General features: G+C 45.9%; 2 protein-coding genes across 3 annotated transcripts; one reads left to right on the forward strand and one right to left on the reverse strand.

The window, feature by feature from the left end:
* The first annotated feature begins 14,958 nt into the window (after window positions 1-14,958).
* Window positions 14,959-111,523, forward strand: JHY (junctional cadherin complex regulator). 2 transcript variants are annotated; one of them, XM_059676172.1, is made up of 8 exons: window positions 14,959-15,068; window positions 17,062-17,493; window positions 30,724-31,240; window positions 81,944-82,599; window positions 94,987-95,275; window positions 108,519-108,599; window positions 109,319-109,447; window positions 111,015-111,523. In XM_059676172.1, the coding sequence occupies exons 2-8, from the start codon at window positions 17,159-17,161 to the stop codon at window positions 111,207-111,209; spliced, it is 2,202 nt and encodes a 733-aa protein (XP_059532155.1). In that variant the 5' UTR covers window positions 14,959-15,068; window positions 17,062-17,158; the 3' UTR covers window positions 111,210-111,523. The 2 variants fall into 2 exon arrangements, with proteins under 2 accessions (XP_059532155.1, XP_059532156.1); XM_059676173.1 differs by lacking the exon at window positions 108,519-108,599.
* A 16,380-nt stretch (window positions 111,524-127,903) lies between these two features.
* BSX (brain specific homeobox) lies at window positions 127,904-131,131 on the reverse strand. Its single transcript, XM_059676359.1, has 3 exons — window positions 130,870-131,131; window positions 129,010-129,206; window positions 127,904-128,143 (listed from the first exon to the last, which is right to left on the reverse strand). Exons 1-3 carry the CDS (start codon window positions 131,129-131,131, stop codon window positions 127,904-127,906), a joined length of 699 nt encoding a protein of 232 aa, XP_059532342.1.
* Between the last annotated feature and the right edge of the window lie 13,048 nt (window positions 131,132-144,179).

Genomic DNA, 144,179 nt, shown 5'->3' on the forward strand with positions numbered 1-144,179 from the left:
AGAGTTGGGGATCAGTCACTGACAGTCTGGGAATAGAAGGCCTTACTCATTGTAGACGCTCAATAGATAATAGATGTTTAGTGAGTGATGGATGGTGACGTCTGTAAATCATGGTAACTCACCAGTCGTCCGTAGATGCTCTAAGTAGGGATCATGTCCTGTTTTGCTCCCCTTGGGACCCTCATCACCTAGTTACATGCCTAGTACATAGACAGTTGGTACTCCTCATATTGCTGAATGAATAAATTGAAACAATTGTAATAAAAAATCTGGTTTCTTTGTGGTGAGTACATGTTTTGAGTGTCCTGGAGGAAGTTCAAATGACATGCTGTTTCTGTTTTGTTTTGTTTTAGTCTTCCCTATACTTAAATCTCGTCATCTTTTTATTTTTTATTGATTTTTAGAGGGAGGGAAAAAGAGAGAGGAACATCGATGTGAGAGCAAAGCATCTATAAGCTGCCTGCTGCCCCCTGCCCCCTGCACCCTCCCCCAAGAGCCCTCAACCTAGGCACGGGCCCCGACCAGGAATTGAGCCTGAAACCTTCCAGTGCAGGCAGCAGCCGCACCGGCCAGGGCTTGCCATCGTTTTAAAGCACAGCATTTCCAAGGAGTTTTACTTACTCATCTTTTTTCCATTTTCCCCCCACCTTTCCTTCATTTCCCCCTCATCTGCTGTACATTAGAGAAACTCGAATGGTTTAACTCCATTTCAAACTGCTCAAGAAACTCAACTGCTATTCTCACTTAAAAATGATCTCTCCCATTTTTTCTATGATTTGTGTGGGGTAGGATTGCAGGTCACCCTGTGGAACTGCAGGGTGAGGGCCAATGTACTGAACGTGGGTCTCCTTTCCTGCAGAAAGGGTGCCGAGAACGCGGTGCTCCGTGTGCTGCTGCCTCTTGAGGCCTTAACGGATGACGGCAGGTACTATTGTACTTCTTGCCACAATGTGCAGAAGTAAGTGACAGATCTCATCTATGAAATTGCCTATATGTTTCAAAAATTGCAGGTTCAGCCTGATATGGGACTAATAATTGATCTATTTTTATCAGTCTTGCAATGCCCACATTCCAAGAATGTAAGTAGTTTTCAAGTGCTTACATAAGGCGAAGGGATTTGTAAATTAGATTTAGGATGAGTGTTTGAAATTATAGTGGGCCATATATTTAAACTAGAGGCCCAGCGTGCGAAATCATGAGAGGTAGCCCGCCACTGCTCGCCGCGCTCACCACCCTGCCCACCTGCCTGCCACTGCTTGCCATGCTCGCTGTCCTACCCGCCTGCTGCCCGCCTTGCTGCGATCAGAGCCTGTGGGCCACAGGGGAGGGACTGAGAGGTGCTCAATGCACCTCATGGCGACTGGTCGAGCGGTCATTCCGGTCGTGACGCTTGTGGCCTCTGGCCTTTTATTATATAAGATGATTTCCTGATTCAGACCGTATAGTCTAGGGCAGTGGTCGGCAAACTCATTAGTCAACAGAGCCAAATATCAACAGCACAACGATTGAAATTTCTTTTGAGAGCCAAATTTTTTAAACTTAAACTATATAGGTATGGACATTGTTATTAACTTAATTAGGGTACTCCTAAGGCTTAGGAAGAGCCACACTCAAGGGGCCAAAGAGCCGCATATGGCTCATGAGCCACAGTTTGCTGACCACGGGTCTAAGGGGAAATCATTGAAATTGCTTAGAAGATGATGCATTTCTTTTCATTAGTTAATACTTAAGAGTTTTTGTTTGTTTGTTTGTTGTTGTTGTTGTTTTATTAACAAGTCATTGTGATGTACAGAATGTGGGAACAGGAAAAAATTGTGTTTGAGTAGAGCTCTTAATCTTACCTCAGAAAGGCTCTGATACAGTGCTCTCCAGGGGCATGTCTCCCTACATCACCACGATAACGTGTCTACGCATTCCCAGGGTGATGTCGGGAGATGCGTCCGCGGGCATTACAAGGAGCCTCTGGAAGATTGAGAGGTTGTTCCTTCTACTGAATGGGTGGATATAAATCCGCCCACTCAGAAGAAGGAGCTGTGGCCGTGTTTCCCGATGTTGCCATGTTAACACTGCTGCTGGTGAAGGAGCGGAGGGGAGAGCAAGAGAACCCTCCGCTCTTTCGGCTCCACAGGCCGGATAGAACACCCAAACGGGCCGGATCCGGCCCGCGGGCTATAGTTTGTCCACGGCTGGCCTAAATCCTCTTCCCGAATGACTTCCTCTTCACCTCTTTTTAATTTTTTTTAAAATATATTTTATTGATTTTTTACAGAGAGGAAGGGAGAGAGATAGAGAGTTAGAAACATTGATGAGAGAGAAACATCGATCAGCTGCCTCCTGCACATCTCCCACTGGGGATGTGCCCGCAACCAAGGTCAATACTTAAGAGTTTTTAAATGTGTTGCGATAGCTTAGAGGTTTGGAAGAAGGAATGTTAGAAAGACTGAGGGTTCTTAGGAGTATTTGCTGGAAATTTGCTTCATTTAGTCTTTGCACAGTACCTTACAGATTGCCAAGTGCTTCCTTACCCAGTATTTGATTTCCTCCTTGTAACAGCCTGTGAGCTATCTAGGGACGGGCTATCCATTGTGCCTATCTAGGGACGGGCACAAGGCCCACCAATTGGTGAATTTGTCAGAGTCACACAGGCATAAAGTGTTGAGCCAGGACTGGAACCTGAGTCTTCTGGCTCCAGTGCTCATTTTATCCCAGCACACCTGCCCCTTAAAGTGGAGACTGCCATTCTATCCTGAATGGCCTTGGTAAGTGAGGCCACCTTCCCACTGGGAGTGCTGGGCCTGCTCTAGTGACACACCTTCCAGGCAATCTAGATATTTAAAAAGCCAGCGACAGGAACACCATAACGACTGGCCCCACCCCAGATCGGACCCAGAACCCAATCAGGGGCAGGGCCTGTGGCCCACCACCTACAGCCCCTCCCCACGGCTGGCCCCACCCCCAATCAGCCCCCCCCCCTCAATTGGGGGTGGCGCCTGCTGGCCAATTGCCCCCGACCCCTCCCCCCAGCCAGCTCTGTCCCCGATCAGCCCCCCACACACACCAATAAGGGGTGGGGCTGGCCGGCCAACCTCCCACACCCCTCCCCCAGCCACTGACCCCCAATTGGCCCCCCCACCCCATTTGTGGGCGCAGCTGCCAGCCCACTGTCCACAGCCCCTGGCCATGGCTGATCTGGCCCTGATCAGGTCCCAATCATGGTGGGCTGGCTGGCCAACCTCCCACTGGATCCCATCCATGCACGAATTCGTGCACTGGGCCTCTAGTATAACCAGAATAACCAAGGTGTGGACAGCCTGCTCTTGGGCAAGCTAAACATGCCAGGATTCTTCTCTCTGGAAAAGGATTTGCTCACAGTCTACAGAGCCAAGGAGCAGCAATCACCTTCACCTCAGTGGCTTCAGAAAGGCACATCTGGGACAGATAAAAGTAACTGTAGACTTCTGCTTCTGGCCAGGATGGAGTAGCAGGGACCAGACTTACCTTCCTACCCTAAACAACTAAAAACCTGGAAAAAATATGAAACAAAAAACAATTTTCTCCCCTTGAAAAAGTGCACCTCTATCACACAAGAGCTTTTCCTTGAGACAGTTATTGTTCAACATACGTGTCCAGGAGTATCTGTTTGAACCCGTATGTCAGCCATGCCTGGTGTCTGCAGTGTGATCGGACTGCTGGTTACGGACAGCAGGTTCGCAGTGGAGATGGAGGACAGCACGGGCAGTTGCAGAGATTCCGAAGTTCAGATGGGCCCTCGTATTTGCCATCATAACCCCAACTCATTTCCCTTCCGCCTTAGAATCATGTTTCACATACTTTTTGGCAATGGGGCCTTCAGAAGAGCAAGCAGGCATATTGTGAAAACCCAGTTTATTCCGGAAGAAGGAAGGCTGTGTGAGTCACAAGACTGAGAAGTGGGAGTTAGAGATGGAGATGGGTTCAGCCTCATTGGGGTTTATGATGCTTGCCAGGGCGTTTTCAGCGAAGAGGCTTCTGTTAAAGTCCAGAAGGATGTGGCCACTGGCCTAGACATTGGCATTAACTTTGACTTCTTATTTTATTAATTGAAACAAATATATGGTCAAGTTCTAAATAGAAGTTTAAGGAATATAATTGTACTATCAAAAAATATTTTGTATATGTTTTCCCTTCTGCTGGAATACCTACTTACCTTACCTGGCATTTCAAGATTCAGCTCAGAATATCATTCCTTCTGCCCTGGCCAGTTTGGCTGAGTGGGTAGAGCATCAGCCTGTGGACTGAAGGATCCCAGGTTGATTCCAGTCAAGGGCACGTACCTCAATTGCAGTATCCTCCCCAGCCTGGGCCTGGTTGGGCACGTGCAGGAGGCAACCAGTAGATGTGTTTCTCTCACATCAGTCTTTCTCTCTGTCTTTCTCTCTCTCTTCCACTCTCTCTAAGAAAAAAAAAATCAATGGAAAAATATTCTCAGGTGAAGATTAAAAAAAGAAAAAGAATATTATCTCTTCTCAGAAGCCTGTGTGTGAAGAAGAGTCTGGGTGCCTCCAACCACCCTTCCACCTCCAGAGCAACCATATTTTTAAATGGCCGTGGTGCCTCTTATTTGAGGGAGAGGGGCTGCCACTATCAAGAAAGACAAATCGGATAAACTGATGTGCTTGTCAACGTGCTGAAGAGCTTCTGAATCTCTTTGACATATTTTGTTGAGAGGATGGAGACATGGCTCATGTTTCCTTGTTTGTTTGGGGCTCGGGGTTCTACATGCAGAGTTTCATGACTCAGAAACCCAGGTCCTGTGGAAGGAGCAGGTCGAAGAAGAGGAAGTTTGAGAGCTGTCAAACCACACAGGACACAGTAATAAAAGTGTGAATAACCCATGGAATTGGTTTAGGAAACATCCTTTTAAATGTGAGTTAATGCATTTAAATCAGCCCACGCTGAAGAACTTGAATTTACTGGAAAGGAAGACATTTTATAGTCATCGCGTTGTGACACATTATCCTCGATTCAGGAGGCAGGTGCTTCTCCAGAAAAGCAAAAGATGCTGTATGGTCCTAAGGTGACCTTTGAAAGAAGAAGAAAGACAGAAGTATCCGGACTATTAAGAACCTGATGTTTAAAACTAAAAAGCTATTGCCCTGGCCAGTGTGCTCAGTGGTCAGAGCAGCAGCCCTGTCAAGGGCACATACCTGGGTGGCAGGGTCGATCCCCAGCCCTGGTTGGGGCACATGCAGGAGGCAACCAGTCAATGTGTCTCTCTCACATTGATGTCTCTCTCTCTCTCTCTCTCTCTCTCTCTCGCCCTCTCTCTTTCTCTCTCTCTCCCCTCTCCTATTCTCCCTCCCTCCCTTCCACTCTCTCTAAAAATCAATGGAAAAAAATATTCTCAGGCGAGGATTAACAAAACAATTTATAAATAAATAGATATCTATTTGTTGGTTATATTTTTGCACTGGGGTTTGCCTTGCACATAGAAAATCTGAATCAGAACCTGGGATTTCTCTTGAGATTTTAATATTTTTAGGTTAAGATATTGAAAAGGTTTTGTTGACTTGACTAAATACCCAAGTCACACTGAAGTCCTGTGGGTGAATAAATAGGCAATAAACAAAATTTTAAGCTGACATATAAACTGATAATTTCTATCACAACAGCACAGCTATACTCGATTTTGGAAGGAAAGGGAACAAGCGCTTTTAAATTAGAAACTTAGTCTCCAATATTCAGTAATATTTTCTTGGTGCTTTGGAAATAACTGTTCCAAGAATGGTAAGAGGTCTGCATCTGACTCTTGCCCTAGCCGGTTTGGCCCAGTGGATAGAGTGTGGGCCCACGGACTGAATGGTTCTGGGTTTGATTTGATTCCCAGCCCTGGTGGGGGTGCCTGCGGGAGGCAACTAATCAATGTGTCTCTCTCACATTGATGTTTCTCTCTCTCTGTCTCTCCCCCTCCCTTTCACTCCCTCTAAAAATTAATGGAAAAAATATCCTCAGGTGAGGATTAACCAAAAAAAAAAAAAAAAAAAAGGTGACTCATAGGGATTTTGACCTGAGCAGCTGGAAGGAAGGAGTTACCAGTAGTTCAGACTTGGACCAATAAGTTTGAGACTTTGGCCATTAACATCCAAGAGGAAATATCAAGAACTCAGAGGGAAGGGGAGGGAGGGCAGAAAGAGATTAACCAAAGAACTTAACATGCATAGCCCATGGACACAGACAATAGTGTGGTGAAGGCCCTGGGGGGGAGTAGGGTGGGGGAGGGGTACAGTGGGGGCAAAGGGGACATCTCTAATATTATCAACAATAAAGTTAAATAAAAACAAAAAAAGAACTCAGATACGCAAGTCTTCAATTCAGGAGAGGGTCTGGGCAGGAGGTATACATTTGGAGGCAGTCAGTTTACAGCAAGCATGTCAAACTCAAAGGCTAACACGAGCCAAATAAACAAGGTGTAAGTTTATGTGGCCGCAAAAAAACAAAAGCTTCAATTTTCATAGAAACATAGGTTTATTTCAATAGAGACACACTGAATCCAAAGGGCTGAAATAAATGAGTCATCATTAACATAAAATAATAGATCTTAATAAAAATTAATATTTTCTCTTGAACATTAACTTACCAGGCACTGATTACCTGCACAAATTAATAAGTGTAACACAAATAAACCTATTTTTCTTGTTCTCCAAAAGTGAGATATTTCCTGTTGCGCACACCAAACAGGTCAGTCCAAGACTAATGAGTGGAAAGTGGGGTGAAGAGTTTTATTGGGATAGGGTTTAGGGAGACCGGGCGGGGAGGGTGTGGGGACGCAGGTCTGCACAGCCCTCTCTCTCTAGGCGCTCTGCTGTAAAGAAGTGTAGGCGTTCCTTCGAGGTGCTGCCGGTTCGGCTCCTGGCCCCCGAAATAAAGCGAGTACTGCAATAAAGCAAGTGGTAATCTTTTTGCTGATGGGGGTCTTGCCTTCAGTTTGTAAAAATGCGACAACTGTGCAGTGCAATACAACAAAGTCTGGCTGTACAAAGAAATCGCATCGTAGCTGGAGTTCAGGAAAGCGTTTAATTGGATGAACAATAGCACATTCGCTTACTGATAGGAATGACACAGGAGAGAGTGTGGAAGTGAATGGTAAACAATGAGTAGAGAGAGGGGTGGGGCTGAGTGCACAGAGGAAGGAACTGGCTTCAGTGGGAGCTTGATGTCCCCAGGAGAATCCGACAGGGTATGGGACAGGGTAGAGGATGCAGTCAGCAGATGGCCGTCCACACAGCCTGGGCGTTTCCCTCTGACTATTTCATTTTCTCAGGAGTCCATGCTCACCTGCCACTTGACAGTGTGCCATGCATCTCACGTGCTTGCCTATAAAGGGGGGGTGTCTTTGACAGAGGACACATTTTTTCATTTTTGCTTTATTCTCTTGTGAGTGTTCTTAACACGAGTCTTATCTCTCCTTAACAATATCAAGTTTCTTGGTCTGCATGGCTGAGAGCATGGCTTTGCTGTGATTAGTTCCTCCAAGGTCAGCTAGAGAAGCCTTTAGGCCGGCAGTCGGCTCACCTTTCTTAGGGACACTTTAACTACCATTTCAGTAATGCATGCCTGAAAAATTAAACAAGGTATGAGATAGTACAGGCTGTCAATACGTGTGTTAAATAACGAGGAAATGAGAAATCCCTGAAGAAGAGCGTTGGAAAGATGGTATGAGAGTGTCACTAATGAGTTGTAGAGTAGGATTAGCCAAGATAAAAGCCGAGGTTCCAGGCAGGCTGGGTAAAAAGGGGCGTGTGTGTGGAGGCAGTGACATGGTTGGTGTGGAGACTAGAGCTGCAAGGGAGAGGGTCGTTCCAGGGGGCAGGAAGCCTGGGGGTGTCCTGGCTCCCCTTGTCCGCAGCGTTTCTCCGGGAGCCCGAGGCCCAGTGAAGGTCTTTGGGTCTTAGTGGCTGGTGGAGTCCATGTTATCTAGAGTGGTTTCTTCATGGTGCGTGTGTTGGTCAGGCATTGCTTCAGTTCCTGGGAATTAGTTACAGTTTTAAATTCCTATGCGGTCACGTTATATTATTTTGCAACTAGGCCCTGGGAGATAATCCGGGTTATTGGGAGCGGGAGTGAGCTGAGCTCCTGAGTGACGTCAGTGGCCCCCCTTTTGTTGAGAGTGGAGCCACGTCTCAGCCTGACTCCACACTCAGAAGCCTTCCCCCACCCAGCAGAGCATCGCAACCAGGTAAAAAGGAGACTCGGAGGCCTAGAGCAGTGATGGCGAAATCATTTTTTTTGGTTGATTTTTCTTTGTTAAATGGCATTTAAATATATAAAATAAATATCAAAAAGATAAGTCTTTGTTTTACTATGGTTGCAAATATCAGAAAATTTCTATATGTGACATGGCACCAGAGTTAAGTTAGGGTTTTTCAAAATGCTGACACGCCGAGCTCAAAAGGTTCGCCATCACTGGCCTAGAGTGTGAAAGCTGGTGGCGCATCTTAGAATGTAGTCCAATCCCATCATGGTTAGAGGAAAGGAAGCTGGCTTAGAAAATCACACGGCTAAGACCTCAATTCCCAGGGCCTGTGATTCTAAAGCCATCAAGCCTTTGAAAGCATCATGGTCACTTGCCTATGTTAAGTTTTTGTGTGTTTGTTTTGCAGTAGTGATGATCCTTAGAGCTTTATTTTAGTTTTTACATTAAAAGTAACTATTAATATAATCCTATCTAATAAAAGAGAAACATGGTAATTAGTGTACGACCGCTACCCTTCCCATTGGCTAATCAGTGAGATATGCAAATTAACTGCCAGCCAAGATGGCAGCCGGCAGCCAGGCAGCTTGAAACTAACATGAGGCTTGCTTGCTTCAGTGACGGAGGACTCCAACGTTCCCCGCCTGCCTTGCCGGCCTCTGAACTTGCAGTTTGAAACATTCTTACAAATATAGAAGCTAAACAAAACCCCAGAAACCTGCTTTCAGCGAGCTGGGATCTCAGAGCTGGAGTTGATACAGAGTTTCGATTATAGAACACAAACAAACCAGATACCTGCTTTCAGAATCAGAAGCCTCAGACCTGGAGCCAGAGCTAAAGCTGGCCCAGAATAAAAAACAGAAAGAAGAAAAGGAGCAGTTGGGAGCTTCAGTCACCCGCCAGCCTGAAAACAGCCCTCAGCCCCTCACCCAGACTGGCCAGGCACCCCAGTGGGGACCCCCACCCTGAAGGGTGTGTGACCAGCTGCAAACAGCCATCATCCCCTCACCCAGGCTGGCCAGGCACCCCAGTGGGGGCCCCCACCCTGATCTAGGACACCCTTCAGGGCAAACCAGCTGGCCCCCACCTGTGCACCAGGCCTCTATGCTATATAGTAAAAGGGTAATATGCCTCCCGGCACCGGGATCAGTGTGACAGGGGGCAGCGCCCAAACCCCCTGATCACCCTGCGGCTCTGTGTGTGACAGGGTGCAGCACCCCAACCCCCTGATTGGCCCTGCTCTGTGTGTGACAGGGGAGAGCCATAATCTCCCCATTGGCCCTGCCCTGAGTGTGAGAGTGGCGGCACCCCAACCCCCTGATCTGCCCTGCTCTGTGCATGACAGGGTACGGAGCCCCAACCCCCCTGATTGGCCCTGCTCTGTGCGTGACAGGGGGTGGCGCTGCAACCTCCCCATTGACCCTGCCTTGAGTGTGACAGGGGGTGGTGCCCTGACCCCCCAATCGGCCCTACCCTGAGCGTGACTGAGGGTGGCATCGCAACCTCCCAATCCGCCCTGCTCTGTGCATGACAGGGGGCGGCGCCCCAACTCCCCAATCGGCCCTGCTCTGAGCCCGACCAGGGGCTGCACCTAGGGATTGGGCCTGCCCTCTGCCACCCGGGAGCAGGCCTAAGCCAGCAGGTCGTTATCTCCCGAGGGGTCCCAGACTGTGAGAGGGCACAGGCCGGGCTGAGGGACCCCCCCTCCCCCCAAGTGCACAAATTTTTGTGCACCGGGCCTCTAGTTCTTATTATAAAACTGTAAAGCACAGGTAGTCACAAAGAAAAGAAGGTCAGTGGTTATCAGACCCCACAGAAATAACCACTATTGCTATAGTCGGTCAGTCCAGAAAGTTTCTTCTTCATGTATATATAGAGAGAAAGGGAGTTTTACTATTTTGTTTTTGAAAGAAAAAAAATGAACCATTTCTTCATTCTTTACTGTTTAAAATCAAAATTCTACATGCAATTCAAATATATTTATAAGGCTTGTTATAAAAAAATGTAGTCTGCCTGGCCAGTGTGGCTCAGTGGTTGAGTGTCAACCCATGAACCAAGAAGTCACCAGTTTGATTCCCAGTAAGGGAACATGCCCAGGTTGCAGGCTTGATCCCCAGTGTGGGGCGTGCAAGAGGCAGCCATTCAATGATTTTATCTCATCCTTGATGTTTCTATCTTTCTATCTCCCCACCTCTCTGAAATCAATAAAAATGTCTTTTAAAATATATTTTAAAAATAAAATGGGGGATGCTCTCGCTCTCACTTTCTCTCCCTCTCTCTCCTCTCCTTTCTCTCTCTTGCTTCCTCCTAATTCCTAGTCCCAAATTGTTAGTTGGTTGGGTCATAGAATAACCTCTTTTATGTTCAGCCTCCTCATCTGTAAAATGGGAATACAGTCCTCACCACAAAGGATTAGTGTGAAGATTCAATGAAATATAAGATAATGCAGGCAGTGTCCAGCCCCATATTTGAACAGAATAAACTATGCAACAAATGTTAGTGTTTTCTCCTTCACCTTGGTTCATTGTTTTCTCCCTGTCCCAACTTTAGACAGTGGCATGGAGACAACCATGTCTGGGTTTATTTACTGAGAATACCCTGATAAGTGGATATACAGAATTTTAACTTTAAAGCTAATAGGGACTGCTATTAAAGAAAGACACAGCAGAACTAAAGACTTTTAATGAATTTGATCACCTCATTTTATAAAACAAATCAACAATTACAGGAATATGTTTTACTATTGTTATGTAAAATAAAAATTTTGTATATTATAAAGACGGTATGTCAAATGTACTTCTCTTCAAAACTATGCTATTACAGGTTTATTATGAAGGACATTGTAAGTGCTACAAGTGAGCAGCCTAAAAAGAAGCCATAGGGCAAGATCTTGAAGAGTCTTGATCACAGAAGCCTCAGGCCGCATGGAGTTGGGTTGCACCACCTTCCTGGTGTTGTCGGTGGAAATTAGGCTCTTCCACAAGATCACGAGAACAGCATTTCACGGACCCCTGCATGGGAGATTGTGGTGTGGCAAGGCTTATTCCGAAGGCTTTCCCTGGGTTTCCAATGTCCCATCTCCCTCTGTCCTGTGATGGGAAAAGTCCAGTCTTGCCTTCAGCAAGGCCAAGGCAAAGGCCAGGGTGCAGTTTCTGATTCATATTAGAGGTTAGTCTTTTGGAGCTCATGCGATCTGCTACAGCTGCATGATCACATGTTTCCAGGCGAGAGAGAATGCGTGAACAAATGGGCAAGTGCATACCAGATGGTGGGAGGAAGGGAGGGAGGGAGGGAGGGAGGGAGAGAGAGAGAGAGAGAGAGAGAGAGAGAGAGAGAGAGAGAGAGAGAGAGACTTTGTTCCCCTGGGGTTTTAAGCAGAAGCTTCTTCAAACTTCCCAAGCTTTTGAGGGCTTCTGATGAGTCCACCCTCTGACCTTTCCCAGAGTAGACTGACAGGCCTCTATGGTCAAGCACCTTCCTTTGAGCCGTTTTCACTTGTACTGCGATGCGCTTACCTCTCCCTGGTCCCCCAGACAGTCCTGGATGGGGGTAAGGAAAGGTGTTCGTCCTGGCGGGGCAAGCAAACAGGCTCACGCTCCCCAGCCCAATAGGCTCATTTCCTTTGCTTCCTTCCTAATATCTAGCTGCCCGTGGTAACATTTCACCCGTGAAGGCCTTGTGCCTTGTAATCTTATAGGGGTAAATGGACGAAGGTCTCATCTTCCGTAGCTGCTTCTTGCTGTCAAGGGCATAGTCCTGAATAGCCCCAGGCCCAGAGATCCCTCCTATCCGCAATGGAGGAAAGGAGCAGAAGGGAAGTGGAGTCTTCCTACAGGTAAGAGGGATCGGCAAGGCCCAGGTTGGTGTGCTGTCTCTGGGAGGGGGCATACACGGTGTCTAGAGGATGACGTTGTTGGACGAGCTGGCATTCTTGTATTCCAGGGGTGACACATTTGATAAGAAGGTTAAGGCATAGCTCAAAAATGAGGAGCATTATAGCAGCTAGAGGTCTGGTGAGAAGTAAAAACCAGGTGACCACAGGAGGAACTAACTTCACAGTGTCCTGGACTAGGTTGGAGGCAGGGGCGTCACACCTGTCTAAAGCCCTCTTGTCCACCATACTTGATTCAAATTAGGCTCAGGATTATGTTAAGGTCCCCCTAAAGGACTGTGGCCTTTTCTATCTGAACCATTTGGGCAGGAAAGTGAAAGCGGTCTCAAGCAAAGCCGACAGACTGCCCACACTTCACCAGCTCAGCCGTCTAGTCCTGACAGCCAGTCCATCCAGCCAAACCGTGAGTCTCATTCCAGGAGACAGTGATGCAGATGGGCTTCTAAAGCGAGGCCTACGCTGTGTAAACAAGCGCTCAGGTAAAGAAGGTAATAGGCATACATTCTACGAGAACAGACGGAAAAAATAACCAAGGTTAACGCACACAGCAAATCATAAGCCAGTTTCTGAGTCTGCAAGACTATCCGTTGAGAAGACTACCAAAGGCACGACTCTTGCTGGAATGATCAAGCAGTGACAATCTGATAGACAGTCTTTGTCTGCAGTTGGATCATCTTTGCTGATGTCATCAGGGGCTGAGGTAAATTCCGTATGGCATACACACAGCCTTAGGGAAAAACTTTAGTTCTCAATAATTCCTAGTCCAAAGATGGGAGAAAATGATACATTAGCTTAGAGAGTTGGAGAAAACTAGAAGAATTTAGGAACCAGTTCAGCTTATAGGTGAAAAACAAAACGTTTAAGACAATTAACTGAACTGGATCCAATATCCACAGCTGGGTATTATGATTTCCGCTGAAACATAGTTTTCCCCCCGAAAATTACCGTAATTTCCATCAGAGAGCTGCATTAAGTCCCTGATTATTTGCATAAACACAAGTACAGCGATTGGTTATACAGGCTCTTTGAATCTGCTCTCCAGGGGTCTTACAGGGAATCTTTAGATTGAGCTTTAGTCGGCCCCTCAGAGCAAAGAAGCCAAGCCACACAGCTGCCACCGGGCTCTTCCTGCGATACCCATAGGTTTGGGTGAATCCTGAAGTCCTGGAGGTCCCCCAAGTGTCTTGAGGTTCCTTCCTTGCCGTCTTTCAGGAAAGCAACCCTGCTCCTTACCTGGAAAAGCTGCTATGAGCCATGTGACCAGGTAAGGCGCCAGGCCAGCTCTGCGGTGGCTTCTATTGGCTTCAGAGGTCAAGCTACCATTTAAAATTGATGGACAGACAAGGAGCTTTCCAGACAAGAAGAAATTGACAGAGTTCACCACCACCAAACCAGCATTAAAGGGAATTCTCTAAGAAGAAATAAAATGAACAATAGGAATAATAGAATAACTACAATAACTACACAACTATTGATAATTACTTTAACTGTAAATGGATTAAATGCTCCAATCAAAAGACATAGGGTAGCTGAATGGAGACGAAAATAAAATGTATATATATGCTGCCTACAAGAGACCCACTTCAGGTTGAACAACACAGGCAAAGTAAGGGGATGGGAAAAGATGTTTCATGCAAATGGAAACAAAAAATCTGGGGTAGAATACATCTATTGGACAACATAAATTTCAAAACAAAAGTTATAATAAGAGACAAAGAAGGACCCAGCGAGTCCACCTCTGGGTGTTTATTCAAAGAAACCCAAAACGCGAATTTGAGATGAGAGATGCATCCATGTGCCCACTGCACCATTATGTACAGCAGCTGAGATATGGCAATAACCTAGGTGTCCAGCAATAGGCACGTGAATGAAGAATGTGGCATAAATATGTATGTATGCATGTATAATGGAAGATTAGTCATCTGTAGAAAAGAATGAGATCTTGCCCTGGCCTGTGCTGCTCAGTGGTTAGGGAGTTAGCCCACACACTAAAGGGTCCGAGGTTTGATTCCCAGTCAAGGGCACTACCTGGGTTGCAGGTTCAGTCTCCAGCTCCCTTTGGGGTATGTGTGCCTTTCACTTCCATGTTCCTCTCTCTCCTCCCTCCCTCCCTCTCTCCTCCCCCTCTCTTCCTCCCACTCACTCTAAGAAATCAATGGGAACAACAGCCTCAGGTGAGGATTAATAAAAAGAATGAAATATTGATATCTGCAACACTCGGAGGCCCCTGTGTCATTTCGTGTCGCTGGACTTCACTCGTTCTCACTGTTGTGGAGTAGGCAGCTATGCGGGCCACCACGGGGGAGTGAACCATTCTATTGCCTTTCCAGTTTGGGGGCGCGCACACTTCTTAGGGTAAATGCCTAGGAGTGAGATTACTGACTCGCCGGGTCCACATACTCTGGCTAATGCCAGGCCCTTTCCCGGAGTGGCCCCCCCGGCCCCCCCCCCCCCCCGCAGCGGCATGAGGGCCTGCCCGCCTCCCCCGCCCCGGTGAGCGCGCGGAGTCCTACCCTGGGCTGCGTCCCCTCGGTCTCTACTGCGCTCAGCGCCTTCGTTATCAGCAAGTGTAGCGGTCACTCTGGTTCTTTTGTGAAATTCCCACTCGGGTGTCCTGCCCCTTCGTTAACTGATTGTCTTCCTCTCCTGTCGTTCCGATTCTGTCGTTCCTTGTGGCAAATACCTCCTCCCACTCGGCGGCCGCCTTCCTTGCCCGCTGCGGGACGTCAGGGTCCCGGGCCGCCCCCGCCCCGCCCGCGTCACAACCGCCCCGCCTCCGGGGCCAGCGGGAGGCTGCGGGCGCGCCGGCCCCTCCCTCCCCGGCGCGGGCCGCGGTCTCCAGGGCAGCGCGGGGCGCGGGCGCGGGCGGCAGGACGGGGCGGTGCCCGCAGGCGGCAGGTGGCGGCGCGGGAGGATGCGGCCGCGGAGCCGGAGAGCGCCGGGCAGGTGACGGGCGGTTGCACCGAGCAGGGCGGGCGGGGCCCCGGGAGGAGGGGTGGCCACCCGGGGACCGCGGTGGGACCGCCGGAGGCCCCGAGGGAACTGGATGGACGGGAAGGGCTCGGAGCGGGAGGCCGGCGAAGGCTTCGGTGCCCACTTCCGAGCCGCTCGCCCTCGGCAGGTGAGGGTCAGTCCCGGCACCAGACCCGCCGGCCCGACACTCGCGGCCCGACACTGCCCCTTGCTGCCCGGTCTTGTCCGTCGGAGGAAAGGCGACGGGAGGACAGGAATCCGAGCGCCCCTGCGGCAGCTTCGGCCGGTGCCCAACAGCAGCTTTACTCTGCCGCTCACGGCGGGCAAGCAGGTTCCTTCCCACCAGGACTCCCGGCCCGGCCCGTGGGCTGGACCCGCGGTGGGTCCGGAGCTGGCGGTGCCCAGGGCCCAGGATCCCTGCGGGCATGTGTCTCCGCGTGTCTACCTCGGGGTCAGACTCTTGGGTGGGAAACGCCACCAGGAGCCACGTCCTTACAGTGACCGCCCCTCCCGCCAGTCCCCCGCCAGCCTGAGCTGGGTGGGCGCCCACCTCCACCTCCGCAGCCGGCTTCTGGCTTTGCCCCTTCACGCCCTCCCAAGCGTCACCACTCCATTAACAAAGGACTGTCTTCTGTGGACATTTTTTGTTGATTCACTCCAGGAGACACTAATCTATCTCATTTAAGAAAAGAAGGGAAAGTGGAGAGAATAATTTCATGAAGGAGCATTTCCAAATTGAAATGTGGTGATTATTTTAAGCTTTTTCTTTAAGATCCCGGGTATAGTGACTTGAAGTCTTAGAGTAACACCGGTGTTTTAAAGCTTCCAGTTTTTGGAAGCTTTCGCTGCTTTGTAAAAATATCCCAAAAAGCAACAGTCAGCCAGCTCTCCAGGGTTAAAATAACACAGTGGCATGAAATAGATGTATTTTAAGTAAGAAACTCAGTACAGCAAACAGTCTGCAGTGAGACAATCACATGGGAATATGTGACCTGGTCTGCTTTGTTAGGTGCTTTCCTCCACGGAATAGATGAGGTTCCTTAGCAACAAATCAACATACGCAGCGCTAGGGACAAGGTCATGTGTTTAAATTAAAATTAGGATCTGCCAAAACCAAGAGCAGCCCTTAAATAACTTCAGCGTGCTCCCTGACGCCCAAGGTCCTGTTACCGGGCCCACAGGGACCCAGGTGGCCTCAGGCAGTGAGCTCGAAGCCAGCGGAGAAGTGCCAGGTGGAGATGACAGGCAGCCCACTCCAAACCCGCTCCTTCAGTCTGCTGTGAACTCAAAGCACCTTCCCAGCGCGTCTCAGGGTCTAACAGCAGCCGGTGAGGCAGGGGTGCACGTGGAATGACACTCTGACGCCATCCAGGCCCGCCCCCCAGCACTCCCAGGGCGGCCTCATGCTGCCCTGCTCAGCATTCACAGCTGCCACACTTCTGGTGAACAGTTTGAATCATTTTTCTAATGAAGTCGCTGAGGTTGATCCCATGACTGACCTCCCCTAGTTACACCTGCCTCTCAGCAGCAGCAGCCTATATCAGTGAGGGCGCCAGCGTGGGCCAGGGCCCCCCAGCTTTCTTCCCTCCCTCCCGGCAGTTAGGACTGTGGAAACACCCCCATCCCTTCCTGTGCACACGGCAGCCCGGACCTGTTTCTCTCTCCATGTGTCCGCGCCCTGGGTATTGAAATAAGGCACCAAAGTCCTGTCTACGTTACCGTGTGGCCTGCCCAGGCCTGCTGGCCCCAGGCCCTGAGCTGCCCTTGACCCTCGCTGGGTAGCCCTCTTCCTCAGACGTGCTCCTTGGAGGAGAAACGTCTCCAACAGACCTTCCTCGCACGCGGAGGGTGCACCCCAAAGCCTCGGGCCATGTCACACAGCTGCTGTCCTCGTTTACAGTTTTATTAACATGGGAATTAAGGAGACTTTAGTAGCCACAGAGTAACAGAAACATAATTATTTTAGGTAACGCTCTTGTGAGCCACAGCTGGAAACATTCGGCCACAACTTGAAACTGCGCCTGTCAACAAGAGTTTCCTGGTAATTTTTGATTATTTTCAAGATGAGTCATGGTAAACTAATTCCCAGGCTCTCTATTCAGTCTCCTGTGCATCGTGCCAGCCTAAAGGTCCAGGCCACGGAACCACCTTATCAGAAAGAAGACTTACCTCTGATTTCCAAAGATTCCCTGGAAGCCGACCCAGAGAGCCTCAGCCCCAAGAGTGCCCCTCAGGCTGAGCGTGGAGAGCGAAGCCAGGACAGCGACATGGAGCGGGACAGCTTGGAGGAGAGCTCTCCCGAGGACAGCCTGAGTGAGACGGAGGAGGAAGCCAGCAGGAAGGCGGCCCAGGCGGCCAGCAAGGACAGCCGTGCCCAGGACAAGGGCGCGGGCAGCAGGTCAGGAACCGGCTTGTTGACAGCTGGGGTCCCCGAGGCGTATTGTTAAATAGTTACAGGTACCACCCGCGAGGGTGAGGATGGGCGCTCACAGGGAGCCCCCTGCAGTGTCAGATGGGTCTCCGGGTATCTAAGGGCAGCGCAAGCCGGGCTTTTGGCCACAGTCTCTCTTTTTTTTTTTTTTTTTTTAATTAAAAAATATGTAAAAGACAAGGAGCCCTGGCTGGATAACTCAGCTGGTTAGTACATGGTCCTGATTCACCATTCACCAAGGTTGTGGGTTCGATCCCCAGTCAGGACACATACAAGAACCAACCAATGAATGCATAAATAAGTGGGGCAATCACCTGCAACAATAACTGCATTTTTATTGTTGCAAGTTATATGCAAAAGACAAGGGAGCTATTCACAGAGGCATCTGCTTTTCTTATGCTCCTCATTTTCTGTCCATATTCCTGCTGTGGCCTCACCCTGCAGACACCCAGAAAGGCTGGTACAGAAAAGTGCTGCCTTGGAGTCAGATGGTCTTGCTTCAGGGCAGGCACTGCTGTTTAGTGTACAATTTAGAATAAGTCTCTTAACTGTTTTGCATCTCACTTTTTCTTCCTTTTTAAAAAGTATATTTTTATTGATTTCAGAGAGGAAGGGAGAGGGAGAGATAGAAACAGCAATGATGAGAGGGACTCATTGATTGGCTGCCTCCTGCATGCCCCCTACTAGGGATCGAGCCCACAACCTGGGCAGATGCCCTTGACTGGAGTCGAACCCAGAACCCTTCAGTTTACAGACCGATGCTCTATCCACTGAGCCAAACCGGCCAGGGCGCATCTCACTTTTTCTCACCTGTTAACTAAACCATCCTATCTCTCACGATTGCTACAAATGTCAGTAAAGTACATTCGGGGGGTATGTACCTCCCAGGGCTTATAGCATCATAGAAAGATTCGATTTCTAATAATCAGTATTGATGGAGCACTAACTTTATGCTAGATGCTACCAAAAACTAAAAATAAATTTGTGAAATATTACTCTGTTGTAATGAAAGTGTAAATGATGTGGTAGAGTATAGAAGTTAAAAGGTATTGATTAGAAAGAGGCTTTAGTGTGGTGGTGAAGTGCATGGAATCTGCAACAGACCATCCGGCTCAAATTCTCCCACTTACCAGCTGTATGGCTTTGGCCAAGTCCACTTAATCTCTCTGTGCCTCAGTTTCTACATAGTAACACTGGGATAATAATAATAATTACCTTACAGAGTTATCATGATGCTAAAATTATATATATATATTACTGGGAACAGGGACTGGCTGTTTATAAGCTATATATGTACTAGATTTTTTTAAATTAAGGGTAAAATATGTTGAGGAAAGTTTATTAGAAGTCCTAGAGCTTGGACAGGTAGGCTTTTGGGGTCAAAGTAGATTTAGAAAACAAAAGCATCCCTAGCCAGTTTGGCTCAGTGGATAGAGCATTGGCCTGCGGACCAAAGGGTCCCAGGTTCGATTCTGGTCAAGGGCATGTACCTCGGTTGTAGGATCCTCCCTGGCCTGGGCCCCTGGTAGGGGCTCTTGCAGGAGGCAACCAATCAATGTGTTTCTCTCACATCGATGTTTCTCTCTGTCTTTCCCTCTCTCTTTCACTCTCTAAAAATCAATGGAAAAATATCCTTGGGTGAGGATTAAAGAAGAAAAAGAAGAAAGAACAGGATTAGAGTGATGTGTGCGGCACACTGAGGGACCCTGCTCAATGATGGAGCATCTGCACTCGGTGTAGGGCGAGTGGGCTGAGTGGGCCTGAGGGGGGGCCATCAAGGAGTGAGACCCGCTCCGGCCACCGACAGGGGGACAGGCACAGCGAGGGCTCTTCTGAAAGATGATGGAGCCTGCTCCTCACCTTCCTTCCTTCTTTCCATCCTCTGTCTTCCTCTGGGAATAGTGAGTGGAATCAAGCTCATATGCTTCTTAAGGACCTCAGAGTACACGTGATAAACACTGTCAGGACAACGGGTGCTGAGGGCATGGGGCTTGGGAAGGCGGCAGCCCCATCTGAGCCCGGTGCTCTGCGGGGGGCGGGGCGGGGGAAGTGCAGGTTCCGGGGAGCAGGGAGCAGTGTTCTGCAGTTGGCACGCTCTGCATTAGGAGAAGCACACGGGCAAAGAGACGCCAGGTGGTAAAATGCAACCACCACGGCAGCTCCAACAGTAGCAGCATCTGTAGGCTCATCAGTAACTTCACCTAATTCTTCCCTGTGACCCTGCGCACCTGCTCCCATGGCACAGCTAAGGAAAGGGGAGCTGACTCGGCTGACATCATAGAGCTGGGAGGGGTATTGGTTGTTTGGCTGTTGATCCCATGCTTTTTAAAAAATTTGACAAAATTCTAACCTACAGAACAGCACAGAGAAAAGTGTTATAACCCTAATATACTCTCTAAAGGCATACAGTGCTTCAGGGAAAGTTTTCTTTTTCCTTCTCAGAGATAACCATTACATATTCTTCCTGGCAGTCCTTATTCATCTGTCTTTTCTCCACAATTCGGAGTTAGTGGAGAGATACACATATAAGTGGAAGAACTGGCAGGGCTTGGAGACAGGAGGTGGACACGGTGCCTGCCACGTCCTAACACCAGCTGGCGTTACAGGGCTTGGCCTGGGCCCGCGCTCCCGCACTTACCTGTGTCCGCTCACCTGATGCGTGGCAGCCCGGGCAGGTGGACACTACAACGACCTGTTTTAAAGGTCGTAGGTGAAGCTTAAGAAGGCTACGCTATACCCATGTCTTACATCTGGTGAGTGTGGAGCGGAAAACTCAGGTAGCCTGACTCTGTGCTTTAAGCCATGTTTTTCTTTATTTTATTTTTCCATCCCCATTAGTCCCCTCGGCCCTCCTCCACCTCGAGGCCATGTTTTCCTTTTAGCTCCACCCTGAGAGAGTCGTGGTCTCCTGGGTGAGAAACGGTGGCGGCTTCATTACAGAAAGGGACGGTCTTTGCAGGGCATAGCGATCTGCCTGTGCTTTTAAGATGAAGAAACCAAGTCGAGGACCCAGGAAGTGACCTCATTTCCCCAGAGCTGAGTTTTTTCCTGTTGGAGCCGATGCGCAGGGGCCCAGCTTTAACCTTGCTCTTTACCCAAGGACCATGGAAATCCCACTCAATAAGTTTCAAAATTTTTTATTTACAAAAATAAAAATCATGGTTAGGGCCTTGGTCTTCCGATTCAGAGCTCCTTAAATAACGCTGCTTTCCTTAGGCTGCCTTGCCGTGGAGATGTTTAATGAGAGGTGACGGTCCCCAGGGTTAGAATGGGTTACAGTTTGAACATTTGAGGACAGTTCTCCATCCACTACAGAGGAAAACAGAACTACAGCATTTGGCCAAATAATGCCTCAAAAATATTATTCATGTGAGGGTTTAGCTCCTGGCCCCTTTCTCTGCCTCACTGAAGTCCTGGGAAGCTTGCCCAGGTGTATTGTTGCTTGGGTCTGGGAGTTTTTGAGCCATAAAGTAGACAAATTCCTATCAGACTCTCGATATAAAGTATGCCTTCATTTCTGTAAGGTAGATGGCATTCTGGGACTGGTAGTTCAAAAAATCAGTCATAGTCTTGCCTTAAAACCAAGGAAAGCCCTTCTCTTCTAGCTTTTAGAAACATTTTTAACGCTGCCTGATAAATCACTTGAGCCTGCCTCCGTGTCTTGATGTTCCTAGGACCTCCTCAAAGCAATTACTCCCTGCATCTCACCAAAGTCAGTTCAATGTAAATGGATTAGAGGGAACACTTTTCTTAATGGAAATCGGAGCTGCATTGACTGCAGTGAATGAATCAGGAGTGGAGAGAGGATCTTCACATGATAATCCTTAAGCCCACTCCAGGCCCAGCCTGTGACCCTCGCGCACGCAGAAAGAGATCAGTGTAATTCCTAGCGCGTCAGGAAGGACCTGCCCCGCCTGGGCCTTCTGAACCTTCGTAAAACCTTTGAAAGCACCAGAGAGCAGCAGCGCAGCACCTACACGTGTGTGCATATGCATATGGTCTGTTCACAGGACCACTCAGATGCACTAGCTACCATTTGTAAAGCTGCTTGCTCTGTACACACTCTCTCATTCACCTAAAAAGAGCCTCCTGGGGGTGGCTATCCCCGTTTTGCAGACAGGAACTGACGCGCTGGGAGATGGGCGAGTGTAGGTAGTGACTCAGCGGCAGAGCCTGAGCCTCTAAGTCACTGGATAGGTGATCAACGGCTGATCGGATAAAAGATTCAATGTTACTACCTAACAAATATTAAAGGTACAACAATTTTAATGTGGACTCAACTGAGGCCTGAGTACAGAGGCATGTAAAATCAAATTTCATTGAAGTCATACCAATATTTACAGGATCCGGTGCCCGCAGAGCAAATGAACACGACTAATAGGTTATGTAGGGTGGCGAGGTCACAGTCCCTGCACGCCCCCCTCCCCCCCCGCCCTCCCCCGGGAGACAGACGCTCCTGTCATCGAGGTCTGCAGGTGCCTTTTTCGGACCACCTGGGACCAGAGCCTTCAGGGAAGCCCCCATGTCCGTCAGTCAGTAAGCCCCCTTGTGCCAGAAATGGCCCGGCGGAGAGAGGCACAGTGAGGAATTAGAAATTAAATGGACTATTCAGGATTGTCTGAAAGTAAGAAAGGGACTCGGCCATAGCTGCATTTCTATTGTTGGTGGTGGTATATAATTTCCCTCTCAAATGCTTCCATATGTGTTGTTTCCGATTAATAACCAAGTATCAGGTGCAGTACTGAGTGATGGTTTCTGGGTCTTAAATAGCAATACTGGACAACCAAAATGGACCTGGGTAAAGACCAGAACTCGGCGTTTCACACCCCTCCGCGTGCCCGGGCTGCTGTGGGCACAGTGGGAGCATTGAAGCTGGGCACAGGCCCGGATTGCTTCTGTGCCGGAGGGAGTGTAAGGCGGCCTCGAGGGGAGGGCTGGTATTCTAGTGTCATCAGGGGTGCCTGTGTTTCCCGGGGCGGCTCTCACTCCTTCCGGTTTCTGGCAAGATTCCTCCCTGCTGATGTCTCTTGTCTTTAAGGTAGACTGGAATGCTAACCACTTCATACACATGGCACTGTCTTCCAGGGGTGTCACACAGTATTGGGGGTAGCTACTGGCATTTTAGTTATTTATTCAGGTCACATGGGAATTATATCGGAAATGTGACTTTTGGTTACAGGTAGTAGCCATTTCTGTTTTACGGGCCTTCACTGGCTCGCAAGTTCTGCAGTGGCTAAGCCTGGTCCCCGCCGCCGCACCCCCCCACCCCACCAAGCAGGCCCGGTGCCATCATGCCATTGTGTAGAGGAGTGGAGAGAGGGACCCGAGCTGTGCCAGGGATGAGTGTTTCTGTTAAAGGCAGAGGCCCCGCCAGAAGGGCTGCAGCCACAGCCACTCCTGGCTCCGTCCCCGGAGGCAAGCAGTTCCTTCCTGGCTTGTTTCAGCACAGGGATGCGTTACCAGGTTAAAATAAGCCAATCAGCGGTGGCTCTGAACCCTCCCCAAGTAGGATTAAATGTGTCACCTGCAAGCCTGTGTGTTCTTCAGGAGGACTCGGAAGGTTGTTGCCGAGTTCCTAAAGGGACGGTTTAGTTCATGACCTTTCCTGTTTTCATGTATTTCTGCTCTGTGACAAGTTTGAAGATACAGAGGCTTTAATAACTATAATCATCAATGAATTGAATTTAAACAAGTGCTTTTCCCAACACTTACTGTCGATTGCCAGGCTTCCCCGCCGGCCCCAGCCTGTGGCTAAGTGGGGGGTTTTAGAGCTGCTGGGGCTCCGCAGCCTGTCCCCGTTGATGTAGAAGGAGGAGCCGAGGCCTGGAGCGGCCAAGCCTCCCCCAGGTTCCCACAGCTCAGTCAGTGGCAGAGGCTGGACCCAGAGGTCAGGCCTGCGTGCCCCAGGACATCACAGATATCTGTCATTGAAAATACAGGAAATCCTGCCTGGAGAAAGTGTAACACCCGGAAGTGTTCCCAATCCGTCCGACCCTTGGCCCCCATCTCTAGAGAATGGGAAGCGCAGAAGCCGCCCTCCTGGAGCCCTGGGGACTCCCACTGGGTGAGTCCCAGCAGGTCCTCCGGGAGGCAGTCTCTGCCCCACAAAAGACACACTTGGTAGAAGGGAAGTGCTGGAAGTTGGCATTGCAGCCCACCATGCCCGCTTAGACCATTTGTTTTCATGTAACTCACAGACTGTCCTTGAGTCAAGGCTGTTACTAACAATTCTAATGATCGGGGGCCAATTATCTGGTTATCTTGCAGCCATAAATTTGTTGTCAAAGAGGAGAAAGGACTTCAGTCGGAATTATACAATTTATATATTTGCTGTAAAAAACACCCACTAGAGAACAGCCCAGCCCCTCTAGTTTAGTGTGTTTCTGTAGACAGTCTTTGGCCTTCGGTTCATTAAACCACCCTTTTTTCTATTAAAATGCTGTTGTTTTTTGGCAGAATAGTGCCTACAGTAAATGAAATTTTCTGGGTTGTAGGTAATCTTCCCAAAGCATTCCAGTGTATTTGAGGAGCCATTTTATTTCGTACTTGCAACAGTGATTTTTTAGTCCTTTGGGGTTTTTATTTACTTAAAAGCTCTTGATAAAAGATTAAGATGAGCATACAATTCAGAAATCCTTGGAAACAATTGCCAATTTTATAGTTCTTAAAGAGCCATTAAAAACTTTACACTTAAATAAAAATTGAATTTGCTGTTCATATGCATGAAAGATTTAATGGCATATAAATTGGCAATAATTGTTCTGTTTAAAAGGATTAAATTAAACCTCAATCAATAATAACATGTGCAGTTTCAATTTAACCGGCTACTTAAAATAAAGTAGCAAATAAATAACTGCTGAATGATTAGCAGCAATGCTTTTATTCACCTCCTCAACAGGCAAAGTGGCCAGTTATTGAATATTTTATTATGTGCACGAAGGATGTTAATTGTGCTAGAAATATGCTCTGATTTTAGTGATTTTTTTGATTGAATACTGTGCTGAAGATGAGGCTCTTCATTAAGTGGAGATTTTATTTTATTTTGTTTGAAGTTGACACAGTCAGTAACCAAATAGGGTCCATTAGGGACCGCAGATACCCTGGCACATGCTCCCGGGACTGCCTCCGGCCTCCCACCCATCTCCCACCCCGGCACCTGGAGGGGCACCTGGCACCTGGGGCCGAGCGGTAACAAAGGGGTGTCGTCCTCATTGTCCTGCCGCCGTCTGTCACGCGGGGAAGGGTGCGCGCTGCGTGCAGATGCCGCCGGTGAAGGAGCACTTCACGCTCACTTTGCCCCGCGTTGACCTGGCCACAGACACAATTGAGCTGCTTCGCACACATTGTCCTGGGCTCTTTAGACTCAGCCATCAGGTTCGCTTCTGTAAAGTGTTACAGCTTCCACGCTCATGGTTTGGCAAAACATAACCTCCCATTTGTCTCAACATACGATTTCCACCCAGAAAGGGGACGGAGGGAAGGTGGCAGGGTAGTCACTGTAGGGGAAAGGGGTGCAGTGTGCTCACTGCGCTTTTAAGAGCCACATGTTCAGATTCTGTCTGGAAGGATATCTCTTCCAGCAGTTGGTTCAAATGCATTTTTCTTAGCCAAAGCCATTCATGTTGTCTGATTTGTGTCACAACGTCTGCATATTCTAGGGCCCATGAGACCTCGGTCTTCCCTGTCGCGTGTGATGTTGCTTCTCTGGGCATTTCAGAATGGACGTTGCTGAGGCTAGAACGCAGAGCTGTTTCTGAAGGTCTGAAGTGATGTTCTTCTGCCAGGGTACCCCCTCTTCGTTTTCCAGCAGTTCTTTAGGTATTTCATCATGTGGAAACACTGACCTTTCTTAATCTCATTTCCTCAGTCACAGTTCAAACAGATGCTCAGGATGCCTAGGTCATGGCCAACAATTGGATTTGCACAGATGTGCTGACTTTTCAGCCACTGAGGTGCACTTAGCGCCTCAGGAGACCACTGTGTGCCCTGGAGATAACAAGCTCTGGGGAGAGAGGAGCCCAGTGCGGGCACCAGCAGGAAGCATGACACGCAGCAAGGTCATGTCATGGCAACGGGATGGAGCCCGGCCGCCCAAAGCAGGGAGCCTCACTGGCGGCTTTCAGAGCTCGTCCTATGGACGCTCACTCTGTGTGAAGGCATAGCGCTAAATGTATGCAGGGTGTCCCAGAAAATGTGTACACAATGTAATAGCTGATAGCTCAAGTTTGAAAAGGAAATGCTCTATATAATAACAGGGTAATATGCAAATTGACCAGAATGGCGGAACCACCAGGAACAACCGGTCGCTATGATGCACACTGATCACCAGGGGGCAGATGCTCAACACAGGAGCTGCCCCCTTGTGGTGAGTGTGCTCCCACAGGGGGAGCTCTGCTCAGCTACAAGCTAGGCTGACTGCTGTGAGCACAGTGGTGGTGGTGGGAACTTCTCCTACCTCCTCCACAGCCCTAAGGATGTCCAACTGCGGCTTAATCCCTTGAGGGTCCTGGACTGCAAGAGGGCACAGGCTGGGCTGAGGGACCCGTCCCCCAGAGTGCACGAATTTTCGTGCACCAGTCCTCTAGTATTGTAATAAACACTGCCTTTATAATTACTTAAAATGTGTGTATACGTTTTTTGGGACACCCTCTCTATATAAATTTGCTTAATCCACTCAGCTATACCGTGAGGTCAGTGCTGTTATTACCCATTCCATTTTGTTGATGAGGAAGCTGAGGCACAGAGACATTAAATAATGTGCCCACGCGACTCAGTCCTGGGAACACCAGGCATGAGCCAGGCAGTGGGTTCCAGGACCCTCATCCTTAGACACTCTGCTATCCCATTTCTCAGAACCCAAACTCTCCAGGTGACTATTCAGAGAAGCAAAGCACCATGGAGATTCCATGAGACTGAGGAAGGTCTAGAACCGTGGCTGTAGACATTATTCCACTCTCCACTGTGCTGGTTAAATATGATGCCCAATCTGGGAGCCAGTTTTTTAGTATTACTGTAGCGATGGAAGTCAGGAGGCCATATATTTTTATTGATTTCAGAGAGAAAGGGAGAGGGAGAGAGAGATAGAAACATCAATGATGAGAGCGAATCATTGATTGGCTGCCTCCTTCACGTCCCCCACTGGGAATCAGCCTGCAACCCAGGCATGTACCATTTTCCAGAATCAAACCCGGGACCCTTTGGTCCCCAGGCTAACATTCTATCCACTGAGCAAAACGAGCCAGGGCTAATTTTTGTAATAGTAGACCCTCCTCAGTTATTGAGTCTCTTATGAGTTTATAATAGGATCCTAGAACAAGAGTGTTGGGATGAACTTTGTGATATCTTCTAGCAAGTGAATCTGGAAATAAGAAGTTAGCACATTTTCAGTGATATGTCCTCCTACTTTAAATACCCATAATGCCCTCTATCTCTTTACATTTCTAACTTGTTAGTTGATTATCACAGTTGGTATAACAAGCCTATCTTCCCCACTGGCAGGGAAGGTCCATCAGCCTGCGTCTGTTTTGCTCACCACTCAGTCTTCAGTACCAGTACCTGGGGAGCCACTCAGTAATATTTGTTGACTGGCCAAGTGACTGACGAGTGAGCTCGCTAGCTTACATGAGGCAGGCCTGTGGACAACGTGTGCTTCACCACGGCCTATAGGAACAGCTGCCTGATAAAGGGCAACTGAATGGACATGGAGCTGGGGCCTGGGACAGACTGCCAGGACTATGTCCTAGCCCCGTGGCCGGCAAACTGCGGCTCGTGAGCCACATGCGGCTCTTTGGCCCCTTGAGTGTGGCTCTTCCTAAGCCTTAGGAGTACCCTAATTAAGTTAATAACAATGTACCTACCTATATAGTTTAAGTTTAAAAAATTTGGCTCCCAAAAGAAATTTCAATCGTTGTACTGTTGATATTTGGCTCTGTTGACTAATGAGTTTGCCGACCACTGTCCTAGCCCCTCCACTTGTTAGCTCTGCGACCTTGTAAGAGTTACACGAGCTCTGTAAGCCTCAGTTTCTCGATCTATTAAATGGGGATGATAATAGCACCTCTCTCAGAGGGTTGTTCTAAGGAAAAACTAGAGATTCGCTAGAAGCATTCCCTAGGTCGGCATGCCCTAATATATGTTGTCCCCCCAGTTCAGCCAGCACCACATCCTACCCAGGACTACGTAGCAGGCAGTGATCCCCACAAGACCTGCCACTTTGAAAGGTTGCCAACTCCTGCTTCAAACAGTGCAAAGGAGTGCCTGTTCCAGAACGTTCCAAACACCCCAGAAAGCCCTCCCAGCCTCTGTGGATAATGCCTGCCACACACTCAGCACTTTGCTCTCCAGAAGTATGTGGGTTACTACCACTTTGCTCTCATGGAGTTATTTTTGCTGATCAGATTCTCACAGGAGCTTGGTTAAGCCAAACTCCTCGCAGAGTCTACAACACCCTCCAAGACCTCACCGCTCCTTGGTTCCGAGTCTGCCCCTCGCCCTTCCTCCTCCGTCCTTGGGAAGAGCCATGCTTGCCTTCCCCTCCTGCCTTTCACATGCTGCTCCCTCAGCCTGGCCCTTCTGAGCCTCAGGCCTCAGCTGAGCCACCACTTCCTTCAGAAAGCCCCCTGGCCCTCCAGGGGGTCGGATGCCTCGCCCACCCGAGGCCCGAGGCCCAGGCCCTCATCAGGGCTCCCTCGCTCTCTGTGAATTGGTTGTCTCCTTGGTTGTACCCTCCCTCCCCCATGAGCACTCGGGAAACAGCTGTAGAATCACTAAGTGAGCAAATGGATGAGTGGCAGCCAATCAGCTATCAGCTGCCCCCTCCACAGCCAATCAGCTATCAGCTGCCTCCTCCACAGCCAATCAGCTATCAGCTGCCCCCTCCACAGCCAATCAGCTATCAGCTGCCTCCTCCACAGCCAATCAGTTACCAGTTGCCTCCTCCACAGCCAATCAGCTATGCTGCATCAAGCAAATCAAGGAGGAGATGGAATTCACTTTCCTTTCAACACAGAAGGATGTGGCGAGACAGCGCCGTCCTCACGAGAACACGGTCTCTCTGTGTTTACCTGACGGCATAGCCGAGGCTCCTTATCCTTTCCCACCCCAGCCACACGGGGTCCCTGCAGGTAACTGAGCGCCAGATAAGCCCTAAGCCAGTCACTAATCTGGTCCATGCCAGACACTTCTGCACATTTAGATTCTAATTTACTACCATTGGCTTTTAAAGAAATAAATACCTAATGCTGCATCGAGAAGGAACACTTACTCTTCCGCCCACAGCACAGGCGAGTGTCAGGGCAGGCAAGGGAGGGGAACGTCAGCCCTGGTGCCCCAGCCTGACTGGGCGAGGAGACCGGTCCCCGCAGGGCAACAGGAAAGGAGCACAAACACAGAGGAGTAATTTAGACGTAATGTCCCGTTTTGATCCTGATGCCGTCCTGAGCCATAAACAGAATAAATGTGGTGCATCCCTGCTCACAGGCGGGGGAAGCTGGCTCGGAGTGACATGCTCTGCCCGCGGGTGGACAGACCCAGAACTTAACCCCAGTCTGTCCTGTCCCACATCCGCTGGGCCCTGCTGGGCCCCTCCATCCCCTAGTACCTACCAGGGACCCTTAGCACAGGCGAGTGGCGGCGCCCAAAACTGCCGTGAGTTCCGGTCACGGGGACATCGCAGGGGAAAGAAACCTCCCAGGAGCCCCAGAGACGGGGGACGTTGCGGTGCCCAGCGAGGGCGAGTCGCACAGTTTGATGCCCGGTGGCCTGAGAGGCGAGAGCCATGGTCACTCGGGCGCTTGGCTGGAGGAGAACGTCACTTCTCTTCCCTCGATGGCAAAGGAAGAGCAGCCCGTGCCCAGAGCTCTTCCATCTTAATACGTGAGCGAAAAAAGTCAACGTGACAAGTTAGCAAGACTCGGGGTTCTGGCTTGTTCTCCTTGCTGCTTTACATCAAATCAAAGAATCTCAGTGCACAGTAAGGAGAGTCAGTTAGCATTAGGGGCACCGTCGGTTTGTTTACCCAGCATAAAGTCACGTCCTCCGTAAACGGGAGTATCAATAGCAGAAAAGCCTGGCTGATTTCCATTTCCTTTTTGATTAGAGAATTGCATCTACTGAACTCAGGAAGGGAAATCTCTCCCATTTAGCTTTTGAAGATCAAAGAGCCCATTAAACATGCCGTGTTACCAGCATTCTTTTTCTCTCTTGGGTAAGACGTGGAGGTGCTTTATACATTGAGATTGCCCTGGGGAACAGAGAAGACTGGTATGGACTTCCCTCAAGGTCACTTCCCTCAGCCAGGACATCTGTTGACCCTTTTATTCAAACAGGGCTGCCCTGTCTGCTGAGGTTTCTGTGCTTAGACCTGACAACCAGAGAGTGTGGGCCAAGGGCTTTTCAGTGAGTCGCCTTCTGACTCCAGGGATTGGGGCTCTTTCTGTATGTAGTTCATTCGATAAACTCTACCAACACAATGTGCACTGAAAAGTAAAATCATTGGCCTGGCCAGTGTGGCTCCATGGTTGAGCGTCAACCTATGAACCAGAAGGTCACGGTTAGATTCCCGGCCAGGGTACCTGCCGGGGTTGCAGGCTCGATCCCCAGAGGGAGTGTGCAGGAGGCAGTCTATCAGTGATTCTCTCTCATCATTGATGTTTGTATCTCTCTCCCCCTCTCCCTTCCTCTCTGAAATCAATTTTTTAAAAAGTAAAGTCATTGACCAGAGAATGAATCTGTGTAGGAGTTCAGTTGGGGTAAATCTTGCTTTGCCCTGAAAGGGAGCAGACGGAGACAGATGTCCAGGTGATGACCACATTCCCTCCCTGGATAAGTAGCCAAATGAGTATCTGAACCACCAGAGCATGAGGTCAACTGCATCTGCAGGAAATCCCCCCGGGGAGCACAGTAAGGGGGGCCTGAGCCACAGGCACTGGCTGGTCTCTCAGTTGCTTCCTGGCCTTTTGAGATTAACTGTCCTGCTTTCATTCCCCGTTTTAATAAACCGGGAGCGTGAAGACCTTTTTGCCCTTATGTGTGGTGCGTAGGCCTAATTTGAGCCCGAGATAGGTCTTTACCATGTCAATCGTAAAAGGAAAATTATAGGAGAAAAGTTGAGATTGATTTCAAATTAAATGATCAACTAAATATAATGAGTACATTTATCTTGATCAAGTACTTGACATTTCTTTCTGCTTTGGGCAGCCAACAGTCCAAAGAAGACAGATACTCAGATCTCCGCTATGACCCGAACTGGAGGAGTAAGAGAGAGGAAGGGTACCTGCTGACTGTGGAGGCGTCGCCGGAGTCCGCGGGCGGGTCTGCAGACGAGCTGGCTCGGGGTCCGCTCTTCCCCTCGGAGACTTCCACGGGACCCTCGGCGGGGCACGGCCCGCAGGACAGGAGCCCACAGAGCGAAGCCTCCCTACTTGGTAGTGAGTTTTTAAGCCCAAACTCTGATCATGGTGCCCATCACAGCACCCGGATCTCGGGGCTGAGCGACAGGGACCTGGCGGAGACGTCCAGCAACCTCTCTCAGTACGTGCAGAGTTCAAGTTCACACAATGAGGTCTTCTGGCCAAGATCACGGGGCCCTCGGCGAAGGAAGTCCAAACAATATTTTGTGGAAAAAAACAAGCTGACTTTGGGATTCCCCACCCCTAAAGTGGACTCTTATCTTCAACTTCACCATAAAAAAAGGGAGGAAAGTCACACAGAACAGGTACGTAGCAGCTACTTTTAATGTCATCTGAAACACTAAACTGGAATCTCCTTTGTTTGAAATGGCTGGATAGCACTTCCCTGGGATAGTGATGTCACTGTGAGCACCTAGCTGAGGAAGGCAAATGCCCTACACCTTGCCCCTCTTTGCAGAATGAAGGAAATTATCCCACCAATTCCTAAGAGCAAAATAAAAGTCATGAATGGTTATAGTTCTGTAATCGATGTAACTCTATTATTATCTCCAAAATGTTTTCATTCAAGAGCCCATAGAGTTTTTAAACGCATGCTCCAGGAGATGAAATTGACAAAGGTTTGACTCCATGTCAGTTGCCTTGGTTTCCGCCATAGCCCTGGGTTTCAACCCTGCTCCCTGCCCTCAGCACATTGGATGGCAAGACACACTCACTGACAGCAACTCACATCCAGAAGTGACTCAGTCAGAGCTGACACTGTTGGGTGGTCATGGGAAGGTGGCAGATACAGCCTCTCTAGCCCCCACGGAGAACCACGACACCGCCCTTTATTATTAAACCTTAGTCTCCCCATCTATAAAGATAGAACAATAATAAATGTCCTCCTTTTCTTATCTGACCATTTTGAAGATAATTCTATCCCAGATAATGGATTTAAAATCTATTGAAGCCAGTAAACTTTTAAACAAATGTGTCTTTATTGCTGAGTGTTACACATGTCCCCCTTTTTTTGCTCCACTGACCCCTTCTACCCCACTCCCACCCCCACCCCCAGGCCTTCACGGAATTGTTGCCCGTATCCAGGGGTAATGCATATGTGCATATAACTTCTTTGGTCAATCTCTTCCCACTCCCACTCCTCACTCCCCCTTTCCCCGAGTCAGTCTGTCCCAGGCTTCCGAGTCTCTGGATCCATTTCGTTCATCCACATGTACATGAGATCATGTGATACTTGTCTTTCTCAGACTGAAGCCAGTAAACTTAATTTTATCTGATGGGCACACAGATTGATCATATCAGCCCACCTCCTATTGAATATGTCTGTGGATGTAAGAAAAGAGTATGGCTGGATTGGTGTATCCACCACCCTTACTGGGGGAACAGCTTGAAATTCATCTTCTATTGCGGGTTCATTTTCAAATATGGAGGAGAGGTTATTACATTAAATGGGAGTTCCCTTAGGCCTCCAGATCGAAGTTGGTATCATTGAAGGTGCTGTAACCTATTTTAACCTGTACTTCCTGATGGAACAAGAGAGATGGGATGAATGTTTGTGATTATTTTCTTGATTCAGAAATTCCTTTTAAGGGAGCACCTTTCAGTTGCTAGATAGATCTGCCCAACTCATGAATCACTGAATACAGCCAATTAGATCCTCACATTTAAAGAAAGAAAGAAAAAAAAACTCCTTTTATAGTCTTAAAGCATATGTCACATCCTTGCCTTTGTACCTAATAATAAACTAAAGGAGTGGGTGTAGTATATTTAGCTGAATTAATCAAAACAAGTAGCTGAATTCAAATAGAGTTTTCAACGTTTTGAGCCAGTTTTAGATGTTTAATGTACTTTTTTGTTTCATAAAACATACATGAAATTTTGAATTTTGACTGCTCATTTGAAGTTATAAATACATTTTATAGTCCAATATATGTGAAAAATGTTTAAAGCTAGTTATTTCTCCCAGACTAGGATACGTTTCATTGTTTTTGAATGTGTTCTCAAAAGAAGCCAGTATAGAAGGGAAGGCCAATAGTCAGGCCAAAATTAATAGTTACATTTCTAATGATGAAAGAGAAAATGTTTATTATAAGCTCTTTAATTGCTGATATTTTAGTGGTTATTGTCTGTGTCCAAGGGTTATGCATACATGCATATGAGTTCTTTGCAAACCATTTAATTTACTAAGCACTGTTGGGTTGAGTTGATTGTGGGTGATCCCACAGCACAGTTTTCATTATGCCAAGGAGGAGACCCTAAGCATCTTAGGCTTGCTCCGTCTTTGAGCTCATGAATTATTCTTTGGCCATTGACCTTGTCCGTTGCTTTTTCCAGGTTCAAATATCTAAGGGCTGATTGCTAATTGTATTCAAAATTGTTTCATAATCATTTCTAACATATATTCCTTTCATCTTTACTCCCATTCTTTTAAAAGCAATAAAAATTAGTTTGACCTAACAGTGATATAATGATATATGTAACTTTTAAAATTATGTTATAGTCAGTAGCATGGAATATATTACTTTTAATTAATTATTTATATGTGAAATGTGTGGTCTTTTCTGCCGATACAGGCTATATATTCTCTTATGAGCAGGAACTATGCTTTGCACTTATTTTTAATCTTCATAGTAATTAGCCTAACGCACTGCACAGACTCAGTAAATATATGGGAATTGAAAAATGCCTCTCTTCCCTTACATCCAAACTTCATTTCCTTAGTGTGACTTGAGGTTTGCGTGGGGTTCAGTCTTTCTAGAGCAGTGGTTTGAAATCCCAGCTGGATATTAGAATCACCCGAGAAACCACACTTTTTTTTTGTTTTTGGTTGATTCTTTTTAAAAAATTTTTTATTTATTTATTTATTTATTTATTTATTTATTTTAAATTAAATCTTTATTGTTCAGATTATTACAGTTGTTCCTCTTTTTTCCCCCCAGAGCTCCCCTCCACCCAGTTCCCCACCCCACCCTCTGCCCTTACCCCCCACAGTGTCCTCATCCATAGGTGTACGATTTTTGTCCAGTCTCTTCCTGCACCCCCACACCCCTTTCCCTCCCCCCCCGAGAATAGTCAGTCCACTCCCTTTCTATGCCCCTGATTCTATCATATTCACCAGTTTATTCTGTTCATCAGATTATTTATTCACTTGATTTTCAGATTCACTTGTTGATAGATGTGTATTTGTTGTTCATAATTTGTACCTTTACCTTTTTCTTCTTCTTCCTCTTCTTAAGGATACTTTTCAGCATTTCATATAATACTGGTTTGGTGGTGATGAACTCCTTTAGCCTTTTCTTATCTCTGAAGCTCTTTATCTGACCTTCCATTCTGAATGATAGCTTTGCTGGGTAAAGTAATCTAGGTTGTAGGTTCTTGGTATTCATCACTTTGAATATTTCTTGCCACTCCCTTCTGGCCTGCAAAGTTTCTGTTGAGAAATCAGCTGACAGTCATATGGGTACGCCCTTGTAGGTAACTGACTTTTTTTCTCTTGCTGCTTTTAAGATTCTCTCTTTGTCTTTTGCTCTTGGCATTTTAATTATGATGTGTCTTGGTGTGGTCCTCTTTGGATTCCTTTTGTTTGGGGTTCTCTGCGCTTCCTGGACTTGTAAGTCTATTTCTTTCACCAGGTAGGGGAAGTTTTCTGTCATTATTTCTTCAAATAGGTTTTCAATATCTTGCTCTCCTTCTTCTTCTGGCACCCTATAACTCGGATGTTGGTACGCTTGAAGCTGTCCCAGAGGCTCCTCACACTATCTTCATACTTTTGGATTCTTTTTTCATTTTGCTTTTCCAGTTGGGTGTTTTTTGATTCTTCGTATTTCAAATCTTTGACTTGATTCTTGCGATCCTCTAGTCTGCTGTTGGATCTCTGTATATTATTCTTTATTTCAGTCAGTGTGTGCTTAATTTCTAGTTGGTCCTTGTTCATATCCTCGAGGGTCTCACTAGATTTCTTGAAGGTCTCACTAAATTTATCAGTGGTTTTTAGAAAATTCTTGAAAAACCTTATACGTTTGGTTTTGAACTCTATATCCAGTAGTTTGCTTTCCTCCATTTCTGTCATTTATGACCTGTTTCTTTGTCTCCACATTTTTTATGTTTCCCTGTGTTGATGGAGTGGCTTTCTGTGCTAGGTGTCCTATAGGGCCCAGTGGCTCAGCCTCCCCAATGACCTGAGGTGGACACTCTTGGTGCACCCCTTTGTGGGCTTTGTGCACAGTCTTGTTGTAGTTAAGCCTTGATTGTTGTAGGTATCATTGGGAGGAATTGACCTCCAGGCCAATTGTCTGTGAGAATCAGCTGTGTCTACTGTGTGAGAGCTTCTGTGCTGGAGACACTCTTCTGGGGCAAGACTTGCTTCAGTGGGGCTTTGGTGCTCACTGAGTCTGCCCCCTGAGTATGCCCCTTATGGATCTGAGGAGTTGTAATCTGGATGGTCCCACTCTGACCACTGGGTACACTGGCTCTTGGATCTCTAAGGAGGTGCTAATTTAACCTCTGCCTGAGGCTACCCAGCAGGAGCTATGGAGAGATCTGCAGATTCCTCTTCTTTGTTTGGGATTTGGAGGTGCCCAGATGAGGCCCAGCTGTGAAGCAATGCAAGCTGCTGTAAGGCCTTGGGCCTTCTTTTGGAAGTTCTGGGTCTCTCTGACCCAGCTGCAATTTGTTAGGTAATTTTCAGATTGCAAAGGGCCAGGCCTTTCATATGCAAAAGCCCCTGAGCACAGCTTGGGTGGGGCAGGGTCTCAGGGGATCAACAGGGTGGAGCAAGCAGCTATGGCTGCTCCTCAGTCCTACCCTAAGAGATCCCAGGTCTCAGTGTCCCAGTAATCGCTGCAAGCACCTCTGAGAGAAAGCCGCCCTCGAGTCCCGCCCGATGCCAGACAGTCCAGTTTCTCCCCATATGAGTCTGGGTCCCCAGAGACTCACCCGGAACTGGAGTCAGGGCCGTTGGGAGCTTGTGACTCCCTCCTGATTGCAAAAGACAACCACGTCCTCAGTTGCCAGCCCTTTCCACGTGCACCTTCGTACCTCTGCACTTTACTTCCGCACCTCCTCTGAGTCCCAGTATGCTTTTCTCTTTCCTTCTAGATGTAGAATTTCCACTCAGCCAGCCTTCCTGTGGTTCTGGATGATGTCCATTTTGTCTTTTAGTTGTATTTTTGAAGTGGTTATATAAGGCAGCAATTTCCAGTGTTTACCTATGCTGCCATCTTGGTTTCCAAGAAACCACACTTTTAAAAAGTGATTCTTGGCTTCATCCAGACCAACTTCCATCTCTGCAGAAGACCTTCAGCATCAGTACTTTTTATTTACTATTTTTTTTAATATATCTTTATTGTTTTCAGAGAGGAAGGAATAGGGAGAGAGAGATAGAAACATCAATGATGACAGAGAATCACTGATCAGCTGCCTCCTGCACACCCCACGCTGGGGATCGAGCCCGAAACCTGGGCATGTGCCCCTGACTGGAATCTAATCTGGACCCTTCAGTCCACAGGCTGATGCTCTAGGCTAGGGCCACATCAGTACTTTTTAAAGAAGATCCTCAGGCGATTCTGAGAAGCCAGGTGTGAGAAGCATTGTTCAAGGCAGAGCAGAGGCCCTAACCCTAGCCTTCACATTGGAATCACCTGGAAAACTAAAAATACTGACTCCTTGGCCTGCAGCCCTGACATTCGGATGTAATTTATTAGGGGTGCCCTCTATGCATGGGGATGTCAGAGCTCCCCAGGTGATCCCAGTGGCTGGCCAGGACCGCATCCCTGACCTGGAGCATGGGCCTCAGTCACTAGCACCAGGAGAAGCATCTGGAGGGCTGCTCAGACCAGACTCCTGGACAGAACCCAAGCACTGCTGCCTCAGGAGGGTGAGGGTCGGGCCCAAGAGTTTGAGTTTGCTACATGGCTCTAGAGCAGTGGTTCCCAACGTGGGCACATGCCCCACAGGCGGGCAATTTGACTTTTAAGGGGGGCAACTCGAGAATGAGTTGCTAACAGTGAATTTTTTGCATTTCTTATGGTTCTAGGGGCCTCATATACAGTATGTAAATATATTGTGACATATTTATGATTTCAGTTTTCTATTTTATGTTTTAAAACTTTATTTGCTATTTTTTCATATCACTTCATATTATTATTATTATTTTAACAATTTCTTAGTGATTTCTTCCTCAGTACTTCAACTGTCCTTTCGTTCTTTTATTTTTCTCTTCTTTAATGCCATGTTCTTTGGAAGCTTGTTTAGACCAAGTTAATGGCCTTTTAGGCTTCCTCTACATGAATAGGACTTCACTTTTTGAATGATAAGAATGATATGTCACCGGGGGGCAGGCATCAGGATTATAGAGATGCTTAGGTGGGGCATGGCCAAAAAAAAAGGTTGGGAACCACTGTTCTAGATCATGCCACTTCTGCTGTCAGGCCCACACTTTGGGAACCACGAATCTTGTGCTTCGCACACTTGAAGGTGCTATGACCTCCCTCAGGGTCTTCTTGAAATACAGACTTTTCAGCAGGTCTGGTGTGAGGCAAGAGTGCATTTCTACAAGAGTAGCAAGGGGCAGAGGTAGGCAAACTTCGGCTCGGCAAACCGCGGCTCTTCCCCAAAATACCGGCTCTTCCACAAAATACCAACTTCTGCGCATGGGCCATGAAGTTTCAATCGCACTGTATGTGCACGCCCGCACGTGGTATTTTGTGGAAGAGCCACAGTCAAGGGGCCAAAGAGCCGCGTGTGGCTCGCGAGCCGCGGTTTGCCGACCCCGGGTAGAGCATAAAGAACATAAAGCATTTATCAGACCTGAAGCCGAAGTGGGGCAAGTCGCACGCACTAAGCATTGGTGATGGACGTCCTTTGGTTGGAGGCAGGAGGGATGGAGTTGGGGGCAGGATTGGAGGCTGTTGTTTTCAATGCCAGCAGCATCCTCCTGGAGGGTTTTCACGTTAGAACGATGTTTCCCCTTCGAATTTCTTTGAAGAGATGACAATGTCTGACAAGCAGGAACAGTGAGAGGATACATAACATCTATTGTTAACTGAATGAATACAAAAATCTCCATCACCATGCGCACAACCAAACACTGAGCTTTGTAATACATTGTTTTGTTGCCAGCACCAGGCCAGGCTGCGTCAGATCTAAGGGTCGTAAGTGGTGTATTGTATTCAGGAAGACCTGAAAGTAAATCTAAAACATTAATATCCCAATAAAAATACCAATAATTATTTTTTTAAATAAAATTTGAAAGGCTGATTATGAAGTTCATAAGAAACATTGGCATGAATAATAAAGAAAGCTCTGGAATTAAGAGTCATCATAAGAGAAAATAGCCCTAGTAGATAGTATAGTATAGCATAACGCCTAAATAATTAAATATTAAGGTAATATTTCATCCATATACAGATAGAAAAATGGAAGAAAAAAATAGAAAATTTAGAAAGAGAACCAAGTTACATATGGGAATGTAAGATCTGAAACTGTGATTTGATAAAGGCATATCTCAAATCATGAGGAAATCAAAGGTTGTTCAAAAAACAACAACTGGATAAGCCACCTGGAGAAAAATAAAGTTGGATCCATACTTCATATCATTTAACAAGATAAATTCTAAGAGGATCTTTTTTAATTTTAAAAAAGTAAACCATAAAAAAACTATAAAAATGGGAAAATTCTCCTATTATCTTAACATTATTTGAAATCTGGAATCTGTAGAAGATTGATAAATTTGACTATAAAAATATCAAAAACTGCTACAGGAAGAAAGCATATGAAAGTCAAAATGTAAATAACAAGCTAGGGAAGATATTTCAAACTTATATCACAGACAATTCACTAATATCTCAAATATCTAAAGAGCTCCTATAAATCAATAAGGAGACCAATACTCCAGTATAAAAATACACAAGCTATGAAAAGATAACTCACAGAAAAGTTAATACCTATGGCTTTTAAGCATATGGAAATACATCCACCCTCAGGGTGTTCTAAGAGAAATGCAAGTTAATGCCACATCGGGATTCCATTTTTCACCAATAACTAAACAACAAAATCCTCCAAGTTTGATGAACCTATTGGCCAAAAGTACAGTCAAGCTGGTGAGAGAATAAGTTAGGATACCAGTATGGGGGCATTTATTAACATCTATTTAAAATACAAATGCATACACTCCTGGAGAAAATAAAGTATCATGGCTGAGAGTATAAGCTTTGGAGACAGGTTGGTTGGCACTGATGCCTGCCCTTGGGCAGGTACTTTCACCTCTCAGTGCCTCCGTTTCCTCATCTTTAAGATGGGGTAATAGTTCTTAATCCTTTTCAGGTTAAATAAACGGTGGGATATATGATTACACATTTTTACATCAAAGCCTAGCTTATAGAAAGCTCTGTATACATGTTAGCAATTATTTTTGTTTGACTCAACACATTCCACTCCTAGGAATTAAATATTAGTTATATGTGTGCAGTTTTGAAATAACTTTTGTGTTTGGGAAGTACTAAGTAAATTCTAGTGTCTCCACACAACAGAATACAACTGTAGCTGTTAAAAAATAAATGATGATCTTTATGAACTGTTATGGACCACATAGCAGGCTTTATTATTAAGAGAGAAATTAAAGGTACAGGATAGTATATACAGTACAAAAAGGTGGGGAGGAGTAAAATATATGTCATATTGGGTTGGTGTATGTAAAAAACTTCGGGAGGATAATCGATGGTGAGGGTGGAGAGGAGCGGGTGGGGCACTCTGTACACGTTAATATCCCTTCGTTTGACACATGCCCGTGTATTTACAGTTTACAACATTTGTAGGAACCCTTGTAACTTCACACCCCCGATTGCTCAGTTACCAAAACTGCATTTTTTTGCCTGTAAATAATGGCTCAGAGTAGAACCATTGATTTTTTAAATTCAATTGCTCCACAATCCTTTGACCATTGTTCATAGATCTAGCAACTGTACATTAAAACGCTCTGGGAAAGTCACCTTTGAAGTCATGACAGGGTCTTAGTCCCACGGTGTGTAGAGCAAGGAACTGCTGTAAAAGCCAGCCCACACTAGAGGGCGCCTAAGCATCGCATTGGACCATAGCTTTGCGGGTGAGCACCCAGTGCTTGCTTTTCTTTACGGTTTGTTCAGTAGCACAAGCCTTTGTCTGAAACTCCTTAGAATCTGAGTCCATTTACGGTCTACCATTACAGGGAATCGTGTCTTGAAAAGTGACCGTCCTTTCTACCTGGATTCTAATGTGACTTTGCGGACTGAAGATGATGAATTTCATGTGGGCTCAGAAAAGAGCAGGCAGCCCTCATTCATGCTATTCTTCTCTTTCCTTGTCATTTCTTGGGAAGAAATGACAGACACTTTGCAAATGTGGGTATAGAAAGGTTACTCAACCACCTTAGTCTTCAAGGCAATAGAAAGCCATAGGTAGACTCCACTTCCCATTCTGAGGAGCAACCCACCTTTGTGGTTGTTGCTGAAACACCAGGGGGTCAGCAAACATTTAGGGAGCCACAGCTCTCCCCAGTGCTAGGGATATAACTGAAAACGAGACGTACAAGAGCCCTTTCATTTTTCTTTTTTTTTTTTTTTAATGACCCAATTGGTTTCTTTGAATACATTACAGAATTTAAAAACTAAACAAGTGGCTCTGGATGGTGTGGCTCACTCAGCGGGTTGAGCATCATCCCATGCACCAGAAGGTTGCTGGTTTGATTCAGGGTCAGGGCACATGCCTAGGTTGCAGGCTCAATCCCCATTAGGGGACATACAGGAAGCAGCCTGGTCGATGTTCCTTTCTCACATCGATGTTTCTCTCTCTCCCTCTCCCTCTCCCTTTCTTTCTCCCTAAAATTAATAACAGCATATAAAAAATAAACACAGGAACCAGTTGAACTTTCTAAAGTAATACAAAACATTCTTAAGTCAATGATCAATTACTTCTTGAGTAAACTCAAACCCAAAAATTCTTAGCTACATACTTTTAAAATGCTAATCTATTTTAAATAAGAAAATGGTATAAATCACATAGGGTTAGGAATACATACTTGTGAAACCTCTTGAAATACTCTGAAATATAATTTATGAAATTCCAGTACTCATTATTTGATTCCTTCCCAACCACTTAAAAAAACTTATTTATTTATTTTAATTGAATTTATTAGGAGGACATTGGTTAATAAAAATTATATAGGGTTGCCAATTGGATTCCCAGTCAGGGCATATGCCCAGGTTGCAAGCTCAATCCCCAGTAAGGGGTGTGCAAGAGGCAGCTGATCAATGTTTCTCTCTCATCTCTCTCTCTCTCTCTCTCACTAAAAAAATCAATAAAAACATATTTTTAAAAATTTATAGGGTCCAGGAATACAATTACATACTTCATCTGTATATTGTGTTCACCACCGCATGTCAAATCTCCTTCCATCCCCATTTATCCCCCCTTTACCCTCGCCTACGTTCCCCACACCTCTTTCACTCTGGTAATCGCCATACTGTTTTCTATTTGTTGTTTTTTGTTTGTTTGTTTGTTTTTTGCTTAATCTCTTCACCTTTTTACCCACCCCCCTAACATTTCCCCCCTGACAGCTATCAGTCTGTTCTCCGTATCTACGAGTCATTTGTTTGTTAGTTCATTTTGTTCATTCAGTTCCACATAGAAGTGAAATTATATGCTGTTTGTCTTTCTCTGACTGGCGTATTTCACTCAGCATAATCCTCTCCAGGTTCATCCATGCTGTTGGGTTAAGATTTCTTTTTTTTTTTTTTTTTTTTACTACCAAGTAGTGTTCCATTCTGTAAATGTACCACGGCTCTTTTATCCATTCATCTACTGATGGGCACTTCAGCTGCTTCCAAATCTTGCCTTTTGTAAACACTGCAATGAACATAGGGGTACATATATTCTTTTGAATCAGTGGTTCAGGTTTCTTCAGATATATTCCCAGAAGTGGAATCGCTGGTTCATAAGGCAGTTCCATTTTTTTATATCATTTTTAAAAAATATATTTTATTGATTTTTTTACAGAAAGGAAGGGAGATAGAGTTAGAAACATCGATGAGAGAGAAACATCGATCAGCTGCCTCCTGAACACCCCCTACTGGGAATGCACCCGCAACCAAGATACATGCCCTTGACTGGAATCGAACCCGGGACCCTTGAGTCCGCAGGCAGATGCTCTATCCACTGAGCCAAACCAGCCAGGGAATTTTCATTGTTTTATTTCATGTTTTTGTTGTTGTTATATCATGTTATTATTTATTTATTAATCAATTTATATATTATTTTCATATACATTTTACTAATTTTCTTTTTTTATTTTAATTTTGTTTTATTTCTTAAAGTATTACAAAGAGTATTACACATGTCTCCCCCCCTTTCCCCCCTTGACATTTCCCCAGCCTCCCCTACCCCCCAGTGTCTTGTGTCCATTGTTTATTCTTATATGCATGCATACAAGTCCTTTGGTTGATCTCTTACTACCAACCCGCAACCCTCCCCAGGCTTCCCACTGTAGTTTGACAGTCTGTTCAATGCTGCTCTGCCTTTGTATCTATTTTTGTTCATCATTTTATAATGGTCTTTATTATCCATAAATGAGTGAGATCATGTGGTATTTTTCTCAGCTTCCCAGGGGCCATCACAGCCTCACAGGGGCCATCTCAGCCTCACAGGGGCCGTCCCAGCCTCACAGGGGCCGTTTCAACCTCACAGGGGCCGTCCCAGCCCCACAGGGGCCGTCCCAACCTCACAGGGGCCGTCTCAACCTCATCAGGGTTGTCTCAACCTCACCGGGGCCGTTTCAACCTTACCAGAGCTGTTTCAACCTCGCAGGGGCCGTTTCAGCCTCACAGGGGCCGTTTCAGCCTCACCGGGGCCGTTTCGGCCTCATGGGGGCCGGCTCAGCCTCACGGGGGGTCGGCTCAGCAACACAAAGTTTGGCATTCTGTCTTTTGTTGGGCGGCTCCTTGCTGGACAAAATCTCCAGGCGTTCTTGCTGGCTGAATTTCTGGTATGCTTGCTTGGATTTTGTTTTCTACTAAGTGCACAGACTGCTTGTCTGCCATCTCCTGGCATCCCATGTGAGACTGGATCTGGTGGACCTGTTTGTGCGTTTGCTGGTACAGTGGTTCCATGTTGCTGGCCCAGCTGGGTCCGGTTCCGGCTTCCTCCGAACCTGATTCTGCTTCTTGAGTGTGTCCCTTATGGGTGCGAGGAGTTGAAATCTGCAGTTTGTTGGGTTATGCTGTAAAAGTGCCGGTGGTTCCTTTTGTGCCTCTGGCACAGCTTGGGCAGGGATGTAAATTGAGTAGGGCGGGGTCTCAGGGAGTCACCAGGGCAGAGCAAACAGCAATGGCTTCTCTGCAGCTCCGCGACTCCCTGAGTACTGGCGAGCAGCTCCACGAGAAAGCCACTCTTACTTTCCGACCCACTGCAAGGCCATCCTGCCTCTCCCCGTAGGGTTCTGGGACCTCAGAATCCCGCCCCAAACAAGCTCATTGGATTCGAGAGTTTGTAACCCCTTTCGATTGAAAGAAACCGCGCATCCAGTTGCAGCCCGCCTGGCGTGTGACTCCCTACCTCTGTTCTTGGCGCCTCTGCATATCCTACTCAGTCTCAATGCTCTTCTTTCTTTCCTTCCAGTTGTAGAACTTCCACCAGGCCAGCTTTCCCATGGTTCTGAATGATAGCTGTTTTGTCTTTTAGTTGGTATTTTCAATGTTGTTGTGGGAGGCAGCACACACAGGTCTGTACCTTACACCGCCATCTTGGTTCTCCGGCAGCTCCATTTTTAATTTGAGGTAATCCCATATTGCTTTCCACAGTGGCTGCACCAGTCTGCATTCCCACCAACAGGGTACATGAGTTCCCTTTTCTCCACATCCTCGCCAACACTTGCTTTTTGATTTATTGATAATAGCCATTCTGACAGGCATGAGATGAGGTCTCATTGTAATTTCAATTTGAATTTCTCTGATGATTAGTGACATTGAGCATCTTTTCATATGTCTATTGACCATTTGTATGTCCTCTTTGGAGAAATATCTATTCAGATATTTTGCCCATTTTAAAATTGATTTTAGAGAGACGAAGGGAAAGAGAGAAGAACATCGATGTGAAAGGGAAACATTGAGCACTGCCTCTCACACGCACTTTGACCTGGAATCAAACCCGCCACCTTTGATGTACCCTGTACTGGATGACACTCCAACCAACTAAACCACATCAGCCAGGATTGTCCATTTTTCAATTGGATTGTTTGGTTTTCTTTTGGTGCTGAGTTGTAGAAGTTCTTTATAAAATTTGATATTAACCCCTTATTAGATGTATGTTCTTCCATTTAGTAGGTTGTCTTTTCATTATGTTGATGATTCCCTTTGCTGTTGCAAAAACTTTTAGTTTGATATAGTCCCCTTTGTTTATTTTTTCTTTTGTTTTCCTCGCCGGAGGTGGTGTAAAAGGTGGTCTAGTTTCACTTTTTGCACATGTGTGTCCAATTTTCCCAATACCATTTACCGAATAGACTGTCTTTAACCCATTGTATGGTCTTGCCTCCTTTGTCAACAATTAATTGATGATAAAGATGTGGGTTTATCTCTGGGCTTTATATTCTCTTCAATTGAAATGTATGTTTGTTTTTATGCTGGTACCATACTGTTTTGAGTACTATGTCATTGTAGTATAGTTTGATATCAGGTACCATGATACCTCCAACTTTATTCTTATTTCTCAAGATTACTGTGGCTATTTGGGGTCTTTTGTGGCTCCATATTTATTGTTGGAATAATTGTTCCAGTTCTGTGAAATATACCATTGGTGTCTTGACAGGAATTTCATCTTCTTACACCATACACAAGAACAAACCCCAAATGGATAAAAGACTTAAATGTTAGATTTGAAACAATAAAAATCCTAGAAGAAAACATTGGGAGTTGAATCTATACATTGCATTGGGTAGCATGGACATTTCAATTATGTTAATTCTTCCTATCCATGAACATGGTATATGCCTCCACTTATTTGTATCTTCTTCAGTTTCTTTCTTCAGTGTCTTACAGTTTTATGAGTACAGGTCTATTACATCCTTGGTTAAATTTATTTCCTTTTTTAAAATTTAAAATTACATAAGTCTCCTTTTTTCCCCATTGACCTTTCCCCAACTGTGATCATCCCCCAGCACATGCCCTCACCCCCCTACTGTCTGTGTCCATTGGGTATGTGCATATGCATGCAAGTCCTTTAGTTGATCTCTTACCCACCCCACCCCCACCCCTGCCTTCCCTTTTAGGTTGGACTGTCCGATACTTCTGGCTCTATTTTTATTCATCAGTTTATGTTGTTCATTATATTCCAAAAATGAGTGGGATCGTGTGACATTTATCCCCTTTTTAATTCAAATGTAATTAGGATTGTTTTCTTAAATTCCCTTTCTGGCCCTGACTGGTTTGGCTCAGTGGATAGAGCATCGGCCTGTGTACTCAAGGGTCACAGGTTTGATTCCAGGCAAGGGCATGTGCCTTGGTTGCGGGCGCATTCCCAGTAGGGGGCATGCAAGAGGCAACAGATCTATGTTTCTCTCTCATCGATGTTTCTGACTCTCTGTCCCTCTCTCCTCCTCTCTGTGAAAGATCAATGAAATATATTTTTAAAAAAAATCCCTTTCTGATAGATCATCATTGGTGTATAAAAATGCAAGTGATGTCTGGATATTTATTTTGTATCCTGCTGCATAACCAAATTCATTTATAAGTTCTAATAGTTTTTTGGTAGAATTACTAGGATTTTTTTATATACCATGTCACCTGCAAATAATGGTAGTTTTACTTCTTTCTTTCCAGTTTGGATGACTTTTATTTTGTCATCTTCTTTGACTGCTGTTGCTAGAACTTTCAATACTATCTGTACTAATAAAAGGGTAATATGCTAATTAGACCAGGAGACTGGCCAAGGAGGATAGTTGGGGGCCATCAGGCCAGCCAGGGAGGGCAGTTGGGGGCCATGAGGCTGGCAGGGGAGGGAAGTTGGGGGTGATCAGGCTGGTGAGGGGGTCAATTAGAGGTGATCAGACTGGAAGTGGGGGCAGTTGGGGGCAATCAGGCTTTCAGGCAGAGTGGTTAGGGGTGATCAGGCAGACAGGCAGGTGAGCGGTTAGGAGCCAGCAGTCCCAGATTTCAAGAGGGATGTTGGACTGCCGGTTTAGGCCTGATCCCTGTGGGATGTCCAAACCGGCAGTTGGACATCCCCCAGGGATCCCAGATTAGAGAGGGTGCAGGCCGTGCTGAGGGACACCCCCCACCCCACGCACGAATTTTGTGCACTGAGCCACTAGTGTTGAATAAGAGTGTTGAAAACAGATATCCCTGTCCTGTTCCCAATCTAAAGGGAAGCACATAGTTTTTGCCTGTTGAGTATTTGCCTGTGGGTTTGTCATATATAGACTCTATTATGCTGAAGTATGTTTCTTCTATTCCCACTTTGTTGAGAGTTTTTATCATAAATGGGTGCTAGATTTTATCAAATGCTTTAGCTGTATCTATGGTTATGGTCATGTGATTTTTATCCATTTTGCTTATACGATGTATCACGTTCATTGATTTGAGGATATTATGGTAACCTTGGCATCCCAGGAATAAATTCACTTGATTATAGTGAATGATCGTTTTAATGTATTGGTGGATCTTGTTTGCTAATATTTTGTCAAGAGTTTTTGCATCTATGTTCATCAGGGATAGTGGGCTATAATTTTCTTTGTAGTTTCTCTATCTGGTTTTAGAATTAGGATAATGCTAACCTTATAATATGAGCTTGGCAGTCTTCCCTCCTCTTGAAATTTTTGGAATAGTTTTAGAAGGATAGGTGTTAGTTCTTTTTAAGTGTTTGGTAAATTCACATGTGAAGCCATGTGGTCTAAGACTTTAGTTTGTTGAAGTTTTTTCATTATTGCTTCAATTTCATTAGTTATAACCTGTCTATTAAGATTCTCTGAGTCTTCCTGGTTCAGTTTTAGAAGATTGTATATTTCTAGGAATTTATCTATTTTGTCCAGATTGTCCAATTTATTGGCATATAGTTGTTTGTAATATTTTCTTACAACCCCTTGTATTTCTGTGGAATCAGTTTTTACTTCTTTTCATTCTGATTTTATTTATTTGGGTCCTCCTTTTTTCTTGGTGAGTCTGGTTAAAGGTTTGTTAGTCCCATTTATTTTTTTCAAAGAATCAACTATTGATTTCATTGATCTTTTGAAATTTTTTTGTAGACTATTTTGTTTATTTCTTCTCTGATCTTAATTATTTCCTTTCTTCTCTCACTTCTGGCTTTGTTGGTTGTTTGTTTTTCTAGTTCCTTTAATTATAAAGTTAGATTGTTTATTTGAGATTTTTCTTGTTTATTGAGGTAGGACTACAGTGCTATGAATTTCTCTCTTATGATTGCTTTTTCTGTGTCCATTAGATTTTGGATTGTTGTGTTCTCATTATCGTTGTTTCAAGGTATCTTTTTATTTCTTCCTTGATCTCATTGTTAAGCCATTCATTGTTTAACATATCTTATTTAGCCTCCATGTCTTTGTGTGTTTTTCACTGTTTTCTTGTGATTGATTTCTAGTTTCATACCGGTATATACAGAAAAAATGCTTGATATGATTTCAATCTTCTTAAACTTATTGACACTTGTTTTGTGCCCTAACATGTTGTCTATCCTAGAAAATGTTTCATGTGTACTTAAAAGGAATGTATATTCCACTGCTTTGGGGTGAAATGTTCTGAAGAGATCAATCAAATCCATCTGATCTAGTGTGCCATTTAAGGCCACTGTTTCCTTGTTGATTTTCTGTCTGGAAGATCTATCCATTGATGTCAATGGTATATTAAAGTTACTACTGTATTACTGTCAATCTCTCTATCAAGATTTTCTTTATATATTTAGGTGCCTCTAAATATGTTTACAAGAGTTATATCCTGCCCTAACTGGTTTGGCTTAGTGGATAGAGCGTCGGCCTGTGGACTGAAGGGTTCCAGGTTCGATTCCAGTCAAGGGCATGTACCTTGGTTGCGGGCACATCCCCAGTGGGGGAGTGTGCAGGAGGCAGCTGATTGATGTTTCTCTCTCATCGGTGTTTCTAACTCTCTATCCATCTCCACTCCTCTCTGTAAAAAATCAAATATATTTTTAAAAAATTAAAAAAAGAACTGTGTATTAAAAAAAAGAGTTATATCCTCTTTTGGCTTGATTATTTTATCATTATGTTGTGTCCTTCTCCCACATAGCCTTTGTGTTAAAGTCTTTTTTGTCAGATATAGTATTGCTACTTCAGCTTTTTAAAAACATTCTCATTTGCATGAAATAACACTTTTCGTCTCTTTATTTTTAGTCTGTGAGTATCTTTCATTCTGAGGTGGGTCTCTTGTAGACAGCATATATGTAGGTCTTGTTTTCTTATTTATTCAGCTGCCCTATGTCTTTTGATTTGAGCATTTAAACTATTACACTTAAAGTGATTATTGATAGATACATATTTATTGCCATTTTATTCTTTAAACTATGTAACTATGTTTCTCCTCCTCCTCCTCCTCCTCCTCCTCCTCCTCCTCCTCCTCCTCCTCCTCCTCCTCCTTCTTCTTCTTCTTCTTCTTCTTCTTCTTCTTCTTCTTCTTCTTCTCCTCCTCCTCCTCCAATAAGACCTTCTAACTGTTCTTCTAATATTGCTTGGGTGCCAATAAACTCCTTTAGCTTTTTCTTATCTGAAAAGGTCTTTATTTCTTTTTCAATTTTAAGTGATAACCTTGCTGGATAAAGTAGTCTTGGTGGTAGGTCCTTGATTTTCATCACTTTGAATATTTCATGTCAATCACTCTGGCCTGAAAGTTTCCATTGAGAAATCAGCTGACGGTATTCTGGGAGCTCCCTCGTAGCTAACTGTTTTTCTCTTGCTGCTTTTAAGATTCTTTCCTTGTCTTTTACCTATGTGACTTTAATTATAATGGTCTTGGTTTGGGCCACTTTGAGTTCATCTTGTTTGGAATTCTACACTTCCTGGACTTATATGCCATTTTTCTTTACCAGGTTAGGGAAGTTTTCAGTCAGTATCTCTTCAAATAGTTTTTTGACCTCTCTCTCTCTCTCTCTCTCTCTCTCTCTCTCTCTCTCTCTCTTCTCTTTATGTACCACTATCAGGAATATGTTGTTATGCTTTATGTTTTCCCTAAGTTCCCTTAAACTGCCCTCATTTTTTAGAATTCTTTTTCCTTCTTGCTGCTCTGATTGGGTGTTTTCTGCTACTTTGTCTTTCAGATCTCTGATTTTATCTTCTGCTTCATCCACCTGACTTTATTCTTTCTAGTGTATTCTTCATTTCAGATATTGTATTCTTTATTTCTGACTGGTTCTTTCTTTATGGTTTCTATGTCCTTTTTTATGTGTATTATCTCTTTTTTAAGTTCTCATTGATTTCATCCATTTTCCCCTTAAGTTTCTTGAGCATCCTTAAAACCATTTTTAAAAAATTCTATATCTGTTAGATTGCTGGCCTCCACTTCATTTAGCTTTTTTTTCTGGAAATTTCTCCTTTCATTTAGGGCATGTCTCCCCATTTTGGCTGCATTTTTGGGTTTGTTTCAATATATTAAATAGACCTGCTATGACTACCAGTCTTGGTAGGGTGGCCTTATGTAGTATGTGTCCTGTGGGACGCAGTGGCACAGTCTCCTTGATCACCTGTGCTGGGTGCTCCATGAATAACCCTTGTGCGTATGTGGGCCCTTCTGCTGCATTGCTTTTGGCCCATTAAGGCATGGAGTTGTCCCTCAGGCTGGCTGACTGAGGATCTGCCCGACCACAGGGTACAAGCTGCTGTGCAGACGCTGACCACACAGAGCAGATTTCGCCTCAGCGGGGTCCTGTTCCTGCCGCGATCTCCCTGTGGACGTGCTGCTTGTGATCCTAATTGGATCCTGCTCTGGTGTTGTCTGACGCTGGACACAGGGTGTGTTGGTTCTGGGGCCTCTTGGGAGAGACTGATGTAGGCCAATGGCAGACGCTGCCGATGACTGGTGCTGGGCAGCCTATTTGGAGCTACAAAGCTATCCCTGCTGGACCTGGGAGTGCACAGGAAGGACCAAGCTGTGCCAAGGCCAGCTTTTACTGGCACTGGGCCCTGGGGCAGGTCAGCAAGAGTCCTCGGAACCCCAAGGTCTGCCTCTGTTTGCCTCCGCCTGCCGGCTGCCTATTAGGCTCTGTCATTAAAACAGCCTCTGGCAGCACTTGAGTTCCATGCAGTAGGTTCTCCGTGAGTCACCAGGTAGGGCAAGAGGTGTTCATCAGAGCTATACAGGTTTAGACTTGGTGCCAGTGCTGGGTCTGAGGCCACTCAGCCAATGTCCCAGGGTACACCAAGTCTAGCTGCCACCCACTGGGTGCTTGCACACCTTCGTGGTGAGGCAGGATCTCAGGGAGTGGTCAGGGTGAGTCCAGTTTACCTGGCTCAGACAGACAAGACTTGACACGTGAGGAAGGCTGTCCGCCACGCGGTTGTGCAAGGGAAGAATTCCCCATCCTCGAGCCACACAACTCATTCTGTCCCGGATTTTGCCAGGAGCCCATCTCAGCAGGCGGAGCCAGTGGGAATCAGGAAAGGGGGAGGTGCCTGTCAGGCTTGATGGAAGTTGGGGGGGTGGGGTAGTGTTCCCCTCCACACCCAAGAGCCACATAACCCTGTCCTGGATTCTTCCCAGGTCTCAGCAGGGCAAAGCCACCAAGAGTCAAGAAGGGGGGGCCACCAAAAACCCGGAGAGTGGGGCTAGCGGATCTCCCATAGGGGAGAGGCACCAGTCGGGTGCATAGGAAAGTGGGGCAATAGCTCCCACCCCAAAGCCACACAGCTCAGTCCCTAGCGGATCTCCCATAGGGGAGAGGCACCAGTCAGGTGCAGAGGAAAGTGGGGCAATAGCTCCCACCCCAAAGCCACACAGCTCAGTCCCTGACACCCATGAGACTGCCCAGACCTCTGCACCCCATCCCAGGCAGCTGACTCCTCACAGATTGCAAGCTCCACAGGGTGAGGCCGCAGGGAGTCCAGAGGGCGGGGCCACAGGAAGTCAGTGGGTGAGCTATTGCTCCCCAGGCTGATGTGCAGGAGGGAGTGCTCCACCCAGGAAAGATGGTATCCGTGGTGAGGGAGGATGACTCCGTCTGTGGAATCTCGGCTGTGTCCCCTCCGCCGCAGCCTGTGTCCTCTCTCCCCAGAGCCACAAACCCCATCCTCCTCCGCCCTCCCTCTGCTGGAGCCCAGGGTGAGTGGCTGCAGACGAGATTTGTGTACTGGCCCTTTAAAGGGTGCCTGTGTCTCTAGCTGACTCCCCTCTCTCCCTGGCAGACAGGCCCCTGCTGCTTTTCACAGCCAGATGTTATGTGGGTGCCTCACCCCAGCTCTGGGGCTCTGGGCTGGGGAGCCTGGCACCGGGCTGCAACCCACGCTTCTCAGGGGGAACCTTTGCACCTGAGATGCCCCTCAGAACCTCAGCCACTGCCCGTGGGAGTGGGGCCAGTCCTTTTGCACCTCCGTGCCCCTAACAGCTCTGTGCACTGCTTCTGTACAGCCTGGTTATCAGGCTGCTGTGCAGTTGGGTGTTCCGGTTGATTAGCCCGTATTTTAGTTGTAATTCAAGTTTGCTCCCGGAATGAGCCAGGTCCACCTACTCCACCACCGTCTTGGGTCTCCAACGCGTTCGGATAAAAGCCGGGCTCTCCAGCGGCCTGGGAGGCAGCCCTTACCAGATCCTTGAACCAGTGGCTTAGACCTTCGCTGCTAAATCCATTGTGTGGGGCCAGTTCCCACCTGGACGCTCCGATGCCGGCCACGGCAACACAACGCACCTGAAGGGAAGCTGCTGTTAGCTCTGGGCGTCCTGGAGGCTGTGGGAAGGAATCCACGCTGGGAACAGGCCCTTCTGCACGGATCTCATGTTCCAGGCGACACTGTCACAGGTGAAAGAGATAGGACTTCAGGTGGAATAAGAACAGTGCCGCCCAAAAGACAGCACCTGCGTGGTCCAGTGGCCCATTCCCGGTGACTCCCAGAAGACTGTCTGCAAACGGCACATCCCTAGTCCCGCCTCACACGTGCCAGTCCCACCTCACACACACCAGTCCCCTCACATGTGCCAGTCCCGCCTCACACACGCCAGTCCCGCCTCACACACGCCAGTCCCGCCTCACACGTGCCAGTCTCCTCACACACACCAGTCCCCTCACACGGGCCATGCTGTCTTCCAGACTCAAACCTTAGAGTGGTACACAGGCCCTTCGTGGCCTGGCCCTTCTTGCTGACTCAGCCTCATCCTTCCTGCCCCCCGCCCCCCGATCCCCTGGTCCACTCTCCCCTGTCTTGTTTGGTTCAGCTCAAAGGCCGCTGCCTTATGAAGATTCTCTATCCCCCCCCCACCTCCCTCATCCCGAACCCCCACCACAGACCCCGTGGCACCACATGGCACTGCTTAGTTCACATGTCTGCCTACGTTAGGACTCCACTCAGTCCCGCATGGGCTGACCCTGAATTCCCAGAGCACGGCACACAGTAAGTACTATTTTTGACAGAGGTGTAATTTTTATATATTCTTTCTTTGGTTCAGAATTTTATTATTTTCAAAATAAGAAAAATTAACCAGAGCTTGTGCTGTTGACTTGAGTACTGGAATTTGTCATTAGAAGGCCTGACTGGAGCCCTGTAGCTACTGAAGTCATTTATTACCGGCAGGAAATCACAGAACCTGCTGGCCTTATTCCCCCTTAGAGCGAGGGTAAGGTGCTTGCCCTCCATGTAGATGCAGGATGACTGCGATGACCAAATAAGATGCTGTGTGTAAATACATCAAGTGACATATTGCTCGCCTTTGCTATCATTTTGAATTTGGTGAAACTTTTTGTTGTCTATAAAATTAAGCTTTACTTAAACTATGGTTTTCTAATTACATTTGGTTGGAAATATAGAATTCTAGTACGCTGGTGTTTTTGAGCCCCGACTCTCCTATTCTACTTGTAAATATTGTTCTACAGAGTGAGTACTCAGTGTATGTTCATTGATTCTTGGATTTGGTTTTCTTTGCCCTGAGCAGCTACGAGAGTACTTACTTATGAAAGCATAATTTACATTGAATTTTATGGAATTTTCCACTTAAGACACTGTTAAGGCATCTCTCCCGTCTGTGCAAGTCAGCATGTAGTGGCCTCGCTGCCAACTTGTATGATCTATAAAGTGATACTTCGTTAATGCGGCGTCACTGACCAGGGAGTCGTGAAAAGAAAACTTTCCACATAACTAATGCATGCCCTTTTGAAAATCAGAACGCCAACGTGCTTAATTGTTTCTAAGGACAGCTTTCAAAAACGGGCCTAGTGTTCCTGGGAATTCTACACTATTTCACCCAGCCATCGTGCGCGGTCCTGCAATAGAGTCCGGAGCAGCGCGATGGGGGCGGTTCTTTCCTCTTCATTAAGGGCCCTAGAGTGCTCGGAGGCCGGGCCACTTGGCTGCTGTTCCTGAATCTGCTCTCCGGAGCTTCTGGCCACGGGGGAAGCAGACAGTAAACAGTCAGTCTAAGTGGTAACTGCTACGCTGGAGGCAGGCGACGCCCCGAATGAACCCAGGAGAAAAAGTGTCTGCGTCTGTCAGGGGCAGTCAGAGAGGCCTTCACGAAGAGGCAATCACTGACCTGATTCTTTAAAAGAAGCAGCACGTGTCCTGGCCAGTGTGGCTCAATTGGTTGGACATCCTGTGCACCAAAAGGTTGCCGGTTTGATTCCGGGACAGGGTACATGCCCGGTTTGCGGGCCTGAATCCAGGTAGGGAGTGTGCCGGAGGCAGCCGATTGATGGTTTGCTCTCACATTGATATTTCTCTCTCCCCCTCCCTTCCTCTCTAAGAAAATCTATTTTAAAAATCTTTTCTTAAAAAGGAAGTAGAAGGCAACAGGTGTAGGTGGGCAGTAAAGGGAGCAGGAGCAATGGTCGGAAGGCCTGAATGTGGATACTATTTAAGCAGAAGCATACTGATTCAGCACGAACTTCTGTGGCACTAGTTAGGAACCATAGTCAATTAATCACATGAAGTGTTTAAAGCAGAATGAAAACTGGTAACTATATAACTTAAAACACATAATACGTGCATTGGCCAGTTTTTTCCTGAGGAGGCAAGCCATCCTGTCAGTGCAGATCCCAGGGCTCAGAGCCTGGCACTGTCCTCCTTCCATCAGTTTGAGCGCACCTAGATTCCCATACGATTTCTCAAAGGAAAGTAAAACCGTAAAGAGCCTTTAGAAACAATCTAAGAGCATCGTCTTTACAGGTTTGGGGGAAAGTTTCCACTAATCTTTTACAGTTTTCCCCTCCGTGTGTTATTTTGCCATTTGCTTTTATTGAGTCATTCTAACTTATTTAACTTAGTTTTCATGAAAATAAAAACTCCATTCACATTCAGATTCCTCCACATGATCTAATCTTTAAATAAGTTCCATAGTTTTAATACATTCAATAGGAATAAACAGGTTTGGGAACAAATGTAAAAGACTCTTGGCAAACATACAAACATACTTGGTGGAAACTGAAGTACAAAGTCATACTTATGTGTAGCTGGCCAGCCATGAGCACTCAGCTGTGGGCATTATTTAGGACATCCAAAAAAGGACTGGAAAGTATTGCTTAATCCAGTAAACTACTTAAGGAGAAGATAAGATGTCTACTTTCACCATTCATTCAACATAGCACTGGAAGTCCTAGCTACAGCAATCAGACAAGAAAAAGAAATAGAGGCATCCAAATTGGAAAGGAAGAAGTAAAATTGTCATTATTTTCAGGTGACATGATGCTATGTATATAGAGAACCCTAAAGATTCCACCAAAAAGAAATAATAGTGTGCCAAGCCATCACGGCCATGGGTGAACCTAAGAAGGGGTGGTGAAGGACTTAGAAAAGACAGACAAGAGAATAAAGCTGAGTCTAGGTGGGGCACTGCTCTCTGATGGAGAGACAGTGCCACAGCCTTCAAGCTGAGTCTTTATTTTATAGCCCGTTTCCACGAGGCAAAGTAAGGGCGTGGTTTCAAAACTACTCAATTACACGCACCTGATCAAGCTTTGTTTACTTACTGCACTTCCCGCAGCCTATATCACTCAGCCACGTGGGACCACAGGTTCAGACCATAAGGTCAAGCTTACAACTATAGCCTTTGGCTATAGTTGTGCTGGGACTTACACGTGGCTTTGCCACGAGAGGATCGTGCCCTCTCAGTTCCAGGCTTGAACCTCTCCAAACGCTATAGACCAGTGATAGCGAACCTATGACACGGGTGTCAGAGGTGACACGCGAACTCATTTTTTTGGTTGATTTTTCTTTGTTAAATGGCATTTAAATATATAAAATAAATATCAAAAATATAAGTCTTTGTTTTACTATGGTTGCAAATATCAAAAAATTTCTATATGTGACATGGCACCAGAGTTAAGTTAGGGTTTTTCAAAATGCTGACACGCCGAGCTCAAAAGGTTTGCTTTCACTGCTATAGACCTCTCCACATACTAGAACTGAAATTGGTGTATTTATATATACCAGTAATGAGCTATCAGAAAAGGAAACTAAGAAGCAATGCCATTTACAATTGCATAAAAAAACAAAACTAACTACCTAGGAATAAAATTAACCAAGGAAGTAAAAGACCTGGACTCAGAAAATTATAAGACGCTGAAGAACGAAATTGAAGACCATACAAATAAATGGAAGCACATACTGTGCTAATGGATTGGTAGAATTAACATCATTAAAATGTCTGTGATACCCAAAGCAATCTATAGATTCAATGCAATTTCTACCAAAATACCAATAACATATTTCACAGAACTAGAACAAAAACACCAAAAATCTATATGGACCCCAAAAGACCCCAAATGGCCACAGCAATCTTGAGAAAGAAGAACAAGGTTGGAGGGATCACTCTATCAGACTACACTACAAGGCCATAGTAATTAAAACAGCATGCCACTGGCATAAAAGCAGACATGTAGATCAATGGAACAAAATGGAGAGCCCAGAAATAAATCCACACCGATATGGTCAATTGATATTTGACAAAGGAAGCAAGAACACACAATGAGGTAAAAATAGTCTATTCAATAAGTGGTGCTGGGAAAATTGGACAGACACGTGCAAAAAATGAAACTAGACCACCTTCTTACACCATATATAAGAATAAACAAAATAAAGATATAAATGTAAGACTCAAAACCATAAAAATCCTTGAAGAAAACATAGGCAATAGCCCTAGCTGGTTTGGCTCAGTGGATAGAGTGTGGGCCTGTGGACTGCAGGGTCCTGGGTTCAATTCCAGTCAAGAGCACATGCCCAGGTTGTGGGCTCAACCCCAAGTAGGGGGTGTGCAGGAGGCAGCCTATCAATGATTCTCTCACATCATTGATGTTTCTATTTCTCTCTTCCCTCTCCCTTCCTCTCTGAAATCAAGAAAAATATATTTTTAAAATATCTCTGGCATTTCCCTTAGCAATATTGTATCTGATATGTCTCCTCAGGCAAGGGAAACAAAAGAAAAAATGAACAAATGGGACTACATCAAACTAAAATGTTTTGCACAGCAAAGGAAACCATCAACAGAATGACAAGACAACCTGCTGAACAGCAGAACACATTCACCAATAATATATTCAATAAGGGTTTAATATCCAAAATTTATAAAGAACTTATATAACTCTATACTAAAACAACAACAACAACAACAACAACAATCCAATTTAAAAAATGGGCAAAGGATCTGAAAATTTCTTCAAAAAGGACATACAAATGGCCAATAGATGTATGAAAAGATGCTCAATGTTATTAATCATCAGAGAAATGCAAATTAAAACCCTCATGATATCACCTCACACCTGTCAGAATAGTGAGGTAAAATACATGGTTATCTAACCACGATGCTGTACACACAAAACTAATACAAAGTCATATTGAGTGTGAAAGAAACAGCCCTGTGCTAAGGGCTGAGCCTTTCCTGGGCCTGATGTGGAATCCCTGAAGGATGTCAGTGATGGCGCAGACCGAATGCTGTGACCATCCGTGGTCACACTTAGTCTTAATTGTGTCACGGAGAGCTCCGGTCACCGTAATCAACCTTCATACAGGTTACAAGAGACATTCCTAAAACTCTCTCAGGGTTTTGAAAATGGTTAATTTCTTCATCCTTTGCATTTATTTATTTAGAGTTTATTATGTGTCAGGCATTGCACTAGGATACATCATCCTATATAATAAAGAAGTAATAAGCAAATTGACCATCGCTCCAACACACAAGATGGCCACCACAGATGGCCAGCAGGGGAGGGCAGTTGTAGGGGACCAGGCTGGCAGGGGAGGGCAGTTAGGGGTGACTGGGCCAACAGGGGAGGGCAGTTAAGGGCAATCGGGCAGGCAGGGGAGCAGTTAGGCATCGATCAGGCTGGCAGGAGAGTGGTTAGGGGGTGATCAGGCTGGCAGGCAGAGGCAGTTAGGGGCAATCAGGCAGGCAGGCAGGTGAGCGGTTGGGAGCCAGCAGTACTGCATTGTGAGAGGGGTGTCCGACTGCACGTTTAGGACCAATCCAGTGGTATCTGTCCTAAATGGGCAGTTGAACATCCCTTGAGGGGTCCCAGATTGGAGAGGGTTCAGGCTGGACTGAGGAACACACCCTCACCCCCGTGCACGAATTTTGTGCACTGGGCCTCTAGTTAGAATATATCACTGAACAAAACAGACACAAATCCCAGATCTGTGGGGCTAGTCTTCCATTAGGAGTTGGACAATAGACACACTGGGTAAGTCGGCGTATTGATGTGTGGTCTAAGTGCTAAGGAGAGAAATGAAGCAGGGCAGAGGGGAAGGAGTGCTGGCATCGGGGGTAATAAAAAGGAGGTGAGAGAGCTCGCCATGCAAAGAACACCCTGGAAAAGGGAACGGCAAATATGAAGGGCAGAAGGGCCAGAGAGCCTCGGGCCCAGGGACCAAGGGAAAGAAATGGAAGATGAGGTCCTACTTCCTGCCTTATTTTGTTGACAGTTGGCTACCTGGCTTTAGTATAAACACAAATCTAGCCAGATGAACAAGTGGATTGTAGCTATTCTGACATGAATGGGGAGGTCAGTGAGCAATGTGCATTGATTTTTTTCGCACAATAATAGTTATTGAGCACGTATGTGCCAGGCATGCACAAAGCCCCTGTGTAGTGTATGTGGAGCATGCCTGTGGCTGCAGGGCTCGGCAGCCCCCACAGAGTCCCTTCTGCCTTCATGGGACTCAGGCTAGAGGGGAAACAAACACGATGACCAGGTGGCACTTGTTGCAAAAGGGAAAGTACAAACTTCTAAGGACACGTGCTCAGGTGCATCCATTTTAACCTCTGGGTGTCAGGGAGGAAGTTCCATTTCAGCCAAATCTGGAACAGTGAACGAGATGGTCAGAGTCAGTGCGGGCAAGGGGGTTCCAGGCAAAGAATGGCCTGTGCTCAGGCGCAGCGATGAGGTGCCGTGGCCCACCCGCAGGATGGACACAGTACACAGGAGAGAGGAGCGAATTGAGGCTGAAGAGCGGAGGGTGCAGGGCCTTATGCATTTTTTATTTTAATTTTTTGGTGGGGGGGGGGGTGCTTATACATTTTTAAAGATTAGGGGCCATGGAAAAATCAATGAAGTTTTAAGTAGGTGACAGGCATAATTAGTTTTAGGTTGTACAACTCGAGAATCTCATATAGAAAATGAATATAAAAAATAATATAGCCAAAGGTTTCCCTGTCATCCAATTTTTATTGAGCACATGCCTGGTAGGACATTATTAAGTGTTCTATACGATGCAGAGAGTGGCCAACTGCAGAACCAAAATATTTCATGTGCTGAATAAGTCGTGCAAACCCCCAGCGAAGTCAAAGGGCTGCGCGAATAGCACGCGGAGCCTCACAGAGCCACCCGGCCCGGCCCTGCCTCACTCCCGCTGCTGTTAGGGGACCAGCCCACACGCAGAATGTATGAGGGGTCGAGCAGGGAATTCATACTGCAGACCCTTCATTCAGCAAGTTAACAAGCAAACGCATACCAGTCCAGGCTGTGCCCTGGAGACGGGGTGAAATGGCAGACGTGCTCATCCTGGCCCATCCGGCTCAGTGGCTGGAGCGTCGGCCTGCGGACTGAAGGGCCCCGGTTTGATTCAGGTCAAGGGCTCGTACCTCAGTTCCCGGCTCGTGCAACCAATCAATGTGTTTCTCTCACATCGATGTTTCTCTCTGTCTTTCCCTCTCTCTTCCAAGCTCTCTAAAAATTCAATGGAAAAATATCCCCGGGTGAGGATTAAAACAATATGCATGAGAGTTGTGTTGGAGTCATGGTGAGCACACACCACATTTTTAAAAATCAGAACCTGGCCTGTTTTTATTGGGAGATAGGCTAGTTGTTAGGGCCATCAAGGAATGAGAATCGTAAGGACCCTCGTATATCAATGTGAGGCTCCTCACCACATCGGAATAGAAGGTCAGTAATAAAAAACACGAAAAGGAAAAAGGCCCCAACTCTCTGGTGATGGCAGACCTCAGTGGCAATGTGCTGCTTAAACACGTTTCCATGCGTGTCTGTGCCGATACACGGACTCGCATCAGCTCCTGGTGAAGCACCCACTTCTCTGTGGTGCTGTCCCTGGGGGCGATGAGTCTCTCTGAGAGAGCAGCAGCCAATCTAGCTCAGCTGTGCTCGGTCTGAGTTGCTTTCCTACCTACAAACCCTCACATCAAAGCGAGGAACATAATGTACAATTTTTTAATGGCTCTAGACCCAGGCTCTCAGGCTCTGCTCCTGCCTTGCCTCGGTGTAAACACCTCATCGAGATTGCCTGCGCTTCAACAATAGCAGCCAAATGCAATTCGAGAACCACAAGCCTTTGAAGTCCTCCCAGCAAAGGCCGTTTTCTAGTCTGGGATAATGACATGCCATGATTGCTGTCTTTGTTGTATCTTTTCAGTAGAGAAGCAATTATAGGCCCCAATTTAACAGAATAGACATTACACAGCTTATGATGCTCAAAATGCAATTTCATTTGATCATTTTCTCAATTTGATTGGTATTAATAGAATGGTTCACAAAAAAAAAAAAAATAGCTGGCAGAGGTTGTGTCCCATTCCACTTTCAAAGAGATAATGTAGAAGCATGCTCTACTTGCCCAGGACTCTGCTGGGCGACTCAGACCCGAGTTCCCGCAAAACGGCGCTATGGGAGCATCGTGCATCCTACATTCTCTGGGGAAGGGAGCGCCAGACAATGTATGTTCAGTTCGTAAACTTTTACCTAAGCTATACAATGGATCCCATCATTGCCAATCTACCCGTGTCACCAGGGGAAGCCTGAATTACTGACCAAGCCCCCTTCACAGCCGCCACAGGGTAACGCTGCCCAGGGGAAGATCAAGGCATAAGCCCAACTTTTCTCTGAGGCTCCAGACAACAGCTCGTCCCAGACCCGTGTGTCTGGGGGTTGGAAAAGGGCTGTTTCCTTGTCCAGTTAGGCTGCCTGTTCAGGTGGGTTGTGTTTTTCTTACAATCTTAGCCTTCACTTCTCCCAGACAGAGCTGATTGTCCCTTTAAATGGGCTGTGCTTCCTTTCAACATGGTGGCAATACGGGATTGAAACTCATAATCATGACGACAGTTGTAAAACTTAGGACTTTCTAAAGTGCCCAGTATTTCTTGGCCAGGCCCTGCGGGAGGGGCCCGGAGCTGGATGCAGGAGAGATGGGCCCGACCATGGGCAGCACCTGTTGTCCTAAACTCTCCATCTCAGCACGAGTTCAACTTTCCACGTGAAGTTTTCCATTTGCAGAGCAGGTGATCATTCAAACCCTGCCGATTGCTCCCACTGGACTCAGAAAAAGGCCATCATCAAATAGTTCATGTTGATCCTGGTAGCAGCAGTGAAAATTCAAGCATGATAAAGTTTTATTTTTTTTCCGTTTTCAGATTAAGCTTTAAGTATCTAAACTTCCACACCTCCTATTTGTCCCCCCACACACACACATGTGTGTGTACTATACATATATGTATATGTGTGAGTACAGTAATTGTGATAAGTAGACATTCAGGTAGAGAAGGTTGCATTCAAAATAAAGGAAACAAAATGTTCTTTTTTGCACCAGAGAAGCCACCCAGAGTGGGAAGGAATGAGGTGATCTTCAATGTCAAATGCTTGCTTCCTACTTAATACTTGATAAATGTTTTTGCTTCTTTTCATACTGAATACCAGTCTGCATAATGCGAGGTAAAAGTAAGCAGCAGACGGAGAACTCGAGCAGACATGACAGATCCCAAACCCCGTGTTCTTTCCAGTGTTACACCTGCTGCTGCTCATGCCACAGCCCCCAGGGGAAGTTAACAAAACCCGTATAAAGTCCTGAATGGGAATTTTGAAATCAATCCCATCAGAAGGGGAGGCCAGCATTGCAGGTGATGGAGCCACAGCCAGGGCCCAGCGCGCGAGAGGCGTCCGGGAATCCCACGATGCTCCCCGCTCCTCGGGCAGGGGAGGCCCTGGAAGGTGCCACCTTGCTGGGTGCTTTCCGAAGGCGAGATTGGCCTCGAGGGCAGAGGGACAGGAGCCAGAGGAGGACGGGTTTCTGCTCACGGGAGAACTCAGTGCTCAGCGCCTGAGACGAGATTAAGGACCTAGCATTTCATGCCAAGGGGCGATGGAAAGGGCCAGGTTTCCCACCGAAAGGGGATATTCACAAGCTGCCTTTTTCTTTTCCCTCCCTCCCTCCCTCCCTCCCTCTCTCCCTCCCTTCCTCCCTTCCTTCCTTCCTTCTTTCCTTACTTCCTTCTTCCCTCCCTTCCTTCCTTCTTCCCTCCCTCCCTCCCTCCCACCCTCCCTCCCTCCCTCCCTCCCTTCCTCCCTTCCTTCCTTCCTTCCTTCTTTCCTTACTTCCTTCTTCCCTTCCTTCCTTCCTTCCTTCCTTCCTTCCTCCCTCCCTCCCTCCCTTCCTCCCTTCCTTCCTTCCTTCTTTCCTTACTTCCTTCTTCCCTCCCTTCCTTCCTCCCTCCCTCCCTCCCTCCCTCCCTTCCTTCCTTCTTCCCTTCCTTCCTTCCTTCCTTCTTTCCTTACTTCCTTCTTCCCTCCCTCCCTCCCTCCCACCCTCCCTCCCTCCCTCCCTCCCTTCCTCCCTTCCTTCCTTCCTTCCTTCTTTCCTTACTTCCTTCTTCCCTTCTTCCCTTCCTTCCTTCCTTCCTTCCTTCCTTCCTTCCTTCCTTCCTTCCTTCCTTCTTTCCTTCCTCCCTCCCTCCCTCCCTCCCTTCCTTCCTTCTTCCCTTCCTTCCTTCCTTCCTTCTTTCCTTACTTCCTTCTTCCCTCCCTTCCTTCCTTCTTCCCTCCCTCCCTCCCTCCCACCCTCCCTCCCTCCCTCCCTCCCTTCCTCCCTTCCTTCCTTCCTTCCTTCTTTCCTTACTTCCTTCTTCCCTTCTTCCCTTCCTTCCTTCCTTCCTTCCTTCCTTCCTTCCTTCTTTCCTTCCTCCCTCCCTCCCTCCCTCCCTTCCTTCCTTCTTCCCTCCCTTCCTTCCTTCCTTCCTTCCTTCCTTCCTTCCTTCTTTCCTTCCTCCCTCCCTCCCTTCCTTCCTTCCTTCCTTCCTTCCTTCCTTCCTTCCTTCTTTCCTTCCTCCCTCCCTCCCTCCCTCCCTCCCTCCCTCCCTCCCTCCCTTCCTTCCTTCTTCCCTCCCTTCCTTCCTTCCTTCCTTCCTTCCTTCCTTCCTTCCTTCTTTCCTTCCTCCCTCCCTCCCTTCCTTCCTTCCTTCCTTCCTTCCTACCTCCCTCCCTTCCTTCCTCCCTTCCTCCCTTCCTCCCTTCCTCCCTCCCTCCCTCCCTCCCTCCCTCCCTCCCTCCCTTCCTTCCCTCCTTCCTTCCCCGAGGATCCTAAAGCTGTACTAACACTGACAAACAGGTAGCTTCTGCCAGGAGAGGGGCACGCGTTTAGCAGCAAGCGGGTGAACATCTACATGGCACGGAAGGACCAGGGGTTCACCGGAGCCCCTCCAGAATCTTTCCCAATATGAAGACTGTGTAACTGCAACTTTGCTTCCGAAATGCTCCCTGGTGCCCAGAATTCCACGCAGGACAGAGGCAGTCTCATTTTCTAAATTTAGAACAGGTAGCTCATGGAGGCAATGGAGGGCCTGCAGAATCTGGGGACCCACGTCTAATAAAGCTGCCTTTGTCAGTGGTTCCCAACCCTGGCTAAGGTTAGACCTGCGTAAGGGGTGGTGGCTAAGGCATATCCATATGTGGGGCCACCCCAGAGGTTCTGACTTAATTGCACTGATATTTTTTTAAAACTTCCTACTTTATTCTAATATCTTACTAAAGTTGAGAACCACTGACCTATGTCCTTCAAATTCACTGAGTGCCAAACCAAAAAATTCTGCAAGTCAAAGACGATATTTCTAATAAGTGAGTTTAGCAAAGCTTAGACTCTGGGGTTACACTGCCTTCACTACTTCTTAGCTGTTGATTCTGGGCAAGTTACTTACCTCTGTGTCCCTCAGTTTTTCTATTTTCCAAAAGGTAATAATAATAGTGCCTACCTGATAAGGTTGTTTGAGGATTAACTGATAGATGCTAAGTGCTGGGGACAGCTACTGGCATACTGTAAGCGTTCACTGTATATAAAATACTATGTCACTTCTATCGTTGTTATCATCTTGCAGGGTAGTGTTACTTCATTATATTATTTTGTCTCGCCTGCTCAAACATTAGTTGCAGCATCTGGTTCAGATAACTTATAAAACCCTTATAAAACCGGGTTCTCTGAGTATGTAGAGCATTTAAAGTAATTAGTAGTGGCACCAATCTTCAGATCATGCCTGAAAGAAAAACTGCTTATTCCCCTTTCTCTTTGGAACAATCCAGGTCCCTAAGGACAAACATGAATCCTTGAAATGAACTGAAAATAAAACCAGCTCTTTTCCTAGAAACCGGAACCCCATGGCTCTATGACCAACCAGAGTCCAGTCAGTACGCTACATGCTTCACCCTCTTAGATTTCCCCAGAGTAACTGACAAGATGTCTATCCAGAGTGCCGAGGAGATGGGAAATGTTGCCATCGATCCTGAAAACAACTGCCACCAAAGTGCCCAACAGCTAAAGGTTACTGCTGAATTGATTTTAAATGTGTTTCCCAGGTGACTGCTGAATAAGTCACGTCTGTGACTGACTTCTTGTCACTTAGGGTTCATTCTTACCCCTGAGGACGGTCACACCTCCGAGGGATAACACTGGCATCTGCCCAGAGGAGCCAGTGCTTGCTCAGCAGCCAACCTGACCCATTTTTCCAAAGGTTCTATTTCCTAGAGGAAAATCGTCATGTCACTCTCTAAACATCCACAGTTATAACCCCTTAGAGAAGAAAAGCATGGAGAAAACGCAGGGAAAGTCACAGTTCCAAAGTACGTCCACTTCTCTGCTGCTCCTAAGTCGATTTCCTTTGGAAGTGGCGTTCATCCCGAGGTGAGAGGGAATGTCCTCTTTGGGTTCCTCTTGTTTGGGGTTCTCTGCGCTTCCTGGACTTGTAAGTCTATTTCTTTCACCAGATAGGGAAGTTTTCTGTCATTATTTCTTCAACTAGGTTTTCAATATCTTGCTCTCACTCTTCTCCTTCTGGCACTCCCATGATGTGATGTTGATATGCTTGAAGTTGTCCCAGAGGCTCCTTACACTAACTGCATATTTTTAGGTTCTTTTTTCTTTTTGCTCTTCTGATTGGATGTTTTTTGCTTCCTTGTATTCCAAATTGTTTATTTCATTCTCAGAATCCTCTGTTCTACTTTTGAATCCCTATAAATTATTCGTTACTTCAGTTAGTGTATGCTTAACTTCTGGCTGGTCTTTTTTTATGTCTTTGACATTCTCACTAAGATCCTTGAAAGTCCCACTAAGTCCCTTGATACTCTCATTAATTCCCTTGAAGCTCTCATGAAGATCCTTGCGTAGCCGTATAACCATGGTTTTGAACGCTGCATCCAGTAGTTTGCTTGCTTCTATTTTTTCATTTGTGGCATGTATTCTTTGTCTCTGCGGTTTGGCTGCTTCCCTGTGTTCGTTTCTTTGTATTGGGCGGAGCTGCTATGTGTCCTGGAATTGGTAGAGTGGCCTTGTGTAGTAGGGGTCCTGTAGGGCCCAGAGGCTCAGCCTTCCCAGTCACCTGAGCTGGGCACTCTAAGTGCACCCCTGTGTTGGCTATGTGCACAGTCTTGTAGTTGAGCCTTGATTGCTGTTGGCATCACTGAGAGGAGTTGACCTCCAGGCCAATTGGCTGTGATGACCAGCTGCGTCTACAATGGAAGAGCTGTTGTGCAGAAGATACCCCTATGGAACAGGACTTGCTTCAATGGGGCTTTGGTGCTCACTGAGTCTGCCTCTTGAGTGTGTCGCTGGTGGGCATGTAGAGTTGTAATCTGCTGTGGTCTGAAGCTGTCCACCTGGTGCACTGGCTCTGGAGCCTCCTGGGAGTGCAAAATTGGCCACTGCCTGCCCCTACCCGGCAGGAGCTACAGAGGGATCTGCTGATGGCTGCTATTTGTGTTGGGCTTTAATGTGCTCAGGTGAGGCCCAGCTGTGATGCAAGGCAGGCTGGTGCTAGTGCTGGGTCTTGGGCCTCTTATTGATAGGCTGGGGACACACTGTCACCAGCTGCAGCTTGTTTAATAGATTTTAGGAAAGGCTGAAGCCTGAGCCAGGACAGGCCATACATATGGAAAAGCTACTGCAAACAGCTTGGGTGAAGCTGCAAATTGAATGGGGCAGTATCTCAGGGAATCACCAGGGAAGAGCAAACAGTGTGGGCCATCTTGATGGAAACTCAGATATGGCTGCTAGTCAGCCCTGTGACAGGGGAGCTCCCAGCACAGGATCAATGACTCCTGAGAGCACCCCTATCTGGGAGAAAGCTGCCCCAAGTTCCTGCCCCGGTGCCAGACAGTCCAGTTCCTTCCCGTATGTCCCTGGATTCCCCCAAAGCTGCCCAGTGCTGGAGCTCAGAGGGATTGAATAAGTCTGTGCGCTGGCCCTTTAAAAAAAACGCCTGGGTCTCCAGCAGACTTCGTGTCCTTCAGCCACAATCCTCACTGGTTTTTACAGCCCATAGTTGTGGGCACTTCTCTTCCCAGCTCTGGAACCCTGGGCTAGGGTTCTTGTGTGGGGCTGGGACCCCTTGTTCCTCATGGGCAGCCTCTGTAGAGACCATCTCCAGTTAAAAAATACACCACACGTGGGTGTCAGACCAGCCCTTCTGTGCCCCCACCCCTCCTACCAGTCTCAGTGGGCTTTCTTCTTTCCTTCATTAGTTGTAGGACTTCCATTCAGCCAGCTTTCAAGTGGTTCTGAATGATGGTTGTTTTGTGTTTTGGTTGTAATTTTGATGTGGTTTTGGGAGTTGGCGAGTATCAATGTTTACCTATGCTGCTATCTTGGCTTTCCTGTCATCATATTTTTTACCAAAATAACAATGTGTTTTCCTCCATCTAGTGCCATCTATACTTTATGATAGGTTTGGCTCAGTGAATGAAGACTTTTAGTTATTTCATGATCTAAAATTTCGAGTTTTTCTCCTAGCCAGTTTCCATATAAATAACTTCACGGATTGAGTTAAATCTCACAGTACATTTGATTTTCAATGTTAATATTGTTATGTTTTATTAGCCTTAGGTAAAGTTTCTTTACCTATAATCTCTATATTATACCATATTCCTGTAGCATTCAATATAAATTTAGTATTATTACAAAAGAAGTTACTTAGCATAACAGAGGAATTTTCTAATCCTTCCTGACAAAAATGTCCCTTTCCCATGTACCATGTATTGTTGTTTGTTGGGGTAGATACAATAGACAAGGTTTGGGTAAACTCAGATTTCACATAGTCTGAGGGAATAACTGTTTATGTCTTTGATTTTCATAATCTGACAATGATATGGGCTCCCACGTGCTGTCATGTTTTTAAATATGGCTCATCTACTTCCCTTGGAAAGTGTTATTAAGAATAGGTTTTGGGGGTTTTTTTACCATCCAGTTAAATTATGGAAATTTTCACTTTAGGATTTAGCTGGGTACTAAATGTGTCATACATTACATTTTCCATTTAATAATTTCCAAAGCTCAGGGAAACCATAAGAGTCCCATAGGTGTTTATACCCATTGTAGCATTATAACCATTTCAGTTTCCATTTGTATTAACACGGATCACAGGGCTTGATTACGGTGCAGGCATTAATCATGAGCAATTGGCAAAAGGCAGTCAGACTTATGAGCGTAGTTAGTCTATATCTTTTTTGATCCAAAAAGATATGCAAGCACTTTATGTATAGCAGAAAAAGAGTTTAAGTCATTCCTAACTAAAGGACATAGTGCTTGAGGGATCATTTCTATTCTTTGTGCCACCATAATTTTAGTATGAGCAGCTGATTTCAAGCAGTGGGAAAGACAATGACTTTGATTTGAATGCTACAAAAAAGATCAGCAAACCTACCAATATCAAACAGTCTTTAACAGAAATCGAAACGATGTGCTAATCCTGAAGGTAGCCAGCTGAACAACGCATGCAGGGGGTCATCTTTTCCTATTGTAGCCACTGAGCTTGTTGAGTGACCTTTTCTAATTAAGTCTCTGCTTCCCTGAGATGGAATAGGCAGTATGAGCAAATGGTCAGAGGCTGTGTGATTGTCAAGGGCAACCCAAGCAAGAGAATATCGAGATTTTGTTGGGTCAATCATCTTAGCCATCTTTTTAGCAATTTTCTGATAGTAACATAAAATTTTAATCATATTTTTATTGATATATATTCTGGCTCTTGGGATTAGTATGCTGAGTATACTTTACCAATCCTGTCATCATAACCAGTCAGCATTTCCCTTTTGGGCCTTATGATCTGTTTTTGCTTCTATTGAAACAGCTCTTTGTTAAAATAATTTGTCCTATGGAAAGTCAGGGGATTCTTATGAATAGATAAAGGAGTGGTGAATTGCCCCCAATAAACAGAGTTTTTCCATTTGCCAACTGTTTAAACATCAAAGTGCCCATCCTTTAGCTGGGGGATCTTCTATGCCACAAATAAAAATGAATTTGAGTGGGGCACAAACCACCACCACCCCACCGCCCCTGGAGTATTTTTGTTTATAGATTCCTTCGTAAGTATGACCGAGAGACTCCTTTTCAATCAAGAATGAAACCAGTTACATGGGGTGATATTGGTTATATTTTTCTTTTCAATTTTGCTGTGTAGACATTTAGAGATCAAGTAAGAAGGTGATCAGAGAGGGGGCAGAGTTAAACGCAAATTTGGTAGAGATGACAGGGAGTGGTGAAAGCATGGGATGGACGTCCCTGGTTCTTGAACAATATCCACCTGCATCAAAGTTGGTAACAGGTACAACTAGTGGTAAGTATTGGTCTCTTATTGATTTAGGAATTTGATGACATATCTAGCAATCACTTAGATTTCCTCCTTAGCAGAACTTTGGGAGAGTTTCACTAAAATATCTTTCCAGGCATTAGAGAGAATGATGAAAGAGAGAGCAAGGAAAGGGGGAACAATTGGGTTTGTTATTTATTATGTTAGACAATCTTCCTATAATATAAATCAAGATCAGCAAGGGATAAAGGCGAGAAATTCAAGTAAGAATTTATGTAAAAGCCGGTGTGACACAGGCCTGGTCCAGTCTTTTGGGAAACAGGTCTTCACTTCAGTTGGCGGTGGCTTCTCACCTTCGAGTAGTTTTTGATGTTTGATGTAGGTGGAGGCAAGTGTCGCAGACAGGGGTAGATGTCCGTTTGGGGTCAGGTACCTTTTTAAAATGAGAAATGTGACTCCGTGCATGAACTCCTTTAAGTTTAGCTGCACCTGGATTGCTTAACCATATCTAATGGGGTCCCCTCCAAGGAGGCTGGAGTGAATGTTTTACTTGCTGTCTCTTCCCATAGACAATCCCTTATTGTAAGCCATGGTTTGAAGTCTTTGTCTCGTGGGAGCACGTATGAAGTGAATCAGTCATTAATTTATAGTTTTCTTCCAGTTGGTTAGTGAGTCCTTGACAAGCATGTGGAATGTCTCCTTTTAGCAAGGCTGGTTCATATGCCCCTTCATCCAGATGCATCAGGCGGCCAGTCACTGTCTCATAAGGAGAAAGGCTGTGTTTACCAAAAGGGGTGGATCTGAGGCTGAGGAGCGTTATAGGAAGAGCTGTTGGCCAAGGGAGATAAAGCTTCTGAGAATTTAGCTATTTGAGTTTTGATTGTACCATTGGTACATTCCACCAATCAGAGGACAGAGGCGGGGAGGGTGATAAGAACAATTAAAATGTTGCAGAATAGGCCAAATGTTATAAATGGATTGCATTATTTTCCCAGTGAAATGAGTCCCTCAGTTATTATGTAATTCAGTGGAAATTCCCAATTGGAAATTATTTTTCTAATAATAATTTGCCTACATTAAAGCAGTTGCTGTTCTGCAAGGGAATACCTCAACCCAGTAAGAAAACACACATCATGACTCACTTAATCTTGCCAATATCCATAGAAAGATCCCAGAGCTCCATGGGGACATCCTGTAGTAAATGTTCAGTCTCAAGATTAGTTTCTTCTTTCCTTAAAAAAAATGCTTTTATTGATTTGAGAGAGAGGAAGGGAGAGGGAGAAAGAAACCTCAACAGGCCACCTTCTGTATGCACCCGGCAGGAGAGCGAACTCACAACCCTGGCGTGTGCCCTGACCTGGAATTGAACTGGTGACCCTTCAGTACTCGGGATGATGCTCAACCAACTGAGCCACACTGGCCAGGCAGTTTCCTCTTTTCCAGGCTCCTTTAAAATCATTTTCTCGCCAAAACCGGTTTGGCTCAGTGGATAGAGCATCGGCTTGCGGACTGAAAGGTCCCAGGTTCGATTAGGGTCAAGGATACCTGGGTTGCGGGCACATCCCCAGTAGGAGATGTGCAGGAGGCAGCTGATCAATGTTTCTCTCTCATTGATGTTTCTAACTCTCTATCTCTCACCCTTCCTCTCTGTAAAAAATCAATAAAATATATTTTTAAAAATCTATGTAAAAAAATCATTTTCTCAATCGATCTATTTACTTCTAAATACATTTGACCTTTTGAGAAAAGGACATGTGGGTGTCATGAGCTTCAAGGAAGTCTTGTCCTATCAGGTGTATTGGGGCAGATTTGACTAGTAAAAATATATGTTGCCCCGTAACATTCCTGAGGGAACAGATTCTGCATTAAAAAGACATAATTGGTTAGCTGCCCCTACCATTTGTTTAGGAGTTTACTCTGAGGGCGAGGGCGATGTCACTGGGTAGGGTTGGAAACAGAGAAAGTAGTCCTGGCAGGGATGAGAGCCTTGGTAATTTTCCCCTTGGTGATAATTTCCGTTTCCTCTGAAGATTGGTAAGGAGAAGGGGAAACAATTCTCATAATTTTTGGAGCAGCCCTATGCTTGCTTCTGTTTCTTTCTTTTCTTTTCTTCTTTTCCTAAATGCCATTTCGGTCTTCTGCCATCTTTCTCCAGATGTCCTGCTTGTTGTAGAAGCAGGTTCTCCTTTCCCTGGTGAAAGTCCTTTGGGAAGGTCTGCCCTGATTGCTTCATTATTGGAGCTGTAAATTCATGATTTTAGTAGCTCCATCCTTTTCCTTCTTTTGAATAGTTTAGGTAATTGACCAGCCAGAACTGCTAGCTGATTAGCATGCATAGTAGGCCAGTTTAATTGATGCTGTTCAACCAGAATTACAAACTCTTCATCTAATCCTTCCAAAAATGGCAACTTGAGAAATGGGTAATTTCGATGATCATTAAAATTGTCTGGAGACAGGTCTGAATGTTGTTTGGAAGTTTTATTGGAGTGTTCAGAGAAATCAGGCCTGGTTTCGTCAGGTCTCCACCTACAGTGCTGGGTTTCAGTCCAGTCTCTTTTGGGGGACACCTCAGGAGGGGCTGTGGTAAAACCAACGGGCTGGTTCCCTGCATTCATCCTGGTCTCTGTCTTAAAAGCCCTCTGTAGGTTTTTAACATGAGTCTTTCATGTAACTTTTGTGCTGCCTTCCTCTCGGAAACGAACAGGTGTATCAGCTGGGACAGGTCTGAGAAGCCAGGCTCATGTGTCCTAATAGTTACATCAAATTCCTCGCAAGTCTGCGTGGAGGGGATGGGGAACATCTCCAGCTGGGTTTCTTAATTGTTTTCTACTTGAGGTCACGCAAGTTATTGCTGGTTCTCCCCTCCTGGGACTGGCGTTTCCCTAAAGGGAGCCACCAGAATGTCTGGTCTTTCTAGCTCCTCCAGGCTCAGCTGTTTTTAGTTTCTTTTTCAGTCTGGGAAGGTGAAGGCGGGAGAGCAGGAAGAGAAGGGAAGGGGAGGAGGAAGGAAAACACTAGTAAGTCCACACAGAAAAGCTCAGAGCGGAAAGGATACAGTGGAGTAGTTGGAAAAGAGGGAGGAGTAGGGACTTGGAAGCCATTTTTAATTCAGAGACAGTCTCTCAAACCTTTTTATTAACTTCCTGGGGAAAAAAGAGTTTATCTATGCCTTATCTTGAGGCTCCTAATTTTCAAAGTAAGCTTCACATTCATTTTGTTTCATTTTAGAGCTGGCTTTTTCCAATTGTACATGCATAAAAATCAATTTGAATATGTCCAAAGTTCCTCATTTTAGCCATCTTAACCTATGATCATTTTTTAGTTAAATCTTTCCATTTCTTTAAATACTTACAAATAAAGCTCTGCGTGAATTGTACGCGAATCCTCCAGGAGTGTAATAAGTGGCTGTCCGTTTGGGGCTTGTTGGCCTTGGAGGTACAATTTCCCGTTTTGAATTTAATTTCCTTTTGAAACCTGTAGAATCTGAATAAGCTTCTAGCAATATTAAGTTGTGGGTTACAGGGTGCTGCTTGTGGGTTGACTTCCTTGGGGCTTTTACCTCCTGAGTCTCTAGAGCCCTCATGTGCCTGGGTGTCTCTCTCTGGCTGTCTAATACAGCCATGGACTTGGAGCATTGAGTGACGGTCCTGTGTGCACGTCCCCAGATGAGTCAGTTATTACACTGTCCTGGATTTCCCTGTGTGATCACTTCGTGCCTTGAGATTCCCAGACTCCCCCACTGTGATATTTAGTTAGTGAAGACTGCCCAAACCTGGGGCTGGAAGAAGTAGTTGTCCCTCTCATTTAACTAGCAAAGATTTCTTTTTTATTCAGAATCTTAAAAAGCAATCCTAATTGAAAGACTGAAACATAAAAACAAACACCCCTTCTTCCTTTTTCTGGGTTAATTTTAATTCAACCAACCCTTATCTTTGGTGCCACCTCGGGGATTTTCTAATAGCAGCTCAAGCGAAGCCAGGACTGCAACCAAAAGCAGGAAGGTCTGGGATTCCAAGAGAGAACTCGCCCAAGGTCACCGATATGAAGCCAGGAGCCAGCGCAGCATAATGGGCCCCTGCTGGGGCCTAACAGCAGGTCTGTGTCTGCAGGGTGGTCCTGGTGGTTTTCTTGGAATCCTGCTCACATCATCAAACAGATGAAGGTTTAGCGTTTATTTGAGTCTAGGCTGAGGGCTAGCCCCGAAAGCAAAAGCTATGTTTCCAAGTGTCTGATGAGTGTCTCAGTTCCACTGAGGAAGAAAAGGAAAGAGGGCTTTGGTGCTGGTCTGAAAGGGGGAGGGCGTAGAATGAGGGGGGGGGGCTTGGTGTTGAGTTTGGAGTTGCCTGGAAGAGGGCGTGAGGAAGGGCGGGGTGTGGGGGAGGGTGGTGGTTGTGTTGAGTTTGGAGTTGCTTGTATCTGGTCTGGGTACAGAACTCAGGAGAGACATAGGAGCTAGCACCATACGTTTGCATCACTAGAATTCACTGGTGCATTGAAGCTGCGGGAATTGCTGAAATGCCCCAGGTAGGTAGTGGAAGAAGAGAGAAAGGTCTAGAACAAGACCCTATAAAGAACGGCAGACGTTTAAGAGTGAGCAGAGGCAGAGGTAGAGAGCAGAAGCTGACACTACAAAGGAATTGCCAGAGAGGTCAAAAGCTGACTAGGATAAAACAGTGTCATAAAACTGGAGACATGGAAATTTCAAGAAAGAAAAATCAGTGAGCAAGGTCAAACTCTGCAGAGACAACAAGAAAACAGATGCTGTGAAAAGGGGGTGATATGTGCACTTCATAAATTCGAGTTTCAAATGATTCAGAGAAAACTAAGTACCAATACCACAAACAATAATAAATAATATATATGTAAATGTGTGTGTCTATCTATGTATGAAGAGACAGAGAAGGAATGATAAAATGTGGCAAAATGTTAAAAATTGGTGAATCTTGGTAAGAATATTTGGGAGCTCTCTGTGCTATTTTTGCATCTTTTTCTCTAACTTTTAAAATAATTTTGAAGTTTGAAAAATAAAGAGTTAAAGAAAAAGGTACCCATAGTATTTAACAACTGAGAGGTTCCTGGAGGCCTGAGCATTGCAGCTCAGGTGGGTGGTGGGAATAGCTGCATGGCTGCAGGTGCAAAAAGGAGATGAGAGATGGGGAATGGAGTGCCGACACTTTCAAGGTGCTTGACAGTGGGTTAAGAGGGAAGTTTTAGCCGGAGAATGAGATCAAGTGAGAGATTCTTTCATTTTTGTAACAGAAGAGGTTTAAACACATTTACATGCTGAAAAAAAGTGAGAAACTAGAGATAGGGCATGGGAAGAAAGAAAACATGGAGGAATCAATGTCCGTGAGACCATTTAAGCCTCTGTATTTTCATTTTTAGAATACTGATCATTGATCCTTCTCATCTTCTTTTCTTCTATACAAGCCACATAATCCCTCTGCACTTATCTTTCAATGTAGATCTTGCTGTTCTGAGTCACTCTGTGTGCCCTGAGAATCGTCACAGGTCTTCCAAATTCTACTTCCGTGGTGTACCCAGGACTGGACACAGTACTTAGCGAAGGGCCTGACCCTAGCAAGCCAGTGAAAGGGAGCACACTCCCACCAACAGATCCTTCCCAGGCAAAGAACATGTTGTCAACAGAGAAATGGAAAATTCTCCAATTAAGAAAAGCTTCAAAAGTATGAAATAGGTCCGGCCGGTGTGGTTCAGTGGTTGAGCATCAACCTATGAACCAGGAGGTCACAGTTTGATTCCCAGTCAGGGCACATGCCCGGATTGTGGGCTCAATCCCCAGTAGGGAGCGTGCAGGAGGCAGTCGATCAATGATTCTCTCTGATCATTGATGTTTCTATCTCTCTCTCCCTCTTCTTTCCTCTCTGAAATCAATAAAAATATATTTTTTTAAAGGATGAAATAGGATATTTTCCTCTTGCCACTCTTAAATTACTCTTAACTTTGTAGGCAAGGAAAATAAATGGTAGGGTGAAAGGTGTGAAGAATCTTTGACTAATCTCATAGTCTTTGGGATCATATCCTATGTAGAGCAGAAGGTGACACTACAAAGGAATTGCCACATTTCCAAAGAGCTATTAATTTGGTTTTGCCTCTAACACCACCCATATAACTATGCTTCTTTTAAAATCTGAACAGAGTCCTCCCTTACTGATGCTGAAAATTAGAGCCAGTTGATAAGTATGCTCTAACTTTTCTTAATATTATCAGGTGGAACTTATAACCCAACCTCAAAGTACTCATGTATTTGTTTCCTTAATAATTTTTTAAAATTTATATTTATTGTTGAAAATATTACAGATGACCCCCGTTTTTGTTTTGTTTTTACCATTGACCCCCTCCACCCTGCCCCCGCTCCACCACCACCACTCCCTCAGGCCTTCACTGCACCGTGGGTTATGCATATATGTGTATATGTTCTTTGGTTATCTCTTCCAACCCTCACCCCAAACCTTGCTTTCCCTCTGAAAGTCTTTTTCCTTCACCAGGTTAGGGAAGCATTCCATGCTTCTATGTCCCTGGATCTATTTTGTTCATTAGATTTTACATATAAGTGACTGGCTTATTTTGCTTAGCATAGTACTCTTCAGGTCCCTCCGTGCTGTCTCAAATTACACTTGACACACAATATTATATTATTTTCAGGTATACAACCTAGTGATTATGAAGTGATCACTTTGATAAACCGAGTACCCATCTGATGCCACACTAGTTTTTACAATATTACTGACTACACTAGAGGCCTGGTGCACAAAATTTTTGCACAGGGGAGAGGGGGTCCCTCAGCCTGGCCTGCACCCTCTCTAATCCAGGACCCCTCGGGAGATGTCCGACTGCCAGTTTAGGCCTGATTCCTGGGATCGGGCCTAAACCGGCAGTCAGACATCCCTCTCGCAATCTGGGACCACTGGCTCCTAAATGCTCACCTGCCTGCCTGCCTTATTGCCCTAACCGCCTCTGCCTGTGTGCCTGAGCACCCCTAACCCCTCTGCCTTCTTGCCTGATGCCCCTAACCGCTCTGCCTGCTGCCTGCCTGATCACCCCTAACCACCTCTGCCTCAAGCACTGCCACCAAGGCTTTGATTCCCAGTTGACGACATCCAGAAGACATCTGGTCTATCTGGTCTAATTAGCATATTACCCTTTTATTAGTATAGATTCCTTATGCTGTACTTTACAAATACCCATGTCTATCTTGTAACTATTAATTTGTACTTCTTAATCCCTTCTCCTTTTTGATACCCCCAACCCCAATGCCCTCTCCCACCTGACAACCATCAAAATGTTATCTGTATCTGTGGGTCTGTTCCTGTTTTGCTTATTTGTTTATTTTGTTTTTTAGATTTCACATGTAAGTAAAATCATATGACATTTGTCTTTGTCTGTCTGACTTATTTCACTCAGCACAATGCCCTCTAGTCCATCCATGTTGTCGCAGATAGCAAGATATCATTCTTTTTTATGGATGAGTTATAGTCCATTGTATATAATGCATGACTTCTTCTTTATCCATTCATCTATGATGAACACTTAGGTTGCTTCCATATCTTGGCTATTATAAATAAATATATGAATGTACAGTACATGTCTTTTTAACTTAGTGTTTTGGGTTGTTTTGTTTTATTTTTCAGATACATACCCAGAAGTGGATTTGCTGGATCTTTCTTTATCTCTTGTTATAACCTCTGTTTTAAAGTCTACTTTGTCTGATATAAGTATTGCTACCCCAGCTTTATTTTTTATTTTTCATTCCCATTTCCATGAAATATCTTCTTTTATCCCTTGATTTTCATTCTATGTGTGTCTTTCAATCTGAAGTAGATCTCTTACAGACAACATATGTATGGGTCTTGTTTTGTTATCCATTCAATTCTTGTACGTCTTTTGATTGGGGCATTTAATCCATTTTGCATTTAAAGTAAATGTTGATAGATATGTATTTATTGCCATTTTATTATTCATATTTTTTTATCTTTTTTTCTTCTTCTTCTTAAAGAAAACCATTTAACATTTCTTTTAATACTGTCTTGGTGGTGATGAACTTCTTTAGCTTTTTCTTGTATGGGAAGCTCTTTATCTGGCCTTTGATTCTAAATGATAGATTGACAGGGTGGAATAATCTTGGTTGTGCAGTAGATCCTTGTTTTACATTACTTTGAATATTTCTTGCTAATCTCTTCTGGCCTGCAGAGTTTCTATTGAGAAATCAGCTGAGTCTTTATGGGAGCTCCTTTGTCGGTAACAAACCGCTGTTTTCTTGCTGCTTTTAAGATTCTCTTTGTCTTTAACCCTTGGCATTTTAATTATGATGAGTCTTGACCTTTTTAGGTTCATCTTGTTTGGGACTCTCTGCCCTTCCTGGGCATGAGTGTCTTTTCCTTCACCAGATGAAAGTTTTCCATCATTATTTTTTCAAATAGGTTTTCAATTTCTCTCTCTCTCTCTCTCTCTCTCTCTCTCTCTCTCTCTCTCTCTCTCTTCTCTTTCCAGCACTTCCACGATGCTCAAAGTTGTCCTTGAGGCTCCTAAAACTATCCCTTTTTTATTATTATTCTTTTTCCTTTTTCCTTTATGCTGTTCTGAGTAGGTGTTTTCTGCTTCCTTATCTTCCGATCACTGATTTCATCTTCTGCTTCATCTACTCTACTGTTGGTTCCCTGTAATATAATCTTCATTTCAGTTATTGTACTCTTTTTATCTAATTCCTTTTTATATTTTCTGTCTCCATTTCCATGTTTTCTATCTCTTTGTTGAAGTTCTCACTAAGTTCATTTACTCTTACTATAAGTTCACTGAGCATCCTTATAACCAGTGTTTTGAACTCTGCATCTGGTAGATTGTCTCCATTTTGTTTAGTTCTTTTTCTGAAATTTTGTTCTGTTTTTTCATTTGGGACAGGTTTCTTTGTCTCCTCATTCTGGCTGCCTCCTGTGTTTGTTTCTCTGTATTAGGTAGAGCTGCTATATTTCCTGGTCTTGGTAGAGTTGCCTAATGTAGTAGGTGTTGTGTGGAGTCCAGTGGCACAGCCTTCCCAGTCACTCAAACTGGGCACTTCAGGTATGACCCCTCTGTGAGCTGTGTGCACGGTCCTGTTGTAGTTGAGCAGTAATTGCTGTTGGCACATTAATAGGAGGTGTTTACCCCCAGGCCTACTGGGGGTCTCCTGATGAGACCACAATTAAGGATCAGCTGTGCAGGCCTCACCCCACATAGGAGGACTTGCTTCAGCTGAGCTCTGGTGTCTGGTGACTCCACCCCTTAAATGTGTTGCTTGGGAGGTGGTTGTATAGTGCTTTGGCATAGCCTGGAGCTGTCCACCAAGTACTTTGGCTCAGGGTCTCCTGGGAGGTGCAGGCCAAGGTAAGCCACCAGCATGAGCTACAAAGTGATGTGCAAATGGCTGCTACTTGTGCTGGGCGTGGGGTGCCCAGGAGAGGCCAAGCCAAGCTGTGAGCGAAGGCTGGCTGCTATTAGTGCTGAACCTGGGGCCACTTAGCAAGATGTATGGGGCCACCAAGAAGCCAGGTCCTGCTTGTTTGGGGTGTGTGAACCTTGGAGGGAGTTTAGGAAAGTCCGCACATGAGCCGAGACGGGCTGTTTGTATGAAAAAGCCACTGGAAGTGCTTTTGGTGGGCCTGCAAGTGGGATGGGTGGGTCTCAGGGAATCACCAGGGCAAGGTGAACAGTGTGAGACATTGATGGAGATCAGATATGGCACTTGCCTGCTGGCTCTGCCAGGGGAGGGCTCAGCGGAGAAACAGTGGCCTCTGCCAGCACTTCTGTCCGGGAGAACGCTGCCCTCCCAGTGTCCTTGGACAATTCCGTTCCTCCCCAGGTGTCTGTGGTGCCTTTCAAGCTGCTTCCCCAGCACAGAGCTCAGAGTGAGTGAGGCAGACTAAGTCCGTGTGCAGGCCCTTTAAGAGGAACTCCAGCAGCCTCTGTCTCACTCAGCCAAGATCTCTACTGCTTGTTTGTTTTTTAAAGAGACCAAAGTTCTGCCACCTTGAAACTGTTTTTTTTTTGTACATTAATTTTACAAAATTAATTTTAAGCTATTTTTAAAAAATATATATTTTTGGTGATTTCAGAGAGGAAGGTAGAGGGAGAGAGAGAGAGAAATATCAGCGATGAGATAGAGAATCATTGATCAGCTGCCTCCTGCATACCCAACAATGGGGATTGAGCTCACAACCCAGGCATGTGCCCGGACTGGGAATTGAACCATGACCTCCTGTTTCATAGGTCGGTGCTCAACCACTGAGCCATACTGGCTGGGCTCCACTGATTTTACAGCCAGAAGTTATGGGGACTTCCCTTCCTGGAACTGGAGCCTGGCCTGAGGGATCTGGTGTGGGGTGAGACCCCTCACTCCTCAGTGGAGACCTCCACATCCAAGACATCCCTCCTGATTTTTAATCACTATCTGGGTTGTGGGACCAGCCTGTTCCATGTTTCTGCCCCTTCACCAGCCTCCATGTAGCTTCTTTTTTATACCCTTAGTTGTAGGACTTCCATTCAGCTAGATTGCAGCCAGTTCTGAATGATGAACTTCTCGGTTGAGATCAGAGCATACAGTCTCCCCTCTGCTTACGCCATGTAAACAGCAAAGCCATGAAAGAGGAAACTTCTGGTCTGCCTTTCTCAGGGTTGGGGAAAACTTCTCTCAGATGGCCCAGTGGGAACAGACATTAACTAAGGCCGGTCTGACTGAGAAATTATCATCCTCGCATTAGGCACCAGGATGCCCGGGCGCTGACGGTGCAGCCGAAGGACCCAGCTCTGTGTGCGCCAGGAAAACCTCCGGCCAGTAAGCAGTTGCTCCGAGTGCATGCAGCATGGGCTGACTGTGCCTGTGGGCAACAAAAGAACCCCAGTGAGAGCCGGTGAAATAGAGGGTTTCAGTGCTGATGGAGATTAAATCGCCCCGAGAATGGCTTTGTATGTTAACTTCAGGGAACTCAGGTCTTACCACCTAAAGTGTGACACCTGATGTCTCCATTGTAAGGTAATAAATCCTGGGTAAACCACAGATCTCAAGGAGGCTACTGGGAAAGTAAGAGACATCACATCAAGCCCATAAGTGTCTTCCTTGCTGGGGACTGAAATGCCACCTCGGGCACTTACATTTGTGTGAATAGCGAATGTAACACTTGAGAGGAAGTTTCATGACATGATGAGTCCTTGGCCTTGTTGACAATGCACCCTGAGAAGAACACTGCAGTAACCTGAACTGTCAGCAACGGTGTAACATGACTAAACCCAAGATTTCAGGTCTGTACCCAGGAAAAAAATTCCTAATCGGTGGGTTTTTTTCTCTTTTTTGCTGGAAATGAGGAAAGAGAACTAAAGCAAGTACAGTTGGATGGCAGCAAAAATAAAGTTTCTGGTCACTTATTTTTCTAGCAATTGAAAGACTGAACAGGTATGGAAAAGACTGACCTGATCAGCACCGATACATGTGTACAGATCCCAGCAAAGGGCCTTTCTGCCTGTCAGAGACAGTGATGACAGCCATGGAAAGAGCCCCGTGCTTCATGAACACGCCTGTGAGACTGTGAATAGCAGGTTTCTTCTGGATCCGCTGTGAGGAAGGGGGCTCTCGGGCACCTGCAGAGCCTTCTCGCCCACATTCCCATGCAGCTCAAGGCACTGCCTGGGAGGAAGAACTTGTCTTTCCTTTTTTAAATCATTGATTTGAGAGAGAGAGGGAGAGAGATCAATTTGTTATTCCACTTATTGATGCATTCATTGGTTGATTCTTGTGTGTGCCCTGATTGGGGATCGAACCTGCAACCTTTCTCTATATGTACCAGGACAACCCACTAACCAACTGAGCCACCCGGCCAGGGCCACAGCCTGTCTTAATTGGAATACAGAAAAGGAAGTTTTCTTTTTTGGAACACCACAGGTAAAAAAAAAAAAAAAAAAAAAAAATTAAAGTTTAGAGAAGCTAATCAGAATTTGGCCCATCTCCAGAAATCTCCAATTCCAAAGAGAACATACTCTAAATTTCAAATTATAAGCCATTCTTATTTTAAAAATCTGATGTAAGAAGTAAAATTCTGATATGTTTTAAATAGTCTCACCCTTATCATTGTAATTAGATTTCATTCAAAATAGAATGCCACCTAATATTATACAAGAATAGGATGAGTCTTAGTGATTATATCAGGAAAGTGAAATAAAAGTTGAATTCATTGCAATACTTTGATCATTTTTCATAGCAAGCTAAACAGTTTAAGCAAAATCATGATTTACCTACTTTAAGCTATTTTTCTCAAATGGTCGTGGTAACTTGCATGTTTTGATTAATGTTTTGTGGACTCAGACCACAGAGCTCTCATACACGTGTGTTCAGAAAGGAGGCATGAGCTGCAGTTATGTAACATGCTGATGCATGTGGTCATCTGACTGTTTTCAGTGAGCAGTTAATCATTCCAACAGCCTCTTAGCTCAGCGAGTTTTTCACAATGTAATGAGTGCTTTATTCCTTGAAACATATTTCTAAATGACTTAGTACAATATAGTTACATGGTGTATCTATTATATCAGGAGTACATTTTGTTGTTACAAGACTGAAAAGCATGAAGACTGTTGTGAAGTTGAATTATTTCCCCCAGATGTTTGATTGCCTAAGTACAGGCTACATTAAGGAACAGAAGCAAAACAACCCTTGTGGTTTCACAGACGTCCTATCGGAGTGCAGACTCTTATAAATCCAATTTGTTTCCTCTGGTGACGAGGTCATGTCTAGCTGCTGAACTATATGAGTAAAAAGATCTGATAAGTGATTGTATTTCATACTAAACTTGTGTTTGGTTGGTAAAGCAAATCATTAATGTTCTTTCTGGTTAGTATTTTTGAAATATTCCTATTAGTTCAAGTAAACTTGCCCTAGCCGGTTTGGAGCATCAGCCTGCGGACTGAATGGGTCCCGAGTTCGATTCCAATCAAGGGCACATACCTTGGTGGCAGGCTCAATCCCCAGCCCTGGTCAGGACTCGTGTGGGAGGCAAACATCCTCTCACATCGATGTTTCTCTCTCTCAGTCTCTCCCCTTCCCGTCCACTCTCTCTAAAAATCAGTGGGAAAACATCCCTGGGTGAGGATTAACAAATAAATAAATAAATAAATAAATAAATAAATAAATAAATAAATAAGCTTGAATATTTTGATGTACATTTGCATTTTCTTTGTATGCAGCTCTTTAGAGGTAAAGCTTCTCTCCCCACCCCAACTTAGCAACACTTCGTTTTATAAGATTTTAAGTCAAAGACTTGTCCTTGATAGAAAGTCCATTCTAAACTCTGTATTTCTTCCTAGAAAATGTATAACCTAAAGTCGCCAGGAGGAGTCACCGAGCTGAGCCTCCTCTCGGGGCCTGAGATAGGAAAGAGCCTCTGTAGTCTCTATCTCCTTTCAACTCCACGGTCACCTTCCTGCAAGTCTCAGCTCCCCGACGAAAACCTCTAATTTAAAATGTGTGAAGAGTGCCCACCTTTTAATTGTACATTAACCAAAATATCTTTTTGGAATTACCAGGAACACTGGTCTCAGTATGAAAGTGCAGCATCGAGTCAGGAACCCAGAGGGCGATCTCCGGAAGCCGCCAGTGGCCAGCAGCCTTCCAGAAGAGCAGCCGGGCACAAGGCTGGAAAACAGCAGAAGCACAAGCCTGGCCTGAAGTCTTTGGTGCTGGAAGAACTGGTGTTCAGTCAGGGAAACCCGAAAAACCCTCCCAGACGGCAACCAACTCAGAACAAGCCTGTTGATGCTCCCATAAGCCACGAGACAGCTGCGGTCACGCATGCCCCCAGCAATGACTTACAACACTCAGGGGCACCTAGGGGCCAGGGGCCCCACGGAACCTCCAATAGATTTGCTCCACCACAGCAGACCTTTGACAAGGCGTTATTATACAAAAATGCTCCTGGATATCACTCAGTGATGAATTTTAATAAGAAAAGAGGACGCAAAGACCAAGAAGAGGACAGATTCTCATACCAGCAGCTACACATGAACACTCTTTCCAATATGGACTTGAACTACCCTAATGGACTCACTAAGAGACAAGTGCCCCTGAGCTACAAAGGCTCTCAGTCTGCTTCTAACTTAAATGGTCACAGAGCAACTGAAAATAAGAAGCAACCCAAACAAACTTACACAGAGACCAAATATAAGAACTTGGAAATATTATGGTAAGAATGCTCTTTTCTCAAGTGGTTTTCTACAGGAGAAAGACAGGAGAGGAAGGATGGGAAGTGATGGGGGGGAGGGGAGGGCCAGGGTATGGTCAGAGGAAAGGAAAAATTTACCTAACAACATCCTTGGCTCCAATTTCTGCCTAAAATAGTCCACTTTTATGTATTTCTTTTCTTTTTCCCTGTCTTCTCTACTGTTTCCACTCTAGTTAAACCAGAGGTTGGAGGGAGGGGAGAAGGAGAGAAAGACAAAAGACCCAGTCTTAGAATTTTCCCATCTGCCACTGGCCCCATCTCTGATGGATTATGAAGATGATACCAGTCTTATAAAATGAGTTGGGGAATACTCCCCTATTTTACACTCTCTGGGGTACTTCTATTACTTGAAGATTTCACAGAATTTTTTTTAAAACTATTCAAGTAATATGTACTTTTTATTTCACTTTGTTCTACTGTTTGTAGGCAGATTTCAACTTTCGCTACTTACATTGATTGTGATACTCATATATTTGAATTGATTTCTACCATCTTGACTGATCCTTCTTCTTTGCATCTTTTTTTTATATCTTCTATTGAACTGATAGAATATTCTTTGTTACTTTTTCCCTAGAAAAAGGGAAATATATATTTATCTTTCTATTGGAAATATATATTCTCTTTCTATTCTTTTTTTACCTTACATACTTAACTACTCTTATGTAAAATTGATATTTCCATTCTCCTCTAGAATATATTCAATATCAATGGATCATTATTACCAGATCACTATTTCTGCCACATATATTATATTTTTGTTATATTATCCAAAATCTTATATCTCCAAAACTAATCATTACTACTTTTATTGTTATATAGAGTCAGTGATGTTTTTATTCTTTATTTTTATAGAATTTATTGGGTATATATATATATATATATATATATATATATATATATATGCCTAATATGCTAAGTGTCCGACTAGGTGATCGACCGACCAGTGGCTATGACGTGCACTGATCACCAAGGGCAGATGCTCCAACCGGTAGGTTAGGTTACTGCTAGGGTCCAGCGGATCGGGACTGGGCAATATGGGGCCAGACAAGCCCTGGAGCCTTCCCGCAGTCCCTTCCGCAGCCCCTTCCCCTGCCACTGGCCCCGATCAGCCCCGATCAGGACCGGGTGAGATGGCCCTGATCGGCCCCAATCGCCGGCCAGGCGGAGGCACCCCATCCGTGCACAAATTCATGCAATGGGCCTCTAGTTAGTTAATAAAATTATAGAGGTTTCAGGTGTACAATTCTATATACATCATCTTTATATTATATTTTGTGTTCACCACCTCACGTCATTTATCCCCACTTTACCTTCCTACCTCTCCCCCACTTTCGCTCTGCTCATGACAATGCTGTTGTCTGTGTCTACCACTTTTGTTTTTTTTTTTTTTGCTTAATCCCTTCACCTTTTTCACGGAGCCCCCCAAACCACCTCCTCCTGTCAGTCTGTTATCTGTGTCTATGAGTCTGTTTCTGTTTTGTTTGTTAGTTTATTTTGTTCATTAGATTCCACATATAAGTGAAATCATATGGTATTTGTCTTTCTCTGACTGGCTTATTTCATTTAGCATAATACTGTGCAGGTCGACCCATGATATTGCAAAGGGTAATGTTCTCTTTTTTATGGCTGAGTAGTATTCCATTGTGTAGATGTACCATGGCTTTTACTCCACTCATCTGCCAATGGGCTGCTTCCAAATCTTGGCTATTGTAAATAACACTGTAATGAAGATAGGGCACATACATTATTTCTGATTGGATTTTCGGATTTCTTCAGATATGTGTTTGGAAGCCAAACCTCTGGGTCAGAAAGCAGTTCCATTTTAAACTTTTTGTGATCACTTCATACTGCTTTCCACAGTGGCTGCACCAGTCTGTGTCCCCTCCAACAGTGCACAAGGATCCCTTTTCTCCACATCCTCACCAACACTTGTTTGTTGACTTATTGATGACAGCCATTCTGACAGGTGTCAAGTGATATCTCATTGTGGTTTCACTTTGTATTTCTCTGAATATTAGTGACATTGAGCATCCTTTCATGTCTATTGGCTATCTTATGTCCACTTTGGAGAAGTGTCTATTCAGGACCTTTGCCTGTTTCTTAATTGGATTGTTTGGGTTTTTTTATTTGTTTGTTTGTTTGTTTGTTTGTTTTGTTTGTGTGTGTGTGTTGTTTTATAAGTTCTTTCTAAATTTTTAATATTAAGCCCTTATCATATGTGTCATTGGCATATATGTTCTCCCATTCAGCAGGTTGCCTTTTCATTTCATTGATACTTTCCTTTGCTGTGCAAAAACTGTGTAGTTTAATATAGTTCCACTTGTTTATTTTTTCTTTTGTTTCTCTTGCCCAAGGTGATAAATCAGAAAAAATATTGCTATGAGAAATGTCCAAGATTTTACTTCTAGGACTTTTATGGTTTTGAGTCTAACGTTAAGTTTAATCCATTTTTATTCCTGTGTATTGTGTAGGTTGTTGCCCTACTTTCTTTTTTTCTTTTTTTTCCACATACCAGTCTTTACCCCAGTGTGTGTTTGTGCCTCCTTTGTCAAATATTAATTGACCACCGTAAAGGCATGGGATTATTTCTGGGCTCTATTCTGTTCCTCTGACCTCTATGTCTGTTTGTATGCCAGTTCCATGCTGCTTTGATTACTATGGCCTTTTAGTATAGCTTGATATCAGGTAGCATGATTCCTCCAATTTTGTTCTTCTTTCCCAAGATTGTTGTGGGTATTCAGGGTCTTTTGTGGCTCCACATAAATTTTGGATATTCTAGTTCTATGAAATATGCTATTGGTATCATGACAGGAATTTCATTGTATCTATAGATTGCTTTCAGTAGTATGGACATTTTAATGATGTTAATTCTTCCTATCAATGAACATGATATATGCTTTCCATTATTTATATCTTCTTCAATTTCTTTCTACAGAATCTTGTAATTTTCTGAGTAAAGGTCTTTTACATTGGTATTTTTATGCAACCATAAATGAAGTTGTTTTCTTAATTTCTCTTTTTGATAGGTTATTATTGTTGTATAGAAATGCTACCAATTTCTAAATATAATTTTATATTTTGCTGCTTTGCCAAATTCATTTATTAGATCTAGTAGCTTTTTGGTGGAGTCTCTAAAGTTTTCTATGTACAATATCATACCATCTATGAATAATGAGTTTTACTTCTTCCTTTTCAATTTGGATGCCTTTCATTTTTTCTTCTCCTCTGATTGCTGTGGCTAGGACTTTCAGTACTGTGTTGAATAGGAATGGTAAAAGCAAACAACCCTGTCTTGTTCCTGATTTTAAGGGAAACTCTTATAGTGTTTCTTCATTGTAACTGATGTTGGCTATGGGTTTGCCATATATGGCCTTTATTACATTGAGGTATATTCCCACTTTCCTGAGAGACTTTATTATACAGTAGAAGCCTGGTGCATGAAATTCGTGCACGGGTAGGGTCCCTAGGCCTGGCCAGCACTCAGGGCCGAGCGGGGCCTTTGGCCGGGGCCTTCCTTCATTCGGCACCGCCCCCTGGTAGTCAGCACATGTCATAGCAAGCAATCAAACTTGCAAGGGTACAATTTGCATATTAGGCTTTTACATATAGAGACTAGAGGCTTGGTGCACAGATGCATGCCCTGGTGGGGTCCCTTGGCCTGGCCTGTGGACATCCCCCAAGGGGTCCCGGGTTGCGAGAGGGCACAGGCCAGGCCGAGGGACCCCACCGGTGCACGATCGGGGCCAGGGAGGGACTACGGGAGGGCTCTAGGGCGTGTCTGGCTGTCTTGTCCAGCCCTGATCTGCTGGACCCCAGCAGCAAGCTAACCTTCCTGTCAGAGTGTCTGCCCCTGGTGGTCAGTGCATGTCATAGCAACCAGTCGAACAGTTGACTGTCCACCCCCCTGGTGGTCAGTGCACATCATAGCAAGCGGTCAAACAGTCAAATGAACAGTCAGACACTTAGCATGTTAGGCTTTTAGTATATAGGATAAGTGCTGAATTTTATCAAATGTTTTTCCTGCATTTGTTGATATGATCATGTGGTTTTCATCCTTCATTTTCTTTATCACATTTTTTGCTTTGCAGATATTATACCAACCTTGGATCCCTAGAATAAATCCCACTTGGTCATGGTATATGACCTTTTTGACATATTGCTAGATCCAATTTTCTAATATTTTGTTGAGCGTTTTAGCATCTATGTTCATCAAGGATATTGGCCTATACTTTCCTTTCTTTGTAGTTTTTTTTATCTGGTTTTGGAATTAATATAATGTTGGCCTCATAAACTGAGCTTATGAGTCTTCTCTCCTCTTGAGTTTTTTGGAATAGTTTGAGAAGAATAGGTGTTAGTTCTTTGAATGTTTGGTAAAATTCAGATGTGAAGCCATCTGGTCCAGGACTTTGGTTTGCTGAGAGATTTTTCATTACTGCTTCAATTTCACTAGTTGTAATCTGTCTATTCAGATTCTCTGATTCTTTCTGCTTCTGTTTTGAAAGATTGTATGTTTCTGGGAATTTATCCATTTCGTCCAGATTGTCCAATTTATTGGCATATAGTTGGTCATAATATTTTCTTAGAATCCTTTGTATTTCTTTGGTATCAGTTGTTATTTCTCCTCTTTAATTTCTCATTTTATGTATCTGGGTCCTCTTTCTTTTTACTTTTTTCTTAATCCTTGCCCAAGTATATGTTTTTCACTGGTTTTAGAAAGAGAAAGGGAGAGGGAGAGATGGAGAGATGGAGAGAGAGAGGGTAGGAAGGAGGGAAGGAGAGAGAGAGAGAGAAAAATTGATGTGAGAGAGAAATTTTGATCAGTTGCCTCCCATACCACCAGGGAATGGACTCACAACCTAGGTATGTGCCCAATCAGGAATTGAACCCAACCAACTGAACTGCACTGACCAGGGTTCTATTTTTTTTCTTGATGGGTATGGTTAAATGTTTATCAATGTCATTTATCTCTTTAAAGAATCAGCTCTAGGTTTCATTGATATTTTGTATATTTTTAGACTTTATTTCACTTATTTCTCTCTGATCTTTATTACTTCCTTTCTTCTACTCACTTTGGGCTTTGTTTGTTGTTCTTTTTTAAGTTCCTTTAAGTGTAAATTTAGATTGTTTATATGAGATTTTTCTTATCTTTTGAGGTAGGACTGTAATGCTATGAATTTTCCTCTTAGGACCGCTTTCACTCTGTCCCATAGGTTTTGGGTTGCGATCTCATTTTCATTTTTTTCAAGGTATCTTTTGATTTCTCCCTTGATCTAGTTTTAAACCAATCCATTGTTTAGTAACATGTTATTTAGCCTCCATTTTATAAGTCTTTTTCAGTGTTCTTCTTGTTATTGATTTCTAATTTCATACCATTATGGTCAGAAAAGATACTTGATATGATTTCAATGTTCTTAAGTTTATTGAGACTTTGTATTGTTTTGTACCCTAGCATATGGTCTATCCTAGAAAATGTTTCATGTGTACTTGAAAAGAATATGTGTTCTGCTGCTTTGTGGTAAAATGCTCTGAAGATATCAATTAAATCTATCTGATCGTGTGTGTGTGTGTGTGTGTGTGTGTTTTTACCAGATTCAAATTATTATTTTTTCTGGTAAAAACAACAACAACACATAACAAAATTTACCACCTTAATTATTTTTTAAAAAATATATTTTATTGATTTTTTACAGAGAGGAAGGGAGAGAGATAGAGAGTTAGAAACATCAATGAGAGAGAAGCATCGATCAGCTGCCTCCTGCACAACTCCTACTGGGGATGTGCCCGCAACCCAGGTACATGCCCTTGACCGGAATCGAACCTGGGACCCTTCAGTCCGCAGGCCGACGCTCTATCCACTGAGCCAAACCGGTTTTGGCGACCACCTTAATTATTTTTAAGTGCACAATATAGTATTATTGACTTCATGCATATGATTGTGCAACAGATCTCTCTTTCATCTTGCAAAACTGAAACAACCATTGACCAACAACTCCCCTTTCTCCCTCCCTCTCCAGCTCTCTGGTAACCACATTCTACTTTTTGTTTCTTTTTTTAAATAAACTTTTTATTGTTGATAGTATTATATGTAGATATCTCCCCTTTTTCCTGCCTTTACTCCCATCCTCCCAGATCCTACCCACCCCCCATGTCTTCACTACCCTATTGTCCGTGTCCATGAGCCATTATACCTATAATTATATAAGTTCTTTGGTTTATCTCTTCTCATGCCCCCAACCCCACATCGAGGTATGTCAGTCTGTCCCATGCCTCCAGTAGATGAATGGATAAAAAAGCTGTGGGACATTTACACATGGAATACTATGCAGCTTTTAAAAAAGAGGGATCTCTTACCCTTTGGGACAGCATGGGTGGACCTGGAAAATATGCTAAGTGAAATAAACCAAACTGAGAAAGACAAATATAACATGATCTCACTTATTTGTGGAATCTAATGAGCAGAATGAATTGATCAACAAAATAAGATCTAGTGTATCTTTTAAGGCCACCATGTTCTTGTTGATTTCTGTCTGAAAGAGCTACCTATTGGTGTCAAAGGAGTGTTCACATCTTTTACTGTGACTGTATTACTGTCGATCTCTCCCTTTATGTCCACCAAGATTTGCTTTACATATTTAGGTGCTCCCATGTTGGATGCATAAATGATTACAAGGGTTAAATCCTCTTATTGAATTGCTTCTTTTATCATAACTTAATGATTTTGTTTGTCTTTTGCTATATATAGCCTTTGTTTTAACGTCTATTTTATATTGCTACCTCTGCTTTTTTTTCCCTTTCAATTTGCATGAAATATCTTTTTCCATCCCTTTACTTTTAGTCTGTGGGCATCTTTCATTCTGAGGTGGGTCTCTTGTAGACAGCATATATATGGTTCTTGTTTTCTTATTCATTTAGCTATCCTATGTCTTTTGATTGGAACATTTATGCAATTTGCATTTTATTATTATTTTTTTAATCCTCAACCAGAGGATGTTTTTCCATTGATTTTTAGAGAGAATGGAAGAGAGAGGAAAAAACAGAGAGAAATATCAATGTGAGAGAAACACATCGTTTGGTTGCCTCCTGCACACATCCTGACCAGGGCCAGGGCTGGGGAGGAGCCTGCAACCAAAGTACATGCCCTTTACTGGAATTGAACTCAGGACCCTTTGATCTGCAGGTCAATACTCTATCCACTGAGCCAAACTGGCTAGGGCCAATTTGCATTTTAAATTAATATTGATAAGTATATATTTATTGCTATTTTATTCTTTTAACAATGTTCGCCTGTTTCTTTTTCCTTTCCTCCTCATACTCTTTGTCCTCCTCATCATTATCATCATCCTCCTCCCTCGTCCTCCTCATTATTATTATCATCATTATTAAAGAAGGCCTTTTAACATTTCCTGTAATACTGGTTTGGTGGTAACAAACTCCTTTAGCTATTTTTTGTCTGGGAAGCTCATTTCTTCATCAATTTTAAGTGTTAGCCTTGCTGGGTAAAGTAGTCTTTGTTGTAGATTCTTGCTTTTCATGTCTTTGAATATTTTATGCCAATCCCTTCTGGCCCAAAATGTTTCCATTGAGAGATCAGCTGACAGCCTTATGGGAGCGCCCTTGTAGGTAACTGACTGTCTTTCACTTGCAGCTTTTAAGATTCTCTCTTTGTCCTTAATCTTCAACATTTTTATTATGATGTGTCTTGGTGTGGGGCTCTTTGGGTTCATCTTGCGCGAGACCATTTGCACTTCCTGGGTTGTATATCTTTTTCCTTCAACAAGTTTGGGAAGTTTTCAGTTATTATTTCTACAAATAGGTTCTCAGTCCCTTCCTCTCTCTCTTCTTCCTGTACCCCTATGAAGAGGATGATGTTACACTTTCTGTTTTTCCAAAGGTCCTTTAATCTATCTTCACTTTTTAAAATTATTATTGCTGCTCTGATTGCGGGTTTTCTGCCACTTCATTTTCCAAATCACTGGTTAGATCCTCTGCTTCATCCAGCCTATGGTTTATTTTTTCTAGTGTGTTCTTCATTTCTGACTGGTTCTTTTTTATGGTTTTATGTCCTCTAGCATACTGTGGTAAGTTTCTTGAGCATTCTTATAACCATTGTTTTGAACTCTATTTCTGATAAATTATTTCTGATAAATTATTTCCCTTCATTTCTTTCATTTAGCTTTTTTCTGGAGATTTCTTCTGTTCTTTCATTTGATACAAGTTTCTTTGTCTCCCCATTTGGTAGGGTGGCCTTATGTAGTATGTGTCCTGTGGGACGCAGTGGCACAGTCTTCTCGATCACCTGTGCTGGGTGCTCCATGAATAACCCTTGTGTGTATGTGGGCCCTTCTGCTGCAGTTGAGTCTTGATTGCTATTCGCCCATTAAGACATGGAGTTGTCCCTCAGGCTGCCTGACTGTGAGGATCTGCCCGAACACAGGGTACAAGCTGCTGTGCAGACGCTGACCACACAGAGCAGATTTCGCCTCAGCAGGGTCTTGTTCCTGCCGCTATCTCCCTGTGGACGTGCTGCTTGTGATCCTAATTGGATCCTGCTCTGGTGTTGTCTGACGCTGGACACAGGGTGTGTTGGTTCTGGGGCCTCTTGGGAGAGACTCTGATGTAGGCCAATGGCAGACGCTGCCTGTGACTGGCCCTGGGCAATCTGTTTGGAGACACAAAGTGATCCACAATCGGTGGCTGCCTCTGCTGGGCCTGGGGGTGCATGCAAAGGACCAAGCTGCCCCTCAAGGCCTGTTTCCACCAGCATCACCCTTGGGGACAGGTCAGCAAAAGGCCTGCCATCCCTGAGATCTGCCTCTGCCTCTTCTGCCTGCAGCTGCCTGTGTGGCCAGGTCACTGAGAGAGCCTCTGCCAGTACTTGAGCTGCACGAGGTGGGTTCTCAGTGAGTCACCAGGTAGTGGCTACTGCTTCCCCCCAGGCTGATGCAGTGTGGAGGTGATTGCTCCACTCACGAAAGATGGCACGGGCGGTGTGGGAGAGCAGCTCCACACAGGGATCCTGGTGACTTCCCTTCGGCTTCCTCCCAAGAGCCACACACCGCAGTCTCTCCTCACATGACTTGAGTCTGCTCCACCCTCCCTCCACCAGAGCCCAGGGTGAGCGGCTGCAAAAGAGCTTTGTGTGTTGGCACTCCAAGAAGGTGCCTGTATCGTCAGTGGACGCCGCCTCTCCCAGCAGGCAGAAACCGCACTGCTTTTCACACTGGATGTTATGTGGGCGCCTCTTCATGGCTCTGATGCTCTCGGCTGGGGAGCCCGGCATTGGGTTGAGACCCCACTTTCCTGAGGGAAAACTTTGGCAGCTGAGACATCCTTCCGGAATCTCAGCCATCGCCTACAGAAGCAGGGCCAGCCCTTTTCGCTTCTCTGCCCTTCCTACCAGTTTTGATGTGGCATCTTCTGCAAATCCTTTGTTGTAAGATTCTATTCAGCTAGTCTTCATTGGTTATTCAGGTTGATTTCTCTGTATTTTAGTTGTAATTCCAGTTTGATCCTGGGAGGAGGTAAATGTAGCTTCCACCTACTCACTGCCATCTTGGGTCCCCTCGAGTCAATGATGGTTTAGATTTAACTAATTGCTTATTAATGTGGTTTTAAAAAATATATTTTTATGGATTTCAGAGAGGAAGGAAGAGGGAGAGGGAGAGAAACATCAATGATGAGAGAGAATCATGGAACAGCTGTCTCCTGCACGCCCCCTATTAGGAATCAAGCCCGAAACCCGGGCATGTGCCCTGACCTGGAATGGAACCGTGACCTCCTGGTTCATAGGTCAATTCTCAACCACTGAGTCACACCCACCTGGCATTCGTGGTTTTGCCTCATATTCTTTCTTCTATTTTATTCTTTTTTCCTGAAGTGGATTCTCTAGAAGTTCTTTCAGGAGGTATGTGTGTCACTTGGTAAACTTACCTGAAGTTACTTAATCCTTTATCTTAAATTATAGTTTAACCTGATAGAGAATTAACGTCTTTAAAAACATTATTTTTCTATCTTTTAGTTTGTGTTTTTATATTATATTTTATCAATATAATTATTCATTTTGTTTATAATCTGTCTATTTTTCTCTTGTTGGTTTTAAGGTCTTTCCTTTGCTTTCAGTATTCTGAAGTTTCACTGTGAATTATCTAGGTATGAAATTATTAATCCTAATTGTTATTCTTCTGTGATCCCTAAATCTGAGGATTCATCTCTTTCATAAATTCTGAAAAATTACCACCAATTTTCCCTTTGAATATTATGTCTTCCATATTTGCTTTATTTTTCCACTGGAAACACCAAATGCATGTATATTAGATTCTCTTACTCTAGTCTCTGTGTCTTTTTTAACTCTGTTTATTTTTCAGCTGTTATCTCTCTGTGCTTCTTTCTGAGAAGTTTCCTCTGATGAGTTTTCCAGTGAAATAACTCTTGAGTTATAAATTTTAATGAGGGTAATTTTTCTGTCTAGAATTTTTATGTGGTTCTGATTAGAACCTTCCTGTTCTTTTTTTCCAAATTTGTTTCTCAGAGTTTTGATTTTTTCTTTCATATCTTTAATAATTTTAAACATGCTTACTTTATGAGTGTTATCTAATATTCTATTATCTAAAGTTCTTAGAAATATTCTACTGCTTTGTGTGTGTGTGCATATTTGTCTGTTAACTCTCATACTTGGTAGAATATGTCCTCATCTATTCTAGGATTTAGTATGGTTTAGATTTAACTAATTGCTTATTAATGTGGTTTTTAAAAAATATTTTTATGGATTTCAGAGAGGAAGGAAGAGGGAGAGAGAGAGAAACATCAATGATGTTTTGTGGGTGACAGTGTATCCCTCCAGAGAACTTTTTTGTTTCCCCCATTACTACAGAGGCACCCCAATTCCAGGATCATTTTTATGTTAGTTTCTTTGTGTTAAATTTCCATGATTATGTGGGTAAGGTAAATGTGAACCCTAAATATTTTTCCATGGAATTCACAGAATTTTTTTTTTTTTCCAATTCAGAGCCTAGACCAGCCGTGGGCAAACTATGGCCCGCAGGCCGGATCCGGCCAGTTTGAAATGAATAAAACTATTGAAATAAAAGGCCGTACCCTTTTATGTAATGATGTTTACTTTGAATTTGTATTAGTTCACACAAACACTCCATCCATGCTTTTGTTCCGGCCCTCCGGTCCAGTTTAAGAACCCATTGTGGCCCTCGAGTCAAAAAGTTTGCCCACCCCTGGCCTAGACCAAGACAGGTAGGCTTCCCTGTCGTTTCTCAAGGCTGGTGAATGAGCTTCTCACCACTCCGCCTTTGTGTTGAGGATGTAGCTCTTTGAGGGTTGCAGCTTCATACAGGCATCTCCTACCTGATTCCCCACCTCACATGGGGCCATGGTCTCACATATCCAGCTCCAGTGTTAAACATCAAAACTCGTAGACGTTTTGGGCCTAATCGCTTCAGCTTATGCAAAATCTGCTTTACTTTTAGGGTTGTTGTTGTTTTCCTTTATTTTTTGGTCTTTGAAGATTCCCTGCTTCTCATACAAATTCAACTTTATGTTGAAAAGGATTTTTATTTAATTTAATTCAACATTATTAGGTATTTTGAAGTGGAAAGTTCTTTGATTTTTCAAAATGGACTTTTTCTATTTAAAGTGCAATAAACGAAAGTTATAAATAAAAGCTGGATTATTCTAAAGATAAAAATAGCCCTAGTTGGTTTGGCTCAGTGGATAGAGCATCAGCCTGCGGACTGAACGGTCCCAGATTTTATTCCGGTCAAGGGGGCATGCAGGAGGCAGCTGATCAATGATTCTCTCTCATCATTGATGTTTCTATCTCTCTTCCATCTCCCTTCCTCTCTGAAATCAATAAAAATCCTATATAATAAAAGGCTAATATGCAAATCGACTGAATGGCAGAACAACCAGTTGCTATGACGTGCACTGACCACCAGGGGGCAGACAATCAATGCAGGAGCTGCTCCCTGGTGGTCAGTGTGCTCCCACAGCGGGAGCACCTCTCAGCCAGAAGCTGGGCTCATGGCTGGCAAGCAAAGCAGCAGTGGTGGGAGCCTCTCCTGCCTCTGCAGCAGTGCTAAGTGCTTAGGCCTGCTAGCTGTCGGTCGGACATCCCCCAAGGGCTCCCAGACTGTGAGAGGGCACAAGCCGGGCTGAGGGACCACCCCTCCTCCCAGTGATTTTTAAAAAATGGAAGTATTTTGAGTTAAGAAATTAGTGTATGAAAAGGTTGTTAAAGTGATTTATGGAGTAAGAAATATATCAAAATAATGGTTGCTAAAGAGTTCTGTGCTATGTATGTATCAGGTTTCATGAACAGTTCTGTGCTTTTTCCGTAAGGAACTTCCATCCTTCCCCCGACAGCCCCCCTGCGGAGTCCCCAGGCTCGCGGCTGGGGCGGCTCATGGAGCAGCACCAGCAAGCCTTGGCGCAGCTGGCGGAGGTGCAGCCCGGCGCAGGGGCCTCGACCAGGGTCACATTCCCACCCATTCTGCCAAGAACAGAAAGCGAATCCCAACTCAACTCTGAGAAGAGCCGAAGAAACGAGCTGAAAATAAGCCGTGCCAACTCCGAAGGCTATCTGTTTCAACTGGAGAAAGGGAAAAAGCATAGGAAACGCAGCATTAAGGTAACAGCCCTTGACCAAATACCCTTTTACTTTGACTCACACAGACGGACCTTGATTTTCCGTCGCGTTGTTCCAGCCTGGGGTGGGGATGGTCACCCCTGAGCTGAGTCCGAGGAGTCCTCCCCGGAGCCCGCTCCCACCTGAAATGCCCCCCCCCGTCCCAACCCCCCCCCCCCTTCCTGAGGCTGCTGCACAGGAATGCCCACTTCCACTCCTTCTGCTCCGTCGCGGGCAGGGCTACACCTGCAGAGGCAATAGCCCCTTTGCCCACACGCTGACACATCACACCCTCAGAAAAGCTCCCCACGCCCCCCCTCACCCCGAGGCAGGGCTGAGTCCCCGCCAAGAAGAGGAAGGGGGGCCGAGTGAGTGGGAGCACGGTGGCCACTGCGAGTCCCCTCCGTCCACTGTCTCCCCACCCGAGAACCGGGCCAGGCCCGGGCTCAGCTCGGCTCCTGCAGCCACACACACGCTCGGGAGAGTGGGAGCTGCGCATCTCCCCCGGGTTCTTTCCACAGGAAGATGCACCAGGACCAGCAGTCTGTGCGCTTGTCTCTCCCACTGAGTCTGTACGGTTAAAGAGGGGAATTGAGGGAGGGAATGGCGACGTGCAATGTTTCAGAAGAAATGAGGGCCCTGGAGGGAGCTGTTTTATGGCCTTTGCCTGTGTCCCGTTGGAAGCAATAAGAACCCCTCAGACAAGATCACGTGCTTCAGGGGTCGCAGTCAGAAGCTGGAGGGGTGCTCTGTGTAGCGGGGTGCTCACTGGAGGGGCCTGTGATGGGATGGAGATGTGCATGCACCGGTCATAGAGGAGGGAATGGGCGGGGCTGGGGGGGATCATTGAGGAGGGAGTGGGCGGGGCTGGGGGCATAGAGGAGGGAGTGGGTGGGGTTGAGGGGGTAATAGAGGAGGGAGTGGGCAGGGCTGGGGGATCATTGAGGAGGGAGTGGGTGGGGCTGGGGTAATAGAGGAGGGAGTGGGCGGGGCTGGGGGTAATAGAGGAGGGAGTGGGCGGAGCTGAGGGGGGGTCATAGAGGAGGGAGTGGGCGGGGCTGGGGAATCATTGAGGAGGGGGTGGGCGGGGCTGGGGGGTCATTGAGGAGGGAGTGGGAGGGGCTTGGGGTCATTGGGGAGGGAGTGGGCGGAGCTGAGGTCATTAAAGAGGGAGTGGGTGGTCGGGGCGGGGCTGAGGGAGGTGCACGGTGATGCAGGTACAACCAAGGCTGCACCCCAGCGCTGAGGGCTGTGAGTGGGGACGGCCCTCAAAGGCAAGGGGCCAGGCTCTGGCTACCCGACCTGGACCAGCCATTGGCTACTGAGTGCCCTGGGAAGGGCTGTGACTTGGGCGCAGGGAGGGCCTCAGCTGTGAGTCACACCACAGCTCGCCAGCCGCTCCCAGAGGGCCCCCCACAAGCGTGTGGGAAGCCACCTCACCTCGCTTGGACGTGCATGTGTTGGATCCCGGAAGCTGTGGTGGGTGCTGGTGTCAAGAGAAGGCACCCATGTAAACGGCTTCAGGGTAACGTTGCCATTTAAATGGGGGGAAGAGGTGCACGGAACGGAGGATCGGACACGCCCCTACCTAGGGGTCGGCAGGTTCGGGAGACAATTGTGAGCCGGGTCTCAGAGGATGGTGGAGCGTGAACAAGAGGAGAGAGACTGGGGAGCACTTGGGGCGGAGGCCCAGCCTGAGGCGCCGGACAGAGCCTGGGAGCCCGCGCTGCGCCCAGGGCTGCGGAAGGTGGAGAAGCAGGTGGCCGCTTCCAGGAGCTTGTTTATCATTTGAAAAAGGAGGGCTCAGCCCTGGCCGGCGTGGCTCAGTAGTTAGAGCGTCGGCCTGTGGACTGAAGGGTCCCGGGGAACCCGGGTCAAGGGCACATGCCGGGGTTGCAGGCTTGATCCCCAGTAGGGGGCGTGCAGGAAGCAGACGAACGATTCTCTCTCATCGATGTTTCTGCTTCTCTCTTCCTCTCCCTTCCTCTCTGAAATCCAGAAAAAAAATATATATATATATTTTAAAAGGACGGCCTCATTGCGGGTGGAGGCTGGAAGGACGGACACACTGAGGAATGTTAACGGTGGTCCGATTGCAGCCGGGCAGACACCCTTGAGGGGTTTTACAGCCAGCGCACCCTCCTGTGGGGCCTTCCGAGGAAAAGGAAAGGGCGGCTTTGAAGAACAGAGGAAACTGGACTAGGCAGACAGCGTGTCCATTAAAGAGAAAAGGAAGGCTGGCCTGGGCTGAGACGTGACTCTGGGGTTGATGGCTATGAACACCAGCCCACTCCTGCCACCCCGCCCCCCGCCCCTCTCCACCCAGGCCTGTGGAGCAGTCAGCAGCTCGCCCAGCCCACCGCCCAGCAGGCCTGTCCCCAGAGTCCTCACAGCCACGCGGGGCTTCCCTGCTCCTCATTCTGACTCCACTCCCTCCCACCCTCTGCTCTGCTGGGGCCATGGTTCCTGCCCCGGCTGTGGAACCACGACGCGCACTGGGTGACCCCCATTTCACTGTAAGAAATATGTTTCTGGGATCACAACCACAACCACCACCACCCCCCCCCCCACACACACACACACAGAAACGTCATTGCGTGGCAGGTCCTGAGGCAGCATCGCACCATGTGAAGCGTTTCATAGATAACGTGGTTTTGTAGGAGGCCAGACCCCCGCACCAGGGCTTTGGGCCCAGCACGGTCTCCAGGGGGATGGCCTGTTTGCTCCACAGCGCGTGCTGCCAGGGCCTAGAGGCAGCTCAAGCACCCACATTGCCAGGACCTCCCGAGTCAGGGCCCTGGCCAGCTGCAGGCTGTTGAAAGTGGGAGCTTTCGTTGCAGTGAAGGTAGCAATTTTGTTCCAGAAGGTGCTAATCGGCACATTAAGACAAAGAGATTGCCCTGGACTCGCCCTGATCACGCAGGTGGCCCGGGACCAGGAGCATCTCAGAGGGAGAGGGAGGCAGAGTCCGGTCAGAGCACAGGCACACCTGGGGCAGGGGTTCAGGTCCAGGCCGCCCCAAGGGCACAAGTATCACAACACAGCCAGCCACAGGACGTCTTTGGCTTCCGGGCGCATAGGAAAGGCATGTCTCCACTATCCTTAGTCCCTTAAGTGTTACGTCACACAGGGTACACACACCTTCATTAAAAATACTGTATTGCTGAAAGTGCTGACTATAAAAAAGAGAATGCCAGCTCCCCCCCCCCCCCCGAAGCTTGCTGGGCAGGGTGAGTGGGTACTGACTCAGCCACCCGCAGTTGGCATCCCCGCTCCAGCACTAGGGACTGTGACCTGGGCGGGTTATTCCTTCACCTCCGCGCCTATTTCCTCGCATGCGCGGTCGGGACCGTCCGTCCTTTGTGGATTTGGGACGTGATTAAATTAATTGATGTAAAGCCTTCGCTCGCAAGGACCAAACAGCAGCTAGACGTCCTTCCCTTTCCTTCCTCCCTTCCCAATGGTCTGAACCAGTGGTCGGCAAACTCATTAGTCAGCAGAGCCAAATATCAACAGCACAACGATTGAAACTTCTTTTGAGAGCCAAATTTTTTTAAACTTAAACTGTATAGGTAGGTACGTTGTTATTAACTTAATTGGGGTACTCCTAAGCTGGCCTTCGCTAAAAACGTCCTCAATCTGATTGAGGTACGTTCGCTGAGGTCGACCCCTTCCAACTTGTCCTGTATACTTGTTTCAGATGGACGAGTGTGGATGGGCAAGTTGGAAGGGGTGGACCTCAGCGAACGTACCTCAAAACAATGTACCTGCACCGCTTCTCCCGTCGCCCACCCGACCGACACCCCCCCCACACACACTTCTTCTAACGCCACTTCTTCAAAATAGACTCGCCCAGGCCGAAAACTGACTTCTGCGCATGGGCCACGAAGTTTCAATCACACTGTACGTGCATGCCCACCTGAACGTGGTATTTTGTGGAAGAGCCACACTCAAGGGGCCAAAGAGCCGCATGTGGTTCGCGAGCCGCAGTTTGCCGACCACTGGTCTGAACTGTTCACTGCGCAGAGCAGGAAAGGCCTGTGACGGCCCAGCGCGGGCCCTGAGAGCTGGGGGCAGGCAGGAGGGAGGAGGCAATGGCAGGCACTGCTTCCCAAACCCTCTCCCCCTGGGAAAACCCTCCCTCCTGCCTTCCTCCCGAAACGTTACACCCATCCAGATCCATCTGCTCCACCCAACACCTTCCCTGTCTGACAAATACACAGAAGCAGCTTTGTCCTGGCAGCTACTCCAGAAGCTGAGATGATCCAGAAGGGAGCCATGCGTCTGGGACAGCAGGCAGCCAAGGCTCACTGTCCAGGTCATGCCCATTCGCTAATCAGCAAATCTCGTGATTTCCAGGGAATCGACTTGAATCCCATTAAAATTTGAGGCTGTGTAAAGCGAATAGGCCCTTCTCCTCACAGTTCCGCTGTGAGTCCAGGCATTGTCCGTGCCATCAGATCCAGACGCCAGCGGTAGAGATGACCACGCTGCAGGAGGCGGCAGCCCAGAGCACCCCGCCACACACACACACACTGCTCCCCCAGACTCACTGCTCCCCCAGACTCACTGCTCCCCCAGACTCACTGCAGCCCACAGCCCGCCCGGTGGCTCTGATGGGCCGGGGCTGTGGCACAGCCTGGGCGTGGCTGCGTGGCTGCTCCGGGAAGGGTTTATGTGGATTAAGTTTAGCAGCTGCAGAGCAGCTTCCTCCTTGGCCCTCCCAGTGTCTGAGGCCTAATCTGTCCCGTTTCTCAGCAACGTTGTCACGTTGTCACGTTGGCACCTCTGAGGGGTGTTTAGAAAAGAGCCTGCTGGTGCCCCCCCACCCCTCCCGCCCAGCAGGGACATGTCCTCGTTCAACGTCGTTTCCCGTTCCGGCCCACTTTGCCCCAAGTTCACAGTAAGTCGCTCCTCCGGCTGGAAGTGTCCTGAGTTACTTGCAAACGTCTCCCATCAGGAGAGCCTCATGCCGCCTCTGCCTGAGACCAGCGCTAAGGCTCAAGGCAGGCCGGGCTCGGCGCATCAGCAGAGCAGGTCCAGGCGGAGACAGGCCGCCAGGGGCTGAGAACGCGCCTCCGCCTCTGAGAGCAGAGACCTAACAGAGCTGTCATTGTTGATTTTTTTTGTGGGGGGAGGGCATCAAGCTATTGTGACCTTTCAGTCTTGTAACAGCCAAGGAGAAGTAAATCAAAGTAAATTCTGGGGATTATTTTGTTATCAAAGCCTTTTGAAGAGATGGAAAGTAGATTAGTGGCTGCCTGGGGCTGGATTTGCAGGGGAGAGGGGAGCGGCTGCTCATGGTATGGGGTTTCCTTTTCGGGTGACGCCCTCTGAAATGGGATTGTGGAGATGTTTGCACCACTCCATGAGTAGGCTAAATAACCACGGAATTGTACAACTTCAAATGGGTGAGTTTTGTGCCGCGTGAAATACCTCAGTGAAGCTGTTAAAAAGACTCGATGGAAAGAGATCAAACAAACTTGCAGCGCTGGGAGCCGATCAAGGTTACTTGAACCGAAGTTAAGTAAATCCAGGCTTTTCATGGCCAGTCACCCGGAGCAAACTCTGTTAGCCATCGCTCTCCCTCCAGACGCGCTCTGCGGGACGCTTCTCCTCCAGGGCGAGTGTCCTCGGGAGAGAGTCCTCGGGGCACACTCTTCCCGAGGGTCAGCAAGGCTAGACCCCAGCTCTGTTCCTCTGTGCCAGCCAAGGCATGTTTATTCAAGGCGGGGGCGGGAGCCGGGACTGGGGAGCAGCGAGCGATTATCCACGCCCCACGATGTACCTATGAGTCCGTGCGATGATTAAGGCCAAGCTGCTCAGACTAAGAATGTGATTATGGGCCCAGCACTTCTTTCTCGTCAGTCAGGACAAATTGGATCTATGATTTGGATACCAATGGGGCTCTCTCCTCCTTTTTTGTTACTGGTTTACTTTGGCAAATAGACAGCAACTTGGTGATTGCAAAACAGTCGTTCAGAAGACATGTCAGAAAAAGAACAAATTTGCAGTTGCAAAGTATATGACACTAGGGGCCCAGTGCACAAATTTGTGCACCTTGAAAGGAACTGTGGGCCGCGAGGCTGCGGTGGACACAGGGGTGGGTCTCCACCCATCCTCTGCACCCACATCTGGCCCCTCCCACCGCAGCCCCAGGTCCCCTGTCTGCCGGCAGCCCTGCCCCAGCTGCCACCACTTCCACATGCTGACGGTGCCAACCCCGCTCGCATCTGCTGATGGTGTGGAGCAATTGGGGTTGGCACCAGCAGCGGTTGCAAGTGGAGCCAGCACTGTCAGCAGGTGCAAGCGGCTGCTGCTGCCCTGATAGCCCCTCAGGAGCAGGGGGAGGTGGAGAAGCCCTCAGGGGCAACTGGGGCTGGCAGCTGCTGCTCGCACCTGCTGACAGTGCCGAACGATCGGAGCCAGCACCAGGTGCCAGCAGTGGGTGCGAGCAGCAGCTCCAGCATCAGCAGTGGGTGCGAGTTTCGGGCAGGACTGCGGCGCATGGGAGCAAAGAATTTTAAGTAACCACCAGAGGCTCACCCTAATGACAGTGACCAGTGCCCCACCTTGGTCTGGTGCCCCCACTCCACCTGCTCCACCATCCTGCCTTGGCTGATACCCGCCATGTTCCATGTGCGCCCCCTGGTGGTCAGCACATGTCATAGCAGCCAGTCGTTCGGTTGTTCTGCCATTCAGTCTCTTTGCATATTAGCCTTTTATTATATAGAATGGGAGCTCACACACCTATTAAAAATTAACAAAAGTTTTTAAATGTGATAATACCCAGCATAATCCAGGTTTAGACAAAAAGAGCATTTGGGATTTTTGTCTTGTTTTTTGCCTTTTAAATACCATATGATTTTTATTACTTATTTTTTTATTTTTACATTTTTCAATTATAGTTTACTTTTAGTATTATTTTGTACTAGGGGCCCAGTGCAGGAATTTGTGCACCTTGAAAGAAACTGTGGGCCGCGAGGCTGTGGTGGGCAAAGGGGGGGAGGGTCTCAGCCCATTTTCCATGCCCCCGTCTGGCCCCTCCCACTACGGCCCCTGGTCCCCTGTCTGCCAGCAGCCCCGGTCCCACTGCCGCTGCTCCCACACACTGATGGAGTGAAGTTATTGGAGCTGGTGCCAGCAGCAGGTGCCAGTGAGGCCAGTGCCATCAGTGGGTGTGAGCAGTGGCTGCTGGCCCCAATTGCCCCCGAGGGCTTCTCCACCTTTCCCTGCTCCTGAGGGGCAATCGGGCAGCAGCCACTGCTCACACCCACTGACAGCACCAAGTGATCAGGACTCTCACCAAGCCCCGGCAGCAGGTGTGAGCAGCAGCTCTGGTGCTGGCTGCAGGTGCAAGCGGGGCCAGCACCAACAGCAGGTGTGAAGGACCAGTGGGACCACAGGTGTGGGAGCAAAGAATTTTCATTAACCACCAGAGGCTCACCCCGATGACAGCAACCAGCGACCCACTGACCTGCTCCACCATCCCGCCGCAGGCGATGCCCACCATGTTCAGCGCTCTGCCGCCTGCTGCCAATGCCCACCATGTTCCGTGTGCACCCCCTGGTAGTCAGCGCACGATATAGTGACTGGTTGTTCCGGTGTTCTGCCATTCAGTCTATTTGCATACCAGGGTTTTATATATAGAGACTAGAGGCCCAGCACCCAAAATCGCATGAGACCCAGACCTGCCGCACCAGCAGGACCCAGACTCCTGGTGATCAGTCATTTGGTCGTTTCGGCGTTATGGCCGCAGGCCTTTTATATACAGACTAGAGGTCCGGTGCATGAAAATTCATGCACTGGAGGGGGGTCCCTCAGCCTGGCCTGCCCCCTCTCACAGTCCGGGAGCCCTCAGGGGAGGGAGGCGACCCATCACACCTCTGCTGCTGCCACTGCTGGCAGCACAAGCCTCAGCTGGCCCTGGTTACCTGAGCCTCTTCTTTGGGGAAAAATCTTTTCATGTCCTCTGCACATTTTTCAATTGCATTGTTTTTGTTTCTGTTTTTGAGTTATATAAGTTTCTTATATATTTTGGATATCAAACCCTCATGGAATATATAATTTGTGAATATATCTGGTATTCTCCCATTCAGTAGGTTGCCTTTTTATCTATTGGGTATTTCTTTTCACTGTGCAGAAGCTTTTTAGTTTGATGTAGTCTTGTTTATTTTTGCTTTGTTTCCCTTGCCCAAGGGGACATATTTAAAGAGATATTACTCAGACCGATGTCAGATAGTTTATTTCCTATGTTATCTCCTAGGGGTTTTATGGTTTCAGGCCTTACATTTAAGTCTTTGATCCATTTTGAGGTTATTTTTGTATATGGTATAATAGAGTGGTCCAGTTTCATTTTTTGCATGTATCTGTCCAGTTTTCCCAACATCGCTTGTTAAAAAGATTGTCATGCCCTAGGTGGTTTGGCTCTGTAGATAGAGATTTGGCCTACGGACTGAAGGGTCCCAGGTTCAGTTCTGATCCAGGGCACATGCCCAGGTTGAGGGCTCAATCCCCAGTAGGGAGCATGCAGGAGGCAGCCAACCAATGATTCTCTCTCATCATTGATGTTTCTATCTCTCTCTCCTTCTCCCTTCCTCTCTGAAATCAATAAAAATATATATGTATTTTTAAAAAAGACTGTTGTTACTGCAGTGTATATTTTTACCTCCTTTGTCACACATTGTTGACAGCATAAGTGAGGCTTTATTTCTGTCTCTCTATACTGTTCCATTGATGTACATGTCTATTTTTGTGCAAGTGCCATACTGTTTTGATTATTACACCTTTGTAGTATAGTTTGAGATGGGGGAGCCTGATACCTCCAACTTTGTTTTTCCTTCTCAAGATTGCTGTGGCTATTCGAGGTCTTTTGTGATTCCATATATCCATGGTATATTATTCCATTTATTTGGGTTTTCTTCATTTTTTCCCTCAGTGTCTTATGGTTTCAGAGTACAGATCTTTCACCTCCTTGGTTACATTTATTCTTAGGTATTTTATTCTTTGTGATGCACTTGTGAATGGTATTGTTTTTCCCATTTCTTTTTCTGATTGTTCATTATTATTGTACTAGAGACCCAGTGCACAAAATTCATGGGTCCCTAGTGGCTGCCAGCTGCCGGCCAGGGCCTCCCTTCCCCTGGCTGCCTGCCACCACCACTGCCGCCCAGGGCCAGGGGGAGGGGCCATGGGCGGCTGGCTGGCCAGCCCCACCCGCTGGTCAAATTTCCAGTAGAACTCCCGGTCAAGGGGACAATTTGCATATTAGGCTTTTATTATATAGGATAGGAACATGACAGATTTCTGTATATTAATTTTGTATCCTGATACTTGACTGAATTATTTTATTAATTCTCTTAATTTTTGGTGGATTCTTAGGATTTTCTATATATGGTATCAGGTTATCTGCAAATAGTGACATATTTACATATTGGGGAAAAGTAAATCAAAACCACAATGAGATATCATCTCACACCAGTCAGAATGGCTATCAACAAGTCAACAAACAACAAGTGTTGGCAAGGATCTGGAGAAAAGGGTAACCCTCATGCACTGTTGGTAGGAAATACAAATAAGTGCAGCCATTGTGGAAAACAGTATTTGAGATTCCACTTCTGGATATTTATCCAAAGAAAATGAAAACACTAATTCAAAAAGATATATGTACCCCATGTTCATTGCTGCATTGCTAACCATAGACAAGATATGGAAGCACCCCAGGTGTCTAATGGTAGATTAATGGGTAAAGAAGTGAGATAGATATATAGATATAGATATATTATACAATTGAATATTACATAGCAATAAAAAAGAATGAAATCTTGCTATTTGCGAAAGCCTGGTTGAATCTAAAGGGTATTATGCCAAGTGAAATAAGATAGACAGAGAAAGACATATACAGTATGGTTTATGGTTTCACTTATAAGTGGAATCTTTCTTTTTTTTTTTTTAATCCTCACCCGAAGATATTTTTCCATTGATTTTTAGGGAGAGTGGAAGAGAGAGAGACAGAGGGAGAGACATCGATGTGAGAGAAGCACATTGATTGGTTGCCTCCTGCATGAGCCCTGACCAGGGCCCAGGCAGGGGAGGAGCTTGCAACCGAGGTACATGCCCTTGACCATAATTGAACCCGGGACCCTTCGGTCCGCAGGCCCACGCTCTAACCACAGAGCCAAACCAGCTGGGGCTATATGTAGAATCTTAAAAAACAAACAAACAACAACAAAAAACAACTCTCATAGAAACAGAGACCAAAGGGATGGTAAGCAGAAGGGCAGGGGTTGAGGATGGGTAAAAAGGGAAGGTGAATATAGTCAATAATATTATGATACCAGTAAGTTGGCATGGTAACAGATAAATACTATAATTAATCGGTGACCACTTTGTAAGCTATAAAAATGTCGAATCACTAAAACCAATACAACCAATATAAGGTTATATACCAACTATACTTAAATTTTTGTAAATGTCTTTTGTAGGCAACCACAAAAAAGGCACATTTTCAAAAAATAGTGATAGCAAAAATAGTGATAGCAAAATACAGTGTAATGCTAAACTCTTAGTAAAAAAAATTAAATAAATTGTATCATAGTGACAATTTTATAAAAATATGAGCAAATAGATCTAAAGAGCAGAAACAACTGTGGTGGTTTTGCTGGGGCGGGGGGGGGGGGGTATGTGCCTCTCTTCTTAAAGGAGAGTATGGCTTTGAAATGCTGTCAATGAATAATATTTATACACCTTATTGTTGTTGATTTTTAATGATTTTACAGTAGTCCAAAGGCTTCTTTAGGAAAGTATCTCCTCTCACCTTTTAGAATTAGATGCACGGAAAGCGGTTTGACTATAGATGTTTGTCACTGTCATTGGGCAGATTCTGTTTTCAGAACTTTTTATCCTGGCACTGTAGAAGTGTCGCCTCTGTGGCACATGATGCTGGCGCTTCGAAGCATGGCAGGTGCCGCAGACATGTTGTAGTACCACAGAAATTTTCCCTTCAGCTACAAGTCACAGAATTAACATTTACAGCAACTTCAAAAATATGGGTTCATTTTTCTTACAATTAATCTACAAGTAAGTAGTTGCTAGCATAATGGTTCTACATCTCAAAACATCAGACCAGTGTTTGTATAATTCTTTTGTCCTTTTTTCTTTTCCTGGCCACAAGGTTGCCTCTGAAGCTCCAGCTCCAGAAATCACATCACTCGTCTATTGTGAAGGGAAAGGGGTGGGCTGCCCCAGGCCACATAAATGCCTCCTCAGATGCACCCTCTACCCAACCAGAAAACTGTCACTCATACTTCATTGGCCAGACCTCGGTGCTCAGTGTCTTTGTGAAAAGAGTATTTGGCTCTGAGCCTCCAAAATGGGAAATGGCAACGGAGACACTAATGGGTATGACCTCCGGGTAGTCAGTCGAGAGGCCTCTGTGAGTAAACACCTTGTGATGGTTGGTACAATGTGTGGACATCAGTTCACTGCTGAGGTCTGGGAGTTATACACAGTAACTGTATTTAACATGAGGAAACGGTGGTGGTGTTTGTTAAGTCTCTGGACTATCTTCCAAATTCTATCTATGGAAAGGGCACCTGGATTTATTGTGTGCCTTAGGACTTCATTCACAGGAGCTTTCAAAATTAGAAGCATACCATGCCTAGTCCGGAGATACAGACAGTACCTTCACGGCCCTACAGCGTCACCACCTCGGTGTGGCTGTTCTTCCTCCCTCCCACCAAACTCAGCACCAACCAGGATGTGCCCTAAGAGAAGTACTGTCATCCAAGCCATCTTCTTGGCATTGTCCTCTACCCTCCCCAAGGAAGGAAACCAAATAAACTCACAAACTAAAAAAAAAAAAAAAAGGATTTGGTTTCCCCACAAGGGCATCTGCCATAAGCAGCACGTTGATTTTTTGTTGGTTTGCTTTTAAAATACATTTTTTTTATTGATTTCAGAGAGGAAGGAAGAGGGAGAGAGAAATAGAAACATCCTATATAATAAAAGGCTAATATGCAAATTGTCCTTTCAATTGGGAGTTCGACCAGGAGGTGGGGCTGGCCAGCCAACCACCCATGGCTCCTCCCCCAGCTGGCCCCACCCACCCTGATCAGGGGCGGGGCTGGCCAGACCCCACCTGTGCAAATTTGGGCACCGGGCCTCTAGCGATGACATAATATTCAAAAGACAGTAAGAGCCTAGGCATGACCTACAGAGAAACTCATTTGATCCAGTGTCAGTTGGATATTTTATTTTATTTTTATTTATTTATTTTTTTTATTTTAAAAATATATTTTATTGATTTTTTACAGAGAGGAAGGGAGAGAGATAGAGAGTTAGAAACATCGATGAGAGAGAAACATCGATCAGCTGCCTCCTGCACATCTCCTACTGGGGATATGCCCGCAATCCAGGTACATGCCCTTGACCGGAATCGAACCTGGGACCTTTCAGTCTGCAGGCCAATGCTCTATCCACTGAGCCAAACCGGTTTCGGCGTGAGTTGGGTGTTTTAAAGGGTGCAATTAATTTTACATAACTCTTATTAGTATTTTTATCTTTGAAGGGACAAAGTAACATGAGGCAATTGATTATGACACTTGAGCACAGTAACAGGCAGGAAAAACTCAAAAACTCTCTTGACTGTAGGATAAATTGAGGTATTCTTCAAACTGCTGCTTTTGATATTAAAACCAACTTGCTGCCCTTGCTGGTTTGGCTCAGTGGATGGAGCATTGATCTGTGAAGTGAAGGGTCCCAGGTTCAATTCTGGTCAAGGGCACATGTCTGGGTTGTGGGCTCGATCCCCATTAGGGGCCGTGCAGGAGGCAGCCAACCAGTGATTCTCTCTCATCATTGGTGTTTCTATCTCTCCTTCTCTTCTCTCTGAAATCAATAAAAATATATTTTTAAAAGACTATACATAAATTAATAGCAGCAGCAAAGTGGTCATGTACATGTTACCAGTATATTAAAAAGGTTAACAACAAAACAGCACTTTGCTCACTTGAGATTTTTTATTTATGATGCTCAGATTTCAAATTTTTAATTTCAGAAGTGGAAGGTGAAAACATGTTAGCTAACCAGCTACAAAATGCCAAAGAAACTATTACCAGTAACTACCGTTAGAGCGGAGGGTTGCCAGGAAATGCACCCCTCCCCTCCCCTGCTGCTGTGGTGGCTGTGACAACTGTGGGGGACAGACAAGTCCTTAAAGAAACTGTCTCTGTGACTGTGTTTCTAGAGCTCCAAGCTGAAAGGTTATCAGAAAAGAGACGTGAAGCTTGGAGGCCTGGGACCTGACCTTGAGGCCATCAGAGACAAAGTGAGTGCGGCGTGCACGCAGTGTGTCTTCAGGCTGGGGTTTGCCCATCTGTCTTTTAGCAAAAATGTCTAAGATGCCCCCCAGAACCAAGCCCTCAGTCAAGTGTCTCACTCTGAATAGAGACACTTCTGAAATATCACCGGCAATAGAGACCCAGGCATTCCTCTTACTGTAAAATAAAATTACTTAGCAATCTTGTTTTTCGTATCCACCTTTCAGTTTTGAAGGCCCGAGCAGAGAAGTGGGGCGTGCGCCTGAAGAGGGGCGTGCGTGCCACGTGCGCGCAGGGCTTTCCCTGGAGTCATCTTGGTAATTGTGCACAGTGGCTGCAGGGCGGACACTTAGGCTAAGAGTTTCCCAGCCCATGAAAAGTGCACCCACTTTATTCTCTTTCCTCCAGTGAAAGGAGATCTTCATTTAATGTGTTTTAACTGCAGTTGCACTCAAGGCATAAAAAGAGAGCACAGTTCAAAGTTGGAAGCAAAAATGAAAATAAATGGGTAAATGCAACAAAGAAGAGGCTGAATGTGATTTAGCCGCCGTGAAGGGGCCCCTGGGTGTGCTATGCAGCCATGTGCCCCCCCCTCACCCCAGGCTGTTTCCGGGAGAAACATCAACTTAACCATCTCACTGCTCGCCCGCCCTGTGCGGCCGAGAGGCTTTAAATAGAGAAGGAAGACCGGGCAGGGCCAGCGTTGTCACTTTGTTTCTCTGAATAGATGCAGAAATTGAGACAGCAGAAGGAATACGCAAAGCAGGTGAAGGAGTACAACATGAAGACGCTCTCCCTTCTCTCAAACCCGCAAACAGCAAAAGCCGAGAATAGCCCCGCCATCTCTCGGCAGAAGGTAAGGACTCGCTGAGGCCGCTCCCTTTCGACTAGAATGAAAAGAAACCTTGGTTGCCTCACAACTTAAGGAGCTCCCCCCCCGCTTGTTGAACACAGGGCATGTTTTAGCTACCACCATCCCTGCCGCTGCCCATCAGTCACAGACACGGATGTAAACACGATAGACACGCATACGGTGCCACAGGGTTAGCCTTCTCCTCTTCCTGAAGTTCATTATTGCCTTTATTCACCTACATGTTTCCTTCTAAGTGTAGTAGCCCTAGATCGCCACACAATAAAAATCAAGCGGGAGGGTGATTTCTTAGTTAATCAGGATTGGTAGTTTCTTCCGTCCGTTTTTCTCTCTACGGTTAAGTAAGCCTTGAGGCAATGGTGTTTTCAGGCTGTTTATGGGGCCTACGTCAAAGCAAAGGCCTTCATTGTTTCTCTCAAGTTCAGTCTCCTACATTTTCCCCAAGGGGTTGTCATATATAGCTTCCTCTATCCAAGAAAAATGATTTCATAAAATACAGATTCTCTCTCACAGCCATCGTCCTCCATCCCGGACATGACGTGAAGGAAATGTGTTCCGTGGAGACGGGAGCTCTGCCCAGCAGGTCTGCTCAGACCGGGAAGGCCGCAGGACCTGGGTGCCTGCGGGAGTGCATACATGTTCTCTTTCACAGACCAACATGTGTCTCGATTTACTGCCTCCCTTCCTCAGGCCTTGCAGCCTCCATCCGCTTGAGTTATCATGGTGCCACTTTTTATTTTCTTCTCCAACCCATTAATTTTTTATGACAAGATTCCAGACAACAAGTCTGTCATTAGAAACTCACAGAGAAGTCACTGCACATACTGAGAAGCCTGGTTTTTATTTTCCCTTTCTAGGATTTCCATACCATCCATTCCTGTTTTAGCCATCAATAAATTCTTATGAAAATATAAAACTGACATAAAGGCAGATTTAGAAATCATATTTAGAGATATCATTTTATTGTAATGCCTTTTAGAACTGACATCACTCAGAAAAGAAAAAATCTGCCTTTTCCAGTGTCCAGGTTTAGAGAGTATACGAAAAAAGAAAAACAATAATTTCTAACCTCTAATAAGTACTTGCTAGACTTCTGAGAGCCCAGGGGCAGGAACAGCTGATGTCACAATGGCAGTGCGATTTTCTAGAGTGAATCTTGGTCTGAATCAGTAACAAGGCCTCTTTGGACAGAAAGGTCTGTAAATATCTCCTGGTGATAAGTTTGGTTTTAATGAGACTGCCAGAGCTAACTAGGTCAAATACACGGCAAGTCTATTTTCAAGCACTGAGTAAGCCTCTGCTTTATAAATAACTACAGAAGGCACTTTAAATAGCTAATTCTTGTGTGGCTGGTTTATTTTGTTGAAGCTGTAGGGTGTACTGCATTATTTGCATTTTCCATTTGATCTCCACGTCCATCCACATCTTAGTACATTATTGTAACAATAGTCTTCACTTACATTATCGATAAATATTCCCTAAGACCAGATTTAATTTAAAGAATCCAGGGCTCACTCCCATTTCAAATAAAATTTTACCTGTATGCTTTCAGGCTTTGGAATATGCTAAGACCATCCCCAAACCCAAACCTTCAAACCTGGTGGATCAAGCGTCCAAGGAAACGAAAAACCCAACCTCTGCTGCAGAAGACACGTTACCTGAAATCTCACTGCTGGGCATCCTGCAGAGCAGACACGAGAGGGAAAAGCAGGCCGTGGCTGCTTTCAAAGTCCTGCACATCGTGTAGCGACGTGTGGGGACCACAGTGCCCAGCGGAGGCCCTGCAGCAAGGACGCGGCAGCCAGCCGCTCTGCGTCAGTGATGACCTGTCCTCAGGCTGCAGTCCCTGCTTGTGTTGCATAGGATGTAGGACTTGGGGCCCTAGTCTATTATGGTGCCATAGTGTACTTTCTGGGAAGAAATGTTTTAATTATTTATTTTCAAATCAGTTGAACTTTGGGCATAATAAGAATTAGGGAATAAAGCCTTTGGGTTTTATATTGGATCTTTTTATTTCTTAAACAATCAGTGCCCTTCCTTAGCCATGAAAACCATGAAGTTACCCAAAAATAAATGTATCAACTTGTGTTTCTCTCTTTTACATTCCTGGTAATAAAAAAGTAGAAACACTTCAGTTTCTACTAAGATGAACTCAAATTGGACTAATAACCAGTATATTTTGAGATACCATTTCCAAAATATTTACAAAATTTTTAAATTTAGCCAAAGACTTATATATGAGATTGGAAGAGCCCTGGCCTGTGTGGCCTGCTTGGTCGGGGTGTCATCCCACACAACAAGAAGTGGCAGTTTGATTCCTGGTCAGGGCACAAACCCAGTTTATGGGTTTGATCCTGGTTGGGGCGCATGTGGGAGGCGACCAACAATGTTTCTCTTTCATATCAATGTCTCTCTCTCTCTCTCTCTCTCTCTCTCTCTCTCTCTCTCTCTCTCTCTCTTTCTCTCTCCCCTCTGCCCACACATACACTCTACACACTCTAACTCTTGCTCACTCTCACTCTGTAAAAAAATCAATAAGATTTAAAAAATAAAATAAAATTGGGAGGGATGTGTCAGCTACAGAGGTCCCCCCTGAGGAGTGAGGGTTCCCAGGTCCACACCAGGCCTCCCAAGCCCAGAGCCAGGAAGAGAAGTCCCCGTCACTTCTGGCTGTGAAAACCAGCAGGGATTGTGGCTGAGACAGAGGCTGCTGGAGTCCCAAGCAGTTCCTCTTAAAGGGCTCACACATGAACTTACTCAGACTCACTCCCTCTGAGCTCCAGCGCTGAGCAGCAGCATAAAAGGAACCAGAGACATAAGGGGAGAAACTGAATTGTCTGGCATCAGAGCAAGAACTGAGGGGAAATTTTCTGCCAGAAAAAAATTCTGGCAGTGACCATTGTTCCTTTTCTGAGAGCCCCACCTCCCATTGAGCTGGCAGATGGGCACTATATATGAGTCTCCCTCAACCAGGTTCACACTCTTTGCCCCACCCTGATGATTTCCTGAGATCCTGCCCCGCCCAACTTGTGGACCACACCCAAGCCATTTCCAAGTGGCTTTTCCATACCAATGGCCTTTCTTCCTTCATGATTTGGACTTTTTTAAAATCTCTCAAACAAGCAGATCTGGCCTCTGTGTACCCTCTACCTCTCAATAAGTTACCCCAAACCTAGCACAGTGGCAGCTTAGCATCTCCTGGGTACCTCCAAGCCCAGCACAAGTGGCTATCTGTATATTGCTCTGTAGCTTGTGCCAGGTGGCCCTAAGGAGGGCACAGGCACACCTTGCACCTGGTGGACAGCTTCAAACTACACCAGATTACAACCCTACCACCTCCACAAGTGACACACTTGAGGAATGGATTTGGTGAGCACCAAAGCCCCACTGAAGCTAGTCCTGCTCTATAGGCTCAACTCCTGAACAGAAATTCCTCTGCTGTAGTTGTAGCTGGTAACTTATAGGCCTGGGGCTCAATCCCTCCCAGTGATGCTAACAGCACTCAAGGCTCAACTACAACAGGACAGTCCACACAGGGGCGCACATGGAGCACCCAGCTCAAGTGACTGGGGAGGCTGCACCACTGGACCCTACGGGACACCTGTTACACAAGGCCACTCTACTCTAACAAGACTGGGAGATGTAGCAGGTCTACCTAACACAATAAAATAAAAAACAACAACAACAACAACAAAAAAAAAACAAAACAGAAAGAATGCAGAGATGAAGAATCAGGTCCTAAATGAAAAAACAAAAAAATAAACAGGAGAAATTTCCAGAAAAAGAACTAAATGAAATGGAGGCAAGCAAACTATCAGATACAGAGTTCAAAACAATGGTTATAAAGATGCTCATGGAACTTAGTGAGAACCTCAAGAACTTAGTGAGAACTTCAAAAGCATGAAAAAGGACATAGAAACCATAAAAAAGAATGAGGCCTTAGCTGGTTTTGCTCAGTGGATAGAGCATCAGCCTGTGACAAAGGATCCCAGGTTCTATTACAGTCAAGAACACATACCTCAGTTGCAGGCTTCTCCCCAGCCCACGCCCTGGTTGGGGCATGTGTAGGAAGCAACCAATCAATGTGTGTCTCTCACATGAATGTTTCTCTCTGTCTTTCCCTCTTCTCTCTAAAATAAAATCAATGGAAAAATATCCTCGGGCAAGGAATAATAAAAAAGAAAGACCATGCAAGTTATCATATTCTTAACATGTAAAATCTGGCAACTTTGTTACTTACTACACTGATAAAGTTTAAGAGACCTGTATAAAGCAATTCAGATGCTGACCAATAAAAGAGATACTATTTCCATTTTTTTCCAGAACTTTAACACTAGATTGCCCAAGGAAGTCATTTTGATTGCTTTTTAATTTCAATTAGAAAAACAATGATGTATATAATGACACAATTTCTTAGAATTTGGTGACTTTTTGTACAACATATAAATGCGTTGTAGTTACCTCCCCCCTCCTTCATTTCCGGTATATATATATATATGTGTTATACCTATGTTGCCCAAAAGCAGTCATTTTGACTGCTTGGGAAATTTTAAATAATCAAATGACTCTTATTATTGAATTGAGTAAATTTCTTATATGACCAGTTAGGCTCTGTATTGAAATAACAGTTTTCATTTTTTTTCGATTACCATCACATGATAACATACAAGTACATGATAAATTGTCAATACTTGATAAGTTGCAGTTGCTCAATAAGCTAAACTAGTACTTGTTATTCGAATCTTTATGCAGTGATACTTGTTCTGATAAGTTGTTTATTTTATTTCTTTTGCGCCCTAAATTCATGAAAGAAATGTCGAATAGAAGTGAGTTATTGGAAAAGCTAAGGAACATAAGTGAAGAGTGCTCCGATATTATTCTTTCACAATGCAGTCATTTTGACTGCTTTTGGGCAATATAGGTATATACTAAGTTTCAGTCTTTCTAGTGTTAAAAACCTTCCCTTAACTATTTCTCTGTTAGCCTAAGCATTGTTAAATCCTTCCAGCATTTTCACACATAAACCAAGAACCCACACTTAGGTAAAGCAGGTTAAATAATTCAGTTCATTGTCAAGCAAAATTTCAAAGGATCTTTACTCCCAAGGCAAGTCTTTAGCATAAGACTATAGAACATCAAAAAATTTTGTAAGTAAATAGAGTGACAAATGACAAATGATTTGGGCTAAAAAAAAAAAATAGGGCATATTTATTAAATGTTTGGTGTTGAAATCACAGAATGGATCAAAATAGGCCTTCATCTGACCTCCAGTCATCTCACAGTGATAAGATCCAGCAGGAAGAGAGTCTGCAAAAACAGTGAATGACAATGTTTGCCGCTTCCTTGAAGTCAACTGTATTAATGATAACATTGATCTTGCATAGACCCATGTGGACCAGTGATTGATTTCTATAGTATTTCTGTTTCAGATATTTAAGAAGTAAAAACAATATGCCTACTAGAAAGCAAGAGACTTTACACTTGAGAGAGAGAGTGATGGAGGGCCTGTATCTTACCAGACATTATATATGGCAGTGCCTAATCTGCCTAATCGCCATGAACGGGGTCCATAAAGGACCTTTAAACTACATATTACCTCTTATTATAGCCCCTTTTTGTGGTGATGTTTCATCTTGAGTTTCCAATGAGAACATCCTCTTTCAGGGAGCTTTTCTACAAGTAGCGAATTGAATGACAGCGGTCTTCATGATACTGTTTTGTACCGAAAGGAGTCTCTTGGGAGTTATCTAGAAACCAACTCAAGAAAAGACAATGTTGAGGAACAAATAAAAGGTAAGCCTAGCAAAGGCGCCAATGCCTGATGGTTCCAATTGGGGCCTTATTATTGGCTAATGAATCATTGTCAAAACATCAGAGCAAGCGTGCGCGTGCACAGCCTTGTCTATAGTGAGAAAATGGCCCTTCCTCCGGGTGGTTATTATCTGGGAGTTGTTTGAAACACATCCAGTAATTATAACAGCACTAGACCTCATTGAGAATTTTGAGTTTATAGCAAATGGTCTACAATAGCAGACTAGATAAATTCAGGAGGGATTCTTTTTAATTACTTATTGAAAAACAGCAGAAAATGAATTAAATTTGCATGATAGTCTGCAGATATCAGGGCGAGTTTAGCTAATTCTCTCCAAGATGTACTTCAAAACACCTATTACCATTATATTAGAAGTAGCATTTGAAAATATAAAGTTCTTAAGGAAAAAGCAAAGTTGTTCTCCTAAATACACCTTTTTAAACGATTCCCTTTTCTTATTAGAGTAAGAACCTTGAATGATACATATTTCATCCAACTCTCAGGAATTCATATGATCACTACAGGACATCTCCCTAATGCTAAGTGTGTTTTCATAACTTCGATTCCTAATGGGTAAGAACAGAGACAAAAAGATGCATGAATACTCCATTTCCCTCTTTAGTTGTTTTCCCAGGGAAGAAAGATTTAAAACAGTAGCACAAAGTGAAGTTCTTTCAATATTGTGGGTTTTGTTTATCCATAGTGTCTCATTTCCCCCTCTATCCCTGATTATAAGGAGTTGTCTATATTGTCAGACAAAACTTTTTTACTATAAAAGCAAAATAAAGGAGAAATATGTATCCTAATAAAATTTTTATTTAGACATTTATTCCACTTTTTAAAATATATTGAAGTGGGATCTCAGAATAGCTAAAAATCTGATATTCAGAATTGTCCCCTCACCCCCATTGCCTCCAGACTAAGTACATTTTTCTCTACTCTCCCTATTGAGAGAGTGTGAAGCAAAACCCACAGCTTTCTCACAAAGGTATAAGAAAACGAATCACCTCCATTTTCCAAGCAAACATTTGGCCAATGAAAAGCAAAAGGTTTTGGAGAGCAGATTTTCCATTCCTTTGTTCATTTTATTCCCCGTCTTACAGGTTCCTATTCTTCAGGTTTGGTGACTTAATTTCAGCTTAGTGAAATAACTGGAAAAGTGGGGTTTCCCAAATGGTACGACAGCATCACTTACCAGCCTTTTCAGCTCTTTCTACTGCTCAACACAGGGGCTCTTTGGGTATGACAAGGGGGGGCGGGAGGTTGGTGGGCTGCCTTTGTCTCCCTGCTGCCTCGCCATTGCCCTTTCCTTTTCCCTTTGCAACGAAAGTAATTAATTTTCAATAAGCTACATAAATGGTCTTCTGCGCTTCAATAGTCTAACAGGTTGAGAGGATGACAATGATATGAGCATTTCCGGCAAACATACTTCGTGAAGCCTTGGAGATATCTGACAAGATGGCAGGAATACCCTTCACTGCGCTGACAGCCTGAGCCCAGCCTGGTGCGGGGCTGCTGCAGGGCCGCTCAGGGGGTCCCGGCTCCTGCGGGAGATACTCACATAGCAGACATCCTCAGGGAGCAGATCTGACAGTGAAGGAAGTAACCTTCAGAAAGTTAAAATCCAAAACACACTCAGGAGGAGGGAGCAGGGAATGGAATGAACCTCCAGTGAATAAAACCAACGTGGACCTCTACACGAAATAAGTTGGGCGTCGGTGGACTGTTTCCTCTGTGGTAAGTCTGTCTCACAGACGAAACCTATGCTTCTGCGTTTGCCATGCACACGCCTCCCGAAGTCACTGCCAGGAGCCTGGCGGCCTTGCCTCATGGCCAAACCGCCACCTGACAGTGATGCCTTTACTTCTCCTCTGCTTCCCCACAGAGGTACCATTTGAAGCAGCGCTGATGAAGTCCCTAAATTTGTTGTCTCTGCGTAACATTGATAATCTCCTACCACACAAATCTCAAGCACCAATTTCTAATGAAACCTTTAGATGAATATCAAAGAACAATTTAGCCATGTCTAATATTTTAATTAGATTATATTCTCAATTTAACCCATTAAACCTCCTTTGATGATCCCCATATTTAGTGGTTAGCCTCAGATGCATGAGGTAATGAATACTGGACCTTTTGACTTAATGAGAATTTCGGCTCTTTCAGCCTGGGCCTCTTTGTGTACCTTTTATTTTGCTGGCTATAGAATTCAGTTAATTGGAGGAGTCTCTTGCCATCACACATTAAGGAGTATAAATTAGCATCCCCATTCTGATTGGAAAATGCAGGCAGGCAGCATTTCTTTGATCTGCGGATTGAGCTGAAGAAGACAGCAGCCCTCTGAAAATGAGCTGATGGCCTAGTTATCATGGCAAAATGCAGACGTGTCCATGTGTCACAAAACACTTAATGTCTTAATTGGTCACCTTCCAGCTCTCCCTGTCCTGTTTGTATCATTCTCATTAGGAGCATGTGTGATGTGCATGCGTGCATGTGTGTGTGTGTGTGTGTGTGTGTGTGTGTGTGTGCTTGTGTTTCTGTAGTTCTGTCTTACTTTCTCTGAACATCCTTTCTGTTTCTTCACTCGGAGAATTAGGAACCTACGTTTGAAATTAATCTGAACCAAGGAAAATGAAATAATATAAATTCCCTCGCCTTGAAATTGTTAAGAATATCCTGTAAAATTATTCGGACCTTCCACAAAGATTCTTAAGGACTAACTCTGACTTCCAAGCCCGAAACACAGAGATCCCAAGCCACTTGTGCTGCATCACTGGCTGTGAGGTAGAAGGGACTATTTTGTGCTTTGGCAATGAAGTCAGCCATTTTTATCTCCTCTACCAATTGCTCAATCCTCCTGAACCTCAACAAATTCAGTTACAGAAAAGAAACATCAAGGTAAAAGATCAACACCTCCCTCACTCAAAGTAAAAGCCAGAGCAAAATAACATGAAATTCAAATGATGAGGTTTCTGGATAAATACAGTAGACTGAACACACACACACACACACACACACACACACACACACATCTATTTCACGCTCTTGGCAAGCTCCCATTAAAATCACAATAAGGGTGTTTTTAAGGCATAAGCATATAAAAACTGAGAAAAAAAACAGGAAGAGGGACAACAGATAAATTTTTGAAAACTGGAAAGCAGATAAATGAGTTGTTCTAAAAAAAAAAATTGGCAGACTTCAGAAATACTAAATTCTAACCTTGCAAAAGGAACATCCAAAAATCAATCTGATTTACAGTAAAGAATACCCCCAAATGCTCAGGAACTGATGGTGTCAATTATCGCTAGAAGTGGGGGTGAAAGGAGGTGAGGAGGGCTAAATGAATGAAAACTGCCCCTCACTCTGCAGGGACAATGTTGGGAGTGAGGCACAAGTGGCTGTTAGGAGGCACAGTGTGGAACACAGTCAATAGTGATCTGGACCTCCGGTCCTCTTCTGCCACTGCCCCAGAACACTGGGCCTTCAGCCTACAAACAGGAATTCAGGAAATTCTTCCCTGGGGAATCTGACCAGCCGAACAGGAAACACCTAAAACTTCTGACTTCAGAGGTTCTCCAGTAAAGCTCAGAGTCAACAAATCCCACCAAGTAGCCACACCTTCCTATTAGCTTTTCTGCTTCTCTTACTGAAACACAAGCATACAACCAGAAATTCCCAAGCATCTGAGAATATTAAACAAAACATGATTAAAAAGAAGCAGGAGAATAAAGAAATTAGAAGAGATCTTGTGAATTAGAGATATGGTAGCAGAAATTTAAGAAACCCAAAGCTTAGAAGATACCATTGAGGAATTTTCCCAGAAAGCAGAGCAAAAAATGCAAAAAAGTAATAAATTTAAGGGATAAATCCGGGGGTAAAATCCAAATAATAGGAGTTCCATTAAGAACAAACATAGAAAAAGAGAAATAGAAATCATCAAAGAGTTAATTTGAGAAATCTTTCCTTAACTGAAATAAATTAGTTTTCAGATTGAAAGGCATATTGAGTATCCACAACAGTGAATAAAAATAGACTTCCAACCAAGGCACATAATTATAAAATTTCAGTACAATGGCTATAGAGTATTCTACAGGCCTCAATACAATCCTATATAATAAAGAGCTAATATGCAAATGACCATCATGCCCTTTCGCCCTCCCACCGGGGCCAGGGGACCTGAGACTGTGCCCCCCACCCTGCAGGGCTTGATAGGGGTGGGGCCGGCCAGGTCTGGGTCTCTTGCGATTTCTAGGCTTGCATGGATGGGCAGGGACTTGACTCTGGGTTCTGCGGCATGCCTCAGACTCTGACAGGAAGGAGATTTTCATATACATTTTACTAATTTTCTTTCATCTCTGACACTTCTATTATAGAGAAAGGGCAAATAGCAATATTAAAATATTTCCTCTAATTAATTCTCTTTTAATGTGCATGAATTTCATGCACCGGGCCACTAGTCTATAATAATAAAAGCATAATATGCTAATCAGACCCGACATCCTTCCAGACAAAGCCTCAGTGGGCAGGGACTGAGGCAGAGGCCCCCCGGCCACGGCAGTGGGTGGGAGCCGAGGCAGAGGTGGCCACAGTGGTGGCAGCGGGGGCCAAGGTCCTTGCACGAATTTTGTGCATTGGGCCTCTAGTGAATAAATAAAACAAGACACACAAAGAATCAAGAATCAAAATGGCTTTAGACTTCACAGCAGCAATTGAAAGCTAAAAATCAATTGAATGATGCCTTCAAATTTATTCAAAAGTAAAGTATTCAAAAATTATTCCCCATTTAGAATTCTATATTTAGCCAAATACTAATAAAGCATGAAACTAGAATAAAGAAAATTTTAGAGCATGGTCTCAAAACATTTGCCTTTCACACACCAATCAGGAAACTACAGACTGCTCATCACCAAAATGAGAGATTAAACCAAGAAAGAAGAAGTTAAAAGAAACAGTAATAAAGTGAAAGACTTCTGGCTAGAATATTGCACTTAATTACTCCAGGATGGAGGGACAGGAGATGCATTGACACGAGAACCCAGAAGGAAAAAGACCAGAGGTTTTGGGAGATATTTATTCAGGAAAATGAAATGTTAACAATACATGAATATCTTTTCTTTTCTTTTCTTTTCTTTTCTTTTCTTTTCTTCTCTTTTCTTTTCTTTTATAAACAGAGACTTTATTTATTTATTTATTTATTTATTTATTTATTTATTATTTTTAAATCCTCACCCAAGGATAATTGTCCATTGACTTTTAGAGAGAGTAGAAGAGAGCAGGAAAGACAGAGAGAAACACCGATGTGAAAGAAACACATCAATTGGTTGCCTCCTGCACATGCCCTGACCAGGTCCTGGGCCAGGGAGGAGCCTGCAACTGAAGTTCATGCCCTTGACTGGAATCTGAGGCTCTATCCACTGAGTCAAACTGGCTAGGGCAACACATGAATATCTTGGGGGAGTGGGGGGGATATAGACAAATGGTAAAGAGCTTGGAGTAAAATTAGTAGTAGATACATCAAAAATTAAGAATAAAACAAGACAAGTATTAACTCCCAGAAAAATAAAAAGTCTTGCGGAACAAGAAAAATAATCATAATTGATTACCTCATTTAGCTGGGAATTACACTTACATCTCATAATTATGATCTAACCAAAATTACAATATTGAAAAAAGAGATGGAGAGAGTGCACATATGTGGTAGGAGCATGGGAAAAAGAGAATTAAATCTTTATTTTTATAACATAAAATACTAGATAATTCCTCAAATAAAAATACCCAAAAGCATCCGTTCAGTGAAATAATTTGGAAACATAAAGTAGATGCCAAAATCATCAGACACTGGTGAGACCAGTTGCCTGTGTGACGAGGGTAGGGAGGGGCATGGGCCTGCTCCCCTGCTGCAATAGCCCCTGCAGAACTCTGTGACTCTTCAAGCAATGCACATCAATGCACAAACAAAGCAAGTACCTGATAAAACTCAACTATTTTAAAATTAAAAATAGAGAACTTAGGAATTGAAGGAGAAAAAAACAGAAGGAAAAAGATCAGAGCAAGCATAACGTATTCGCTTTTTGCTTTTAGCTTGTAAATTATGGAGCCACCTTCTATCCCTTATTCCCATGGCTTTTTACAGTTCGTTTCCCATTCTAAGTCAAGCACAGACTATTTAGCTGTTCTTTAACTTCTGGCTAGAATATTGGCAAGTGGACTTCATTATTCCATTATGCGTAGCCATGGAGGCTAGGGAGAGAATGTATGCACCAAATATTCAGATAATCCCCAAGGGTTATATTAGTCAATATTTTAAAACAACTCTTTTGCTTATTCTTGTTTCAGAGGTATAGAAGGTGTGTCTTTTTAAACTAAAATATTTTTTTGAAAGCTTAAATCCTGGATTTCCCGGGTAGATTCTGTACTGGAAACAGGCAATTGTTTATCTTTTAAGAAGGTTCCCATGGATTTGAATTCTCACTTCCCTCCCTTCACAGAACTGATGTCTGTCAGGGATAACAACATGCTGGGCAGGATGTGGGTGGGCGAGGTGAGGGGCAGTAATAGGAGCACCTCAGTGAAACCTCTGACTCCTGTTTCATCCAGCACCCGAATGTCCTCTTTTAGTCCACACAGGAGGACAATGACAAAGAGAAAATAAGATGAACTTCTAAAAAAATTCCTTGGAAAGAGACACGATAACCCTTCTGTAACACTGGTGATGGAGCACAAGAACAATACCTTTTAGTTAACCAGGTTCTTACAATACTCTTATGAAGTATCATGTCAAGAACCAAACTGATATGTTCAGATGTATATTGTATTTCATTCTCTTCCTCTAGCACTTCCACCCGAGATCTCACAGTAGGTACTTTCATATCTCTTACCTCACATGCCCTCTCCACTTTTATTTTTAAATATATTTTTATTGATTTCAGAGAGGAAGGGAGAGGAGAGAGATAGAAACATCAATGATGAGGGAGAATCATTGATTGGCTGCCTCCTGCACACCCCCTACTGGGGATCAAGCCCGCAACCTGGGCATGTGCCCTTGACCAGAATGGAGCCCGGGACCCTTTAGTCCGCAGGCTAGCGCTCTATCCGCTGAGCCAAACCAGCTAGGGATCCCATCTCTGCTCTTTATTGATTTATAAGGCACTCTCCTTATTTTTCAGATGCCAAGGAAGAGACGTAATTCAATCATTAGCAAAAGTAAGATTAGAATTTAAGTCTCTAAGCCAAGCCATCTAGCCAGTGGCTATGATGCCAAATCCGATTGTGGCTATACAATATTATAAAGAGGGTAATAAAAAAAGGCTCCCAGAATTATTATAAATACAACCATAGAGCAAAGGCTATCTGGTATGCACACTGGGAATTCTAAGAGAAAATAGACGTCTGTAATCATGTCAACAATGAAAATAAAGTGTTTTTTAAAAAAAACTTTGATCTCTTGGTTCCTAATGAAAATAACCTTTATTTTTAAAAACACAGAAAATAGATTGGAGAGAATATGATTGGAAAGAAAACATGAGAATCATTTCAGATTTTCACCTCACTCCTAAATATTTATTAAAGGTCACTTCTCTGACCTCTACATGTATTAATTCTATGTAACTCACCAAACTAGTAGGTTGTATGACATTGGGCAAGTCAACATCTCAGCACTTGGTTGCCTCTTCTGCAATTAAAGGAGATTAGGCCAACATTTTCAGAATAAAAATATCGAGATTTGAAGTAGCTTAGAGATCATCTAGCTCATCCTATTGATTATATGAACCTCTCTGAAACAGTCCAAGTGGTTATTCAATGTTGGCTTGAGTGAAAACAGGACTTACGTACTCAGTACCTCCTAGGAAAGCCAATTTAAGTTTCAGGTTATTCTGAATCAGAAGTTTTTTCATAAACTGATCTAAGATTTTACCAGATAATTTCCAGCTAAATCTTTTTAAATTTTACATTTAAAATTGCTATGCAAAATCCTCTTCTCCACATAATACAATGACAATAGCCCCACTGTCACTTTTATCAAAACATGAATTAGTTGTAAGGTGTGGTCATGAAAATTGGCCATTAATTAGTCTTAATTCTGCCCCTGTCTATTTGACCTTGGCAAGATATTCATTATATCTGAATCTTAATTTCTTTGCTTGTAAAATGAAGGGCTTAGAGTTTGTCAAATGTCTCTTTTAACATTAATGATTCTTTCCTGACTATATCTTTGTCCTAAACTCAGTGGAACATCCCTTTGTTTTATTTTTAAGAATGAAGTTTTTTCTATTTCTTTAATGAAGAATATACTTTTCTTCTTTTTTGTGTGTGTCTCTTGACTTTTCTAAATGTTCTGGATATAGATATTTACATTAGAGTGTATGACCTAAAATCTTATTCTTAGTGAGATGACAAGTAATTTTGATAAGTTGGAAGTTATATTTTTTTTTCCAATAAAAAGATGATAGAATACTAGGATCTTAAAGGTTAGAAGGAACCACACAAGGTATTCAACCCAGTCTTCCCCTAAGGAAGAAATCCATAATAGAATATCCCTAATGTTTTGCCTTCCAACTTCTGCTCAAACTTTCCTAGTGAAAGGAGTGCAGTGCTTTGCGGAGTTAGCCTGTTATATTGAAAGACAACACAGTGCCCCACCTGTAGAAGGTATTTAAATGTTGTTCAAAAGTTTGCTCTCCTGGAACCACCCATTGGTTCTGGTCCTGCTCTCTTAGCGTGCCAGAATAGATATGCCCCTTGGACTTAGGCATGCAACCACTGGGATACAACTACCATAGCTAGTGTCCCCTCCCCCACCCCTCGCCAAGGCTTTGCTTCCCCAAGCTAAAAGCTCATGCTCCTTTATTTGTTGTTTTCCACACCTTTTACTATCCAGCTCCCTGAACATTGGATGAATTTTAGCTTGTCAATATCCTCTTTAAAATGCAATTCCAAGAATATAACAAACATGATATAAAGTATTTTAATTAATTCATTATTTTTGCACATATATTGAGCCCACTTCAAGAAAACCAGGGAGTCATTGCTTCAACTAAATATGTTTATTGCATGATTCTGTTAGCACCAGAAAGCATTCTGTTTGCTCTTTGTTTTCATATCTCTAGTTATCAAATACATCCACACAAGTGGTATCATGGATTCCAATTAATATTTCTTAGTGCCACTGTCAGCTTAATACTGGGCTGAATGGGGTGTTGCTCATGTCTTATATTATTATGTCATGTGAGCAGAAATATTATCAAGAGCCCCTCTCTGAGAATCTATGAAATGAAATCCATCACAGAAATTAAGAACAAATATGAAACAAATTATTTACTAAAATTGAGATTACATATAGGATGACTTTCCCACCTTGGCTATTTTAAGATGCGTTTGCCCTGTCAGAATCAGACTTAACTATGTGTTCCTTTCTTTAATATATCATCATGAACATGGTTTTGTCAGATCTTCATCACCAAGTGAAACTGAGTTTAGGCAGAAGGCTGGATCATTCAGGCAAAACACCTTTTCAGCCTATAGTGGCTTTGATCAGTATTGAAGGCCAAAAACAAAAACGTGAATATGTTATAATAAATTGTGTCCCTCCCCTACTATCACTACTCCCTGTGTGTAGGAAACAAAAAGGGAAGGAGGAAGGAAGGAAGAAAGGAAGGAAGGAAGGAAGGAAGGAAGGAAGGAAGGAAGGAAGGAAGGGAGGGAGGGAGGGAGGGAGGGAGGGAGGGAGGGAGGGAGGGAGGGAGGGAGGAAGGAAGGAAGGAAGGAAGGAAGGAAGGAAGGAAGGAAGGAAGGAAGGAAGGGAGAAAAAGAAGAGAAGAGAAAAGAGAAGGAAAGAAGAAAGAACCGTTAAGAGAACTTTGCTGTTGAATGGCTTGCCGCCAATCTAAGGGCATCTGTCTGGTGAGAAAGCAGTGCTCCAGGTCATAGCTCTCCGCTTCCCACTGAATCTCACCAGGAACAGCCGCAAAGGGAGGACCGGATGAGGCGGAGTGAGCATCCTTCCGCTCAGTGCTACTGAATCAAAGACACAGACAGCCACTCCTGGGCTCCGGATTCCTTCTGCCCCGCGGAGCTGTGCCTGTGCTAACAACGCGGACCCAGCAAGTCCTGGCATCTTCTTGTGAAGACAGAAGAAAGAGAGAAAGCTCCGAGGTTTGGGGGGTGTTAGCCCTCTGATTTAATTTTGTACAATTTCCCTCAAAACATATAAGTTCTTTAATGTTCACTTTAAAAATTCTCCCCAATCCCTTTAGTAGCTGTTCTCCCTGGTGTTGGAAGGACTTGAGGTCCCCCCGCCCCCGTAATAGGACCTATTTTCCCTTCCAGGTTACCAGGAACATTCTTATTCACAAACCACTTTTTTCCCTAAAATCAAGTTGTTTGTGTTATTGTAAAGCATTTGTCAAAACTCCTGCCTTAACACAGCGCTGTCATTATCTGAACGCGAAGGGCAAAGAGAAATCTGTGCCCACATTTGCTTTCAGAGCGCACCTACACAGTCTACATAAATGACCGAGGTGTTCCCACAGTGACAGAGGCAAATGCCAGTCAGTGCGTTGCCACTAGGAAGCACACCGACGGGCAGGGAGGCGAACAGGAGTCGGACTGTATGTATTGCCCTGCTTCGGCTGGCAGCTAGTCCTGACTTCACGGGTAAATCCTACAATCCTGCCAAGCCTTCATTTCCTTAACGATGACAGGGAAAAATAACTGCTGTCTGTGACTCACAAGATTGTTAATTGATAGAAAGAACTTTGGAAAATAGAAACAGCTATACGATGCTTATGTTTTTAAAGCAACAGTTATGCCTCCTAAGTGATGCAGAACGAATAACACTTCTCTCTGCTTAAGATAATGTTTCCCTGAACAAGCCTACTGTAAAAAAGAAAAAGAAAAAAGAAAGGGGGGAAAAAAGAAAAGCCTACTCCTACATTCATGAGACCATAGAAGTAGGCCTAGAAGGATCTTTAGGATCCATCCTCTTTTAGAGACGTGAGGAACCAAAAAAGATGAAATGCAATGTAAACTCACACCGCTGTTGTCTACATACAGGCATACCTCATTTTATTGCGCTTCACAGTTGTTGCGTCTTTTACAAACTGAAGGCGAGGCCTTGCACCAGCAAAAGGATCACCATTCGCTTCATCGCCCGCTCCTGCTGTCACAGTGGCCGGGACCCCGCCGCCCGCCGTCTCCAGGTGCGCCCGGAGTCACCGTTCATCACCAGGGCCCGGGGCCGGGGCTCCGCCGGCGCCCTCGCTCGCGCCGCCTTCCTGGGCTCACTTACCTAACACGCAACCGAGCGAAAGAAAGACGAAAGCGGAGTGGGCTGCTCTGTGGATAAAGGTACTGGGTCGGTGGCGCCACCGCGTCATCCCTTATATAGTTTCAACTACAAACATCCAGAGAGTTCTGTCTCTTCAGCCTTTCCGAGTCAACAGATAGGATTTGCTGGGCCTTTTCCATGCAGGTGGAACGCGAGACGATTTCCCGGTTGAAAATGAGAAGCCGGATTGGGCCCGGGGGATCTGCTAAGGGAGGCGGGCGCGTCTCCTCCGGCCTCGGAGCGGGAGCCGCCCTGGCGGCGGGAAGGAGGCGCATAGGTTGGACGCCGCGACAAACGGTCCCCAGACACTTCCCGCGTTTCCCGCGAGCCCTTAATACCGAAAACCCGGGAGCAGAACCGACGTCGGGGGCCGGGCGCTGGCCGCGGGGCGCAGCGGACTCCCGCCCGGCTCAGCAGCCGCGGCAGGTGCGCTCGCAGAGGGTCCCCTGGTCTGGCTGGAACCCCGCGCGCCCTTACAACGCAGGGAGCCCGCGGCGTCCCCCGCGCACCGAGGGACACGCGCCGGGAACGCCGGGGGGCCGTGGGCGCGGAAGGGCTGCGGGACGGGCGCGCAGCAAGTCGGGAAGCAAACTCGCTGGATGGGTTTTTCCTGCTCAAGTTCCTGCCGCGCGCGGGCGCCGCTCACCATGGGACCGCGGGACCGGGGCGCAGGGGGTGAGGAGGGCGTGGGGAGCTCCGGGCCCGACCACGAGCCAGGAAGGGGCCGGGCTGACCCGCCAGCTCGGGTGGACAGCGGCGGGAAAGGCCGCGCCGCCGGGAGGAGGGAGCGCTTTAGGATGGGGTTCGAGAAGGGCAGGGGCCCCGACTGCGGGGCGGCGGCGAGCAGCGCGCGTCCCGCCCGCCCGTCCGGGACCGGTTCCCCGCAGAGCGGAGGCGCGGCCGCCGGCCCCTCACGCGCAGTCTGTCGTTCTGCCCGAGGAAGGACCGAGGGTCCGGGGAGAGGCCGCGGGACCCCGACACCGGCGCTGGGGCCGGTGGCTGCGCAAGGGCCCGGGGTCTGCGGTCCCGGCGGAGAAACCGTCCCCCCGAGTGAGAGCCGGGAGCCCGGCCCCTGTGCTCGCGCGGCCGGCGCGGGAAGAGCCGCCCGGGCGGACGCACCGGCGGGGACCAGGCGCGGGGGGCGCGGGGGGCGCAGGGGGCGCGGGAGGTCGCGCCACGGCCGCGCGGGTGCAGGGCGACAGGGCGTTTTGTTTCCTTCCGGGAGCCGCTCTCTGGAGCCGCCGGGCCTTCGGGTCTGGGAGGGAGCGCGCCCGGCCCACGGCACCTTCCCTCCTCCCGCCGCTCAGAGCCCCCGCGGCGCCGAGCCCGGCTCCCCCTCGTCCCCGATGTCCACCTCGTCCTCCGGCTCCGCGAGCGCGAAGGGGCCGGCGGGCAGCCCAGACCGGGACTCGGCGGGCGCGGCTTCGGGGCCGCGGGGGCTGCCCGCGGGGCTCTCGGGCGCACCCGGCGCTTTGGGCTCGTCCTGGCTTTTCCTCAGCTGCTTTTTATGCTTCATCCGCCGGTTCTGGAACCACGTTTTCACCTGATTTCAGGGAGAAAAACAGAAAACCCGTCATTCCTCCAGACCCACGGCGACCGGCCTGAGGCCTGAGCGTGGCTGGGGTGAGGAAGGAGGACGGAGGGACCGCGAACCGCGGACGGACCGCTCAGGGGCTGGGGCCGCGCTCCCGGCGAAGCCGCCCCGATGCGCACAGGCCAGTCCTGGGCTCGCGGAGGGAACCCCCGAAACGGCACGAGGGTCCGCGGCGTGGGGAACACTAGGCCTGTTTGCTCAGAATCGCCGTCAGCGAGCGTGACGCCTCCTGTACTGCCCGCGCCCCCGACATGGCGCCTGAACCCCGGCCAGCGGTTCCTGGACGGCAGCGGGGGCCCAACTGCGGTTCTCGGCAGAGGCGGCTCCCGCCCCGCGGGCCAGCGGCGGCAGCACGTGGGTGCGGGTGGCAGTGAGCGGGGTGCGCGGGGAGGGCGCGGGGGTGCGGAGGGATGAGGCTGCAGCGCCTCCGGAGGAAGGCGAGCGGCTCGGAAGGACCGGGCCCGGGGTCAGCCTCCAGGCCACCGGGCGGGTGAGAGCCTGGCCGCTGAGGCTGAACTAAGACAACCGCCCTGCGCGGGCTGCTCTAGGGACGGGGACCCCCGTCTGACGGGGACCGGCCCTGCGGGAGGAGACGCGGGAGCGCGGAGCTGCGGCTCGCGAGCAGGGGCGGCGGTCGGATCGCGGAGGAGGTTCCTCCCGGTCCGCGGCCCCTGCGCGAGGCTGACGCGGGGCTGGGAGCGGCCGTGCGGGCGGAGGGGCCTCGGAGCTGCCTGGGACCGAGGGGCGCGGTCCTGCCCTCGGGCACCCTGCGGGGCGGAACGGGGGACGGGGGGGAGCCTCCCGCGCCGGCCCACCTGCGTCTCGGACAGGCTGAGCGCCGTGGCCAGCTCCACCCGCTCGGGCGTGGACAGGTAGCGCTGGATCTCGAACCTCTTCTCCAGGCCCGACAGCTGCGAGTCCGAGAACACGGTGCGGGCTTTGCGGCGGCGGCAGTGCTTCCCGGGCAGCTCGGCGGGCGGCGGGTGCGGGAACAGCGCGGGGACCGGCACGCCTGCGGGGAGAAGCCGCCCAGGGGCGTCAGGCGGGAGCAGCCCGCTCCACACCCTCCTCCGCCCGCACCTCCCCAGCCTCCTGCGGCCGCGGTCCCGGAGCCGCGGGCCCCTCCCGGGAACCGCAGGACATGGGGGGCGGGGGCGGGGGCGGGGGATGCCGCTCGGAGGTCTTTAGCCGGAAGCCACCTAGAAACCCCAACAGCAAGCAGCGGGGAGACGGGAGGAGCTTGTAAAAGAGCCGGGGGCTTCCTAGCGCACCGCGTCCACCTTCTGTCGCGACACCCAAGTTTTCTTGCAAACACCGGACAGTCCGGGCGCCCGTCCCCCTCCTGCACCCCGTCCTTCCAGGCCCCGCGGCGCGGCTTACGGTGGTTTAAGGCCGGTAGCGTCGTGGCCGTGGTCTCGCCTCCAAACGCACTGAAATGCCTCTCCCCGAGCCCGCGGGTTCCCGCCGGCGGCCCAGGACCCGGAGCCCGTCGGAGGGGCAATCCCGCCTCGCGCGTCCCCTTGTCAGCCTCGGGGAGCCCGGGGACCCCTCTCTCTATGTGCTCATCGTGCTCCTCGTTCTCTCCTCGACCCCGGCAGAGGACTGCGCGCTTTCCCCACCGTCGGGGGCTCCCTGGGTCGGAGCGGCTCCAGGCGGGCGAAGGGCCACCGGCGCCCACAGGCCGATGGACCCGGGAAACGACCGCCAACACGGAAACCCGTAGCCGGGCGCCGGGGCTTCGGCCGCCGCTATTTGGGGGGACACGGGTGTGCCGGCGGTGCTGACGCCAACGCCGAGAGTGCGACTGGGATGCGGGCCGACTCCCTCCCGACCCCGTGCCCGCGCCGGGCTTCCCGCTCCACAAACACCTTCAGCTTTTGTTGTGGCTTCACCAGCCGCCTCGTGTCTCCGCAGCCCCGCGGGGCCTCGGGGAGTGACTGTGTCCTACTCCGGCCGGAATGGAAGTGCCGGGAGAGGCGGCGGGGCTTCCGGAGAGAGGCGGCCACACCTGGCGTCCCCGCCGCCCCGCACCAGACGCGGCCGGTGCCTGCTCTCTCTCGCCCGGTCTGCAATCACAGTGCTTTGGTGCCGGGCTCCCAGAGGCCAGCGACGGGCTTAAGACTGTGAGTTAAAGGCGAGACGTTGGGAGTAAAGAGAGTTAAAGAGCAGCCCCGTCCCTCCCTCTTCTTCTTACCCCTTCTCCCTTATTCTGGCGCCCAAACCTCCGTCCTCAGAATATCCCAACCCTCCGTCACTCCTAGGCCTCGCCGCCTGGGTGGTGAGTGCGCAGCCCTGGGAGGGTCCCGTGGATTTCCGATTACAAAGTTGAGGTCTGTCCAAGGGGGTGAAGGGGCCGGGGTCTCCCTCCGAGCAGGCAGACAGCGAGTGGAGACAGAGCTGGACCAAGTGGCCAGAAAGACCCCGAGGGAGGAGACTGGGCACTGCCCGCCACCAAGAACAGCACCCCCCTTCCAGCCCCTCTCGCTGGCATGTCCCCCATGGTGAAGGGCACAGAGTGACAGGAGTCACCCGTGGGTGGGCATGCCGCCAGCGAGCTCTGCTGCTTACAGCCACAGCCCTCACCTTCTACCTCTCACTCCGGGAACGAGGGGACAGGCCAGGCTGCGCCCGCGTGGCCTTGTCTAGGCTCCCACAGTTGGAGATCTGTTACTTACCCGAAGTGGTGAGGAAGTAGGGGTGGTGGTGGTCTCCCTTATGCAGAGGGTGGTGGGGGTGAGGAGCCAGGAGGGTGGGGGTGGGCATGAGGGGGTAGCCATAGTCTAGCAGAGGCACCCGGGAGGCCAGGGAGCTGGCGAAATGGTCGGGGGGCACCTCCCTGAGCGGCTTGGGCTTGTGCAGCAGGATGTCCTCAATGAAGAAAGACGTGGGCCTCTGAGAAGACGCCGGGTGTAGCGGGGAGGTGAAGTTGAGGTTCATCTTGGTCCGAGCCCCCCAACACAGAAAGAAGGCCCAGGAGGAAGTGTAGGGAGCAGGCAGCGGCTCCGCACGCCTGGCCAGGAGCCGACAGCCACCCCTCGAGGCTGGGATCTCCAGGCTCTCCCCCAGCCCTGGGCTACCCCTGGCGCTGGAGGCGAGAAGACTAGCTCCTGGGTAGGTTGGGTCTGAGTGTAGGAGAATTGGCAGCTTGGAGAGGGGGCCAGGAGAGCCAATGGCGAGGCTGCCAGCAGCGGAGGGGCGGGTGCGGGCTCGGGGCGTGGCGGGGAGCTGTCCGCGGTGCTGAATCCGGCCTTCCAGACCCGGGAGAGCGGAGGAGTCCAGGTTCTTGCTCCTACCAAGATTCTCCACCTTAATTTCTGCCCCTCCAACTGCAGGAGCTGTTTGCTCCCAGCTGTTTTTAAAGAACGCTAAAAAGACAAAGTCTCTGTCCCCCAACAACTCCTCTTTAGAGAACAGAAAGCACTTAAAAGGCCCAAAGCAATAGGAATAAGGCATTTATTTTGGCATTTGGGTCTGAGTTTTAAAATTTTAGAAAAATGGCCCTGCAGGGTGTGACTCAGTAGATGAACATCGACCAATGAACCAGGAGCTCATGGTTCGATTCCTGGTCAGAGCACATGCCCAGGTTGCGGGCTCGATCCCCAGTAGGGGGCGTGCAGGAGGCAGCCTATTCTCTCTCATCATTGATCTCTCTCTCTCTCTCTCTCTCTCTCTCTCTCTCTCTCTCTCTCCCTCTCCCTCTCCCTCTCCCTCTCCCTTCCTCTCTGAAATCAATAAAAATGTATTTTTGAAAAATAAATAAATATTTAGAAAAATGAAAGCAAAGGAGAAGTGAGAAGAGAGTCCACGTCTGATAGACCCACCCTAAATTGATGGCTGAGGGATGACTAGATTGTTGAGGTAGATAAATAAAATGATGGATCATAATATTCTTGACCTCAGTTATAGAGGGTGGTGTGAGGGAAGTTATATCTGCATCAGTCAAGTAATACGGTCTGTGTAAATCTGTCCAGAGCTACTCTTAACGCCAGTCTCCACCTCCTATCAAATTTCATTATCTCCTCCTCCCTCCATTCGCAGGGCTTGCTATTTCTGCTACACTTACCCCTGTCAACCTCCCCCGTCCCCCCCCACGCCCCCCCCACACACACACATACATACTAGTATACTTGTGCTAGGGTTTTTTGTCTCCCATTCCCTTTCCAGCCTTTCTTTTCATTTCCTTCCCTCCCAATATTTGTTTTCCTGTTTGTCTTTTTCTAATCTGTCACATTTATTTCCCTTGAGTCAATTTGCTAAAATGAAGTTGATCATCTACAGCACAGCAGGGCTAACTTTGGCTCGCATCTCCAAAAATTGCTCTAATTATTGGTGTTAAAGTCAAGGAAATGAAAAGAAGCCACTTCTCTTCCATCTCCCCATTTTTAAGCTCTAATTTGTGGAAATCTGGTTGTCATCACAATTCCAATCACTACTGCTAATAGCGAAAGTGTTTTAATAGATACTGAGTCCTCACAACCCATGCTATTAGGTAATTAGAGGAGGTGTTAGAAAGCCAAGTGCTAATCCTTGGGCGCCCGGGTAGAATTTTCATCTGATCTAGCAGGTACAACAAATTAATTACCAGAATCAATTAGGCCCCAAACTACAGTGCTGCAGGAAGTGGGAGCGCGCGCTCCATATGGATGACCTGGTAAAAATGGTAAACAGAGGAGAAGAGTGAGAGGAAGGAGAAAGAAGGGGGAGAGAACTTTACAATAAGATCTTAGCAAGTAGGCATCTAAATAAAGTCAGAATGCTTTGTCCTGAAGTCTGAAATGTGATTTTTGTTTTAGGTTCATCGTGGTAAGAACTGAAGATGGAGAGCAGGCCACCGAGAGGCGGCCACAGAGAGGGAAAATGCAGGCTCCAGAAGTTGCGCCTTAGTCCTTAGCCCTGGTCCCCTCCAGTCATCCCCCGAAGGGCTAGAGAAACTGAGGAGGCTCAGACTCCAGACTCGTAAAGAGGCCCTGGGGGTGCAGTCCATGCTGTAGGAAGTCCACCGCCTCCCAGTGGAGCCTCCGGCCAGTGGAAACCAAGCCATCCTGTCTCCTAAGACCCTAAGGCTGAGGGGAGATTGAGGACGTGCCTGGTCCCCTCTTCTCTCTGCCAACGCGGAGGACCAGTACTCAGCCTTGGAGATGGGAATTCAGCCTCGATAGGGGTGGGGACTAACTTCTGCTCGGATGTGCAATGGAAAGGTGGTTGAATGTCTCTTTGGGAGCAGGGCCAGTAAACACGTTTGGGGAAAACAGTTACCTTTGACCCAAGGCACTGCAAACGTTTTCTCAGAACAGAATTCAGCCTTAAAGATTTCAGAGAGTTCACAGTATCGGAGAAGGGAAGAGAAGGCCGGTGGGCGGGGGGGGGGGGGGGGGGGGGCAGACCACCTCTGGGTCCTTTCCCTTCCCCTTATTTCATGGACTCTGGACTCAGCTCCTGGGTCTCCCCCAAGCTAAGGCATTTCCGGGCCGGGGCGGAGGAGGCCCACCCCTCACACTCCCTCTCTGGGTCCTGCTCTTTCTAGGACTTGGTTCTGCAGCCCAGCACCGCCCACTCAGTAGAAACCTGAGAAGGGAGAGATGGAGACGAAAACTAGATAGCTATGGGAAGGGGCAGGACTGGAGGACTGCATGGGAGTTTTACTTTCCCTTTCCCATTCCCTCTCCCTTTCAGCGATGCTGTGAAAGAAAGCTCCACCGCTGAGAGCGGTGGTTGCCAGAGGGAAGGGGGATCACGGGAGAAGGGAGTCCCAATACATGGTGACAGGAGATTCGACTTTGGGTGGTGGGCACACGGTGCACTATGCAGTTTGTAACAGAAACCCACACCTGAAACCTCTGTGTTCATGTTGACCAATGTCACCCCAATAAATTTATTTTTTTAAAAAGCTCCATGGGCCCAACTGGGGTGGCTCACTAGTCGAGCGTGGACCTATGAACCAGGTCACAGTTCGATTCCTGGTCAGGCCATATGCCTGGGCTGTGGGCTCAATCCCCAGTGTGGGCCCTGCAGGAGGCAGCCAACCAATGATTCTCTCTCATCATTGATGTTTCTATCTCTTTTTCCCTCTCCCTTCCTCTCTGAAATCAATAAAAATATACTAAATAAATAAAGCTCATGGCTGAGAAAGTAAACAGCCACCAGCACCAAAGCAGGCCCCTGGGGGGGGGACAGGGTGAGAATAGGGGATCCGTGGGAAGTGGAGGCAGACAGGGATCCCTAAGTCTACACCCTACTGGATGAGGGAGACCCCCTTCTCCCAGGTGCTCAGGTCACCACAGCCGGGCTTGCCATGGGCCTGTGGACCGGAGCCCAGCACTCAGATGGACAGGCTGTGCAGGCAAGTCTTGTCCTGGAAAAGTTCCTGAGGGGTTGAGCCTCACGTTGCTCTTAGAGCTCTCAGGGAACTCTTGGGGTCCAAAAAGCTGGGAAGTGTCCTTATGGTGTTGGGGCTACTGAGCAGAACCAGGGGGAGCTCTGGGATGAACAGAACCCAGCCCCGCCTTCTCAGGGGCCTCGTTCCTGGCCCCTCCTACCAGGGAGGCCAGCCCCTGCTTGAGAGGCAATCCTGTTTGTCCAAGGTTTGGAGGAAGAGGCATTCCAGAGCCCACAGGCCTTCCTCCACCCACGTCTCTAGGGCCATTCGGGTAAGAGGTGCATGTCACATTCTCAGCCAGCTTGTAAACAGTTTGCCCTTAAAAGCAGAAATGTTTCATTGCCTGGGTTGTCTGTAAAGTCTAGAGCAGCACCGTTCAATAAAAATATGAGCCACATAGGTAATTTTAGATTTTCTACTAGTCACATTTAAAAAGTAAGAAGAAACAGCCCTAGCTGGTTTGGCTCAGTGCCTAAAGCATAGGCTGGGGACTTAGGGGTCTCCGATTTGATGGTTTGTCTGGCTCAGTGCCTAAAGCATAGGCTTTAGGGGGATTTAGGGGTCTCAGGTTTGATTCTGGTCAAGAGCACGCCCCTTGGTTGCAGGCTTGATCCTAGGGCTTCGTGGGGGAGGCAACCAATCGGTTTCTTTCTCTCTGTCTCTCCCCCTCCCCTCCATCCTCTCAAATAAATAAATAAATAAATAAATGTAAGAAGAAACAGGTGAAATATTAATATATTTCATTTAACCCCAATATGTCAAAAATGTCATTATTCAACATGTAATCAATATAAATATTATTAATGAGATTATTTCGCATTTCCTTTTAATACTAAATCTCCAAACTCCAGTGTGTATTTCACATTTGCTGCACATCTCAGTTCAGACCAGCCAGGTTTCAAGTGCTCAAGAGCCTCCTGTGGCTCTTGGTTACCTATTGGACAGCCCGTGGCCAGTTAACGGTCACAATCCCTTTTATCCCCCTCCAGTGTAGGTCGACATACACAGAGAAAATGGAAAGCAGTTCTGAAGCTAGTCCAGTACACTGTCAATGCTTGCCATTCATCCATCCATTATATTAGATAATTACGAGAATTTATTGAGCATCTACTATATTCCAGGCTACTCACGACACATCTTCCCAAACTCAGGAGATTCAATAAATGCACTCACATTGCATTAATTTTTTATTCTCATTTGACTAAAATTCTGTCACCCAGGGCCGGCTGTAGCTGACACATACAATCAGATTCTGCACACTGCCCTGAAAAAAAAGAAAAGATCAAATAAACCCTCTCCCAATCTGCAAGACATGATAGAGCTGCTTATGGCTTCAGCTGAAGAATTACTAATTAATTTAAAGAGAAGAAAGATGTTTCTCAGAGATCAAATAATTAAACAATACTACTCTCTTTCATGTCAGTCTCATCTGAACGGTCATCTGAGCTGGGACTTAGTTTCTCAAAAAGATACTCCTATTAATGATCAAAGGAAAAGACTGGCTCCATTAGCCAAGTTGCCTATACTGTGGCCTTCAAAATAAGGGGAGAAATGTATTTTAGGAGGATCTGAGTAACGCACTTTACTCATAACATTATGTTGCTTGTTGTCTGTTTCAACTCCCTTCTATCTGAGTACTTTATTTTAAGCACTACCAAAGTGGATGACATGTGTAGAGAAAGAACTGGAGTCATGAATGCTTCCTGCAAATGCATCTTCTTTTATACCGGAAAATAGGATGTGAACTCACAAGAAAACACATTCAAGGAGAGGGTACTTAAATCACAGTATTCCTCAGATAAGGTGGACTAAGCCCATCCAGTTTGCTCATTCAGGACTGGGCCAGTTTTTAAGAGCAAAAACTTCATTTCTTTTCTCTAGTGAAGTTTTCTATACTGCCTTTGGCATCTCAATTCAAAACAGGCTTCATAAAGTTTGTGATAGAAAGAAAAACCTTAAGGTAATTAAAGGTTTGAAATATGAGAGATCTTATAGCATCATTTCTTTCTATTTTTTATTATTTTTGTTTTATTTTTATTGATTTCAGAGAGGAAGGGAGAGGAAGAGAGATAGAAACATCAATGATGAGAGAGAATCATTGACCGACTGCCTCCTGCAGGCCTCCTACTGAGGATCAAGCCTGCAACCTGGGCATGTGCCCTTGACTGGAATGGAACCCAGGATCTCTCCGTAGGCAGGCTGACACTCTAGCCACTGAGCAAACTGGCCAGGGCCATATAGCAGCATTTCTTAATCCTCTAAAAGGATATAGTAGAGTGTGAATGATCTTTAAATCAGTTTCTTATCAGAATTCTACCATTTTCCTCAAGTCCCAGAAGAGTAGCCAAATATATTTACCAGGAAAACAATAAGCTAACACAAATGCTTTTTAAATACTTTTCTTCCATTCAAAAGCCCCCAAATTCTATTATCAGCGTTAAAATTTAGCACTCAATGATACAATGTACTTTTAACAGTAATACCAAACTAGTATGCATAGTTTTGAAAACAAAGGGGCATCTCTCACCATTAATGTTTCTATCTCTCTCTCCCTCTCCCTTTCTCTCTGAAATCAATAAAAGTATATTTTTTAAAAAGAAAATAAAGGGGTATACATTACTACCACTATATACTGTGAATTTCTGATGTAAGAGATTGGATGACCTTTTCAAACTCTATTTTTAGATACAAAGATGAGCTTGTAAACATTTCCCAAAAGGGCCTCATGTGCAGAACTAAATTTTTGGTATGTTTTTGTTTACATGCTGGATTATTTATATTTTGTTTGAAAATACTGTTCATAAATTCAAATTGATTTTTATTCTTCTAACTCTCATTTTTAACACAATGGAGTTAGAGGAGCAAAAAATATATGTAATAATGGAAGGTATAAATGTTGTCACTATTAGAGTATAATATTGAATTTGTCTTACAATGTCTTAAACTTGTCTTACAACTTGTCTTACAATGATCAAGATGGTAATTTTAAAAGGAAGCAAAAGGAAAAATATTGGAGAGATTTTCTTAAACTTAAAATAGGAAAAGCTATTCTGTGTATAACATATAAGCCTAGCTGCCATAGAAGAAAAATATTAATAAAATTAACTATATTAACTTTAAAAAATTCTTTATGGCAAAAACTATCATAAGCAAAGAAAAAAAGATGAACAATAAACTGGAGAAAATATATGCAACTCATATCCCAGGCACAGGAACCATCTGTTACACATAAAATGTTACTGCCGCCCTAGCCAGAGTGGCTCAGTTCGTTGAGCATCATCCCAGGTACCGAAAGGTTGCCCATGGGATTGCCCAACAGGGCACAGACTTGGGTTGCAAGCTCGATCCCCAATAGGGGGTGTGCAGGAGGCAGCCTATCGATGTTTCCACATCAATGTTTCTCTCTCTCTCTCTATCCTTTCTCTCTCTCTAAAAAATAAATAAAAACATATTTTTTAAAAGTTACTACAAATCAGTAAGGAAAAAGATCAAGAGCACAGTTTTAAAATGGGCCAAGGTAGACCAACACACACACACACACACACACACACACACACACACAACAGTTCACACACACATACACACACACCAGTTCACACACACACACACACACACACACACACACACACACAACAGTTCACACACAAAAAGAAAATATAGCCCTCGCTGGTCTGACTCAGTGGATAGAGCGTCAGCCTGCAGACTGGAGGGTACCCGCTTCGATTCCAGTCAAGGCCACATGCCCAGTTTTCGGGCTCAATCCCCCAGTAGGGGGCGTTCAGGAGGCAGCAGATCAATGATTCTCTCTCTCATTGATGTTTTGATCTCTCCCTCTCACTTCCCCTCTGAAATCAATAAAAATACATTTAAAAAGAAGGAAAATATAAATGGCCATTAAACATTTTTAAAATGCTACTAATACTAAAAGTAAGACTAATAAATGTTTAATTACACTGAGACAACATCATTAACTACTGAATTAAATTTTTTTAATCTGATTAATTTAAAATCACTCTGTTAGCAAAGTTGTGGGGGAAAGAATCACTCATACATTGATGCAAAGAATGCAAATTTATGCACTCTCTATGAAGAACAATTTGCTTTAATTTTTATAAAATTTTATTGAAATCATCTATCAATTATAATGAATGAGTGAAGGCTTTGTGCAAGACACAATATTAGAGCTGGACCATTAAGGAAGGTAGAGTTTGTACAGGTGAAATGGAGGTGATGAAACTGCTCCGCTCAGGATAGCAGTACAAGTACTCACGGCGGCGGGCGGGGGGCGGGGGCAGGGGGACGGCGAACACACTGTATTTGCAGGACTCTGAGACTGGCATCAGTGGAGTGGATTTGGAGTAGCATTTTGAAATGTAGTTATGCTCTTATTGAGAAGTCCTTTGAAAGATAGAAGGCTTTGTTTTTACTTTTGAGGACAGTGGGCTGAGCATAGGAGCCAGTGAAGGATTCCTGAGCAGAGGTGTAATTTAGGAAATTTCAGCTCAAGTTTCTATGCATGAGGACATAAAGGAATGGTACTAGGAAGTCCAGAAAGTAAATTTTTGGTGTTTCCAGAAATAAGTCCATTCAGCCAATAAACAACCATCCATTCATTCAACAGATATTTATTAGTTATTTCTGTGGATGTGAGGCACGTTGGTGGCAGCTTAGAAGATAGAAACACTGCTGTAAGACGCTTACACCCATGACAATGGCGTGATTTTAACTGCTCACCGTCTCCATTCCCCTCTGTCACTCCAATCCTTTCTTTACTGCCAGCGTGGTGATTCAAATGTGCAGATCTGGTTGTGTTGGTTCGAGTTTAAAATCCTTTGATAGTATTTATGTATATTTTACCACAATGAAAAACGTTTCAAAAAAATCATTAGTGATTAGTGGTTTCCCAGTGCTCTAAGCTCTTTAACATGCCATATTCTCTCCCAACCCTGAGTCCTCGTATATGCTACCCTCTCTGCCAGGAACACTTACTCACTCCACTCTGCTTATCTATACAATTCTCCATAGAAAGAAGTCACTTCCTCCTGGAGGCCTCCCTAAGGCCCCAGGTGTGTTAGGGGCCCTGTCTCTATGCCACCATCTACTTATGACATCATCATATTTTTCTCACTGTATGGCAACTGCCTCTTTTCATTTCATTTCTTTTCTTTTTTAATCCTTATCCAAGGAGTGAGGAAATTTTTCCATTGATGTTTTTAGAGAGAGAGAAAGGGAGGGGGAAAGACAGAGAGAGAAACATCGATGTGAGAGAGACACATCAATCAGTTGCCTTCCACACCTGTCCCAATGGCGGGTGGGAGGGGGACGAAACCACAACCCAGGTATGTGCTCTTGACCTGGAATTGAACCCAAGACCCTCTAGTACACAGGCCGATGCTCTAGCCACTTAGCACTCTGGCCAAGGCAACTGCCTCCTTAAGAACTTCTCTCCCTCAGTAGAGCAAACTGTATACCCCAAGCATTGAGTTCAATGTCTGGCACATGGTAAGAGCTCAAAAATGGACTGACTGAATAATGGATAAATCAGTAAATGGGCATAAAGGAGAGAAACCAAGATGGCGGCATAGGTTAATGCCAGAGATTGCTGCCTCGAACAACCACTTCAAAAAACAACTAAAAGACGGAACGGACATCATCCAGAACCACAGGAAGGCTGGCTGAGTGGAAATTCTACAACTAGGAGGAAAGAGAATATCATACCCAGACTCAGAGGAGGCGTAGTGCTGAAGTGAAATACTCAGGTGCGGAGTGCGTGCAAGCGGGCTGTAGGCGGAGGGCGAGGTTGTTGTTTTCAATCGGGAGGGAGTTTCAGACTCTGAGCTCCAGATCCGGGCGAGTCTCTAGGGACCCAGACTCAAACAGGAGAAGCGGGACTGTCTGGCTTTGGTCGGAACTCGAAGGCAGCTTTCTCTCCGAGGTTTGCAGCAGTTGCTGGGACTCTGTGAGGCAGAGCCCCTAGGGACGGAACTGAGAGCAGCCATAACTGCTCGCTCCGGCCTGCCCTGTAGATCCCCGGGAACCTGCCCCGCCCAAGCCCTGCACAGAGCCATTTGCCTGATAGCCTCAGGCAAACGCTAGATTAGCACCGCCCTAGAGATCCAGCACAGAAGCTCTCCCACTGCAGACACAGCGGACTCTCATAGCCAGTTAGCCTGGAGGTCAAATCACCCCCCGGTATTGCCGACAACAATCAAGGCTTAACTACAACAAGACTGCGCACAAAGACCACTAGAGGGTGCACCAAGAAAGCATAAAAAATGCGGAGACAAAGAAACAGGACAAAACTGTCAATGGAGGATATTGAGTTCAGAACCACACTTTTAAGGTCTCTTAAGAACTGTCTAGAAGCCACCGATAAATGTAGTGAGATCCTCAAGAAATCTAATGAGACCCTCGATGTTATGATAAAGAACCAACTAGTAAGTAAGCATACATGGACTGAAATAACGAATACTATACAGACTCCCAACAGCAGACCAGAGGAGCGCAAAAATCAAGTCAAAGATTTGAAATGCGAAGAAGCAAAAAACACCCAACCAGAAAAGCAAAATGAAAAAAGAATCCGAAAATACGAAGATAGTGTAAGGAGCCTCTGGGACAGCTTCAAGCGTACCAACATCAGAATTATAGGGGTGCCAGAAGATGAGAGAGAGCAAGATATTGAAAACCTATTTGAAGAAATAATGACAGAAAACTTCCCCCACCTGGTGAAAGAAATAGACTTACAGGTCCAGGAAGCGCAGAGAACCCCAAACAAAAGGAATCCAAAGAGGACCACACCAAGACACATCATAATTAAAATGCCAAGAGCAAAAGACGAAGAGAGAATCTTAAAAGCAGCAAGAGAAAGAAACTCAGTTACCTACAAGGGAATACCCATACGACTGTCAGCTGATTTCTCAACAGAAATTTTGCAGGCCAAAAGGGAATGGCAAGAAATATTCAAAGTGATGAATACCAAGAACCTACAACCAAGATTACTTTATCCAGCAAAGCTATCATTCAGAACTGAAGGTCAGATAAAGAGCTTCACAGATAAGGAAAAGCTAAAGGAGTTCATCACCACCAAACCAGGATTATATGAAATGCTGAAAGGTATCCTTTAAGAAGAGGAAGAAGAAGAAAAAGGTAAAGATACAAATTATGAACAACAAACCTGCATCTATCAACAAGTGAATCTAAGAATCAAGTGAATAAATAATCTGGTGATCATAATAGAATCAGGGACATAGAAAGGGAATGGACTGACTATTCTTGGGGGGAAAAGGGGTGTGGGAGATTCGGGAAGAGTCTGGACAAAAATCGTGCACCTATGGATGAGGACAGTGGGTGGGGAGTGAGGGCGGAGGGTGGGGCAGGAACTGGGAGGAGGGGAGTTATGGGGGGAAAAAGAGGAACAAATGTAATAATCTGAACAATAAAGATTTAATTTAAAAAAATCAGTGAATGCATCAATGAGAGAACCACTCACGTGATCCCGCCTGGAAGACTTGACTTTGCTGGGGAAAGAAGCAAGTGTTTTCTATTGTTTATAAAATGGTATGAAGGCTTATCAATCCCTAGTCACCTTTCCAGTTCAATGTGAAATGGGGCGAAGATCCTAGCTGGTAATGGTTGAATGGCTGGTTATTAAATAACAAGCTGTGGGGAGGGTGGTTACTATGACAACCTGTACGTTTATTAAACACCACAAGCCTAGACTGTACAAGAAAACCCAGGTTCAAGTGAGATCAAGATCTGTAGGCTCCACCTACCTGGTCTATATAGCTCTTTGTATTTATTTAGAATCCTAGAATGCTTAGGCTGGTAGAACCTTACAGGTTGGTTTGTTTGTTTCCTTCTTGTATTCCTTGTTGTACAAATAAGCTCCAGAAATGGTAAGCGATTTGTCCAAAGTCACACAGCAAATCAGTTGCAAAGCTGAGGCCAGAAGCCCTGACTCACTTGAGAGGCAGTTGTTAGCATTTCAGCACTCCGAACAGGGCTGGACCCCTTTGCCAATGTGTCAGTCACAAGCAGGTTCGCATTTCTCATTAGGCTAAAATTTTCATTTTATTCACTGAAACCTCAGGCATCCATCCATTTATTCATTCGCTCCTTCCGCGAGTATTTGAATGTCACTACAGATCTTGCACTACCAGGTGCTGCACAAAACAGCAAACTGTCTAACACAGGGGCCTAGGCCCTCGCAGGGCTGTGTCTGTAGAATGAGAGAAACTGGGTCATGCTTAATGACAAAGTCTCCCCTACAGAGTACTTGCTGCTCCCAAACAAGAAAGTGTGAGTTTATACAAAGCGAGCAGGCGACCCCCACTTGACTCCGTGACTAATGTGAGCATCCCTCATGAGGACAGCCAGACATCACGGTGCCCGATGTGGTGCGAACTGAAGTGCACACCAGCACCTATGAAGCATCCCCACCAACGTTTAACCCGCATCCAATCAGGTTCACCCCACTTCCAGTTACAGAAAACACAGAGGATAGAAAAGCAATCTGAAACCGTGCTGCAGCCCTAGCCGGTGTGGCCCAGTGGATAGAGCGTCGGCCAGCAGACTGAAGAGTCCTGGGTTCAATTCTGGTCAAGGGCACATGCCCAGGTTGAGGCTTGATCCCCAGTAGGGGGTGTGCAGGCAGCAGTCGATCAATGATTCTCTTTCATCATTGATGTTTCTCTCTCATTCTCTCTTTTTCTCTGAAATCAATTTATATATATATATATATATATATATATATATATATATATATATATATTAAAAAGTGAAAATGCCATTCAACCATAAAAAGAAAGTTGAACAATAATAAAAGTTAGTGCCTGCTCAGTACCCAGTGTCCAGAAACCAGCACAGAAACATAGATCAGAAGCTTTCCAGGAGTTTATTGAGAAAAAGCGTTTCTTGGCAAGGAATGCTTCCTGGAGGAGGGGGCCTCAAGGGAATCAAACTGAGCGTGCCCTGGCAGAGCCAGCGTCGGTAACCCTGGCAGAGCTGCCAGCTGCCAGTTCAGGCACACTTGCACCTACTCTCCCCTCACGAGGCTGCAGGAGGGGCCTGTCACTCAAACCCTCAGGGATCTCGAGCCTCATTGGCTAACTTGATATTAAAAGTTCACTCACTGTTGTTGTATAGAATGAACCAGAGCCTGACCTCCCACCCGGCACCGCTGTCAGCTCCCAGCCAAATGATCAAAGCTAATTGCAAACACAAAGAGATGCTCATTTACAAAGAAATGACCTCCCTCCACTTGTTGCACCAGTTCAGGGGTCACTGGGTGCAACCCAACTAACCTTTCCGAGAGATTCCCTGACACCCTGGCCCAGGCCAATAGCGGGCCCAGGTCGAGCCCCGCAAAACCACCCAGAAGCCTCTGAGAGCCCGCGGCGGACGCTTTCCCTCCAGCTCAACATCGCCCATTTACCTCGCCCTCGTCCCTAAGAACAAATGTAGTGAGTCCACATCAAACAAAACAACAGCCGAATGGCTGATGCTGCCATTTATAGGCTCTGACTAATGCAGTTCCTGATTTCCCTTCCAAATTAAATGCATTTCGCTTAGTACATTTTCAACAGACGTTGCTCATCTGCTCGATTAATG

This window comes from Myotis daubentonii, chromosome 19, assembly GCF_963259705.1.
Source record: "Myotis daubentonii chromosome 19, mMyoDau2.1, whole genome shotgun sequence".
In the NCBI taxonomy this organism is placed as follows: domain Eukaryota; kingdom Metazoa; phylum Chordata; class Mammalia; order Chiroptera; family Vespertilionidae; genus Myotis; species Myotis daubentonii.

Coding starts and splice junctions, on each gene's coding strand:
- JHY (XM_059676172.1), top strand. CDS start 17,159: ATGAGTCATGGTAAACTAATTCCCAGGCTCTCTATTCAGTCTCCTGTG. Junction 95,276..108,518: donor ATAGGAAACGCAGCATTAAG/GTAACAGCCCTT, acceptor CTGTGTTTCTAG/AGCTCCAAGCTGAAAGGTTA. Junction 109,448..111,014: donor CCGCCATCTCTCGGCAGAAG/GTAAGGACTCGC, acceptor GTATGCTTTCAG/GCTTTGGAATATGCTAAGAC.
- BSX (XM_059676359.1), bottom strand. CDS start 131,131: ATGAACCTCAACTTCACCTCCCCGCTACACCCGGCGTCTTCTCAGAGG. Junction 129,207..130,869: donor CTACTTCCTCACCACTTCGG/GTAAGTAACAGA, acceptor TTCTCCCCGCAG/GCGTGCCGGTCCCCGCGCTG. Junction 128,144..129,009: donor TCAGCCTGTCCGAGACGCAG/GTGGGCCGGCGC, acceptor CCCTGAAATCAG/GTGAAAACGTGGTTCCAGAA.